The following is a 112,644-nucleotide window of genomic DNA, read 5'->3' as shown; positions in this document are numbered from 1 at the left end:
TGTGTGTGTGTGTGTGTGTGTGTGTGTGTGTGAACAAGACACACAGAGGAATTGAGAGAGGGGGAAATGGAGAGTGTGACTGGCAGCTCCTTCCTGTGGATGAGGCTGAATCATTCAGCAACATCACTTATTGGAGGTGAGGTTCAGTCACCCTTACTGGTTCTCAAGTGTTACATTTTTTGTCTTCAGCAACAGGGCTAGTTTTTAAATTGAGTCTTGGGTTTCTCATTTTTTTGGTTTCACCAAGCTGAATCCCGTCACATAACAAGCCTCGCCATCACGCTTGATATACTTGATGTTGTATTTGCTGAAAGTGTATAACCCCACAGTATTGTCGTTATGAGGGTCACATTTCTGTCAAAGCAAACAAAAAAAACCCATTTCATTTTAATCTGCCTGCTCTCATTTTGCGTTGTCATCTTTTTTAAAGGATATAGGTTTATTCATTTGAGTAAGTCAGGTGAGCTCTTTACTACTCTTCCAAAACTTACTAATAAACATATTTTATATTTTTTATTTAATCGTTACAAAAGCTGTTGTTGTAATCAGACCCTGATGTAGCCTTTCTGGGAGTGATGTGCTGGCCCACGTTTGTCCGTTAAGCACCAAGGAGTAACCATCATTAATTTTCCATTGTGATTCACAGTCTGACAAATTGCATCCAGCTCGGGACTGACGGCTAATCACAGTTAGTTTAGGTTGTAAACAGCAGCGGTAATTGAAACAGTTTTGCTGTAAGGCAGTGTGAGCAGTAGGAATAATTATTGTGATTTAAGCTATAAAATATTCCCCCTCAAATGGGCCAGAGGTTTCAGAGGAGCATGACAGTTTGTCGTCCTGGGCATGACAACCTGTTTTTCCAGGATAAGCTCTCAGGCCATTAAGGTTTTAAGAGTTTAGCCTCGCTCGCTCAAAAGATCCTGCGTGGTTTACCTGCTGCAGTCAACAGCGAACATAGATGATAATTAGCTTAGTGAAGCAGAGCGAAGGTACTGTGCTAGTTCAGAAGAGAAAAATAATTCAAAAGGGAGAATATGGATCATCCACACTAACAGCATGTGGGGATTTTATTATCAAGGGCAGCTTGAACTAACCACGTCTCATTATTGTGAAACCCTTAGTTTACATCCTGTTTCATCATCGGTTTTTACTTCATGGTTTTTCTAACCGGTAACATGTTCCAAAGGATTGTCATCATCATTATCCTTGACGGTGTTGTTGTTGTAAAGGCGGTGGTGGCAAAGACCATAGGGACTTGGCTTGGGAACTGGAAGGTCACCGGTTCAATTCTCCGAAAGACCAAGTGCTAAGGGAGGGAGGTGTCCCTGAGCAAGGCACTACACTGCTCCCCAGGCGTCGACATAATGGCAGTGCACTGCTCCTGACACTAGGAAGGGTCAAATACAGAATGTATAGTTCCCCTGTGTGGGACAATTAAAGGTATATTAATGATATATTTAATTTACCTTTTAATCAAAAATGTTATAAACATTATATTTATAATTTCAAGGTTTCAAGGTTTTATTTGTCATATGCACAGCAGATACAGCGTTTATGTTGGCAATGAAAATCTTATGTCGCGTGCTCCTCCAACAACTCCACATAAATGGTGCAAATAACATAAATAAAATAGTGCAAAAAGAGAGAAGAATATTTACAATATCAACAATAAAGATTTGAGGATGTGAAATATATACATATGTGGAATACATTGAAAGTATTTAAATACTTTACACTGTTGAATGAGGAGGTATGGACAGATGCATATATTACGTATAACAGATGTATATGGCAGATATGTATAATATATATGTATGTGTGTACTATAAACAGATGTGAGTAGACATTCACACAGCTCCGGAGTTCAGTAGTCTTATAGCCTGTGGTATAAAACTGTCTCTGAGTCTGGTGGTCTTAGCAGTAGTTCACTTTCTGCGTTGTAATATCTTGTAAACTTCACCAACATGGCATCAACAATCACTTGCATTATTCATTTCAAATGTTTAATTCTTTAAGTTTCTGTTGGATAAAAAGATTTACATTTTTTATCATTCCAAATAACTTTGTGTCTTTGCACTGCATTGATATGTGTCTACAATCTAACATTTTGCTGCAACGTGGTACTGCTTATGATGTACATTGACTGGCAAGGTATCTATGTGGAATATCTTCGTCAAGAGTCTTTCATTTCCATCTGGCATTAAAGTGCAATTAAGCAATGCAGTACATCGGAAAAGCCCCACTGGCATTGCATTAATAAACCATAGTTACACAATATGAGAAATGTCTGCTCTAGTTAACTGTGATTCATTTTAAATAGATAAATGCAAAAGAAAATGTATGTTAACATTTGACTTAAATGCAGGAATATATTTCATGCTTTCCTGAAAATATTTTGTCAAGATGCTGTGAAGAGAATTAATGTGTTTTGGCAGATGTTTCAAAGAGTTAAGGAGGTTGGTTTAAGCTAGTGTTTTGTGATCTAAAGTGCTAAAGGACAACATTTTCTGAAGAAAACATTGATCTAATTATTCATATGTCCAGTCGACTCCCCAACAGTCTAAATTGTTAAGACCAGAGACACATTATTACATTAGCTTTGGTGTAATTTAGTAAATTTAGGAGGTTAGCTGGTCCCTTTTGGTTTTTCACTGCAATGCAGAAGTTTGGAGAATTTAGGAGACTAAAACACCCTCTGATTGATCCTCAGCATCTCTCCTAACGTCTCCTGAACCCAAACAACACTCTTTCTCAAACTGCGGGCTGAAATCCAAACATGTTGATAGTGTTTGTGATGATGTGGTCCCTGCATGAATACACATTGGAGTGCAAGACTTCCGTATTTGATCCTTGAAGTAAAAACATTCAAACAGAACCCTGTTCATCTCTATCATAACCCCTACGTTCACTTGGAAAAAAGACCAGCAGGGTCTCTTGTTAGGGTGTGTTTACTTATTGACGCCTTACAACGTTTTTTCAGATTGAATATCCCAACATTTCAGTGAGATATGAGGACTATAGGTGTTTGCTTATGTAATGTAACAGATAACCTTTCTCTCAACTCAGTTATATGTATTGATACTGATGTAAGTCTGTGGCGTCATTAGATTTTTCTTAATACAAAGTGTGGATGTGAAAAAAACATGACTAAATGCATAAAGACATTTTACTATATGCATGCTACACTAGGGAGAGCATAACAAATAGGATTGGGATTTTGCAAAACATTTACATTCTCACAAGAAACAAGGTTTCTCCAAGGAATACATTTTCCTGTGTTTTGCCAGAAGTGACATCTTTTAGACTGAATCTTTTGGAATATAAGCCTCACCTCCACAGATATAAATAGACAAAATATATTTAACCATCCCATGTTGTTGGTATGCCATCTTTACACAGTCACTTTCTGTGACTGCTTGCAAAGTAAAGTGCAAGTCATTGAAGCCAACCGAATATTCCACTGTGACATTTAACATAAATTAGAGACTGTGCAAATCTTTGAAAGTGAATCCTCAAATGATATAAATGCACCTTCTGAACTTTACATCCTCACACGATCCTCAAAGTCAAATGTTTCTTTTTAAAGTTTTATTTTTTTCCATTTATTTTTTATGTGAGAGACGAATCCTGGAGATGAGGGTGTTACTGCATATTCCACAAAGATGACAAAAAAACATTTCTTTGCTGATAAATTGGAAAATAATTGGTCAACAGGGTCAGAACTGCTGGGGTTTTACACACAAATAGCTTGACAGTCCTCTGGAAACATGATACTTGATTTGTTTGAGGTGTGAATTTACTCAAGCAAAGCTTTAACACCTCATCATTGCCGGACAAGTTTTATGGTGAGTGTAAAAAATTCCATAAACATCACTCTTAACCCCTCCTATTTCCAATCACAACCATTTCTTTGATATTCTGTTGATCCCCCCACCAGTAACAATGTTAAACTTACTCTGGTTCACCAGGTGCTAATATGATGAAAATGTTAATCCACTATAGTGCTGAAGGCAGCATGAATTGATGCCAGCTGTCGACAGACAGCTGTATGATCTAAAAAGACTCCCTTAATGTGCTCTCTCTTCTCAACATAAATGTAAGGATGTTTCCCTTCAAGCTGATAGTCATGTGCTAGATTTAATGCCACATCAGCCCACAGCTATCCCTTTATGCATCGGTGGAAGGATTTAGCCACTATAGGGCTATATAAAGGCCATCTGCCTATCTCATTAGCTCCAGCTTTCCTGTGTTTTCACCTCCAGAGGATGAAGGTCTCGATATTTTCATTCTATTGTGTTAAGCCCTTATTCTTGTACTGTGACATTTCTTATGCATACAAATTATATATCTGCAAAAGTGTCACATAGGCTCAGCATTTAGTGTCACCTATGCAGGTCAGAAAACGAATCCCCAACTCAAAACATTGTGGTTTAGCATAACCCAGCATTGCACTGTCTTGCATACTGCTAATTGCAACCGGATGCAGTTCGACATCCTGGTGTTTTTGGCATACCGCATTTACCTACTGTGCATAGAAAAACACTTGTTTTGCCCAGCCTACTTCATGGTACACACAGGTGGTCTTTTTTGGCATTGAAGTCCAACAGATGTACACTATTTTCTGGGAATTTTGTGTAGAATGTAAAGTAGAGATACTGTATATCCATTGTTTTTAGTCAGTGAGAAAATAGGGAATTAGTTTGATCAATAAAGGTGCAATTGTTGCTCATCATACTTGGGGATATAGCCAGTAACAGGAGAGCTCTTAGCATGTAGGCTGGCATCAGTGACTCTTTTCAGAACAGATGGTGATACATTGTCAAATGGGCTAGAAGATGGGTTCACGTTTGAACTCTACATATGGGTTCTTATGTACATATGGTCGCTATTTTGAACATATGGGGTTCATATTGTTGATGAGCTAAATCGCTATCATTGATAGAGTGATGTTCAAAAGTCTAAACTATGTACACGCTGTTAGGGAATTAGTTTATTTTGTTTGTGTAAAATCAGCTTTCAGAAATAAGCATGACAAACATCTTGACCTAATGGTTGCACAAAGCCAGAAGGTTTTTCAAAAATTGCAATGCACCTCAATTTTGTTTTCTCTATTTGGCTTGTCTGATTTTCTGTTTAAAACTACACTATGGTGTCTTAATGGAGAATGCTTGACAATTGGAACAGAGCATGTTTTTAAGGCTAAGAAGCAATCTCGTTAAATCTGTTTGCCAGGTCTTCCTGCTGTACGGAGGTTGTTGTAGGCTTACCGTTTGCCAAATCTGAAAATTTCAAATTAGATTTACTTCGAATGAGAGAAAATACTCTGTTTATTTACTGTAAGTGCTCAGTTGAATCTACACTAAAGACAACAAGTTAATTATTCAAGACGTTGGTGTCGTGTTTGATTTGAAATAAAGGTAAACATTAAAGGTGATCAAAGAGAGAGGGAGGGAATAAAGGGATAATATTTCTAAAACAAGCATGGAAAGACGATGGCTGGAAAGAAGAGAGGAGGGTGGGGGATGGAGGTAGAGAAGACCTCAGGAGTCTTGGCTTGCCGTCTCTTGGCAGCTCCATGTACAAACAGAAGCAAGGGTATCCGTTTCCAGAAAACACATAAAGTGGAATAGTGAAATACACGAGAGAAAAACACAACAGAGAGGCAGATGGAGAATGAAACTGAAATGGGAATAAAGAGGAATATTAGAGGGTGAACACACCATGTAGGATTTGGCATTTGTTGTTTTCTGTCTTTTTCTTACAATAATCATGTTTGTATTGATGGCCCATAACTCTAATAGCCTGCACTACAGTATGTGATACATGTGGCACAAATGAACTAGTCCACAATATTCTCCAGACACAATTAATTAGCTAATTTGCCCCGTTCTTAGATCACATTAGACTCGAGCTGAACCATGTCAAATGCTAACATAAATCAGCTTCTGCTCTGCTATCTTTGGCTGAACACAAGTGTGCTGCAGTGATTGGAGGGGACCATTTGGGTCAGACTGAAACAGCTGAGCTTCCAAGCTGCAGTTGCTTTCATTGCCAGCTGGGGGCGAGCAGCAGCCATGCACAACATCAGCATCCCCCCCCCCCCCCCCTCTCTCTCTCTCTACACCCTCTCTCCCATGTTAGAGAGAAGGAGAAATGTGATTTCGCTAGAAGGCCAGACAATTAGTGGCTGTTGGAGGAACGCATGACACACATCTCAGCTGAGGGAGGAGAGCAAGACTGACAGAGGGAAGCAGACTCAGGCACGAGGGGAGAGGGGAGGAGGTTGGGGGTGTTCGCAGCAGAGAAATAGAGACGGAGAGAGATGGGTTTTATTTGAATGCTTAATCACCACCAAGGCAGTGGGAGTAGCCCAAATGATGTGAGATGTCATGTGACACTCTACCTGCAATCGTTTCACGTCGCCATGTCCTTCTTCATTCTACACCCCCCCCCCCCCCCCCTTCTGTCAACATGACACCAAAGCCTCAATTAGCAAATTGTCACACAAGGACAAATTAAGCAAATCACCTCCTGCTATTTTGTCGCGAGCTTATAAGTGTTTTTTTTTTTACTTCCAAATGATTGTTTTTTTTGCATATAGCCTTGAAATTCAATCACGTGCTTCTCACAACGCTGATGGTGTTTTAACACACCAGAATACATAGATGACTAATTTGCAACGTGGATGGGCAATCATGTATGACGACATTTCCAGTGAGAGACGTAATTAGATGATGTTTGAGTGTAACTCGGCTGTGTGTGTGTGTGTGTGTGAGTGTGTGTGTAGGCTACTGATGGGAATGGTCCTCTTAGGAGAGTGCAGGGTGGCTTGGATCATAAAATGTGTGTGTGTGTGTGTGTGTGTGTGTGTGTGTGTGTGTGTGTGTGTGTGTGTGTGTGTGTGACTGTGACTGTTTGACAGAAAGAGATGAAAGTGCGCTCCTAGTATCCTGCAGGCACGCACACACGCCGTACAGTTGCGCGTGTGCACATGGCATGCACGAGCCCTGACGAAAAATGATAGCAAAAATGCTTGTAGCTTAACATTGTAACATCATGTGTGTCTGACTGTGGTGGTTTAAGGTTTATTGACCTATTACATCACTCTCATGTTTCCATCGGAATGTGCAGTTTTTGCAGTGGTATGATCATACAATTATCTAGCCACGCACGCACACGCGCGCGCACATACGCACGCACCACACACACACACACACACACACACAATCTCATCCTCACTCCCTCTTTCCTCCTTTTCTTCCCTCTCACTTAAGCTTCTCTCACAAGCCTGTGTGCGTGTGTTTGGGGGTATCTTGCATTTTCTGTGTGTGTGTGTGTGCGTGTGTGTGTGTGTTTGTGTGTGTCTGTGGGCTCGATTGGCTCAGTGAGCACAGAGAAGGAGAGAGAGGGAGGGAGAGTGAGAGTGAGAGCGGGAGAGAGAGTTTTGTACGAGGGAGGGACAGACATCCTCCAGCCGGGGAGCAGAGCCTCAGTCTGAGCAGCCGACAGTCGCGCTGTCTGTCTCCCCATCAGCGCAACCACCACCCGTCTGCACAATTTTTGGACTAGACACCTCGTGCTGTGACACTGCCGTTCGAGCATGGGTGTGTGACTGTGTGTGTGTGTGTGTGTGTGTTTGAGTCGTGGGGGAAATAAAAACCCAGCAGCCTGCGGCATTAAAGGGCAGCGTCTTCGGTCCCCCATTACGCGAACAGTGGAGCACAGCAGAGGATCGAGCGGTGGGCACAGAAGGTGGCATGGAGGAGAGGTGTGTGTGTGTTTGTGCACGGAGGCAGGGCTGTGGGATGTGGTGTCTTACGGACGCGGAGAGATGCTGTGAGCTGTGGTATTAGCAGGCAGCTGCGCACCGAGCCGCTCTCCTCCCGCCCTCCCCTCCTCAGCTGCTATCCTCTCACCGACCATTCGCTGAAATCGGGGAATCGGCTCCACACGGCTTGCTGTGCTCACTACCACTGGCGTCCTGCACGAGGATTTGACACAACCAGGTATGTTTAGTGGCGGAGCCCATTTGGTCGCTGGATGCGTGTTTGCATGGCGGGGGAATCTTGACCGACTTCATCCTACATCTTCTTGTTGCTTCCCTCCCCTCTCTCTGTGGCCCTGTCAGCGGATTAATGAAACGTTATTTGAGAATGATGCGGTTAGACGGCATCATCTGTTGATGTATCTGGAGTGAGAAATATAACAAAAAAAAAATGTGAGGTGTTGTGCTTTAGTCGGTTGGATGTTTATTATCAAAAACAGATCTGATTCCAACAGTGTCAACGTCCCATTCATCTCATTCTAACCTTTCCTCATGTTGTTATGCGTAACGCAAAACATGAACGCATGTGAGCAATGCTGTTGTTTCACACTGAGCAAAAGCGATGAGACTGGTTCTCCTCATGCCGGCCAAAGAAAAGGTAATATTTTGATTTACGAGGTGAGACAATCTGTTGTGATGTTGGCTGGTTTCTTAGGGCTGCAGGCAGATATTTCACTGTTGGGAAATACACAGGTTAGGAGAAGGGAGGCAGAATGTAGCTGAGGATGGGCGTGAGGGCAATATGATCTGAGGATGCACACACCCTCACATACTCATCCCCCACTGGTGTGCTTCGCTCTTCTCTCTGGGCAGCAAATGCATGCTTAAAAGCAATCATGCACGGAGGCATGCATGGCGCACATGTGTGTGCACGCACTGCTGCACACACAGACTCATGGGCATGCACAAAACCACATGTACACCAATCCACACTCCACCGTAATCCATAATCATGTGTTCTGGAGACATGACGTAACACATCTCTCATCTCTATGCATTCAGTTGGTTTGCAACAAAATATCCCTCAGCTTCACACAGAATGATGAGAGAATGTACAGCCCATCAACGCATGTAGTGTAATTGCTTGCAGCATTATAACCTCAAATTGGCATACTTGAGTTTTAATCAGTAGAGGAGAGCAGATTGTACTATTGTGAGATATAGGTTAGCATGCCTCCAACTGACACTCATTTTTCATCAAAGTAGAGTGGTAGTGACTGTGGGACTTTTAGAGTGCTCTGCTAATCAGATGCATTAGGAAAAAGCGGGGAAATGGGTCCCTGGACATTATGCAGGGATTTGGGTAGCAGTGCCTCAGAGCATAGGGAGTGGGTGTGGCTGAGGTGCTCCCCCTTTCTCTGGAGGTTTCTTTGGTCTGACTCACATACCTCAGGACCACAGGAATTCCCACTTTTTTTCATTTGTCAGAGTTGCAAGTAACTCTTTTTCGGATGCCTTTACAGTAGCTGTCCAAGCATATTTTACGACATGTATTTGGAGTTTCAGCGTTGCCCAGAGGCACATTACCTTTGAATTAGTTAGTGTGGAATAAGACGTTAATATGGATAGAAAAAAACAACCTATTTGCACATCAATTTAACATGGCTTTTTGAATATATACCATGCTTGAAAACGTCATACTGTATGATGTAATACCCGCTAATAGCTACATATTGTAAGGACTGTATGTTCCATAGAGTGCTCTATATCATGGTGGGCAGAGGGTGTGTCTTTGAGCACATGCTACTTATATAAATGAAGTATTTATATCTCATTCTATTAAAAACCAATATAGCTGCTGCCCACTTATCTCTACTTAGGTATTACAGAATGAGCTCTATCTCACTAGATTTGCGTACTACGCTACAAAGCGTGTATGGACAATAGTGGAGATACTGTAGACTTAGATAACCCAACATGTGATCTCATTCACGCATGTGCTTGTCATGATGGCTTAATAAATGGTTCCATTTCATCTGGTGCCAATTTGCTTGTTAGTCTTCGCTCCGCATGTGTTGCAGTTTCTGTAATCAATTTGATAACACATTGAAGTAAGATAATGTGATCCAGTTATCTGCCATTAAGCTATAATGAGACGATACAGGCGATACCTTGTAGGTATGATCAAGCAATTTGCGAACAAACTCCAGCTCTGGAAGAGGGTGGATACTCTATCTGTCTAACATGCAGATGTCAGAGTGCTGCCTCTGTTAAGAGGTAGTCAACTCCCTATTTGTTAATCAACACTCATTAAACCCTACAACTCTTTTGTTGTGATTTGTTCTGACTTTGTATAAATCTAGTCACTGTTGCATTAAACAGCAACATATTCCAGATGCTGTCAGCCATGATTGGGGCTGTAGCTCAATTATAAACACTGCATCAGAATAATTGGCCAAATGAATCATTATAAGGTTTATTTTATGTGGAGCGTTGTTTATTCCATAATGGTTGAGCCATTCAACAATATGCAACCTAATCAATATGTTTTGATTACACAAAATCTAAAATGGGTAATATATTTGACATATTACCTAATATAGTCTGAAAGGTTAGTAAATATTATGCAAAACTGACTATTTGTATGTGTTATTATGAACTGAACCATGAATTGAAAAATAAGTATTGATGACAAAATGCACATTGAACTTTACAAAACTCACATTGTCTGCATTAGAGACCATTTTGCTCATATCTGTCAGCAAAACACAGATTCCCAATTAACCAACAACGGACATTTGACTGAGAAAATGATAAAGGTATTTTGAGATCTTCAAGGAGCGATTCATTTTCAAATGTAATTAAAGCAGTTATAATAGACTTGAAAACTTCACCATGTCCGTGTTAAACAAGTCAAGTGTTTATCCTGATCAGATAATATCAGCAGAGTACCGAGTATGCCCAATTTGTAATACCTTTCTTTGCATTTGTTAGTATTAATAATGAATATGCCCTTATTTTGTATTTCCTCTTTGAAAAGCACACCAAAGCAATTAGCTTGGCTCAAAGCCACCTTTTCCCCATGAGCTGCTTAAGCTGTGACATGGTGTATTCAAGATTCGGTTCATACCTTTTCTTTGTTGAAACGTTTTTTCAACCTTTCCAACCACTTTTGAACCTTGCATTTAAAACTCTTTTGCACAGTGTAACAGTTTATTTGGTTATATTAAAGTACTTCTGGTAGCCATGCTCTGGTCAGCAGACAGCACTCTAACACTGACAGCCACAGAGGGAGACGTCTTGAGCTGTGCATTACCAGCACATTTCTGCAACTTAAAGATACTCTGCCTGTGCTCAGTAACCCAGAGACAACCTCCTCTGTTATCCGTGTATCACCTCTATGTCTGCAGAGGGCAACAGAAGTGTGTTTGATCGTACAGAAAGGAAACCCAACATTGCCGACCCGAAAACCCAGAGAGAGGTGCTTCATCTCAACTGACCGGCTAGCCCTTCTTCAGAGCAAGTGACCTCGGCCTCTTCCTTACGAAGGCAACACTCAAACATTTCAGTTTTTCAGTATAAGACTGAAAGAAGACACAGATTTCGATGCCAACGCTGAACTTCATGCATTATTAACACACTGGCTAAGAAAGGTGTGCAGTTATTATCATCATTGACCACAATCCTCCATTTCTGTTGCAACTAACTTATTTAGTGTGTATAATATTCTATAGGTATCTCCCAAACCTCCTTTATTATATAGTGAAATATCCCTTTCGATTTCAAGTCCTTTTATTTGATTTTAATCCACTACATCCTCACTCATATTTTCTGTCTTATATTTCCTTCATGCCTACATTAAATTATGTTCATTAGATTGTGTTATTCAAGTGCGGAAATAATACATATTTTCATTTGTTATATACACCAAATTGCAATTTATTTTAATGCCATAAGGAATCATTGAATGGGAAAAGAACTAACTAATTTCAGATTGACTGATTATAAGAAAATCGTTTTTTACCCAATTCTGAATAAATGGTGCCTCTCATGACTGTATAATGTACATTTCCCAGTCTTAGTTGATCATGAAACTGCTGTCGCCACTCTCCACATTGTTATCAATCAGCAAAGTCGTGGGAACCCACACATTCATTTTCAATTACTCTGGCTGATTAGGATTTACTAAGGTTACAGATGGGTAGAGCTAACCGAGGAGTTAAGTGATGTTACAAAAACATCTATTTGCTAATAATAGTAATACATTTTCTAATCATAACAGTTCCAATTAAACTAACCACAGAGTTTGGTAGATGTCAATCAATTTTAGTCTGTTCACGCCCCCACAGTACAGAGAAGAGGTCTGATCCGGTAGAAACACCTGTGTTGGTGTGTAGCCGCTTTACATATTTAGCAAAATGATTAATTCCTTGAGGATTCTTATCATTTGGCATCCATTGATTAAACAATGGATGCCAAATCTTATTCTCTTATCCTGGTTGAGGAAGTGAATAAGCCATCACTCTCCTACCCTAACAACATGTGCCCTTGAACAAGGCAGTTAACCCTCCCATGCTCACTGATTAACACAAGTTGACTCTGCCTGTGCTGCGACGCCCCTCAGTCTTGTGCATGCAGGTTAGAGATTCATATGCGAGCGAAAAATGTCAGTGGACATTTGTGAGGCAATGTCAGAACACATTCAAACACTATCTAATGAGATTTATTTGAGAGGAGGGGCAGTTTTTGGCTCTTGACCCAATGGTTGCAAAAAGGCTGCTCTTGGCTTTACACCAGTCTACAAGATAGCTGAGTCACAAACTTCCTCATAGTATAAAAATAACTGTAGTATTAAACCTCATTATACATTTTAATGCATCTTTTCTCTTAATTTCCATACTGAACAAATGTTGTAGGAATCAGTCATTTACAGTACAATGACAGCTTAAGTCAAAGTTCCTTACTAGATGCACGGGGTTTACCCACCTATTAAGATTGGTACTATTGCACAAGACCTTCAGCATTACAAACAATGAAAGTGTTTCCTTGCACAAACATCCCTGCACCATGCCCGCCCCAAACCTTAAACTGTAAAGTTAACAAATGGTCAAGCCCCTAAATTCATTCAATCAACCATGAATCTGGCAGAAACACATCAATGCTGGCAGCTATAGCCTTAAGCTCAATTTGCTAATGCCTGGTTCTTCTTCAGAGCCCAGCATTAAAGTGAACTGTGTTGCCGTGTTTCACAGATCATTTGAAGTGAGCATGTCTCTGTGGTCATGAGACTGTAGACACATCAAGCTCTATATCCCAGAACTAATGTGGAGCAGCTGTCAGATTCTCTGCACAACAACCGTTCATTTCTACACTGTCGGCCTGTTTTGCTATAAAAAACATACACCTCCAAGTTGTTAAAATCTATACAGTGTTATTCCAGTCTCTAGTGCCTTTCCATGAGACAAACAAGACCATTTCACTTTCTGAAAAAACTATATAGTCTGAGGCAAATATGCATTATGACAACTGAAGGTGCTGAAGCTTTCAAATTGAACTAAGTGGGATATTTAATGTATGACAATATAGGTCATTAACCTCATCATCTCAATTAGGGAAAACCCTCTCATCTCTACAATCAATACATGGGAAATAGGTAATAGACATATTTTGACTTGTGATTTTAGAATATGGTTGTGTTGAAAATGATGAACAAGAGGAGATGCTTATTTTAAAAAGGTGTATTTATGGTTACCGCATTTCTCATTAATCAAGATACAGTATGTGTTAGTGGGGAACACACTCGGACAAGAGTATTGTAACACTGAAGCAATTAAAAGTATTGGTTCTCCTGCTGTAGAAGCTGAATATATCAGTGTAGCCAGTGTCTATTGACCTTGACTGACAAATACAGTACACACATCGATACATGAATGCCAAGCAGTCATATACACATGCAATTGATTTCCCCCAGCACCTCTACCCCGCCCACTTACAAGTACATACACACAACGCTTTAATTCTCTCTCTTTGTCTACATCAGGGTTACTGCAAGGCTCTGTGGGATTTGCTTTAAAGCGATGTGCTACACAATAAAGTAATTAAATCATTACTGAGATTTGTTTAAAATTTCAAATGAATGATCCATTTTGTATGTAAATCATTGGTTTCTTTTCACAATACATCAGAAGATTGTTGGATTAAACTGATTGTCTAATGTCCACTGTCTATATATGTACCACAGCAACAGCTTGTGTTACTAAGTTACACATAGAGGTGCTCCCTGCTCGTGACATTTTGGAATCTGCAAATCAAATGTAGAGTTAATATTTGTTTTTTCTGTCTTACAGAGAAAGATGTACCATCTCGGGAAGAAGGCCACTGGATTTAAAAGTATTGAGCTTCTACACGGACTGTGGTTTTAGTGATTGTGAGCTGGGATCATATTGTCAAACACAAGTTGATCGTGCTTGGCTCATCACCGCTGTATTCTCAGCCACATTCTCCTTTCACTTGAAGATAAAAATAGTCCTCAGTATTGCCATCCATGGTTTCTGCCCTAATATATACTATATCATCTTACATTAAAAAGATTTGCAAAGGAATGTTTACAAAGAAATTGGCAAACCCAATAAAGAAGAAAGAGAGAAGTGAAAATAAACAGCCCAAATTGACCACTGATTTGCAAGCGCACAATCTAACTCTCTCTACCACACTGAAGACTACTGTTAAAAAGATTTCCAAATGCTCTTCGGCACGTAACATATCGCTTGAAGAAGACGACGGAAAAAACGATTGCTCATCACTGTCACCCACTTTCAGTTATCGTGTAGCCATAGCAAATGGACTCCCGAAAAACTCTCTCTTTTTGAATAATAATGAAAGTATCTTTTCTGAAGTTCTTTCAATTGATAGTAGTTACTCTGAGTCCTTGAGTGAGACAAAACTTGTAAGGAGACTGGATGAGCAAAAATCACACACTATGCCAGTAAGACGAAACAGGAAGAGCCTCATCAGTTTGGCTCCCTCTGATGGCAGCTCTGAGGGCGAGCGAGTGGAACGCTCAAGTCTGCACACACTTAGACTGGGTGCTCTACGCAAGTTAAGAAAATGGAAAAAAAGTCAGGAATGCGTCTCCTCAGACTCCGAGGTGAGCAATTGGAGGAAAACCTTGGGCATCCGGAGCAAGTCCTTGGACCGTGCTGGACGGCAGCAAAAGAGCTCAACCCTGGAGCCTGGCTCTTCCTCCACAGGTTGCATTAGTCAGACCCAGGATGTCATGGAAATGATCTTCAAGGAGCTTCAGGGGATCAGCCAGATAGAGACAGAACTGTCCGAGCTACGCGGCCATGTAAATGCCCTAAAAAGCTCCATTGATGAGATATCCAGCAGTGTGGAAGTAGTTCAAAGTGAGATCGAGCAGCTTCGCACAGGATTTGTCCAATCTAGAAGGGAAACACGTGATATTCATGACTACATAAAACAAATTAGCCACCAGGCCAATAACTCAACCTTGCGGTTCATTAATGTTCCTGAAGAAAGGGCAGAGAAAACGGAGACTGTAATATACAAAATACTGAAAGACAAAATGGGTTTCATTGATGCCCTTAAAACAATTAAAATTGAGCTTGCTCATAGGTTAGGGCAACAGAGAGAATGTTCTAATGCAAAACCCCGACCAATTATTGTTATATTTGCAACAACCCAAGAAAGGGATGTAGTCTTAAAAAAGTGCTATAAACTCAAAGGGACAGGTATTACAGTCACTACAGATAGCTTAACTCAAGATGGAAAGGAGAGAAAAGACAAAGCAATGTCTTCCTCACAAACCTATGAAAGCATGGATATAAAAGTCTCAGGGAAGGACAAAGTAGTCGAGAGCGATGACTGGGACTCAATGGACAGTGATAAAGAATTAGACGAATTAAGCAGAAATAAATATGCAATGGTGGTTTCAAAGCCTGTTCACAAGAGCAAATCAGAGAAGAGGCGTTCCCATGACCATAGCCGGTCAGGAGAGGAAGCCGGCTACTCAGGCACTGTGCACTATGCTGATGACTCCTACTATGATGCAGACAAGCATGCAAAGGCTTACTACGCTGATTTGACCCCAGGTTGGCTTTCCCAGAGTGACTACTCCACCCCTAAGCTCAGCCGCTCTGAGTCCGACTGCTCAAAACTTTGCCAGTCGTACTCCGAGGACTTTTCAGAAAGTCAGTACTTTACACGGGCAAATGGTGGCTCGCTGCTGTCCTCTTCTGATCAGGAACTGTGGCAGAGAAAACAAGAAGACATGTCCTCCTCCTGGTATGCTAGCGAGACTCACCCGCTCGGCCATGAAAATCAAACATATGAACATAATGAGATTGAGACCACAGAAACAATTGACAGTGGGGTGAGCAATGGACTTGTCTGCATGTCAGGAGATAGAAGCCACTACAGTGGCTCCCAGCTCTCTCTTCAAGGTGACCTCTCACCCTGGAAAGACTGGCATCATCTTGAGCAGGGTGCTGACTCTGGTTTGGAAGCTTCTATAGAGGTTAGCAGTCCCTTTGACCCGTCAACCATCCCTGGTTTTCCAGAAAACATCACTAAATGTCAGGAGGTTGATTTACAATTTGAAGGAGAAGAGGAATTCATGATGCTTGACAGAGACTCTCTACCACCTATAACCACACACATTATTCCTCCCATAACAGAACGGGAGCCTGTAATCAAGACATCTGCCCGGCAGTCTAAGGAAGGCAATAAGATGATTACAAAAGAAAACACAAAAGTATCCTCTAAAGATACCCCCAAAGCTGCTGCTAAGACTACACATAAACAGACTAAATTGGCTCCTAAAGAAGAAACTACCAAAATATTGCCAAAAGAAATCCCAAAGGTTTCTGCTACTAAAGTATCATCTAAAGGGACAACTAAAGCACCTCCTAAAGATTTACCAAAAGAGGTACAGAAACCAGCAGCTAAAGAACCCTCTCAAGCCCTTCCTAAAGAACGTACAAAAGTTACACCTAAAGATGCAACAAAGCCCGCTGTTAAAGAAGTTTCTAAAGTGACGTCAAAGATAAGTTCTTTTGAGCCTACCAAAGTCACTCCTAAAACTACCCCGAAAGTTAGCCCAATAGTGACTCCAAAAGAAAGTCCAAGAGAGTCACCTAAAGAGAGCCCTAAAATAACCCCAATTATGAGCCCTATTTCAACCCCTAAAGAGTCCCCTAAAGAATCCCCTAAGGAGTCTCCGAAAGTGTTTGCTAAAGATCTACCACAAGTTGCTCCTAAAGAAGGTCTGAAAGTTGTTGCTAAAGAGGTCTCCAAAGAAGCTGCACAACTACCCCCAAAAGAGTTCCCAAAAGAGATAACTATAATAGCATCTAAGGAGACTGGTAAAGTACCCACTAAAGAGGTTTCTAAGATTCCACCTAAAGAAGCTTCTAAGATTTCACCTAAAGAAGTCCCGAAGGTAGCACCTCAAGAGAGTCCTAAGGTGCTACCCAAGGAGATCCCAAAAGCAGTCCCATCAGAAGTCCCTAAAGTTGCACCCAAAGTAGCATCTAAAGATGCCCCTAAAGAAACCCCCAAAGTAGTTCCTAAGGATAAATTCCCTGAACTGGATGTCAATCATAGCTTTCACCAGACTCAGAATAAATCTTCAACTATGTACCGCAGTCAGAGCGAGATTCGAACAGAGACAGTTGAGGAAGTCCCCAAGTCTTGGAGTAGTAGGCTCAGCATAGATCTCAGTGAGAAGTCCTTTGGTTTTGGCTTTGGCTCTACACTACAGAGAGCTAAGTCGGCTCTGGAGGTTGTTTGGAAGTCTGGCCCACCTACTCCTGCTCCTCCTGAGGAGCCCACCAACTCATCATTTATGGGCCGTTTTCGCACCCTGTCTACTTCTGGTGTTAGTAGCCCTTCTACTGCAACCGACTCAGATGCCCACAAAGAGCCTGTCAACAAGGCAGATAATAAGAAAGCAGGTTCAGTGCCAGAAGGCCTGGAACAACCAGTGGACAATGAGACCCACTATGTCGAAGTGATGGAGCAGGTACTAGCCAACTTGGAAAACAGAACGAATGCTGATGAGACAGACGAGACAGATGAAGCTGTGCAGGAGTGTGAGACTTCACAGGACTATGATGTGTCTGATGACATTGATGTCTCTCAAGATGATGATCCCTTTCAGGACTTTGAGGCTTCTCAAGATATTGAAGCCACAGAGAAATATGAGACAAGTAAAGAGGCATGTGTTCTGGAGTATGATTGCAGTTTGGATGAAGAGTTCTGTGAAGACTATGAAACCCAACTCACAGAGAACACAGCTGAATATGACGCAATGGTGGAATATGTAGACGTAGAAGATGACAATGATGTGACAGAGGAGATGGAAGAGGGCGATGAGGAGTTAGAAGAGGTAGAGGAGATAATAGAGGAGGTAGCTGAGTTGTCTGAAAAAGTCGAACAAAAAGAGGAGGATGAAAATAAAAATATTTCAGAGGAGAAGTCTACAGAGAAGTCCACAGAGGCCCCACCCAAGAAACGTATCCGACCAACATTCAAGGAAGCCGCTCTGAGGGCTTACCGGAAACAGATGGCTGAACTTGAGCAGCAGATCCTGGCAGGAGGTAAGACTCTTTGTTATTTGCTTTGGTTTGTCAAAATGTGACTTTTGAAAAAATGTTTTACTTCTGTTTTATAAGGTTTTACATTAGCAATACAGGTACAAATGTAACAGTAAGTTGTCATCAAAACCAGACAGCTAGGACTTAAATAACTATATCAGTGGTTTTGTATAACAGCACTTTAACTACAGGTTGTGAATATTTACCAGCACAAAACTAGCCAACATTTCAGGTGCGCTGCTTGACAAAAATCTGTTTTGGTAGGTGTATTCCTGTTCGCTCTGAGAGTTTTGAGGAACCATTGAGAAGATACAGCAATACACTCATAAATCTCATGTGTTGGAGCATCCTTTAAGAGTTTCTCTAAAAGACATAATGCCTGAATTTGACTCAAGACTGCCTATGAAATGGAAAATGACATTAGGAAAATGTAGGTTTTTAAGTTAACAAGCTGAACATATACAAAACATTGATGTCTTTGTTAAACATTAACATTCAGAGGTTACAGTGTTTTAGTTTCTGAATCATAGCGAATAGCTTTCATTCATGTGGTGGATACGAGCTGTACACTTCATATCGTTGGATTTATGGGAACCTCGAACTTGATCAACTTGAAGGATTTCTCTTTGAATTGGTAATTTACTTTGAGTTGAAAAACTGATTTGGAGGACTTACTCTGAAGGTGGATGACAGTGTTACTGATGGCATTGACTTTGTTTTGGTATTCCCATGGCACAGTACTAGATTTTCTCATAGCAGACTGTGGCTGAAACGATAATACTCGCAAACATGTTTTCTGAAGGTTTATCATTTATCATCAAAATTGAAAAGACCTCTAAAAGCTACAATAGGGCTGGCCTCCAAAACTACCATCAGTTCTTCAATATGAATAAAATGTTACTACAGTCACTGTGTGGCAAGACTGTAGTAATATGGTCAAGCATGCTTCTACATGAAGTCTTGACATATTGACTCTCGCTTAAACAAAATTAGACATATTATGCCTTACATGGAGCATAATATATATTGCCAATGCTTTCATTTGTATTCCTGCAGAAGAAACCTTGAATTAAGTAAGGGATAATGTGCAGCAAGGCGGTCATTATGGGGAAAAGAAAACCCGACAGGCTGATCAGGGAGCCTTAAAAACAGCGGTCTCTACTACTGGATTAGCAACGTGTCACATGTTCTGAATTGTCCAATCAGAATCGAGTATTCAACTAAGCCATGTAATAAAATGCGTTATATCACATGGCTTGAGAATTATGTCTCAAGACACAATTCAAAACCAACACAGGCATATAAATGGTTAGATTGATTCATTCATGGAAAAGTAGTCCTTCAACTGGAGTGAAAAAAGAGACCAGGGAATTTCCACTCTTACTTAAAATGAAAAAGCTCCTGACCTACATATGTAGCTGCTACTGTGGTACTCATGGTGAGGTAAGTACTGTAGTTCAGGGAATGCCGGCACCTGAAGACTGTGTGACAGAGTGTGTGCACAAACACAATGGCCACATTCAGCATTCAACAAACATCCTGCAGTGAAAAATATTGAAAACAAAACAATTTTAAAATTAAATTAAATTAGAGGAGCTTCCTTCTTTGTCATGTACGTGCATGTGACCAAGCCTACCAACCTTTTAACACCAACAAACTGCAGCTATTAGTATGCAAGACTGGAAGGACATATTGTCTTTACAATTGTAACCAAAGACTTAGACACAAACACAATGAATACTGTTCAAATAGGTCTATTCATTCACTTTTAAAATGTGTGTTACTCATCCTTGTCAATACGATCTGAATAGTATCCTTTATATATAAAGTTGTCAAGGTTTGTGCTAGTCTATCAGGCAAGAAGAGTTGGATTGACTAATTTCTCTGTATTGACTCATACATGGGCAATGTACATGTGGCGTGCTGTAGATTCTGGGCATATGAGTATGAATGAAATGATGTGACTATCTGTCCTCAATCTCGATGGTTTTCTGCTCCTTTCTTAATTTTTCCTCACCTTTTTCAGTGGCCTTGTCTAAAACATTGTACATGGTATAGTGATTCCTGGTACTAGGAAAAGTGACGTCAATATGCTATTGTTTTCAACCAACTGTGTGAAGAAATTTGAGACATAGTGAGACATGTCAACCCAGTGATAATCCATTTGAGTTTATACTATACTTATTTTGCTCCTAGACATTAATCGGTATTTTTCTCAGGTTGTTTAATAGGGCGGTGGTGGCGAAGTCCGTAGGGGCTTGGCCTGGGAACTGGAAGGTCACCAGTTCAAGTCCCCGAAAGACTAAGTGCCACCGTGGTGTCCCTGAGCAAGACACTGGTTACCTACACTGCTCCCCGGCGCCGTACATAATGGCAGCCCACTTCTCCTAACACTAGGATGGGTCAAATGCAGAGACCGCATTTCGTTGTCCTAGTACTTGTACTCTGTGCAATGACAATACAAGTTGAATCTTCATCTTGAATCTCCATCTTCAAGTAGCAGCTGACATAGCTAGAAAAATAATGCTTACAATCAGACCTTGTACTCTAAATAGAATAACATAATTGTGACACACCATGTATTTCAGTTATTAAATCATTAACCTGCTGTTTCCGCTGTCATCCAAAAACACTCCCACAATGCATTTGTTTGCCGCATTGCAATACAATACAACTTGACTTCAAACTCTGACTGTCCAGCATTAAGCAATTCCTGAAAGTTGCATTACCACTAACTACGTGACATTTAACACAATCTCTTTCCCTTGCTCTGGGTTGATAGAAATCAATGTAATGTGCATTTATGTGCCAGTTGTTTAAAACCCATTATACTACTAATGGATAAATAGCTACTGATGGAAGCACAGACATGCATACACTCCCCCCTCATTAGACTCATGCTTTCATCTTGTGTATCTGAATTGTGCTCATCATGCCCATTCTCTAAAGCATGCTGGCTGGTCTGAGAGGGAGCTGTGAAGGGAGTCTCAGCAGTACTGCCACTCCTGCTAGGCCTGTCTTCAACCGGCTACAGCAGCGAATGTATTCAGATGCTAATTCACACTCCCAAGGGCAATCTGTAACCAGGTCAGCCTTGCTTGGAATATTTATAGAGGTCTGCTGCTAGTGAAGTTTGCTGCTTGCTCTTAGGGGAGCAAAGGAGGTAGACCCTCTTTATGCTTAGTGCACCATTTCTCATGAAAGTGTGTGTATGAAAAATGCAGATACAGGGAATGAAGAGTCTCTGTTGTTGTTGATACCATCCGATTCAAAGCACTGGCCAATTCAATAACGCTGTTTTGATTTAACTGTAGTAAACAGGGAAAGCTTCCATGCCACAGTTTACTCTTACTACCTTTTACCACTAACCAAGCACTAGAATATATCTTGTCTCTTAGTTTTGCCTTTAAATGTTTCATTTAGATCAGATTTTCCAAAACAAAATGCACATATGTTTAAATAGAAGGGCCAATTACCCGGTTTTATTCATCATTCATGCCCATAGGTTGGATATTTTGTGCTGACACTGAACTATTAACCCTCCGACATCAGTGTGAGAGCTTCAAACACATTTAGTCATAGCTGAAGACATTGGAGCTGATGGGAACAGCGAGTGCACATATACAGTAGATGATGCGTTTTTCTTCTGTAGGAGGATGTGGTGCGGTCATGTGGTATTGGTTGAGTCATCAGATGGACAAGCAGTGAACAAATTGGTAGCAGAGGCACCCATGATGTTCACATCTCACTCTGAGCCACCACATTTAATTTCATCAAAGCCTGGAGGGGTGAAGCCTCTCGCTGCACACGTCTCCCCGCTGCCCCCGTTTTATCACATATCTGTCATCCCATAACCAGACCACTGTGAGATTATCAATAATTCAGCCTTTAGTTTATGAATCAAAATGTACTATATACACTGACATCCATTATGTAGTCAGCTAATAAAAATATGCGTTGAAATCTATTAAAATCCAACATAACGTCATAAATAAATAAATACACGCAGGTATCAGAAAATATACGTTTCATCAAATTACCAGTCGCTCTCGGGAACTCACCGAACAGCACATAATAATCAATATTCTAGTCAACGGAAATTCTTATCGATCATCTAGTGAGTGTCAACACTGAGTTCATATTGAATTATTAATAGAAATACCAAAACTTGAAATGTAATCCTTTTGAACATCTCCAAGATGAACGCTAAACAGAAACTCTGCTGTTAAAAGACAGTTGTTAACTGTCATAATTATTACACATGCTCTTTTGGGTCTGACTTTCACAAATAAATATATAATTCATTAATTATTATATTTTAGAGAACCTGAATCTGCCTACTTGTGGGATGAACTTTCACCAGCCCATTAGTACTTTTTGTCAGGAGGGAAGTCAGGAAAAGATTATCCTGAAATAAACCAGTGTTTACTTTTGCTGTATGAAACAATTCCCGATCATTAGCAGAAGTGTTGAAGGACAATGCAGCAGCAGCAGCATGAAGGTCAGCCTAAATCTATGTCCATTGATATTTTGCATGATGGAAACACTTCATCACGTGTGTCTATAAAAAGGTGCTAGTATTATGCTTCACTTCAGATATTTAGTCACTGGACTTGTTTTTCCTGTTGAGACTAGAAACTGGGAGTTGACACCAGAAGGATTTTTTGCTCCAGTGAGCATTTTTCCCCATTTTTATCAGGATGCTTTCACTTCAGGTCTGCTGCCTACAGCATGTTATGTGCTGGGGTCTTGCTGCACTCTGATCCCATGTGCCAGAACACAACTGGAGGTCATGTCAGCCATGCCCTCATAGTCTCTCCTCTTTCTTGCTTCTCCCTGTATGCACTTTTACACAATCCTCTCCTCTCTGCAGTGAGGTCTGTGGATTTAACGTTTAGCAGGATGTGCTAAAAAAGGAAAAAGTAATGCTTGAGATGTTATTACCCTAGTTAAACTGCACGGTTTCAACCCCATACTGACATGACAATATGCAAAGCTGCCCAGCAAAATTTAAATAATCATACATGGCATTTTTATAGCGCTTTTCACAGTGCTCAAACACACTTTATAAGCAAATCAAGAAAATAATTATCCTATCAAATATATAATTATGTGGCAACAATAATAAAGGCAACATAGCCAAAATATTTATGGAATAAAGTTGTATTTATTGGAAACAAATGCTCATTTTAAAGAACTTTTACCTAAACCTATCCCTGTTTACATATGTACTTAAAAGTTAAAATGGCAATAGAAATATGGCCATATATACTGTATGGTCTTTGTTAAATGAATTCATTCTCACTGCCACAACATTGTGCTGTAGCTTTTGGCAGCATAGCAAACAGTTATGTGCCGCACTTTAGGGATGTGTTCATGCCGTGTACTCTTGCAGTCTTGCTCGCTTTTAAACTTAGATCTTGAATTTCCAAGGGAGGCTAGAGGTTTAGATTTTCTATCAAGAGGTCCTGCTCTTCTTTATTACCTTGATTACCTCTGTTTTTCACAAGCTCCCTTGGAAATATTCTCATGCCCTCACACACTCACACGTTTGGACTGTGATCATAGCATACTTATTGTGTTGAATATCTCTAAAAATAAGGGTATCCTCCACATCAGTCATCACTGATTAAGGGTTTCTACAGTTAATATTGATTTTCATACTGGCAAAGCGGACTAGTTCTGCCGCTGTGTGTTTTCTATTTCTACCAAGACACACACCACTATGTGTGCATTAGTGTGTCTCTGTGTTAATGTATGCCTGAAATCATCCATATAAAAACACATGTTTCTGTGTGTGTTGGAGCAGGGGTCAGTCCTGGTTATACTGCCATGTGCAGGCTTTTCTGCTCTGGCAAGCTTGGATCTATATACAGAGTGACTATGTGTGTCGGTACTGAAATACAGGATTTACTGTTACTGCTGGAAACTCAACATGTGCCCGCAGCACACAGAGAGGCTGTTTCCTGCCAATCAATTACATTTTTGTTCCACAGATTTAAGGCACCTTGTGAAATGAGGTTTATATCAGCAGCCTATAGCCTATCTTTGTGGTATGGCTTTATCTAGTGCAGCTGCAGACTCGCTGCTGAAGGAGATGGCTCTATCTTGTATAGCAGTACTGAAAGTAGCTTAGCTGATCACTGTCCATGGTACCCACTTTCAGCTTAGCTCTCCTTTGAGTGCTGTGTCTCTGCGAGTGTGCAGCCTTTTTATATATCGCCTATCCAGTGTCTCTACAAATATAAACTTTTCCAGAAATAGATATACCTGAATAGTTAAATTGTAAAAAGGTATCTCGTTGACTGGAATGCATATCAAGTTGGAGAAATCCTGCAAAATTCATTTTTTAGTGCTTGTAAACATACATTTTGAGTGAAATAAGACAACCTAGTAATTGTTTGTAGTCTGCCTCAGTCAGAAGACATGGCATTTACAAGCCATTCAGATTTGGCTGCCTTTCTTTTTGGCACATATCAGCCTAAAAGAATATACATCTTTCAGAGTATCTCCAACAATGGCTTGAGAAATACATTTGCAATTTCCCTCGCAAGCTAATAACAGCAGACAGGGACAGGCACTAAGAAGGAGCATTTCAAACAGAGGGTAAATACAGGTATATTTAGATATACTAAGGAAAATAAGGTGTTTTCAGAACAATAAACCATGTAAACATGTTCTATTATAAGGCCAATATACAAGTGTGAACCTGATTGAGCATAGTATGTCCCGTTTAAAGAACTGGCGCCTCCAAAAGGACCGTCATTATAAAAAGACATGTACTTGTGGTAAACACAATTGGTCCTAAAGCACACCGTGTAACAGCATCCCACAAATGCTATGTACTGTGTTCTCAATCAATGTGCGGTTCCAGAATAATTGCTGTTTTAATGTTTATCAATTAATATTTTAATGATGTGATTTTTTTTTGCCGGGGCACAACTTTCAACCAAGCAGACCAAACACATTTGAATAGATACCAGTGAAAGAATCTCATTTGCATTGCCTCACACTGATGGTGCGGTAACTGCATGCCGACAAGAACCCGTGTATCATGTCGTCTTAATCAGAGCAGTAATTTGATTGTTCTCTTGCGAACAGCTGTTTTCTGTTTGCAACATGTTAGGTCATGATTATGCTGCCATTTATCACCCATGGATCAATAGCACAGTAATTACACCTCTGCAGTCTTGCTTATTCAAAGAGCTTGCCCTCTTGCTGTTTGCATTTAAAACGGCAATATGAAACCAACCGCTTATGCTTACCTAATGTCCCATGTCTCTATAGATATGATGGTTAACTCGGGTAATGTTATCTATCAAAGGCATCATTTTTAAATTTGTGCTGCATGGATTTAATCTACATACACGATATATTATCACTTTTCATCTGAGAGCCTCCTGTTTTTTTTTTTTCTTCCACTGTTTCTACTTTATAGGGTATTCAGAGTTCAAAGCCATTCTCCCTGAGGCAAATGTTGACTGTGTCTCCATTTCTGCATAAGTTGTTTAGCACCACAGAATTGTGTCATCAGGTAGTGGTAGCAGATAAGTGGCCTAACTAAGTGTGTATATTTTCCAGCTGCTCCTACCTAACACTCCACATTTCTGTCATTTTCTCCTTGCAGACAACGGAGCTTTGGATACACAGGTTTAAAGTCATTGTTAATCATCAACCACACGAACCCTTGTGATTTCTAGCATGTGCATGTCTTTGTGTACCTGATTTTAAATCTGTCTTTGGTGGTTTGTGGATTAAGGTTGTATTTTGGAGTGGATTTGAATACCTGACTGTGTCCGTTAGAGTGTGTGAGCTGTTTTCTGTAGAAATGATATCTGGAAGTATGAAAGAAAATGCATCCTGTGCCTTTGAGTCATCCTGTTGTTGTTGTTTTGCGCTGGTTATCCGTTTTGCTCCCTTTTTTCCGACAGTGATTTGTGTTGCAAACTGAACTTTTTGGTCAGTGAAGAGCGAGTGTTACACAATAGGCAAACCCTGCCTGAAGCACAGAGAGCGGCGAAACTCTCAGTCTTCAGTCCACAAATTACATTGATGTGGAATAATTTGGTCTTTTGCCTCTAGTGCTTCCCTCCCTTCTCCCTGTGCTGTACACCTCCTCCCCTATCATTTTCTTTTATCCTGAAAGGACCTCCAAATGTACTGTATTTCCCAAAGCACATTAAGTCACAATGCTTTTTCTTTTGTTTTAATTGTGCTCCTGTTGGCTTTGTGTTGAGCTCTTTGCACTTACCTTGTAGTACTTGTTTTACATTGTGTGTTTCTTCTTTCTACAGCCTCGCAGTCTTTTGGACCCCAAACTGCTCGGCTTGCAGTCTGGAGGGTGAGTTGTGGCTCACTTCCCGATCTAATCTGTTTATAAGTACATCTTTGCTGCTGTGCTGTTTTGTTCCCCCATGCTGAGGCACATGAAGCACAAATGTTGCAGACATGCTGATTCTCTGGCATGCAGTCCCTGTTAGGATGTGACACTCCCCATTTTGTGACCAACCGCAGCGAGAAGTTGAATATAAAAGATGTTTGATGCTTTCACAACATCTGTAAAGAAATGTAACCTCTCGGCTTCACACACCTAATTAATGACTCGGAAAAGCTTTCAAACGATCACTTTAAAAAACCTCTGTGAAAGACAGATGTTGTCATGAAAAAAAAAGCAGCTAATAATCATATTTAACCGCCATCGCCCCAGCTAATGCTAGGACTGTGCAGCCATTTGCAGCCTGCTGTAAAGAGGCAGCGGGAAGCACGGGCCGTCGGGAGAGGCAAGGGCCGGTACAGCTCGTCACGTTGTGTATCTTTAGGGTCACACCACTGATGTCGCTGAGAGCGCTGACAGGAAAGCTTGAGGAGTTTTATCTTTGTGGAGGCATTGGGGCCTGGATGTCATGTTGAGGTCATTAGAGAGACTTTGAGTGACAGTTGAGGTGATGCCACTGAGAGCCTCATGGGAAAGCAAAGTAGTGCACAAGAGAGTTGGACGATGGAGAGTAAGAAAAAACCTAGAGATTAGAAAGTGACTGAGGAGACGTCATCTTCAAGTGTCTACTTTTGAGGAATGGAGAAAATAATTTACACTTTTAGCCATACAATCAATAACGTGAAAGAGGCAGATTTTACAGATACAGCAGATGATTAGGGATTACCAGTGGTGGAATTTAACTATGCACATTTACTTAAAATCTGAGTTAATTGAATATTTTCACATTATGCTACTTCATGCTTTTACTCCACTACATTTTGTGGGTCAATGCGGTACTATTTACCGTTCTGTGTTTATTTACCAGCTTTAGATACAAGCTAGTCTCCTGGTTTAAATAATTCATACAAAACATAAATCAACTAATACACATTTGCTCCAACTTTACCTGCTGAGACATAGAGTGATCAACACCTACGGCATCAATAATTATAATATAAGTATTTGAGTATGTATTAATCTGAAATTGGCCATACAATATTGTGGGTGCTTTTAACAGTACTTAAAGACGGTTTTGATGCAACATCTTTAGTACTTTTACTAAGTAAAATACTACAATTTGTACAGTTTTAATTTGACTGGTAACAGAGTATTTCTACAATTGAATACTACTACGTTGTACTTAAAATATCTGAGTACTTTCTCCACCTCTGGGGTTTACATGGAGCTCCACTGGTGGTGGTCGGCACCATGCGAAGTGCAGAAGACGGGGTGGGACAGGTTAGGTAGGAGGCATGATCCATGGCATTGCCGGCTGTGTAAATCAAGGCCCCCCTCTCTCCGTTGTAATGTCTCCCCCAGCATGGCATTATTATGATATTAATACACTTTAAATCTGTCTGCTTCTCCAGGGCTGGCAGTATTCTTTATGGTATTGACAGCATGCCAGATTTACGCCGCAAGAGGACAGTGCCTCTTGTCCGAGACCTGGTGAGTCATCCGCTTCAACAAGGTTATGTGTGATTTATGTCAAATCTATCTGAGCGACCCCACATTGTGCCACGCTGGTGAAATCCTGCTCTGTGTGAGTATGGACCCCTGCAGAAGCCAATAATAACTTTACTAGGAACACATTATGATAGTGACTTTGTTTTCTTATCGCCATATAATATCCTTGGACCCGCCTAGTAGTTATATGACCCTTGTTTATTCTGAGCTGTATTCTCTAACACAATAATGGTAATTATTCTGGATATGTATTTTCTTTTACTTCTTTGTTACACACGCATACAATTGGGGGGGATACAAATGCTTTCCTCACATATATAGGTAGACCTGCTATGGTTCTGGAACCTAAAAAGCTTTGAAAAAAACTCATAACAGTTCTTGTGGTAAAAACACGCCAGTAAAAGGTTGATTGGTGATAAAAGCAACCACTGAAAGCTCTTCTGTTGAATGCAGAGCACTGCTTTGTAGCAGTTTTTAATGTAACCTTAGCCGTAACTCTATGGCTTGATTAATTATCCTAGCGAGTTGTTTTTACTGCAACATAATGTGTTGTAACATTTCCCACAGAGACGCATGTTGCGGAGCAGTCCACTCTAGCACTGCGCCACATGGTTAGCCTTTCTGAGGGACAACATGCTGTCGTGCCAATACTATTCATGTTTGTTTCTTACTGTTTGTCCATTATGTGCTGCACAGTGTCCGTCTGTCTTGTGTATGTTCGTTTTTTCATCTTCATGAATTTTAATCAAAAGATTGGAAACAATAATCAGAGCTCTTAAATTAAGTTTATTTAAAAACAACTTGTTTAATATTCTTACAATATATATCTTTCTTGTGAAATATGATGATGCAGCTTGATGTCATACACGTAGATGCTGATGAATGTTTATTACAGTGAACAACATGAGTTGATGCTGTATTTGTCCATATCTCTCATGAAATTAATAACCAACAATGTCTTGGTAAGTATGGGTTGTCATTTTTAAATCTAATTATTTTTTGGATTTTGCGTGTATATTTGCCATTCCTACACAGACCCATAACAGCTATGGGTGATATTTTTCAGTGGGTTGTCAGATTTCAGCCTCGCCGATGCTTGGGCATTTTTCTTCATATTTTTCTTTTTTTTTATGGTTGCTCGGCAGGTGTCTAAAAAAGATTGCATTTAACTTGAAATGATGACAACTCAACCCAAAAATATATCCGAGAGACTTCATTGACTTCTGATTTAACTGTGTGAGGCTTTTAAATCATGTAAAAGTGACACTGAGCAAGCCTTTTACACGTGGGATGAAGTCAGTATTCAGCAAACTAATTGGTCCCCTTTCATGCCTCTCCTTTGTCAATGACCCCCATTTGCTGTGTGATTGCTTCCGGGCAGCAGCAGCGTTTAATTGGAACGGACAGCAGGGTCCCCCCGCACCTTGGCGGGATGCAAAAACATAAACAAACAAAAAAAAAGAGTGTTGAAAATGGATTCACAATGCATTTGATGCTATATTGTAGTCGAATGGATATCATCTGGACACAGGGTTATATTGTAATGCCCGTAGCAACCTCAGCAGTGCTGGTGCATGTTGATAAACTTACATCAACACTCACGGTTCATGTAGAGGTCACGTTCCCTCCTACATACTCCATGGCTTCCATGGATCTTTACCATAGCTGGGCTGTACACACAAGAGGGTCGTGGTAAAGACTGATCCAATATTGTCAGCTGTCCATGTCTGCATTCCTCTGTTAAATATCGTAACTTTCTCCAGTATGGGATACATGTTTAACAATCTCTGGTGACTCAAACTCAGTGGATATAAAAAAAAAAACAGCTAATTTACATATGTGTATCTGTGTGTGTGTCTGTTACTTGTTTGTGTGGGCGTGTTCTGTTTCATGTTTGAGTAAATTTGTGAGTGAGTGTGTGTGTGTGTGTGTGTGTGTGTGAGAGAGTCTGTGTTGTGCAGTACAGCTGGCTTCACCCATACGTGAGTGCGTGCGTCTTGTGTTTCTCAGTATGTGTCAAACTAATGTGCAGAGCAGACAGCAGAAAATATGATCAAAGCTTCATCCAACAGAGAACTGAATATAAATGCCAAGCATGACTGCAGTTTAGTAACTTCCAGTGCATGAGTGGATAAAACAAATCATGCAACGGCTGTATAATCTCTCTTGATGAATAGTTGAATCTTTCTAGAGGGCTGCGGCCTAACCAGCAGTCCTGCATGGCAGTAGAGACACTTGTGTGCTCAGTTTGGATAATAAATACAGTTCTTCTGCTGTTTGTGCTTTCACCATTCATCCACCCACTTCTTGTCTAATTCAATTTCTTCCTTTCTTTCATTGTCTGTTCACGGCCTCTTTGGAAATCACAGGCTTTGGTAAGCTCACTCTGTTTTCACTTGTTCACAAGCTAAAGAAACAAGAGCTAAAGACTAATGTTTTGTCTGTAGAATTATTTTTTCTTTTGATCTATTCATGTACTTTTGTTAGGTCATTCCTCTCTTCAAATGATTTTATGTTTGTACCTCAATTCTTTGCACGGCTTTCCTTTTTTATTTTAAAAAAAATACTACTATCCATTCACCAGCTCTTCAACTTTCTAGATGCATGTTTTACGTCCTGCTGTCTGTAAATCCATTCAGACACTGTACAACACTGTAGATATGTCAAACCTGTTGCTGGATGTATCCTTCTTGATGGTCTCTCTTCTCCCCTTCTTCTCTCAGACCCTCACTGCTCGAAAGGCAGGCATCTCGTTCGCTCTGGTGAACCGGTCCACCCTGAATGATGTGGACCTGGTGAGTACTAACATGCTGCATGAAAAGTAATTGTCTGTTCGTTGTGGAGGCTTATGGGTAATGGGATATATTGCAGGGACGTGGGATGCTGTACCCATGTTCTCATTATATTTTAGGGGGTGGTGTTTTGAGAGGAGAGTGCAGCAACAAACCTTCATGGCTGGGCTGTTTGCTGAGGCCGTTGTACTTTAGGGCCTGGGTTCGCAGTGCCAGAAATACAGCACATGATTCCAAAATGAGATGGATTGCATTAGTTACTGGCTTTTTCTCTTTGGATGTTCACACAGCATGCCATCATCTGTCTACCCGACTCGGTCTATAAAACATGCTGCAGTTTATTAAAAGGGGCTTTGTGGCCAGCTGCTAACTCCTTCCGCACTGCTCCTTCCGTCTGATTATTTGGAGGAGTTCAGAGATTCAGGAAGATAGCCCCATCATTCCCTTTCTTAAATGCCCTAATAACCACTGAGCATGGAGGAAGAGAAAGCTATGGAAGAAGGAATATTGTTCCTGTCGGTGGAGTGAGACACGTCTAAAGCTCTCTCCACATTAATTGATTGCAATTCTTCCCTCCCTCAGGGAAGTGGCATTATAGACTGCAAACAGCAGGAGAAAGCAGTTTCACAGCAAGACAAACAAGCAGACAATTTCATATCTAATGGTGTGCAACAAGGGGCTGCATAAACCTAGGAGATTATCGGCTTACTGTGTGCATCAAACACAAATATTTCATCTTTTCCAACATGAGACATCAATTTGTGCACACTGATTTGTGTACATGTCCGTATCACTTGACTCGGCCCTCGTGGTCCACATGCTCCGTTGCCCTACAGTGACAGGGTCTTGATTGCTTACTAATAGCTATGGGTCTTATGAAAGGGGCTTTAGGGATGAACGACTCATGCCCGAGATGGGATTGGAGAGGGAGAAATGACATGATGGATGCACACTGTTAATTGGTGTAGGAAGGGAAATGATTATTGGGCAAAAATGGAGATTGCATCACAGTGGTAAGTAAGGACTTCAGGGTGAGATGTGCAATAATCTAAATCGGAGCAAGCAAAGAAAGAGAATAATAATAATCGGTGGCCGAGGGGAGCCCAGTTCCGAGCAAAGCTGCCGATTGTGTGGTCTTGCTAAGTAGGACGAGCAGATGTCAGAGTTTTATCTGCTGCTTTAAGTCCAGGAGAGTGCTTTCCTGTGAAGACTGCGAGTGTAGTCAGTAGCCATATGCTGTTCAAGAGTGTGTAGGAGTTGGAGGGATGAGAGCAGAAAGGAATGGTGAGAAATGGAGGGACATAAGACGAGAATAAGAGAAGATCAGAGCTCCTCATCATGACCCTCTGGCCCTGATTTGTCACTGATCAGCCAGCCATGTTGAACAATCCGCCCCCCAGTCCCGGGAGAGATGTTTAACCTATTTAGAGTGCTTCTGTCTTCCATCCTCTTTTTCTTCTCATCTCTGCCCTACCTCTTCTATTTTTCTCCTCTGTCAGCGTAATACATTTTAATATGATTACAATATTTTACTCTGTCATTGCTGACGTATCTATAACTCTCCCTTTCTGCTCATGCGTCATGTATCCCATGTTTCTGCTTTTTAGAGCAGAAAGAAACATTATGTGTGGGCTAACGGACCGTGTGTCCGCTCAATGTTCTGGGCTGCATGTGATCCAAGCACCAGAGCCTTTTAACAGTCACCGTCAACATGAACTGGGGTTGCGCTTACCTGCTGAGACAAAGGCATTGACTCAGTTGTACAAAGGACGAAGGGTGCCGCGATCTGACATGGGTCAAAGAGTATCAGGAAAAACGATGTGATGCGTTGCTTGAAGACGGTTCATATGTCATCAGGCAGCAACATTATACGACATTGATTTCAAAATGCCTTCCTCTGATGTCCCCCGCCATCTTTTTGAATGGTTGTTTGAATCTTACCAGACTGAGAAATATTCGATTGAATTTAAAATGATGGCCATAAATGATCTTTTCTTCAGTATAGATTTATCTGCAGCGTATTATAGAGATACATCAGTTATTTGTATGTTCTGGAAAAACATAAGAAATGTCCCTGCTAGTTTTGACATGATGCCTTTTAAATGTCTTGTTTTGTATTTCCAAAATCAAAAGACATTGAGTTTATATACAGTCATATTTGTGATTTACTTTTTAATTTAACTTGAATCAGAGAAAAAGCATCTCCATTATTTGAGGCGAAAGGCAACATTTTTCTTGAAATGTTTGCATGAAAAATGACTCACAATTAATCCATTATGAAAGTAGTTGGCAATTATTTTTCTGTCAATTGCCGGATCAGTTGACAAATGGTTGCAGCTCTACTGGAAAAGTGATGCATAATCCTTCTATTTAAAACCAATAATTCATATTCATGATGAAAACATCTTTAAAATGAACCTTATTACTTAACTGGTTTTTTTTTTGTATGACAATTCTGTCTTATATCATATAATGAAACATAGAGTATCCAGAAATAGCTTTATTTTAGGCTAAAGGCAGCAGTGTCTATGATTTTAGTTTGAAAAACTAACGATGAATCGATAATCAATATAGTTGGTGATGATTTTTCTGTTGATTGTCTTATCAGTTCTGTTGAAGGTTCTTTCAGAAATCCAAATTTAACCCCACTGTCTTGTGGCGTATGAAAACCACCATGGATTCCTTGTTAGGACTGAAAAGATAGTCAAAGCAAAAGATTGGAGGTGTTGACGGATGGAGCAGGACATGGAGGACGGCTTGGTCAATGAAGTTGTTGACAAGGACAATAGGTGGTGAAATTGGAAAGGAGGGGTGAAAGGAGGAGGAGAGATTAGATTCCTCTCTGTCATGTTGCTCTCAGGCAGAGGCTGTGGCTGTCAATCAATTATTGCAGTGTCTTGCACAAAATCACCAGGGTTACCTCCCGGTGTAACACATGAGTCTCACACATGCAGCACTCTTCCCACATCTGCTGCACAGTGTGACGTCCAGCGTCAAAGACTGAAAGTGAGAAGACGGAGAGAGGTTGGGAAATTTAAAGGGACAGAAACCGATGAATAGTGAACTACTACCTTCTAAATGCCAAGGTGGAGCAGTTTTACGTAATACTTGCTTAGTACCATTTGAACTTTTAGTTGGTAGGTCAAAAATAGGCTAAATGATAGATATTTGTTATTTACCTGCCAAGTCATCTCTTTGAGAAAAACACATGATAGAGAAGTCTCTGAGATTTCCCACGCCCACCAGAAATTCTGGCTAACTCATCTCCTTTAGGCTGTGTCCTTATTTAACGGTTCAGTAGTACATTTGGCAAAGAGCAGGCTTCCGGTGAGTCCCTGATCTAGCTTGTGTGCAAGTTGTGGATGAATCTCAGACATCTGTTTCATCTCATCGTCCTTAGATTAAAAGGAAAATCTTGCTGTCTCTGCCTCTGTGTTTCATTACGGCTTCCCAGGGTTCAGTGGCCTCTCTGTTCCATCAACAGCATCTCAAAATGTTAGATGGCCTTCTTGTCCTGTCATCTGGTGCCATTTAATCATGTGCAAGTGTACGTGCGTGGGCATTTGTGTCTGTAAGTGTGCTCCAGTGAGCAGTGAAGCAGTCTTTGTGGTGGAGTGCAGGGCTACTCTTCAGGTGTTAAAGCACATTGTCAACACACATGGGGCCGACAGCAAAGGGAGGGGGGTGAGGAGTGGAGCGTAGAAGAAGTGGAGAGCAAGTACCTCTTGAAGATTTATTCAATCGCAATACATCTCCTTCTCTTCCTCTGTCACTTTCTCCCTCGCTTGCACGCTCCCTCTCAATCTGGATAATGCTCACTTTTAAAAACCTTATTTACAGCATCCATTGATTCTGCCTTCGAGAATTGGCAAGTCCCGGGCCGTTTTCCAGTCCTTGTGGATGGCAGGGCTGCTGCACTAAAGCATTCAATTTGAAGGGGCTTCTGTTACACAGCAATCAGTCTAGACAGGACTCTAGAAGACTTTCTTATTTTGTCTGTAGGAGCTTTAGTCAGTAAACCACTCAATGTGAACAAAGCCAGTGGCCTAAGGATGCTGTTAATCTAAGCTTAATGAGATGTAACACTGATTCACTCTCATATGGCTGACCTCTCCATTTGATGATAAGGTAATCAGAAAAGGATCAACAAAGCCTCATACATGTTTTTTCTTGGAGTAGTGCAATCCGTTAGATCCCTTTCTCTAAGAGAGACATTGAACAAAGTCGTGACGAATAATACCTGCAGGCTGATTCATAAAAGATGAGATATAAGATTACTATGGCGCAGAACTTTATTGTGAATTTCATCTTAGTCACACGCAAATCAATTTGAAATTAACTTTATTTGACAACATTGGTCTATTGTGTTCCCTCAGCAGGTGCTGAATATTCCTCTCTTGTTCCACTCATCTCACCATGTATTGAACATTTCTGAAAAGCAATCTTGGTACAAAGTTGCTTTTTTATTAACTTTTAAAGTTGTTAACACTGTTATTTTCCCTAGCTCATAGTGCCATGAGTCAGCCGTAGATTTTCTGTTTCTCACTTCATTGTATTTGTCTCCATACCTTTATTATTTCCTACCATTTCTCAATGCCCTTTCTTTCTTCTCAGAAACAACATGTCTTCAAGAAAACTCTCAGGCCTTGATATACCCAATTTCATCCACCACACCCCATAACTTTGAGGTGTGGACGGCGACTGCACCGACCTACTGCCATGAGTGCGAGGGGCTGCTGTGGGGCATCGCCCGCCAGGGCATGCGCTGCTCAGAGTGTGGCGTCAAATGCCACGAGAAGTGCCAGGACCTGCTTAATGCAGATTGTTTACAAAGTAAGGAAGTGCATTCATCCCATAATGCTTTGATGTATAGCTCACAAAGGCTTGAAACACAAAGGCATGTATTCACAATCATGCCTTTGTGAGGACAGTGCTCTGTGTCTTTGGAGAGAGAGAGAGAGAGAAAGTGTGAATTATTTGAATCTGTTCAACATAAACACATGGTCTTTCTGTGTCCACAAAGCTCTTCATCTCCCACATTTCTATAAATACCAACACTACATTGAAAGGCCTGCAGGACATGTCAGTGCTGTTACGGGGATTTGTGTTATACATTCTAAATATCTCCTTGCACTTATTGCTACACGGTGCATTTACACCTCTCACCGCACTCATCACTGCCTCCAATCAGCTTTTTCAATCAGGCTCACCCCTTGTTGTTACAGTGTAGTCAAACAGGAACAATGTGACTTGCCAGCTTCAGGATGATCCTCACGGCAATCCTCACACACTATAAGTGGATTAGCTACACCCAGGCTGTTATGAAAGTCAGTGTTTTATAACAGTTTTATTCCAGCAGAACAATGTTTTGCAGTTCGAGCTGTGATTCAGCTTTATCACATTTCAATCTGCTTTCATGAACACAGTCTGGAATCATAATACCGTTATCAGATACAGAGAATTAACCGCCACGTCTTTTGTCTAACAGACACACATTCACATAATTAAGTACACTCATATACACCAGCACTGACGCCTTTATTTCCCTTCCTCCACACACACTCAGAGTCATGGTGGCAAAAATGGATTGGTTCCTGGATGAGATAACACAGTATTGTACACTCTTGCAGTATTTAAGAGACGGAGAGTTATGTAACATGAGTTATTTAAAAAATAAGTCCAACGTCCCAAACGTGGTGAATACATATGATAGATACTTTAGCACTTTGATGGATCACCAGTTTTCTTACCTAATTCCTGGATATTAAATATGCAGACTACTAAGATCTGTGACATCTTGTTTCAGGGGCGGTGGAGAAGAGCTCCAAGCACGGGGCGGAGGACAAGACCCAGAATATCATCATGGCTATGAAGGAGCGCATGAAGATCCGCGAGAAAAACACTCCCGAAGTGTTTGAGGTGATCCAGGAGATGTTCCACGTCACCAAAGAAGAATTCAGCAGTCATCTGAAGACCGCCAAACAGGCTGTTCTGGATGGGACCTCCAAGTGGTCTGCTAAAATCAGCATTACAGGTTAGCCTGGTTCCTGTAGTTATATCGTAAGTCAAAACATTCATTCAAATTTGGATTCATAATCTCACTATGACATCATCTTTTAATGGTGATTAAGGAGTTTTTATTAGCTCTCATTTGCACATTAACCATCAATCATCTGAACAGTGATACATGCTTTATAAATGCGATACTGAAGCAGGTGACCCTTGACCCTTAACCCATGAACTATAACCTCCTTGTTCAGTCCTCTGGTGCCAAGTCAACAAAACTGCCATTATCAGTCATGCTCATCTCAAATGACAAATATTGTTATTCTAAGTATCAATTTGTGATTAACCTCGAGATCTTGGTCATTAACCCCTGACGCTGAACCAATCATCAGTGCATATTAAATGAGATATAGAAATAGGAATTGATTAGGGATTTTTGGGAGATGTGATTGGTTGGTAATGGGGTTAGGGTTAGGGTTTTTTTATCATCTTTGAAGACAGGACATGTATTCTTTAACTCATTCACTATGTATTTGACTAGACAATGACATCTTTTTAGTAACATATTCATTTCAAATAGTAGGTCAGACTGGAAATGCCGCTCCACTGAAACAAGACACGAATTGAGCAGTGGAAAGGCTTAAAAGTTTTAATTGCCAAATGTTAAACAGAGGCACAGCAAACAGAATTAGAGAAAGAAGCAATGTTTTATAGCAGTGGCGGAGTGCTTGCTGCAGCTGACAGAGATCTTCATGTCTTTTTTGAGGTCAATAGCATACCGATTTGTACGGTGTGCAGCCACACTCAGAGCTCTCTCAGAGATGCCAATCAAAGTGTCTTCAAAGTGAGTTAGTTTGACAGTACAGCACTTTACAGCATGCTCTGAAGGGAAATTATTTTTAGGGCAGTATTAGTACCTTGGGCACTTGTTTGGTGGATTCAAACCAGATTAACAGATCAACAGTTTAAAAAAAAAAAGGGTGCTTTGGGGGGTTTCCCTTTCCTTTAGTGTGATACGGAGGTCTTTGTGCATGTAAATGGACTGCAAAGGCTATAATCCCAAGGCTTAGGGGTGGGACATCTCTAAGCGGATGACCAATCACCTGCCAGCTAACCAATCAGAGCAGACTGGGCTCTGGTTTCAGACAGAGGGTGAAAAGAGGTGCAGCAGCACAGGCAGTATGAGAAAAATAAAGAGCTTTTTGAACATTGAAGCATGGAGATCATGTCACAGTAGAGGCACAAAATACAAATATGAACCTTAAAAAGAGCAAAGTAGGGCCCCTTCTAATGTAAAATTCATAGTGTGTTCTTCCGTAACTTACATAACCTATGTTTGTTAACTGTTAACTGTTTTAACAGCATCTGAATCCCATGTCCTCATTTAATTTTAAATAACAACAGTGTTTTTCACAACCTGATTACATAACCTCTATTGTTTATCCTCGTTTCATAAAGACAAATCACCCTTGTGTATTTCAAGGCTTTCTTTCATGTTACTACTTCATTTACATACACATTACACATCGCTGGGTATTATTCTATCTCAAGTCAACTGAGAGAAAGAAGGTCAGGAAGTTAGCTTTGTCACCTCGACCCCTCGACTTCAATCCAGCTCTGTGGTAGCTATGCCAGGCCCAGCTCATTTATTGCTCACCTCGCATTTCTCACAATGCCAATACACCGGAGAGAAATATAATCGGAGAGGGAGGGAGACAAATAGAAAGGAGGATGGGAAAGTGTGGGAATAGCAAAGAAGGAGAAGGAGAAGGAGGAGAAGGAGAAGGAGAAGGAGAAGGAGAGAGAGAGAGAGAGAGAGACATTGAAATGACGCATGGTTGCTTCAGTCGATTTCCCAGGGGCTTATTGAACGTCCCATTTTAAGATGTAGTTATTGAGTTGGTGTTTATTCGTCGTTCATTAGATAAATACCGACTGGCATTTACTCTGCAGCACTCTCTCAGCGACCATGAGATATTCTCATACTGGCTAATGTGCACACTACAAGGTCTGCCAGTGAATATAAACCTTGACTTGCTGGTACTATCATCATACTATACAGTCATTTGCTAAAGAAACATGATCTACTAATCAGCATTGTACCCACAAACGCACTGATTGCCGTATTATTACAGAAAGACAAAGTAAGAATGAGTTAATTACATCGCTGTAGAAGATTTTCCCTTGTTTATATTGCCTGAAAACAATTCTATTACTTTCTTTTAAAGCCAAACACACCCCTGTTACTCTGCTCTTCTCCAATCAATATGACTTTGTAGTAAAAGGCAGTCTTGTACACTTAGTTTTAATCCTTTGAAGATTTTTACTACGTTTATAACCTTAACAGCAGGGTGCGATTTGACAAGAAAACAGAGGGGGGGATGTTTTTTTTTAATTTATTCATAGACAAGAACATTGGACTTTTAACTTGCATAACTAGGGAGAAAAAAACGCAAAAAGTAGACAGGCCCTTTTTTCGGGTCCGTGGATTAGTCCCCATCACAACATGGCAAAACTTTTAATAACCCATACATGGATTTCTATTCAACGTCACAAAAACATGCGTACGCACTAACAGGCAGAAAGCACCATAGAACAGCATCAATGCTCTCCATGAAAAGACCCTCCAATTAACTTAAATCAAACACTCAAAATAATTCACTAAATAGCACAACGTGCTGTCAACACTCAGGGACAGGTCTGGAAAACTAGACAAAGTAAACAGTCGGCTCTGGTGACAAATTTGTGGTGGCTTTTTCGTTTTTCCTATCGGGGCATTGTCTGCAGCATTTCGGCCCTCTTCTATCCACAATTCTGCAAATGGGTCCTGTAAAGTAAGATGATATGCTGCTCTGAACGCGTTTCATGTTTGGTTCAGCGCTGTTTTTCCTGCGAAGTTCCCGCACAAAAATGTTACAATGTTTTTGTGTTCGATGACGTTCAGAAATATGCACCGTCTGCCAGAAGGCTGCTGAAGCCTACTCTGATGTAAAGACACTGAAGATCGTTAAATTTCAAGAGTTTAAGTAGGCTAGCAGTTAAGTTGCATTCATCGCTATCAAGGGGGGGAAATCCTTGTCCCCACCGGAGATAAAAATAATTTAGCAGAGGTAGGGATAGGAAAACCAGAGGGGGGGAAATCCTCACCATCCCCCCCCACAAATCGCACCCTGCTTAACAGGATCAGTAATAGAATATGTTTCCAGCTGAGCTTACAATGTGCACAGACTTTCACTCTTTTTCCTGTGGTGCAAGAAAATGGAAAGTGAGCAGATAGTTTTTCCAGCATCGCATTCACTGTGATTTGCATTTTTGTTTAAATGAGTTGTTCTTTGTTTGAAAGTGTTTGTTGATTGTTGTGTGTGTCGCCTCCAAGGCTGCAGTTTAAAAATAAGCTATTTGCTCAAATTTGGCTTATATAATTTCTACTCTTTTCGATATTCATGTATGTTTTGCATGGCCCTGATTCCATAAACACATAATTATAGTAATAGTAAAGGATTCAACAGGATTCAATACAGATATAGAATAAACAAAACCCTGACCATGCTCCTAGTTTACTCAGTTCAAGGCATTGGGGGATGCAAAATGAAGCCACACTTAAAGGCGTGGCAAAAAGCCATTTTTCATACAGAAGGGTGGGGGAAGGATAATTGCTTCTAGGAAATGTGATGGAGCTAGTTGTGTTCTTGCAGACCCTCTGTTCGGACATGAGCTGTGATGCTGTGGGACATCTGACTGATTCCTTTAAGCAAAACGACCCCTCTATGTATATCGCAGTCTCTGACCACTCTTTTACTAAGGGAGGCATTTGATGTTCAGTTCTCCTGGAGTAAGGAGGCCATGGCTCTTCAGCCTCTATATCCTCCCCTCCAACTTCTGTCAGCATTGAGCTGAGGGATATATATGTACCCTGAATTATTTAGTCTGTCACTTATGCATATTTAATGCTCCAGTGTCCTTTTTCCCTTTTATGGCGCGGTGAAATACTACTGTCTCTCCTTTCTGCACCTCCTTCTGTCAGAGTGTGTGTGTGTGTGTGTGTGTATGTGTGTTCAGATTCTAAGTCTCAGCACAGTAGACACATATTGTAGCTTTATGACTGGGATTGAGAGGCTGCTGTAAAACTTCACCCACCAGGTCAATGCTTCCTATTTATGACTTCCAAAATAATATGTCCCTTGGAATAGAGTGAATTAAATTAGATTTCAGTACTGTTGTAATTAAGTTCAAGGAAAGATACCTTCAGTATAATAAATCTAGGGACATATCAAAGCTTAAAGATGGTGACATATCTGTTGCTTGTGGTACTTACTATCCTTTATTGTTCTTCCAACCCTGTGTTTTTTCAGTAATGAGTGCGCAGGGCTTACAGGCCAAGGATAAAACAGGCTCCAGCGACCCTTACGTCACCGTCCAGGTGGGCAAGACCAAGCGCAGGACGAAGACCATCTTTGGAAACCTCAACCCAGTCTGGGATGAGAAGTTCTACTTGTGAGTGCTTTCTATTAATTTGACCTCTGCCCGACAAAATAATCCACACTCAGATTAAAAATCAGCAGTTCAGGGTCATCTCTAGGCATTAGTAAATACGTAAGAGACAATTACTCTACTATCACTGATTTTATGACATGTTACGCACCAGATGCACTGCAGAGTTTTGGGACAATTCAATCCCTGCTAAAGGCAGCTTAACAATGACATCTAACAATTTAGAAAACACAAGGATTAACCTTTTTGTTTTAACATCAAAATAAACACTTTGTACGCAAATGCTTTAGTAGTATCTGGCTTGTTGTTTGTTTAGTATGACCTCTCCATTGTTATTACCAAACATCTGTCCCTTTATTTTAAGCTTTTCTCCTTGGTTACATCACCTCTGCCTCGCCTTTTGTTGGAATATTTTATTTTTCTTCACACGGACTAAATGAAACTGTGTTTATTTTAGTCGGTTAACCTGTAAATTGAGCAGGATGTGGATTGTGGATTAAACATTTACTTGACCCATTAAGTAGTTTTGAAAATGCAGGAAATGGGAGCTTTTGTGAAACCTGTTCAACTCTTGTAAGGCTGACCCCGATACACAACTCTGAAAATAAGATCAAGGTTGAAAATAAAACATGTAATTTCCTCTTGAGAGTTTCAAGGTTCAACTCAGTCCTGGGTGCAAATAGTATTTGAAAGTAGTTATCTGTAGGTGTTTAGTTTCACTTTGAGCATCAGATTTTCATCAGGTTTCCAACAGTCCGGAGGGTTGGAGCAAAGGTATATTAAAATGACTTAAAATGTTTCTCATGGTGTCATTTATAGGCAGGATACTCTCCAGAATAACCCTGAAAGGCACATCATTTCAAAATTGTTTTTTCCAGGCCTTGAAATGTTTTCGAAAAACATGAAATCCTTAAAGGTTTTGAAGGAGTCACGCACAACAAAGGACTCACAGACGAAAGAAGCCTAAAAGAAACCAGTATATAATTATAAACCAAGAAATCTTATTACATTTTATCAAACATGAATAGATTGCACACAATTTGAGCTGGACCACTTAAGCGAGAATTGCAAAAGCACACACGAGTCATGAATGTGCCACTCTCTTCTCACACATCAAGTAGATTTTGACATAATAGCAGACCTCCTGCTGTGAGCTCGGGTTGCACTGCTCACACTCTGCAGTGCATACTTGTTTATTGATCAGACTGCTGCTGTTTGCAAAACAACAAGCATTTCTCACAGGGCGACGATTCACCGGATCACCTACTGTCACCAAACAGACATCAGTTTCCCATCCTGCATCCAAACCAAAGCACTTAAAGCAGATTATACTGGTTTTTACAGCAGTTATATTTATTCAGTTGTTCCCCGATTGCAGCTTCTGCATCACACGGTTATGGCTTAGACAAAATATATTAATTTGTGTAAAATAAAACCTTAAAATACATTTATTCAAGTTATTATATGTGCTTTACATGAGTACAGAAAAATTAAAGAATGATTGGATGTGAAAATTGGCCGAAATCAATATGAACTCAGGGTTTAATATTTATTATAACACAAACATAATGTAGACGTATAATTAGACTCAGGTGTAAACCACTTACCCAACCCACAATGGGTGTCAAACCCAGCCAAAACCTTTCATTATTTATTTATTTTGTATTGTACTTTTACCTGGGACCCCCTTTCCTGATCTGATCCACAGCATTATGTTTTAACCAAAGAGATAGCAGCTAAGACATCTTTGTTTAATTCATGCAGACAGTCAGATTTCTAGCATCATACCTCTGGAGTTTCCCGTCTGTATGTTTCTATTTGTTGTTGTTTTCTTTCAAATGTGACGCTGGTGTTGAATTTATTTTTAGAGTTCTGTTTTTGGCTTCTGAGATGTTTTGCATATCTAGTGTGTGTGTGTGTGTGTGTGTGTGTGTGTGTGTGTGTGTGTGTGTGTGTGTGGGTGTGTGTGTGTGTGTGTATTTGTGTCTGGATGTCCTATGCCAGTTTCAAACGGGGCTCCACACCTGTAATGAGACTCCGTTGGGGGCTGTAATAAAACTCTTTCCCATTACTACAGGGATGTAGATTAATAGAGCGATGCATTACTGTATGCTTGGCAGAGAGTCCCAGACTAGTGGAGCAGCATCAGCCAGCGCTTCCCACGGAAAGGGATTAGTTAAAAAAAAACACTGCAGATACTGTTTCTCTGGCTGTCGCACCCAAGATGTCATTAGAACAAAATGTAATCTGTCGGTTTTAATTCCAGAGCCGTACAGTCTGACCCTTATCTGCGGCTAAGTGCTTTGGCCACCTCCGTTCTATTTAGCAAAGACATTATTGTGAAAAGTCTGTCAGATGCACCGCTGCAAAGAGGACCAAAGAGAGGGACCTTCACAAATAAACAAACCTTTCCATCAATGCTATACTGTTCTGAACCATGCTGCTCTTTGATTATATTAGCATGCATTGGGAGATGTATAGGGATGCAGAGTAAAGGTCATGCAATGTCTTGGAGTAATTCCTCCTTGCAACCATAGCTCCTTTCTCCACACTCATACACACTAATGTGCACACACAAATACACACTCATTTAAATTCAGGCAAGCATTGTTCTCAATATGGTACTTGGAAAAGAGTCAGGAAGGTTTCCTGAACTTGCACTGATGCTTGAATTGTGCATTTGGATGTCATTCTGCTCCACTAAATAACCCGACCTGATGCTGGTACTGAATGTGCGGTAAGTGTTGTTCATGTTGTTGTGAAAAACCTGACATAATCATCTTCCAAATTGCAGTGAATGTCACAACGCCACTGACCGCATCAAGGTGCGAGTGTGGGACGAAGACGATGACATCAAATCTCGGGTAAAGCAGCATTTCAAGCGCGAGTCGGACGACTTCTTGGGCCAGACCATCATCGAGGTCCGCACTCTCAGCGGAGAGATGGATGTTTGGTACAATCTAGGTATGTAATCTGATCTCAGAGTCAGTACACAAGGGATATTGATTCACCCAAACTAATGATGGCAGTTGTAATGGCACATATCCAGATAACATATTCACTTTGTGTGATATTATGAGATGTATATCGATTTTTTTAATACAGTACAACATAGATATGAAACCTGAGTCCCAGGATTGACACCATAATGACAAAACTTTCTCAGTTTAACAAAAATAACCAAACCTCAAATGTCTAATGTTGTCTGAACGCAAGGAGCCACACAAGAGTTTTGCCTGAATGAAAAACAGACACAAGGCCTTTGCACACTGGGCATGTTTTGCACATTCATATATTTTTTGGAACTATTGATTTTGTCCTGAATACTACATGAATATTATATGACGGGAAAAAGCAGCATTATTTAAAAAGTTCCCAAAAAGAGCTTTTATGAGCTTTTGAACCTCAAATAAAGGCATCAACCAATCAGATTGTTTGATACTGGCTCAGTTGTGCCTTAGTATTAGATCATACAGAGGTGCAATAATCTGAACCAACAGCTGAGTTATTACTACTTTCTACATTAACAAAGAAAACTCATACAAGATAAAACTCCTTCATTCTCACCTTTCACAATGAAAGAGCTAGACGTAATATTCCCAGGAGAGTAATTCATATTTTGGTGTAGTTTATTTATCACAACCCAGTGTATGAAGTCCTCTGGAGCCACAGAACCCATGATTGAAAATGGAAAGGAAATTGCATTACAAATTTCTCACAAGACAGTGATGTCAATTTTTTGAAAATGGTCACATTCGAGATCCTAGAACAAGAGTGTTTGCTTTATTGCCAAATTGTTTTATGTCGGTTAAAAACTACTAATCGACCAATTGCCGCAGCCCAGGTTGACTGTTTCTAATTTTAGTCTTTGGACACACCCTTGGATACCAAAATAATGTGTTCACAGCCCAAGTTGTCATTTGTATGATTATGAAGCATTTCATAACGTTTACATACCATTAGCATTATAGTATATATCCATAAAACGGTTTTTATTTCTCTAAACATTCCCTCTGCACTACACAGAACATGAATATACATTAAGTGTGGTTCCTGATGCAGAGTCTTTCCTTGTTTCCTCTCATACATCACCGGTTTCTCCATTGCGTGAGCTTGAATGGCAGCATTATAGGAGCCTCCACTTGTGTTGAAGCACTATGAAGGAGGATGATGTCTTTGTTTGCCTCTCCAGCTAAAGGGAAGCAATTTGTGGTAATTTCGACCCCTGAACTCTCCTGCTGCTCTGTGCCTTTTTAAATGTCCACAATGAATGTTTAAACATGCCTCTGTGTGGTGTGTGTGCTGCTCTCCTCTCTAAGCCTCTTCAGCTCCACTTCAGTCTGGGCTTTTGTGTTTACAGTTTGCTAGTCGCTGTCGCTTTGTCACGTTATTATTTTTCAGTTGTCTGTCTATTGACCGAATGGCTAGGGTGAAATTTCCCTCAGTTGTGATGAATCATATATTGGAGCGCAGAGGGGGGCAGCTTTAACTCTGGAGCAGACCATAGCAAAAACAAGTGTGCATGTTCTGTATAATAAAGAAAATAAACCCCCCTTAACTTTAAACCAATCATAGCACATAGCAAATGTAAGTTGTTCTGTATGGCCGTGTACGGATATGATGCCATTCATGTTTTAAAGGAGACAATGTCATACAACTCATGTTTTGTCATTTATCAGTGAATGTTTTTCTATCAGTGTTTTTTATGTCACTTTGTTATTCTGTGGTCAAGGACAGATTTTAATTGAGAGTGATAATAATGCTGTGTATTACTTTCACTGACTAGGGCCAATTATGTGCTGGAGCTTGTTCAAATAAGCTGAATGGAATAAAAGTTATATCTTTTTGTTAATACCTTGTTTGATCATCAGCTGTTATGTGGAAACATTTAAAGGCAGATCTATGACACACAATTTAGAAACCACTGGTGCTACTCCGTGTTTAATAATAAAGATTGTGGAGGATAAAAAGTCTTTTCACTATAAGAGTTGTTTTTTTTTGGGATATGGGGAGGCAAATGTAAGCTAACCTCCCTAACATGTGGCTTTTAATTGGCAGTTCCTTATCAGTTAAATCATGACTAACCCCGTTTGGTTGTGTGTTACAGATAAAAGGACTGACAAGTCTGCGGTATCTGGCGCCATCAGACTCAAGATCAGCGTGGAGATGAAAGGAGAGGAGAACGTGGTTCCTCCTCACGGCCAGTACACCTGTTTACATGAGGTAACTTTCACTATATGAACCAAAATGAGCTTTCTCTCCGATACTCGATCATTATCTTTGGGGAGACATGTATTAAAAAGGTTGTTGTGATTACATCATAAAGCAAACTAACAGGATTTTGCAACAATCAATAGTTAGAGCTTTGTAAAAGACAATTTAAAAGTTGTGATAAGGGTCATTTAGTGCAGCGCTCCATCACCCTAACATGTTCTGTGTTATCTCCCAGAACCTGTTCCACTACCTGACGGAGGTGAAGAGCGGCGGCGTGGTGAAGATACCACAGGTGAAAGGGGACGAGGCGTGGAAGGTCTACTTTGACGACGTGTCTCAGGAGATAGTGGATGAGTTCGCCATGAGATACGGAGTGGAGTCCATCTATCAGGCTATGACGTGAGTACCACCCTGATCTATGGCCTTTTACCTCACCAATATTTCATTGTCTCATTGGGAAGAGTGGAGGGAAGAAGGAATGAGAGAAGGAGGAAAGAAGGAGAAGAGCAGTAGTAAAGATGTCTCCTCAGCAGAATCAGAGCTTTGGAGGACTATCGAGCTCCTGAGTTTGATTGATTAATTGCTGGTCTCATGGAAAAACTCCCAACCTGCCTCGGTCACATTGATCATGGACTCACATAAAGAGTCTCGTTTCCCTCTCTCCATCTCTCTGATCCTCAGTGACCCTGTCCATCCATTATGTTTCAATGTCTCTCTTCATTTCTTCACACAAACACCTCCACACACATACACTTCCACACACACACATGCATGCACAGACACACCACCTGAAACATTAAAAGCATTGAATATTGATCAAGGTCATGCAGGTTACCAGTGCAGAAGTCTGCATAATGCATCTCATTTTACATGACTTCCAGTAGACTAGTTGCTACTGCAGTTTTGATATAAGTACCATTGACCCAATTTGTATTCAGTGTCTATTCTGTCACACACTCTCCATCCGAAAGGAGTGTGCAGTTAATTTATTTTTGATTGATGATTCATACTGGTAGAACTGGTAGAATGGGAGGAGGAAACCCTCTTTATTTGTCACACATCCATGCTCACACACTGAAACTTATCTCTACTTTGGCCAGTTATTGTACAGCACCCGGGGAGTAATGGGGAATGGGAGGGGTCGGGGGGGGGGGGGGGAATCCGGTGCCTTGCTCACGGGCAACACTGCAGTGCCAAGGAGGAGAACTGGTACCTCTCCAAGTAGCAGTCCACACTCTATATTTTAGGTCTGTTCGGGGGCTTGAACCATCGAACCTTGCTGACTGACCCACTGCCGGATGTTGCAATGTGTTGTACTAACCCACCTGCTTCAAAGAAATACGTTTCACCTCAAGGCTTCTACCAAGTTCAGACAATAAGATCTACACTCCTATTAGAAAAAAAGCAATATGCTTAATTCTTCCAAACTAAATGTTATTTTTACTTGCTAAAGAATTAAGCCATTTTGGTAAAAGCCCAGCCCATTTATAATTCCCAATACAAACATTATGTGAACAGATTGTAGCACCAGATTAAAACCCCTTATCTTGTGTTCCTTGTTTGCTTATGACTTATCTTGCATTTACCCAATTCAGTTAGTACTTAATAGTAAATGACTACTTGCAGGATCCCATAATTGGGATCTCATGCAGATCTGCTGTTTAAAATAATTCTAATTGCACCACCAATCTGCACCTTTTCTTTTGGAATACACTTCTTGGAAGGTCCCAGTAGCTGAATGTGTAATTAACCGCTGCCTTCATAAATCAGACTCTAATTACACACAGATTGTGTTGGCAAATTGAATGAAAGGCGCAGCTCACATTTGTCTTTCATGTCCAGAAACCTATCCTCGTGTATTCCTCAGGTGAAGCAACACTGATAAATTGTGGTCTTTATATCATTGCCCTACACCAGTCTTTCTCAAAGAGTGGTCCGCGGTAGGGCCTACACTGTTAGCAGCATATACTAGTCCTGGAATTTGCCTTGGTTTGTCTCAAATTAAGAACAGTGGGATCAAATGTGTTCAGCAGGTTGTTGGATAACTAGTTAGATTCTGATTCTTTCCAACCGACCTGTGGCGTGTTTGATCCCCTCTTCTCTCCCGCTTTTCTGATCACAGTGAACATGACTCAACCTCATACATCTCACAGTAGCTCCATGCTTTATCTTCCCACTGACTCTGTAGGGCAAACATGTGATTTTGTTGAGCCACGTGAGGCAAATACCCTATTAATAGCCATTATGTCCATATAAGTAAGGAGTGGAACTGCTGCTATAACGACATGTATATGCAGGTTTATATATAAGTCTTAGAACAATGGATTATTGTGGTGCTGCTAACTGTTGCTAGGTGACAGACAGTTGTGTCAGTGTGACATGGTATTGCAGCATATGAGTGATTGCAGGCTTCTTTAAGTGCAGACAAGTGAAGCAGTAGTGAGGCTTTATGACCAGCTCCTCAGCTCCAGGTGATGCTTCAGGCTTGATTCTTGTTAAAGCTATGCGTTTCTCATATCAGCGCGTATTATGCTTCATCAGGAATTTATGAACGGCTCTACCTTTCCTTTTCCTTCATCACAGAACCTTGGCTCCCAGTCATTCCTGACTTGATGGCTGCATAAATCACAGCAGCTGTGAAAACTCCACTGTCCCTCCTGTGCCCGACACAGCATCCCCCAACACACACCCTCCCTCACTTTCGTTTTTGTTCAGTGCACTCTATCAGCACTCCCTTCCACTAACCCTCCTGTTTCTCATCATCTTTTTCTCATTTCTCCTAACCATCTGAAAGCGTAAAATGATATGTGAGTGTGTGCGCAGTACGTCTCAGCCTCTTGTGGAAACCGAGGCAGGGTAACACGAGGAGAAGGAACGCCTTCCTCTTGAGCTCAGGAGATACACCTCTAAAAGCACCATGGGAATTCAGCGGATGCCATCATCACTCTCCATGCATCACTCTCTTAGCTCCCCTAACCCCAAGTGCTCCTGGGTAATTTGGAGGCTGAAAGCAAAGTAATTAAATAGGCCTCCCGATGAAAACATGTTTTTGTTTATTTGTGTGTGTGTGTGTGTGTGTGTGTGTGTGTGTGTGTGTGTGTGTGTGTGTGTGTGTGTGTGTGTGTGTGTGTGTGTGTGTGTGTGTATGTGTGTGTGTGTGTGTGTGTGTGTGTGTGTGTGTGTGTGTGTGTGTGTGTGTGTGTGTGTGTGTGTGTAGGCTGCACTTTTGGAGGGGAGTAAATCTGTAATCATTACTCCACATACCGCTGCGCCTGGCCCTTCTCTAACACTTTGGCTTTATGAAGCAATAGCTCACTTATATAACTCACTGCAGGATGTTTCTAGTTTCAAATATCTGTGCTCCAGGCCCAACATCCAGCTTTACGATACTTATGGTCACCTCTAACTCGCGAACTATATATATATTTATGGAAAGATAAGACAAGATGCACATTTATTAACCCCCAGGTGGGAAATGTAAGTGTAATAGAAACACCAAAAATGTGAAAAAACACAGGGGAGGTACCGGGCAGATTTCACAGCCAAACGAAGACACTAAAAGTACAAATAACGACACAATAGAATACTGAGTATAATATATACATATGTACATAACATATACAGTATTTCCTCTAATATGTAATATACATTAAATATATGCAATCACCAATCAAAAATCCCTTGAAGAGGCAAGCACAACTTAACAGAATAAATAAATCCTCACTGTTAGTAAAATATAAGAAAAGTGAATGAACATATAAGGGAATTAAAATAGCAGTCAGGAATAAGCATTAGTACATTCTTAAGAAATCCAGTGTGTTTTATTATATAGCAACTCTATGTGAAATCCGATCAAATTGAATGTAATTTCAGTACGCTTGATGCAAAACTCAGCAGATTACAGTGGTTGCTATAGATTTAAGCAGGAGCATTAAACATGGTTTATTTATAAAGCCCAGCTGGCTTAAAGCTCTCAGGGATCTTTACTGTAAAAAGCATCCAGATGTTTAGTTGCTATAGGTCACACCGGAGGCTGATAAAGAAGCCCTCGCATTTATTTTTGTCATTATAAAAGTAAACGTACTGATTCTTGAACATGTCATTTTATGTGGGGTTTGAAGATGGCATCCATTCTTTATGTAGGTACCAGTGAATTATAATGTGGGAGGCTTTTCACATGGCTTGTGAAGCAGCAGTACGAAGTGTTAAAAGTAACATATGTTCTTCAGTGATGCAGAGATGCCTGTTTAAACCAGGCCTCTCAGGCTCCACTGCTTAATTACTGCTGGGTAGCGCTGTTACAGATGTGTGTCTTCGAGTGTAAGGAAAGATCATCGCAAATCGGGAGCGGCAAATTGTGCCTGTCTCATTGTGTGTGGTTTAAAGTTTGGGGAGTTAAAAGGGGCGCTGGAGAAACAAGATGCTTCTAAACTGAAGACATAAAGTCTGCAACATTTAAAGGCCTATGATTTAGCTTTTTCCTCTGGGAATGCTGACGTGTGTAATCTTTTAGCTCACTGCATCTTATCGAGGTTTAGTTTGTGTGGATTCACCTTAATGGAAAACAGTTGCTGTGCTTGGATGTGTCTAGATTGTATTTGTTACAGAATGAAACACACAACAAAGTTAAATGGTTCTCGGCAGAACTTACATTCATCTCCTGTGTTCCCCTGGATGTGAATATATCTCAGCCCCCACAGGGACCCTTGATTTACTACCAAACCTACATGCTCCACATTTTACTTGCAGCCTTATGTCCTTAATAGTATGGCTATACAGTTGATTTATAGCTTCATTTGCTCTAGATAGTCTTTGCAGGCCCCTCTATACTACATGAACAGGGCAGTGAACTACTTATGTTATACAACTTGTCCACCAGAGGAACATTAAAAGTGTGTTCACATTGGGAATTGGTAGGGCATCTATTCCACTGTAGAATGTCTTCTCACTTTCTTTTGTTACTGGGAAGCAAATAATATCATTTTGGGTATGGGTAATTTTTTTGCTATGTATTTCAAGGGACATTTTTTCATAGCTTTGAACTATGTTTTCTTTTAGTTCTGTGAGTTTTGAGGATTAGTGAAAAGTGTGTCTTTATTTCTTTGCTCTCTCTCGGGCAGCGTGACATTGTTGGGTCTCAAACTCCTCCACCCTATTTGGTTCAAACATGGCTACTTCACTGCTTCTTGTGCTATGTAAATGAATAGCTGTTTTTTTTCCTCTACAGGCACTTCTCCTGTCTGTCCGCCAAATACATGTGTCCCGGTGTGCCAGCAGTGATGAGCAACCTGCTCGCTAATATCAATGCCTACTTCGCCCACACCACCACCACCACCACAACCACTGCCTCCGCATCGGACCGATTTGCTGCCTCTAACTTTGGGGTAAGTGCACCTATTATTGTCTTTTAGTCTGACATCCACTGACATGACCGCAGTGATGTATAGTGAAATGGTGCTAAATGAAAATATGAGCTCTGTGGTCTCCAGATGGTCTTAAGTAACCTCTGCTGCTGTGTTATAGCCTCATATTGAACACTTGAAGTCAATTCTTTTTGTCATCCTTCTCATTTAGAGTTATTTGTCTACAGCAAGTTGTGCACAAATGTGCCAGTGCTTCAGATTGGACTTTTAATAAGCTAATGTTGTTAGGCATTAAATAATATTTCCAGGCAGGAAGCCGAGTCTGGCAATATATATAGCTAAACCCCTACATTTTGTTCCAGGAAGTAAAAATGAATCACTGCAAGCACAGCAAAGCTACCGACCACGCAGTGTTGTCAATTTGTAGACTGAGTGCTTTAGGTGTGGTGACTGAATCGTGATATTTTTCATCCTGACAGAGGGAGAAATTTGTCAAATTATTGGACCAGCTGCACAACTCACTGAGGATCGACCTCTCTAAATATCGGGTACGTAAGAACTCCTTGTTTGTTTGCTGGAATTGTGTTTGTTTCTGTGAATTGTTGTCAATTAAAACGAGAGATCATTTTTTTAAGTTGGATGTTTACAATTGTCTTAAGGACTACACTGACAGTAGGCCCTTTGTACAATAGATGACCATTTCGTCCCTATCTTTCACACGGCAGAGGCAGTTCACCTTAGCTGTACAAATCCAGGCAGCCATTTAGTATGGGTGTTTATAAATAAAGTCCTTTAAAAGTGACTGAACTTTTGACAGAAGTGCTGAAGTTTCTGCTACCTGATTGATTTGATAGGCTTCAAGGTTAATTCAACTCTGTTTACAGCACACTGTGTGCTTACTATATCTGGCTTGGAGCAGCAATCCATTTACCAATTGTTCTAAAAGCCAAATGTGTTTTCGTCCCCCTCCAAACGTGATTATTGACTGGATCTTCTTTCTTTCTTGTGCTCAGTTCACTGTGCATTTTAATGCATGCTTGCCCTATTTAAATTGTACAATTTAGTCACACAGGATGCATTTAAATGCCTTTAGGTTTTCTACTAAATATCCGGTTTAAGAAGTAAATGTCATAAGAGATGTGATGCTGTCATACCAATAATGACATTTGATAATGTCACATGACTCACATATGGGTTCATATTATTGTCTCCATAGGCTTAATGTCTTTGAAGACTTTGTGGTTTTAAGCTGCGATGATGAAGAGAGATTAGCGAATACTGTGATTTGACAAAACTGAAATTACAGAAAAACCCAGACATACCTCGTTTTATACATTATTGTTCAAGAAAAAACTAAAAAATGACTGAATTGATTATTGAATGAATGGATTGATCTATGACTATAAAGTGATTTTGCGATTTTTCAGCAGACTGTTGCCAGTGGTGTAGCAAGTCACATAAATATTGATAATCAGCCTTTAGGGTCGAGGGATCCATCTGCAGCTCAGGAAATACTGATCCTCAAGGTGTAATAAATAGCCCCTGTTGTTTGTATCCAGCTCTCTGTATGCTATGTTCGTTTATGAATTAGGGGTATTGGCCACCTTGTAAACATATGTAAACTAGGATATGTAGTCCTTTGTATTTGTAGTCAACACCACCTATGGATTGATTTGTTTTTGGCTATTACCATTATGAAAAAAACAAAATCCTGTTGTTCTACATTAATATGAAAATGGTCTCTTATGCTTTGCTTTATATGGAGGTGCTATACTGTATATTGTGATGGCTTTGCTGCAGTCATAGGCTCCATCATTAACGGCTAGCTACAAGACCATGCATACTGCAGCAAAAACAAGGTGGTGCACCGAGAGGAGTGGGGAGAGGGAAGTACAAACTCTATAAGCTACTGCTGCAATGAAGCAAAGAATAGCCAGAAGCTGTTTATCATTTTTAGACATAATTATTAGGGTCATTTATCCACATGAAAAAGGCACATTACATAATAAAGTTATATAAACAAGTGAATGCAGTTCTATAAAATAGCCCTGCAACAAACCCTATCTTTGTGAAGGTATCAGTCCAGCAGTTTGTATAAGTATATATGTATATATATATATACAGTATATAATTGTTTGTCTGTTTTACCTATGGTACAGTCATTTTCTTTGAAGTCTTAGCACTTTGTCAACCATTCTGGGAAAACATTTCTTCTATATAAACTTTAGTTTTATCCCCCACTGAGTTGGGTGATTGTAGCTGAATGATGAGCAGCAGGCGAGGTCTGCTAGCAGGCTCCACTGCGCTGCTGTATATGGAGAATTTTCTGGTTGACCTGGTACAGCCGCCTTTGATGTAAACTGTTGACTGTCACCATTTGAAGCATCAGCAGGCTACATGGTGTCTGTGTCTGCGAAGCTCTGCCATTTTGCACGGGCATGCATTACTTTTTTTTGTCGTCGGCTCCCTGATAGACAAACTGTACCTGCTTGATTCAAAAATGTACTTCACTGAAAGACAATATACCTAAAAAGCAATATGTAATTGTCAACAGACAACTGTCCAACTTCAAACGTAAATTTCCCAAGTAATATAATTGTTGGTGTAGTTGTTGCAAAGACATTCAGATCGCTTGTCGTTTTGCTAAGAGTGTGCAACAACTTTGGCGAATTTTCACACTATCAAGATAAAAGAATACATATCATATTATAAATAATTCCCATGCATGCTGCTAAAGTAATTGCAAACCACTTCTGTGGACAGCAGGGGCTCTCTTCATTTCTTGGGCTATGCACAGTGATTCCCTCCTTCCAATCTCTGCTGTTTTATCATTATAAAGCGCAATGTGCCAGCCAGATTTACTTCATAATGAGAAGGAAAAGCTAAAACTGCACCTATTTTCATTTCAATTAAAAAATGTAAATGAATAAAAATACACAGAAGAGTCAAATCAAATCACATTGTTCCCCTACCTCACCCAAGAAAATGACAAGAAGTGCCAATCAAACATGTTAATTAAATAACCTCCCCTGAAAATTGGGGAGGAAAGTGGAATTTATCTCCCAGGCCACTGAAGGATTCTCTGTATTCTTCTCAGGCAGATTGAAATCCTGACATACAGTACATAATCTCCCAGAGCAATCCCAGGAGAGCTAAGCCTATTAGTCACCACAGCCAGCCACAGACATTTTCCCAAATGTGAAGACATCCAAGATTCACCTTTAGCAGCCACACACACACACACACACACACACACACACACCTCCACACCTCTCTCCCCAGCTGGTGACTTACCATTGTGAACTGTAACTGAAATATGACCCTCTCACCATTTCATTTGACACAAAAGGCAACATGTCCTTGAGTGGGTGATTGCTTTAGTTCCCCTATTCTTTGCCCCGGCTTGCTGTGTGAAGCCACATGTGATTACAGAGACACACCCTGATGACAGCAGAGTCTTATGTCTATCTACAAAGTCGAAGAAAGAAAACGTGTGAAGAAAACAGCATACAGATGTGATGCATGAAAGAGAAACGAAAAGAGAGGACTTCAGGGAGGCAGAGATGGAGTCACAAATAGCGAGGAAGCGATACATTTGGACAAAATTGAGTTAGATGAAATCAACAGGGACAGTGAGTTGGAGGAGATGCGATTTGGACAAATAGGAAGAGAGTTGGATGCAAAGAGAAATTTATTTGGAAAGAGAGAAGAGGAAAAACACAGATAGCGACAGGAGGCCTGGTGGGTAGGAAACAGAGAATGTGGGAGAGGGTTAACTGAGGAGAGATGGCCTCCTTTATTTTCAGATGGCCTGGCTGTCTGGCGATGACATGTTCACTGAGAGCAGTCACAGAATATCACATTGGCTTCACCTGCCAGTACCGCTGCCCTGCTGCTCAGCCTTGTCAAGCCTGCCACAGACCAGTGGTTTCACTCACACACACACACACACACACACACACACACACACACACACACACACACACACACACACACACACACACACATGGCAGCCACACACATTTCCTTTTTTATAACCTTTACTTAGTTCATACTCTCTCCTGCCGCTATCCGACAGTAATAACATTCAGATATGGCTACTCACCGTATGGATTTCCCTATAATGTCATTCAGAGGGAGATTGAGTTTGCTTTTGTAAAATAGGGCGCTTGAATCAGCAGAGAGGGAACCGCGGTGCAGCTGCCACTTTACATTTTGCCACATATGCATTTCTTCGCTTTAAACTTTATTCTAACAGCGCTGATACACATTGACACCTTGTGTAGCCGGTCTTGTCCCAGCTGGGATTTGCACGTTTTTCCGGGTCGGACATAAACCCTCAGTATTCAGAGCACGCTGCGAGGGATTTGGGCTGATGGCTTAGTTTGGACAGTTTGATATAAAGTGATGTTGGTTCACTTAGCACCCCTGGGATGTGTGCACTATTGTCTTAGAAATGAAACTCTGTGCAGTATTACGGTGTGCCTTTAGAGAAAATGTTACTTAATGCAAAAACCTGCTTTGTTGCTTTATACAGTGCAGTAGTTCCTGCTGCCGCTGCAATAAAAGAACATTAAATATGTGTTCCATGCCGTAGCTCTAGCTCTAAGGCAGTATCGTGTCATATTAAGTTACATTGAGCTGTTAATGAGGCTGATAAAGAACCGACATTATACTTCTGGGATCACCTCAACTAGGTTGCTGTATAGCGACATGCACTCATACATATCAAATCTGCTATAAAGGCATACAACCAGCCTCTGTCATCCTCAAATGCCAGACAAATATCATTGTCTTTTTTGTTTGAGAAAATACTTGCTGAGAACAAAGCTGCATCTCCACAGTTGTTGGGTAATCTTCTTTTTTCTGTGCAGAGAAAAACCTGCATAATCAAACTTACCCTTTGAAATGTAAGACAGACAATGTATGAAGCCAGGTGAAAGAGACAGGCCTGTATCACCTTTCACAGAGAGTAGACGATAGGAAACCTCTGTGCCAACTCTGATGGAGGAAGACACAAATTATTGAAAGCGCAAAAAAAGTCACAAATGTGAATTCTGCTCCTACAATTACAAAACATAAATGTGGGTATTCATTGTTTAATGCACGTTCTTATATAAATACATGCATTACAACATGAGGTTTCATTGTATTCAAACCTCAAGAACTAATTCACTTTGACTGGAGTGTATAGATATGCCAGTAATGTCAGAATATCTAATATGCACACCCATTAAGTGATATAGTGATACATTACAAATCATTTTCCTCCAATAATTGTGGTGTTCCTTTGGGAGTTTTTCATGCGATGCCAGGGTTTAAGTACAGAGGGTGGTAGGCTTTACACAACACCCTGAGATAAATGTGTAATTAGTCATTTTGGGCTATTTAAACCACATTGTATTAATTGAGTGATATAACCTGCATTTTTATTCAAAATTCAAACAAATTAGCATATGTCTTTGCCCATTGTGGGTAGAGTGCAGGGTGACCAGTGCACTCCTCCTGTGGCAGTTTGAGGTCCTGTGAGCATGACTGCGTTTGATCTCTCCTTCCACATGATTTCCTGCATCAGCTCCACTTGTTGCATGGTGTTTGACCGACTTTTTAGTAAAATGCAAAAGTGTTGATCAGACATAATTATGGAGTTGTATGGTGTGAATGCTTTTGGGTTTTGTTTTCAGTGAACGACCACACCATAGTTTTCAAAGTAAGCGAGAACCAAGACAAAGAACTAAAAGCTCATCAGCGTTACTCACTCCTCGTCCCGTCTCATAATGGACTTTTTGTCATCTTTCGAAGGCAGTGCTGATGTTGTCTCTACTTTCAGCTCAGAGATGGATGCCTTTTTTTTTCAGTATGCTTGACGGGCTATAAATCTGTTTGGCTTTTTCTTTGTTTTTCTGCTGATGAAGTTCCTAATTTCTGGTGTTTGTTTTCATCTTTTAGAAGAAAACAACGTTGCTAACTCATCTGTCGCTGCGTTAAGAAACAGTGTTTGCAGATGTATAAGCTTTGTGTATTGTAGAGCAAGGCACTGGTTTTACTGTTTTAGTCAGGAAAAGTGTGAAGCTGTATAATTTCAGTTTTTGTCCAAAGTAAGTAATGCTTTTCAGAATCAAACATGCTGTTTTAAGCTATTTACACATCCATAACCCGGTGTCCTGAGGCTGTGATTGTGATTCTTATTCAATTCCTTTCAGTCACTCCTCCCTTTACACAGATTTAGTCAAACATGAATACATTTTTATTCTGCCATCTGCAATCAAACCAGGGTGTCAAATATCAAATTAGATTAAAAGCTGAGATCAAAACATTATGTATCGAGTCTTTTTTTTCTTTGTGAAAAACCCACCTACCTCCTTTGCAGCATACATACAGTAAGCATCAATGAACACTTAACTTTACTTCAATTCAATCATCATAATTACACAGCTACATAACCTTTTGATATTGAAAGGCACTAATTAACAGATTTAAATTCTACGCTGTGAATCATTTCTTTTCTTTTTAAATATATAGCTTTTAAAATAGGATTGTATTTTATGTGCAAATCAAATTGTGCAATTTCAGCTCTTTCAAGGGTGATTTTCCTCCGCTAGATAAAGTTGTTAATGCTTCTATTGGCAGAGCAAGGATGAGTTTGACATTACTTGAGCAATAAAAGAGCTTCAGTGGGTTACATGTCAGAGTGTATCTCTTGAGCAAAAACAAAAATTGCCTACTTCATTTCTTTCAAAGTGACAGTTCCTACACAGGAAACAAACAGATAAAACACATGTTGTGGGAACGGTTCCAGTAGAGTGATTTCAGGCAACATTCAGGGTTGCAGCGGGAAGCTACAGAATCAATGTTTCAAAGGGACTGATGGTTTCACTTTTGTCTGAAGGCTGCAAGTATGTGCGGTTATTGTGAGAGAAAGTGCAGTGTCAGCAAAGAGAGAAAGGAGGTGAGTGATGGTACTCCCTTTCTGTAAATAAGACTGGTGGTGGTGGAGCAGCTGCAAAAAATCATTTTCTCTGCTTGTAAATTTAATATTTTTTTTAGGAGTCTGCTTTTGAGTGGATGAGATAGGACACTGAGCTTCTTAAATCACATTTTAAAATGTTTCAGTGAGATACAAATGATGAAATAACCAAACAACTTCATTACTAATATATAAGGCAATGATGCAAACTGCATTAAATGTGCAGCAAGAAAACAAAACAGCAAGTCTGCATCCAAATATAGTACTGTTCCACATTCGCCTGTGCAGAATGTGTGTCAATCTTGTTATCCTTGAGGCTATTCATCTTTGGGGAGTACTCTTTCACCTCTAAACTAGACTGCTCCTATTAGTCATGACTTTAGAGAGATATACTGTAAGTAGATAGCTGACAGTCCATTCAAAAATGTAGGTCCCTAGTAAAGGCACTGGCCATTTTCTGTAGTGGCCAAACTGTGGTATTTCAAGTTCTGGGTCTGTTGCGTGATGATGTTGGGCGCAAATATATATACTGTATATATATGTATACTGTATATATATGTATACTGTATATATATGTATGTTTTTAGACATACAATTTAAATGGAAATGTGATTTTGCTCCCAGGGTCCATAGATGCAGAAGATACCCAGAAGATTTGATTAGATATATTCTCCACAGTCTGTCCATTTTGGCTTCATGCACCACTGCACACTTTCATAGCAATAAACCTGGTCCTGTTTCCATGCTATCCAGCTCTCTTCCGTGTCCATTAACAGCCCATCCACATTTTTTTCCCCTCCATTGGCTCTATTTAAGACCACTGTCCAGGTTGTGTTGAGCAATTATTCTTAAAAACTCTCCTTCTTTGTAAAGTGGTCATCTTGAATCATTTATCAACTCAGTCAGAACCTCTATGCTGCTCACGTGCAAAAGATGTCAGGCGAGTTTTGTTTCTGCTGATCGGCCATGATGTCGGACCGACCTTTTTTCTGTGCTGTCAAGCCTTGAGGCTGCTGAATTCGGCTATATTTTCCTAAATCTCTTTTGTGCATTTATTGACAAGGTAGAGGAGTAGTAGGCAATGAGTAAAAATTGTACTCGGGCAATGAGAAAGAAGGAGTAGTAGGATAATGTATGTGGCAGCGATGCCTGTCCAGAACCGTCAGAGTTTTATACGCTTCCCGTCACGCTGCTCTGCACTGCCTGATGACTTCATGGCCCCGAAATAGAGGTTTTTCTTCAGTAGAGACCTCCCTTGTCCACTAAACGATTAGACCGATAGTCATTTCGGTATGATTACTGGGCGTTGCTCTCTAATCAATTTCGATGTTTTGGGCTAAGCGCTGTGATGCGATGGGTGAAAGGGTTCGTGACGTTAAAAGGCTGCTTTCAACGAGATGTCTCCTCATGTTAATTTCCTTTTTTCTTTTTCTCACTACAGGATAATTTCCCTGCAGGAAACCCAGAGCGTCTCCAAGATCTGAAGTCCACTGTTGATCTGCTGACCAGCATCACCTTCTTCAGGATGAAGGTAGCTGTGTGTAGGAAGGCGTGTCTAGGCACTCAATATAAGAGAAATTGAACGAAACATAAACAATGTAATAAATAATGATGGAGCACAACACTAAAAAAAAAAGATCTCTGAAGATGTAATGTTTTATCGCAGAAGTGCCTTGCCCCCTGAATAAGCGAACAGCACTTTGAACCCTGGTCATGGCTGTGAAATCAAACAGAATTCAGTCATAAACATAAACCCTGATTGATTTTAGGCACCTTTCATTTCGATTCTAACTCATAATTCATGGAAACCTGTCCCTGTGTGTGTGACCATTCAAACCCAAATGATTTTTTGCTGCACGATTTCTTGACTACAGGCTGATGCGGTGGGGTCATGTTTGTGTAACGGGTGTTGACCTGCATACTACTGTAAGCCTCTGTGTTTAGAACGCTCCCAGCTCTCTCCTGTTTCCTCCCCTTGTCCCTCTCCCCCAACACTACATCTTGACTTTTGCCGCTATATGAAGAGCTTGGCTCTATTCAGAGCTCTTTTGCTTGGAGTGGGGGTGTAGTGTTAGTTCACCGAGGCATAGCTAAGATGGCAGCTATGAGCAAAGGAATGAAATCTGTCACTTTAGGTTACCAATGCTTTCACTCTCTGCCATTCCAATGCTGAACTTCATCGTGTATACGCACAGCAGCTCACACACCGGAGCTACATTGTTACTATACTGCGCACACACACCTAAATGTCTGGCCACGTCAATTATGATATACATAATGGATGTAAGAAGGTTGCCCTTTTTCCACAAGCAAGCGATAATGTTAAACGTACGTGCAATATGATGTAATTACTTTATCACTTCACTGACGGATGGCACATCATAACAATTCATTCAAGACAGTAAATGTCATTTATATGGATTGACTACATCATCTCTAGTTATTGGATGATTTTAATATAAACGGCTATGATACTGAAAATCCTTCAATTGACATGTGTGTATTTGCTTCTTGCGTGTGCAGGTACAAGAGCTCCAGAGTCCGCCGAGAGCCAGCATGGTGGTGAAGGACTGCGTGAAGGCGTGTCTGGACTCCACGTACAAATACATTTTTGATAACTGTCATGAACTCTACAACCAACTCCTTGACCAGGTAAGCAGCTTTCCGATCATTTTGCCAAATCTTCAACTTAGACCTGTCACATAATGACATTGTTGGCTTATTGAACAACATATGGATGTGACTTTTCATGATTTTTGCTGACCTCAATATTGCCCATGGTGTTGACGTGATTGCTTGGAGTGCTCAGTTTTCCGCAATGTAGAAGTTGTTTTTAATATGAGATTGGTTTTTTCCGCTGTTCAGCTTTAGTGTTCTTTTGTTTATTGTTGTTATGGTTGATGTCGTTGTTGCTTCCCTGGGCTTGAAAGTCATAACCCAACCCACTACTGCCCCATCCAAAGCAAAAACAATCTACAAGCTGTTTCAAAATGTTTTTGTTCCTAACAAGAGGATTTTTTATTTTATGGATGGTTCACAGGCTAATGGTGAGCAGAATAATAAAATATATTTCTTTATGTTTATTGTTATTGTAAAGTTTGTTTGGTTTTACTTTCTAAATGTCTCAGTATGATAACAAGAACAACACGCTTTATTGTCGGTTTGCTGCTGAGCAAGACAACAATACAACAGAATTACCATGGCTAAAAGAAAGAGAAAACAACACATTGGTTATCTGTGCGAAACAACAGCAGCATTCATCTAGCAGAAACATAAAATGCAAATAGCAGTGTAATAATAGAGTATAATCAAGCTAACTTTAATGAAGGCAGCTGACAGCATACCTGCTCTGCTGATTTATGTAATCACATTTCATCTACAAACTAGCATCTCAGCATCTGGTAATTAGTCAAGCTGATGGGCAACGCTAACTAGATAACTGGCTCCTAATGGGGTCTTTATGAAAGAGCTACCTGCACCTATGCAAAATAAGAAGAGTTTAAGCTTGGTGATGTAGGCTTCCTAAATAAAATAGGAGAATACCTGAACAACCCAAAGGGTGCCTTTAATTACTGGTTACCTTTAAAAGTCATTAATATTGAATAGAGTTATTACTTCAGGGCAACTCCTAATTAATGGTGCAGAAACTCCACGTAAAACACTATTCATTTCATTTTGTACTGACAGAAAATCTTTCTATGGCTGGAATCAATTCAGACGTATTGCGTATTGCTGTAAAAGCAGACAATTAAAATGTGCTTTTTGTTAACTTGGCATTCAAATTTCAACCACCTGAGAAAGAGAGATCTGGCCTTGAAGAGACATATGACAGTACATCTGCATCAGGCATTTTACAGTTATTTTGGCTCCAGATGGATAATGTATGAGCAAAAATATAAGTTTGAACATGGACAGTATAAATAAACTAGCATGAGAGTATGCTGCCATACTGCGTCCTCGTGTAATAATGTATCACTTGCATACCATGAGCAGCCTGAGGCATGTGTTCATATAAAGAACTCACAGACTCACTTAATTACATTTTCATGAAACATGGCATTACTCATTCTTAAGTAAGGGCATGCTTCTCTGATCACAGGGAGATTTCTATGGAATTGAGTTTACTTGATTTGGCCTTTTCGGGTTAAATAATCAGGCAGTTCCGCCTGATTATTTCACGGTTTACTTCCCAAGGAGAATGGTCTCCCCACCTCAGAATATAATGTCTTTAAGATAATGGGTGCAGCCCGCTCAAAGTTGAATAATAAGCTTCCTTTGTTCAAACAGCCTGAAGGTTTGTAAGCAATTACCAAACCTGGAGAGATAGACCGTTTCACTAATTACATCGTCTTCCACCACAGTTCCATAACTGGCAGCCTCTCCAGCAATGTGTCCTACACGGCAGAAGAAAAAGACATCAGCTTCCCCCTAAAGCAAATCTCTCTGTGGATTCAAATTATTATGTTCACATACACTAGGTAGCCTTTGACTCAGCAGTTAGAAAACAATTCACACTCCAATTCTCCGGTTGCTAACGATGACTGAGTGTGGCGACACAGTCACTGACACGATGGTCAGGCAGGCAGGGAAATATCCCAGCCACTACGAGGCATATTGCATGACATAACACAAAGCTCTCTGCCTCGGTCTGTGCGTAAAATGAATGAGGGAAAGAGGGTAAAGGGGAATGTAGCTTAACGGTTTCCTACATTTTGGCGGAAAAAAGAGCTAGACTAAGGGGAAATAAAAGGAGAGCAAAGGAGCGATGGAAAATGCTCTGTGACGGAATGTGGAACTGCAAGGATAGTTCACAGCCCAGAAATGCTAAGTAGCATGCACTTGCGTCTATGAAAAATGCACATGTATATGCACACATGAATGTATTATTCAAATATCCATGCTTAAGTAGGCAGATGAATAGAAGCAATCTGGTTATGAAGAGGGAGGCTGCTGTTTGTTGACAGGTATGCAAAAGCAGGGATCCACTGTGCCTGTTTGTAAGAAAAGACGCAGAAGAGCTAGAAGACTCCTCCACTTGTTACTGAGCAGGCAATTCAAATTGATTTGATAAGTTTCCCTCTTATCGCCATGATCACATATTTGCGAACAATACCCAATTGGTTGATAACTGCATTTGAAGAGCATGCTGTTTGTCTTCAGAATATGTGCCTTTGTGTATATCCTTTCATGCAATTCTTAAACAAACAACCTTTTTTCTCTGGGCCTTTAAACGCAGCTTCAGTTCTACGCACAGCTCTTTCTCTTGGGATTTTTCCATGCTCCAAGAACATCCTTCAATCAGAGATTTGTGTCACATTGTGAGAATTGATGAGGCAGTTGTATGGTAATGCTGATTTCTCCCACACAGGGACTGAAAAAGCTAAACAATAACCATAAACCACAATCTACCCTCTAGAGGACTGATGCATTTCTATGAATATTTCTGCTAGTCCTCCCTCCACCACTATTCACTTGGAGTAGTGAGTTCAGGACAGTGTTCACCTCCTAGTACAACTGAGAGTGAAGCCCATGGGTATGTTAGGGCTGTAAAAAGACAGCAAGCCACTTAATCACCTTTAACAATGTGTGTGTACCTACTTGAGGTGAATACAGATGAGCTAAGGGAGTCCACACTACATTTTAGCTCGCTGCATAGCGCTTTCAATTTAGTAGGGATGACACAACCTTCAGTGTCCTTCATATCCATACAGCAATGCACGCGCACACGCACAAGGATACACCCATCGACAGATTTTTGCATAGCCGAGCGACCTCCTGTAGAGATACTTGTTTTATTATCACATGCCTCCAATTAAGCAGGAACGTACCTTGTTGAATATATTAGTTCCCCTTGATGTACTGGTCCTTTATCGGCAGTTTTACCTCTTCCAAGTAACCATCACTTTTGTCATTTCATTACCAATGAGTTCAGGGCTGAAAGTGATTTAAGCATTGATCTAAACTCATAAATCGCTCATTCGCTTTTTACAAAACACTTGTTAACCTCTCAATATTTTGAATCGGTGATGGATGGAACAAGCAGGTCTAGGTCTGGTGATGCTTGCCTTAATTTATGATCACACAAACCACTTTACCGGTTTTGCTAATGCATACTGTAGATGTTTACTCTATCAAGATAAACATGCATTCTATGTGAATCCCCAACACAGCCTTTGATTATATTACATGTAGAGCTCCCTTTTGCCTCCACTTTGGAAACTGCTTAATTTTTCATGTGTTGATACATAGCAAGGATGGGAATATGCAAATGACAAATTCATGAGCTTTGATCAATATGATGTCTGGGATGGAACCGCCCATGTTATTAATCGGTTTTCCCGACGATGGCACACACGAGGATAGATTTCACTTTTGCAGTCCCAAACCCGAATGATTAAAGCAGTGAACCCTGGGCTGACACAATCTACTGTCACAGAATCAGCTGTAAGCCGTATTTGTCTTCCTTGTTGCAGTGAGATTAAATTGTGTCGCTCTTCCAGCTGCAATATGTGCCTCGCATCACAGGATTTAAAAAACGTCAATCAACGTTATCACATACAAGTTGATTATTCTATGAACTGACTAAGTTTTAAGGATTGACTCAATGGCAAATTAACTCATGTTGCATTTCAAGCTCTCACTACAGCGTCTGCTCAGTGCAAAGTCAATATGCTTAAGGTTGTTAAATAATTCAACCTAAATTATTCAATAACTGATTGGAACATGTTTCATTTTTAACACATTTTCCTTTTCACCAGCATTCATCAAGTAAACATTTTGCTTTAGAGTTACATACACCAAATGAGAAAATGTGTATTGCGTCCTCTTGGGAGGGTTCGTCATAGGGGGAATATAGATCACATTATAATCTATGACTGTCAACTGTAGGCACACAGCCTCTCAAGAGGATGCAATTCACATTTTTCTCCTTTTTAGATCATTGTCAGTTTGCATAAGCGCATGTTTTCGTGTGTGTGTGTGTGTGTGTGTGTGTGTGTGTGTGTGTGTGTGTGTGTGTGTGTGTGTGTGTGTGTGTGTGTGTGTGTGTGTGTGTGTGTGTGTGTGTGTGTGTGTGTGTGTGTGTGTGTGTGTGTGTGTGTGTGTGTGTGTGTGTGTGTGTGGGGTGAGAAACACTTCTGTCAGTAAGGCTGACCAGTGAGTGCACTAAGCTCTGTGTTTTCGGTGTGCATGGCCTAGCCTGCGTTCTGCAGAACATGTTAGTGTCAGAGCGAGAGACTTTGACAGTTACTAGCTGACTGCAGATCAGTATGGTTACACTCAGTGTGGGGTGAGCAGAAGGCAGGGTCAGTGAAAAATTTCATATTTAACACCCGTCACCCCAGGACAGCCACAGAGATTTCTGCAACACACTTTGATGCGCACCCACACAAACACACTACTGATGGGTGATTACACTTTCAAAGCTTAAAACATTTCAGTGTTGGCAAATCCTGTTGTTTGGGAGCTACATAAACTCAACAGCTCAGTCATTAATGTGCCCTTTTCCAACATGCTATTGGCAAACACAATAAAACGATATGCTGCACATGGCAGTAGTTTTTTTCCACACGCCAGCAGGGCACAGTGTCAGTTTACCTGAGGAGATAAAGGTGTGCAGCCTGCAGCTCTCCAGGTTGGCAGGTTGGCTGGTTACTCTATAAAACAAAACAAAATAAAACTCCAGATGGTAAAGCTGGATAACATGCACTTTGTATTTTCTATAAGTGTGGCGGTAATTTGAATATAATGCGGTAATGGAGGCCTCCGATACTTACACATGAATGATAATGTATTTTGATCATCACTGAAAAATGATTGACTAAAATAAGGATAAAAAAAAGGTTTCTGAATTCATGACATAACATCTGGAATCTGGTTTTATGATTGAGGCTCAGTTTTATTGTTTTACTGTCCTTACACGATCGTTATCTACTATAATGCTAACTTATTCAGTTCAGTTAAAATGTGAGTTTATTATCACTAATATAAGCTCTATTTGCAACTCCAACATGAAACAAGGGAACAGCCATTTACCATACACTGAAGACAATATTTGACTCTCGCCATCTTTGTTTCCTTCTTTGCAGAGCCGGAAGCAGGACATCCCCCGAGAGGAGCAGGGTCCGTCTATAAAGAACCTGGACTTCTGGCCAAAACTCATCACTCTAATGGTGTCTGTGATCGATGAGGACCGGACAGCTTACACCCCAGTCATTAACCAGTATGTACTCCTTTATAATGCTTTTTATCAAGCAACGCGCACTTCATTAGTTGCTACGCCAGCTTTTGGTGGTAAGCAGTTTGGTTTTCTCATTACACATGCATTGCTGATCATCGTGTTTACATTATATTATTTAGATATAGCTATTGATCCTATTGAATTCAGAGGTATAAATGACTAAAAAGAAGAAGAAAAAGCAGAGTTTTGTTGCTTTTGCTAAAGCTTCATTGTGTAGGGTTCAACCCAATGATTGATGTGTTGTAAAGGTAGTATCAGTGTGAAAAGGAAATGTTTGAAGTAATAATACTCCAAGATAAATAAATATGTGCCTTTAATAAGGCTCTACTGATTTAATATGTACTGATTTGTTAAATTTTTACTGTATTTCTGTATTTATTTGGCTTAATTAAAGGCAAATCAGGCTTCATTATTCATCACGTGTGGTTGTTTTAGAGAATGTGAAGGAAAGCTCAAAAAAAACTTCTCCTGTAAATAAATAAAAATGCTTTCCTGCTTTTGGAGACATGAATGAGCACAGTGTTGCGCAATAGGGCTTTGAGGCAGCCAGAGAAGCCAACTGTAAGAAATGCTTTGTTTTATGGTGAGCCATAATATGGATGGATAAAATGGGATTGCAGTGTTGCAGAGTTATATAACAGATGAAAGATTTGTTTTTTTAGAATGGGAAATAGAGGTCTGGTTGTGGTGGTGGTGTTGAGGGGGGACGTTTGTGTTTGTTTCCTTCCTGGCGGAGCGCACATTAGAAGAAATAAGATGAAGCATATTATTCTCTCTTTGTCTCGCTCACACATACATCCCCCCATTTTCGAGTCCCCCTGTTTCGTTTCTCCTTCCCTCGCTGATTTACGATGCTTATTAACACTCTGTTTATGCCCTGAGCCTTCTCTCTTACACTGTCTAATGATAGATTTGCAATATTCATGCCCATTTCCTCCACATTCCCCTGGTCAAGTTACAGAGAGACAGCATCTCCTATGCCTTTTCACTATAAACCCAGGAGTGGACTTGTGTCCTTAATAATGGGAGCTGCTGCCAGAGGGAAAACTGTTAATATGTGACTCTGTTTCCCTGCCCATGAGGATATTTACTTTGGAATGCAGCCTAGATATCTTCTAGACAAAGACTGATCTACAGACTTTGTTTTCTGATTAGAAATATAAAATTGGTATGCTGCAGTTGTTCTTTAAAATGTAAAGGATAAGAAGCTTTAGAGATTACTCCCGTGAATACTCATCAGGCGGATGTAAACAATAATTTATTTCACAACATAGAAAAGATTGTAAATCATCCATTCTACAGGCATGCCGAGAAGCTGCAGATGTTACATTTTTGTCATTATGATTTTTGTCTCCCCCTCCCACAGCGCACTGTGTGTGTGTGCGTGATTACAGCGGAAATCACAGAAGTTGAAAAAAGATTTAGAGAGTGATTGAGATGAAAGGGGGAGCAATGGTTACTGGAGATTATTTTTCTCTGTCAAATTGCCAATGGGAGCACACATCTTCGTTTCCGCCGTAAATGGATGTGCCAGAGATTTGGGAGGAAAGAGGAAGGTGTGTGTGTTCGTTGGCATTCGTCATTTTCCAGTCCGAGATGATCGCTGTTTCAGTTTAAAAAATGGTCGATCAAAGGTGTGTTTTTTGTTGTTCCAAACAGGGCGTTTTCTGGCAAAGTAAAACCAGATAATCACCTCTCTCAGGCCATGCCCTGTCATCCTTGAATGTCCTCCCATCACTATCTGAGGATACGGATAATTGAACCATCGACACCTCACATTCAAGCTTTGACTGAAAAATCCATAGGCATTCAAAATAGCAGATTACTTTGCAAATGGGTGGCCGCCCTTTCCCTCACTGTCCCTTTTTCTGATGCTTTCTCACTTCCTCCTACACTTTTTCATCTTTAAACCCTGTGCATACATCTCGATCTCCCCAAAATTCAACCAGGTTTCCAAATAATGGCGGATTAATAGATTATGAGATCCGCCAACCATGTCTCGATGCACATCTGTTAAAGTCGTTTGTTAGAGATTCAGGCTGGGCCAACCCATCAGGCCACCCAGTGGAGCGTGTCATTATAGGGAAATGAGTCTGATTGGAATCTGTTTCTATTCCACCAGGTTTCCACAGGAGCTGAATGCAGGCAAGACCAGCGCCGAGATCATGTGGAGCCTCTTTGCCCTGGATATGAAGTATGCAATGGAAGGTAAGTAATGCTGCTGATCACACAATTATCTCTTGCTCGAGGGAATGTGTGTGTGTGTGTGTGTGTGTGTGTGTGTGTGTGTGTGTGTGTGTGTGTTTAAGCGAGTAAATGAGAGCTAAGGACAAAAATGTTGCTGAAGAATGATAGCGTACACTTTGCATCTCGTTGAATGTGGAGCTGCTTGTTAGGTGTTTTCTAATTAGCAGTTAATCCCAATGTAGTCCTACTCAGGAATACGTTTTACTGTGCTGTATGCCTTTTACCCGAGTGCTGTTGTTTATCAGCTGCCTGTGGTCAGTTCTAATGAGTATCTGCATTACACACCGCGGGTTTCACTTTATTGATCATTAAAGAGAAACTGTGTCTTTTTTAAATCAAGATAAACAATTGATTCATGGTATAATCGAAACAAGTTGCCTTGTCTGTGTAAAGGTGAGCTCCTGTGTGTGGTCCGGTTGTTTTCACGATATAAGATAAGAGGAAAATCACCAAAGAACGTGTTCTTGTTGGAAACTTGGAGTGTTTGTTTGAGCGTAGACCCAACAGTATTCTGTATGTTACCTCCTAACTTTTGTACCCCCATAAAGAAAAACAAATAAACAAAGTAAATGGAAAGTAGAAACCAAACCGCCATGGTGGTAAATCAGATACTGTTTGTGCAATTCCCACTGTGTCATAAATCATCCATTTCTTCCATTTCCTCACAAATACATTTTCTCTCACTCCAAGCTGAAGGGTCTTTACACCAATTCCTTGTTATTTCCTTCTTGCATGTGATCAATGTGTGTGGCTCGAATCTGCAATCCCACATATCAGTCACCGTGATTGCTTGGGCTTTGTGTTGGTAGGGAACTGTAAGCAGGGCGATATATTGCAATATTTTCACATCAAATCTTTGGAAAACTGTGTTTTTGAGAATAGCACAAAACACAAAATGTGTATGAAGATGTTCTTAAACTCCTGATGATTGTTGTGAAACTGTTTTATTACTCTTTATTTTACGTGTAATGAAGTAGGAGCTTATATGTGTCCATCCAAACTCCTTCCATTGATCCATTCTTCTGTTTTTATTTCCATGTTGAGCTCCCTCAAGCCAATTTCTTAGATTTTGGTATTTTACTGACTGAGATTGCATTGTAACACCGTAGGTCTTGCATCTTTACATCAGTCAGTCCATTTAAGGGTTTCTGAGGTGTGTATTTTACTTGTACATTTTTTAATTTTCTTAGAGAGTGACCAAAAAACCTAAACTCGTTTTACTGCTCTTAGTAATTGTACATGTTGCTGTGATCTCCCATTTCCTGAAGTTGTGTTCGCCAGCTTCTGATTTTAATCTATCAAAGAGAACCAGCTCGACAGTCTCACTTGCCTTTCTAATTAGTATTGTTTAATTAAATGAAACCAAATATTCAGTATGTTGGAACTGATCAACTTTTTATTATTCAAGGGACATTTACAATTTACACAGTTAGCAATTACAGGGTTTTTTCAGTAGTATATTCATTTATTGGACCTATACCCATTATAGCCTATATTGGGCAGCTAAGTAGTTAAACAAGTTACTGTAAGTCAAACAGTTTGAAAGTTTTTCCTTCCAGCACAGCAGCCTCCGCAAAAGTAAGTACTGAGCTTATTATATTACAGTCTTACATAATGCAATTAGTAAATAAGAAGAATGGCCCTTAGGATAAAGGCATACAAAAATGAATGTTTCACCATATGAAAGGAGTGATTTACAGTCTGTAAACTAGCACGGGCCAAATAATCAATCAACTTCTTCCAATATTGCTAATTACTCAAGAGTGTAAATCCGTCATTCCATAGCAGCCCAGTTTGAACAGCAAATGTGCTGCAAAATGTATTTCACATTTGGGATTCTTGTAGTCTTCAATAGTTTATTATACATTTTGTCAACACGATACGTCTTGATTCCAAAGACAGCTGAAATTCACAGTGATCAAGCAATAAATCTCAGATCTGCTCGGCTGACAGGGAGGCAGATGTGAACAAACTTGGGTTTTGACTTCAATTACCATCTCCTCTTTCTCCTGCTCATCTTGAGCTTTATTACCCAGAAATCATGCAGGATGACACTAGTATGCAGTGCACACTAACGCTCATGTTTACCAGATTATTCTCACTGTGATGATCGATTCCAAGTCGGACTTTTTGTGGTGCTTTTATCTGCCGCCCCCAGCAGAATAGTTAGGTTGATGCAGGGGCTTTTTCTGATATGTTTTGCCTGTTTCTTGCTAAACCTGTGAACCACCTGGATGTTAAAATAAGCATGACAGAGGGCCTGATATCAGCTGCTTTCATGATGACAGAAGAGGTGAAGCGGTGAGAAAAGCAGGGAGCCGATTGAGGTCAAGGATTGGGAATGCTCTTTAGAGTGTGTAAGAGAAAAAAGGCAGAGGAGAAACCGAAAGAGCTTATTGGTGATTTATCCTCATCTACACAGCAAATACCGATCGCTCTCTCTGCTAAGCCATCTGAGGTTACTATGGTAACCATGTGCCAATGCAAACTGCGGTGCCTTGATATACCCACACATGCATATGGAGCAGGTATAGATTATGTACACATATATGTGAGGCGGGTTGAAATGGGATCCGCCCTTGGATACATTATGTGCAGGGACTATATATGCATATGAATGTGGCCATGAATCAGATTTCAATAAAACCTGCAGCTTGAAAGAAGTGTGTGCACAGATGGATTTGTATTTCTGTAGGGACTTAATGAGCAGCTATAAAGCCGCAAGAAGATGTCTGGATTATGGGAACTGAGATTTACTGTACATTATATCTCTAATCGTAACCTTTTTCACGATTCCACATGTATCATTTTAACATCCCCTATATCCTTTTAGAAATAACTCTGGTAGCATGGCATAGATTTACTGAAAAAATCTGGCTGTCACGACTAGCAGTAGCCTCTTCCTCATGTCGGTGGTGATGTTCATTATTAATCCAGCAGTGTTGTTTGAGTAATGATACTACTCCAAAGTTGTAGAAATAAAACATGAGTTCTTTATATATTGTCACAAACAGACAGCCAGACATAAAATAGGTTTGTTGTATGCTGAAAGCTTTAGCTGCATCACTTTAACTAACAGTGTGACCCAAAAACATTTAACATTGGACAGATTTTCTGCATGTTAAGAGCATATATGGAAGTTATTTTCACCCTTTTCCATAGGGAATTAACACGTTTTTAGCCTTGCTATCCAATACCCAAAAATCTAAACAAGTGTAGAGAACAGACGACACATTGCACATTTCAGCATCTGATTATATTACGTAAAATAGTACAGAATAGTGTAAAAGATATACATTTCATTCACTTCTTTCACTCATTTCTTTAGATGGTCAACAACATATCTCAAAGTGAACACTACTTGTGCACATGTTTATTATGGGAGTTATTAAACCACTGACTGGTTGAGTGAACCTGGACGAAAACATCACTGCGGCTTGATTAATTGAACATGATTACAAGGCTTCTGCTGTTTCATGATAGTGCCATAACTATTTTTGATCTCTCCCCTTTTTATTTTTATAAGGGATGATAAAAGGATAAGTGGATCGATAAAGAGATAGAACTGGCACACAGATCAATGTTGACTCTGTGTGTGTTAGCATGAGTCAGGGTGGCTTGGCACGTGACCACCTAAGGTGTTACTGACTGCTGAAACTGCAGGATTGGACAGTGTGTGTGTGTGTGTGTGTGTGTGTGTGTGTGTGTGTGTGTGTGTGTGTGTGTGTGTGTGTGTGTGTGTGTGTGTGTGTGTGTGTGTGTGTGTGTGTGTGTGTGTTGCCTGAGGGTGTCCATGTAACAAAAGGAGACAAGAATCATGGATGCATTCAGTCACATACACCCTATTTCTCGCTCCTTGAGTCTGAACCCCCATCCATTGCTTGGTCTCCTGCCTCGTCCTGTCAGTTCATCACTGCCCGCCCACAGCGACACGTGCCAGGAGGAGGACATGACTGTCATGTTCCTCAAAGGAGCGCTTTATATGACTTATTGCTCATTTCTTGTTGGTCCTACTGCCCGTCAAGACAGGCTAATTAAATGAAGGACAGTATGAGAACTCATAAACTGCATAATAGTGTGATGCAAACATTAACACAATAAACCACATAATGTGTTTTACTGTATGGATTATAAAACCACATAAAGCAGATGGTGCCAATGGCAGATTGCAAAGCAGAGCCCACTTTTATTTGCTGATACTGTGGAGGTCTATTACTCTCCTTTCACACACAGTATATGAGTATAGTTGTTGTTGCAGCATATATTAGTGATTCAAATCTTTAAAACGTTTGAATGTATGATACATTGACATTAATATCAGGATTCCTGTCCTCTAAACTTCACATAAATTGCTGCTGTGTAACCAGTGTAGCTACATATCAGTAAAGCGGATGAAAAAGTGACTTGTGTTCATGTCGCATTATGTATTGTTGTTAGGAAATACACCTTGTAGCAACATTTCTGCTGCTAAAATGTTGGCCTCCTTACCTTAGTAAAATGGTAATGTGTATAGAAGTGTATAGTACAGCCAGTGAATGTTTATTTCACTATAAATCAGTAAGACTTTAGGCCTCACAAACTTTCACAATTATCTATGCTGCTGAACAAGGTGGCTACAGTCTCTTTCCAGAGGTAGATATTAGTGCAGCTAATTAATTCTCTATCAGGAATTGATAACATTGACACTCAGAGTAAAACGAGCTGTGTAAGAAAAGGGGGCTCGCTGAGTTTTAATGGAATGGTAAATGTTCCTTACATTAGCTTGGTCATGTGTGTGTGAGAACTCTAGAAATAAAGATTAGTGATTCAGGAGAAAACTTTATTGGATAAAAAATTAGTCACCACAAAGGATTTAATTACTCTTATAACTCCCTGCCTTCTACAATGATCAGTCACTAAAAAAAATCCTTCAGCTGCTCATTAACAGCTCGAAATTAGTTGGTGGAACACCGGCAATTGATCGCTGAGTCCTCCTGGTCTCCTGGTTGTGTGTGTGTGTTGGGAGGAAAAGTAAAAAAACAGCAGAGATTTGCACAAAGGGACGTGTGTGCAAGCTCACTTCTGCATCTTTTGTAGTGTGAATGCACATATTCCTTTATTTGTGCATGTATCATATAGTTATACACTGTTAAAGAGAATAATGAGGTAATAGGAGAAGGTATACAGAGACAGTCCTGGTTGCTGCCTTTCTTTTTTATTCAGACACATGGAAGTAACTTGGAGTGACCTGCTTACATAACAAGGCATACACATAACGGGTTAGTCGGCTGACAGACACCCTGAAGGAGGCGGGCCAGAACGTCCTGCTTTGTTGGTCTGTGTTTCTCCGTTTGTGCGTGCAAGTATTAAAGATTGAATGAGAATAAAAGAGGAGTTTGTATTAGTGTGTGTGAGTTGCATGCACCAAGTGCATGTGCATTACTTAATGAAGTCTTTGATGCATCCTCTGCTTCCTGCTCAGAGGCCTTCGGTGCTAGAGCTGGTGCAGAAGTGGATGCTGCTAATTTTAGCATCGCTGTGTGAATGTGTGAGAGAGATAGAGGGAGAGAGAGAAGGAGAGTGACTGAGAGAGGTAGGGGGAAGACAAGAAGAGAAGATAAAAACTGAAACCAGAAAAAAGGAGAATGAGACTGTTAGAGTAAAGCTACTGTAAGATCTCTCCCTCTCGCTCATTATTTTAACTTCAAGATAAACACTCCAACTGATACTCTGTAGTTTTAATAGAGTTTGACACATATTAATCATGGCCTTCATTTTCTGTGACACAGAAAAGGTCACATACTTTGTAAAGTTCAGACTCAATAAATTGACATCGTCAAATAGTGTGGAGGCAGCTCACCACACCTCCAAATAAGATGGACTAATAACATCACTGGCTGATTAAAAAGGGAGGAAACGTCAGCTAAATCAAAAGTGTGCCTTAATAAAGGGTTAATATCATTATCTTAACTGTGTTTTGGCAACAATTTCTAATTAAGAGGAGACAAACTAGTGCTCCTTCTGGACGTCAGAGTACTTCTGTGATGAACTCTTACAGTATATGCTGTATTTCCACTGTGTAGCTGTTTAATGGCCGTGGTCATTGGAGCTTGTCATCAAAGATCCAGTGCTCCAGCAGCCCATTAACTTATATTCAGTCTGTTGGAACAGCTTCTCTCCATAGAAAATGTTAATTGAATTTCAATGAATATACCTCTGCAAGGGGAGTTTCATTCCCAAAGAAAGGAGTTGTTTACGGGGCCTGGCATCACTAAAGGTTGTGTATTGTCCTGCAGTGTGATTTAAATAAGCTGTTGTGTCCTCCAACCGTTAGTTTCTAATTACTTTTTCCTCCCGGTGTTACCCCCGGGCCGCTTGGGGAGTGGTCATTGATGTCTTGATATACACACAGGGCACCCTTTAGTATTTAGACTCACTGGACTTTCAGTAACTCCAATAATATCCCATCTGCGTCAGAGGCTCAGAGCAACAGGGAGGGGTATTATGGTGAATGGGTCAAACAAACACAGGAATAACACAGAGGGTATGTGTGTGTGTCGCATGTGAAACTAAATTATTTTTACTGTTGACGTTATGTAACTTAAGATATACCATGTGAAGCTAAATCACTGACTCACGTGTTACAATCTGAATCTTTTACATAATATTACAATGCAAAAAAGCCTGCCCCTAGCTGATAGTGAATCCTGGGTCAGCCTATTTGCAGTTTTCAGCATAGCTATTCACTTTGAATTCAAATCTCTTTGTGTCTCAGCACGCAATATGGCTTTTCACATTGATAGGGTTGAAAATGGTGGAACTGTATTTTCATTTTAAAATAACGCTTTTTTTGGTATTCTTTAGCAGAGGGGAACCTCACGTTAGTATAAGCTGTCCTAATGCATTATGTGTTTGAGCAAGTGTCTCTCTGGGCTCTGGTGTTATAGCAGAGCTGTGTCAGTAGGGCCCTCTGATACATCGTATGAGGCCCTTTGACAGAACTGGGTCAGAATCCGAGATGAAGGAATTATGTCAGAGGGAGAACTATGCTGGCCTCGGCCACCATTGTGATCCTCCAGCCTTTTGTCTTGAACCTGTCCAACCACCCGCTAGATATATCCGCTTAATGGTAATTTGAGTATTGAAATGCTGTGGTGAAGCGCTGCAGTTCATCATACTATCCCCGACATTTAAATCAATGAGGCAGAAAGTGAGTGAGTCTCCTGTGAGTTTGTCTGTCCCTGTGGGCCGAGTCAGACAAGATGACATCCTCACCAGGGACCTTGAGCCTACTCCTCCCCCAGGACCGCCCTCACTGTTTACCACCAGCAGAGCACAATGGTGTACACACACACAACAACTGCATAATGTAACACACACAGACGTGCACACACAGATATCTGGACCCTCAACATTCTGATTGCGATGCTGGATCATACACAGGCAATGAGGCTGCGCTCAAGCCCACTTGATACTTTTGTTTATCTATGTGTAAAGTGCAGTTGATGTGGATATAAGCCGGATGATTGTGGTGATTAATCATTATCTCTCAGGCAGTCACATTATCTATTAAACAGATGTACCAATCACAATGGCCTCTAATGAAAATGCCTCACTAAATGAGAGCAAGAGACTGGCTGCTCCAGGCGAAAGTGGAGAGGGGCAAGGTGCAAATGTACGGCGCCACAAGCCATTTCCATGATTGCATAAACACAAAATGAACCATTATACTGAAGTTTGCATTTTTTAATTAGTCATAATTCTGCTGTATCACTTCAAATTGCAGTTACCAAGGCAATGATCAAACCTGTTGGGAACAAGGCGATGAGGCACGATACCGTGGCAGCCGTTAAAAAATATAGAGGATATGTTTTGGTGAGGGACTTCGGGATAATAGGATTTGCTTATGGAAATAGCTTATTACAATCTGAGCCTTGTCAGCATTCCTGATATAGTTGTGTAGACCTAATCCTTGGAAATGTTTTCTTGAGAGTTTTTCTCTTAAAACCATTGCATCATACAGTGTGCATGGTCCAACAACTGCCCTTGAAATGGATGTATAGGTATATTTAAAGGTCAGTAAAATCTGACTTTTAACAAGGTTTCCTCCGGTCTCTGTGATGCTGCGAGACACATTCAACAAACATGCACACAGAATGTTAAATGCTAAAACGGTAAAGAAATCAATCCATGTAACGGACCCAGGAGGCTGGATTAGCATAGAAATCATACATAAATATGCAATGACTTGCCTTTCAAAATAACAGATTGCACATTAAAAAAATGACACCTCGTCTTTGCAAAGATTCCTGTCATGGCAGCAACATTTGATTGGAGGATGAATTAAAAACATTGAAGTTTGACACTGTAATTACCTTTTTTTCAGGAGGCTTTTGCTGTTTATAAAACCCAATAAATTCCTGTTTTTAGCTAAAGGAATAGACTCATTCTAAGTCACTCATCTTCTGTATGTTTTATGACAGTATGTTTAAACACTGCTCCCTATGGCCTCATTTCCTTCAGATTCGCTCCTCTATTCAAATATATACACATAGGGCTCGGTGAATGGAAAATAATATCCTTTTGCTTTCAGAGTGTGCATATAAGCACGTGCTGTCCCTCTTCCATTTTCTAGAGAGAGGATATTACCTCCATTTAAAGTGAAAGGTTTTGAAAGACGACAGTTTTTCAAGACCTTAACGCTCTTCTTAACGCTGGCAGATATGTCTGTCTTCGCAGCATACATATTTAAGCTTCAAACAAAAAGTTATTGCAGAAAATGTGGCATTTTATTCAGTAAATACAGTTCAGTTAAAGTACTTTGCTTTGTGTTAATACAATTGGCTCTGGCTGCCAGGTTATTTCCTTTCTGTGGACTAATAAAGGTATTCTGATTCTGATCCCTATAGCGGAATTAAAACAATTATGCACAGACCTCTTGCTTATTTAGACACAGTTTGTATAAATATGTTGAGTTTCAGCTGAATTCCTGTATGTTTTTGTGACCTAGACCTTTGTTTTATTAACTAGATCAGGCCAAATTCCCACTTGTTGACAATAAATACAAGTCTATTCATGATCTCCTCAAATATGCACATTTTTGCTTTGCAAGAGCTTTCCTCTAAAGCCGCTGTCAGGGCAAATATTGTAATTTCATCCCCACTACTAGTTTTAATCCCAGAATTGCAAATGTGTCAGTTCAGTGTGTTGTTGCCACAGTAACTAAAAGCTGTAAAACGTGTGCAATGGATCTAAGGAGGTTTAAGGCAGCTCCGACTGTTTTTATTTTTTAAACCATCATGTTTTGTCAGGTCCAATATCTGTAGATACACTGTAGACTCCGTTGAATTTCCCTACAGGTATTAATAAAGGTTTGTCTTATCTTAGATGGACACAATGTGTAGTTCTTTTACTAATGTGCGGATCTCATGGTTATGTCTGCATAAATACGGGGTGTGTGATTAACCTCTCATCAAAAAAATCTTGTTAACGGCGTTTCGCTTCGTACATTGTAGATTTAGAGGTATATACTTTATGCAGTACATGTGTTTGAGTGGAATTAAGGACAAACACACACACACACACGCATACACTGGCGCTCATATACAGCAAGCTAGCAGATCCTGTCTGGCAGCACCCAACAAAACACCTGCTGACCTTTACTGTTCTGTCTCTCAACTGACCTCCATCTGCTTCCTTTAGGTGACTGTGTGACAGTGAAGGTGTGTGTGTGCGTATGTGTGCGTGTGTGTGTGTGTGTGTGTGAAGCTTGGAAAGGTTGACAAACTGTGATTATGTGCGTGTCCATCCTGTGTGTGTGTGTATAAGCTGCCTTGTAATGCCAGCTCAGTCATTAAAGCGGCACTGCCACAGTGGATCTCGCTGCGGCACAATAACTGCAGGTCCTCCCTAGTAAAACAATCTCGCCCTGGTATTCACATTGTTTCAGCCAGCTGCTCCTTCAGCGACACAGACTGAACAGGTGAATCCAGGTGAAACCTTAAATCCCACGGCAATTTCAGCCATCAACACTGCTTCGGCCATGAAGGTTAGGTGTTGATGAGAGCAGTGATCCCTGCCATTTCCCAGTGTTGGGCGCAAAACGAAAATAGCACCGAGCTGCAGGTACCATCGTGGCTTTTTATTTCAGCTATATACAGAACATTGCAAAACTTTAAACAGTCCCCTCATATGGCTCCTGAGACGTGTGTTAAATCTATATAGGCTTAAATCTATACATCTATATAAGTTGAACAAACTCCACCTCAGCTATACCACTATGAAGCTTATTATCACGTTATGGTATATTTGAAGCGTCACTCTTAGGGAAAGAAAAGTCTGCTAATCAAGGTTGTTTTTTCTGGCATTGTTACCTGTGTATATGTTAAGCCCGGGTGGCTATGGCAACCATCCACCTTTTTTCTATACATGTTTTCCTCTTCACACTTACTGTTGCTGCTTTACTGCAAACTAAGACAGGTCTACAGTATGTATCAGAGACTTTCTCCTGAGATACAAACACAGTCAAACTAGCCTTAAAAATACACAATTACATACACAACATTGTTTTTACTAAAATGTGTGCTAGCCTCGTAAGTAAATAACCTGAGCTTAAAGCAGTAATAAAAGTAACAGACTGACTTGAGTTGTTCTCTCTTTCTCTACTCAATTCCCAAGGACCAAAATATTGCCATTTAAATTTGAATACATTTATCCACAGGTAAATATGTTGATTATACATATGTAAATATTTCCTCTGAGATTAGAGAGGAGTGTTGGATGGCAAGCTATGCACTATTCATCAGAGTAAGCAGTGAGGTTCTTATCAGGATTAAGGCACGACAGCTAGGACGCAACGCATGGATTTAAAAATGTCTTTGATGTTGCATGAATGTAGGAATCTTCTATTTGCAAAACTGTGTGTGTTTTTATTTCTACTTTTTAGAAGCACCTGCTGTAAAATCATAAAGAAATCTATCGCAATCCTTTACACCCTTTTTTTCTTTAGCTTTGGTTTCCGATATAGATATAAATGTTGGCTCATTTCAGTGGAGATGTATTTAACATCACATCTGGCAAATGCAATATGTCTCAAATACCCATTTATGATCAGATGTAGCTCCTTACATTGTATCTGTGCAAACACGTAACAGCTGCAAAACCAAAATAGATTCCTGCACGGTGCCATACAGAAAGGGATAGTATGGCTATTTGCCTACTGAATATAAAGTACACAAAAAGAGAGACAAAAGGTTGGACAAAAAAGTGAAACCAAAACCATGAAGACTCACCGAGAGGTGTGGAGAGAGAAAGAGATACACAGGAAGGGGTGGAGGGAGAGGAAGAATTGCCTTGGGTAAGGGACGAGTTTAGGGAGGTTTGTCATGCAATAATTATACAGCATTTACTTTGTTCAGTTCAATCGAGGAGGCCTTTGTGTTCACACAAAACTAATTGTTGATAAATGGGGACCGACAATGCCAAATGTGACACAAGAGATCTGACTGTTTTTCAAACTGCCTTTACGTTGAGTGTTTGGTAAGGGTTATGCAATAAAAGCTCTTTGGTTGAGGGCAGGAGAAGACCACGGTCATAGATCAGTGAACTCTATGTTAATTGGCAGGTCGGAGACAGGCTTTTCGCCCAGAAAACAGTCTTTGTTCCTTCATCCACAAGAGGTTACCTGCCAGGGAAAAGGTTGTTTTGAGTATTTTAACAAACCACACATTTTTGATGTTAGCAGCATGGCTTGACAAATTGCAATGTTGGTCCCTGCACCACTCTGTTTGGACAGAAAGATCTCCACAACTATTGGATGGATTATGATGGATTTTCACACTGAATGTTTTTGTGTATTTTCCGATTCATTTGCAATGTGTGTTAAGGGCTAATTAGCAAATGTTAGCATATGTACATGCTAGTCTAAGAAGACATTATATTTATCACATTTATCTCTTTTGTATGTATTTTGTGGTTTGTGATTATTTCCGTGATTTAATTGGTTCGATGATCCTCTTTGGTGTCACAATATTTCCATGTCCTTCGCTTTAAAGCCCTTGTCAAAGTTAAAAAGTTGACCCACCATTTGTTTTTCCTCTGATGAGACTGTCTCCTGTTGTCTTTTTTCACCCCTTCATTGGTTTCCTTCGTTTCCCTCCTCCCTCCTTTCCTCACTCCTTCTCTTGCACCATCACCATCCATCCCTCCTCCAGTAGATCCCATGGAAAGGTGTAATTGTTCTGAAATGTCTACAGTGAGCCGGACTAAATGACTCAGCAGCCTTGTCTGCTGACATTAAGTCTTATTCCTTTTAGCTTGAGTTTGTTTGCAGTCATTCAATATATTTTCTTTCTTTCTTTTGAAGGCAGCCAGACACATTCTCAGTCTGGGTTTAATTTTATGTTCTTTGATAGCTCAAGGCTGTACATAATTGAGCCTTTTAGAAAAGTCGGGATAGAAGCAATCCCTATCTACCCAGGTTGTTTTATGCTTGTTAGCATATTTTCAAGAATCTATTAATTTGTGCAAGAGTGTGCTTGTGAATTTCGGAAAGAGGAAGCAGTTTTTTGTCCTCAGCACATGCAGCACATTTATTTCTTAAAGACTGGAAATGTGATGTCGCTGTGCTACCACAATTTAACTTGCTCTTTGCTCAGACCAGAGGTGTTCCTGTGTGTGAGTCGTATTGTGAAACTTGGTGTCTCTGTGACTTCAGAGGTTATACTCAATATGCTAACGTGTGCTTCTCGTGTTTTAATCTGCTTTACAGAGCATGACAAGCACCGCCTATGCAAAAGTACTGAATACATGAATCTTCACTTCAAAGTCAAATGGTTCCATAATGAGTATGTTCGTGACCTGCCGGCCTTCAAGGGTGTTCCACCTGAGTATTCACTGTAAGTGTCCTTTCATTTTCACACACATGTACATGCAGAGATAAATTAAAATGCATACACATTTACATTACTGTACGTACCAAAGTATGGAGCTCTTAAGGTAAGAGTGCAGCAATTGTGTGAAGAGAAATACATATAAGTGACAACACTTAACTCTTCAGTGTCAACTTGTGACACTAATATTGCTCATACTTACTGAAAAAAAGGAGAATGAATCCTTCTATAATTTAAATAATGTCAAAAGGGGGATCCCAAAGACCTCAATAGGAAACTGTTCTGTAGCCTGAAAACATTTCCCTTCTGAAATGTAGCTTTTTAAGTACTTCACAATAACATTTTACAATATTTAGTTTTTTTAATACAAATATTCCTGTTTTTGGCAGAGCCTAGAATGTGCAGATGTTCTTTTTCATTATGTTTCCTAATCCAAAACTCCAGAACCTCGTCTAAGTCTGAAATTGTGTGAGCAATGTTTTTTCTTTAATCTGAAATCTTATTCTTGTGTCACGGAACAATACAGCTTTATTTGCAAAGCACTTTAAAACCTCAAGACCAAACTGCTGTACACAGCTCAGCTTACGAACCATAAAATAAGTAAAACTACAAATAAAAGAGTTAAAATAAACAAGATAAAAGCAACAATCTACAGGAACCGTAGACAGAAATATTATGTAATGGTGAACAACGTGAGTGCAATGCATGTAAGACAGTGAATCTTGGTAGTTGAAGCTTGTCCTAAACAGTTTTGGATGAGGGGACAAATGTATAGCCTAAAAGCATTTTTGCGTTCTTCTTTTTTCCCTTTGCGCTGTGTTACAGTGTGCATGCATAATCGTGTGCAACAAAGCTGCAAATAGCTGCACTGTAAACACGTGTAGTGCAGGCAGTGAACGCAATGCCCTCTCCCATCCTGCCAGGCTATCAGAGTAATAATTCACCCTCCCCCTCTCAAACTCTGTCACTCAAACACCATCTCTAGCATGATTGATTCTTCCACAGACATACACAACACACACACACACACACACACACACACACACACACACACACACACACACACACACACACACACACACACACACACACACACACACGAAAACACATACCCACACACAGTCTTTTTCTGCCTGTCTCACTTCCCTTTCTCAGATGCCACACCCACCTTATTTATCGGCTCTGTCCGTCCTGTAGCAGATGTCCTTAGCCAGAGTATAAAGCTGTTTTGGGGGGGACAAGCTGCAGGCACTTTATTAAACAAGGAAAAGGCAAAGTGAAACAGACAGAACAGCATTATTATTCCACAAACAAATTTACTTCCTTACCCTACTCATCCGGCCCGGCCTGTCGTGTCCTCTGCTGTCCTCTGTCTGAGCCTCGCAGTCTAATCTGTCCACAAACTGAAACCTGATATCAATTCATGGGTTGTAGCCTTAGCCAAAACCACACGGAAATCTGCAAGGTCTTTTCAGGATATCTGAACTTGTAGTCGTTTTTTATTAATCTCCCTTTTAGTTACCCTGTAATTGTTAATAACAAAAACAGTTCTGCATTTTTCTCATAAAATAAACCCTGATTAATCTGGTGCTACAAAAAGATGAGATGAATTAAATGTTTGAAAAAACTATGATTCAACCCTTCAATTACAGAAATTGTTTCTTTTCCAGATGGTTTGAGCCATTTGTCATCCAGTGGCTTGACGAAAATGAGGACGTTGCAATGGATTTCCTAAATGGCGCTCTGGAAAGGGACAAGAAAGATGGAGTAAGTATAGCATTGAATTATTTTTTAATACGTAGCTTTATATTTAACCAACCAAGCCACTTAAGACTGCTTTGTTTTTCACAAGGACAGATGCTAAGACTGAATTTACCTCTCGAAGGGTTTTGGGGATTAAGGAAATGTCGCACAAGACAAGAATATGAATGACGGTTAAATTACCAATTGATAAAAACAGGAAGAAAAACCCTTTTTTTCAGAGCAGTGAAAGGCACCAAAGGATGTTAGGAAATCATAAAAGGAAATATGCATAAGCTTTATAAAAGTTTTGCCCAAAAGTGATTGAAATATTTACATGCATCTTCCAGCTACATATATGCACATATAAGAATTTGATAGCACTATACATTTGTATATGACATATGTGATTTATATTACCCAGAAAGTCCAAAAAGATTGAGTATGATCTTTTTGTCAATCATGATGGATAGATGCATAAATTCATATGGTTGATGAGAGAACTGTATATATGTTTAGAAGGTTAAATGTGAAATGCACTTCAGCTGTTAATCACCATTCACACATAAAGGGTTAACATAACACCTGCTAGGGTAATTGTCAGTAAGTGGCATTCCCGAGCGAGCGATGGATTTATAAAGTGCTTGTTACATTCATCAAATGTTCTCTTCACTTCCACTAAATGTGTCATTCAAAGGTGTACAAATCCGCTTGTCTCTTTTCCTTCAGTTCCAGCAAACCTCAGAGCATGCCCTCTTCTCATGTTCGGTGGTGGACGTGTTCACGCAGCTAAACCAGAGCTTTGAGATCATCAAGAAGCTGGAGTGTCCGAACCCGCAGGCTCTGGCTCATTTCATGTGCCGATTTGCGAAGGTCAGACTCTTTGGAAAGCCCCTCCTTCTTCCCCCTGTGAACCCTAAACACTCCTGTGGGGAGTAATAACTCACAGTTAAATAGTTTGCTATTGATCTAAGGAGACTCAGTGGTATATTTATTCGATTTGATCTTATCTTGTTATTACGTTGTGACTACCTAAATCTTTGCAATGTGTTCCAGAAATTCAATAATAGAACGGCAAACAAACTGTAATCGCACAATTGTTTCTCTCCCTCCCTACAGACTATCAACAAAGTTCTTCTGCAATATGCTGCAATCATATCCAAGGACTTTCCTTTGTATTTAAACAAGGAGAACGTGGTAAGTGACCTGCCACAGTCTGCAAGAGTTATTAGCAATGGTTGCATTGAGTGTATTTTGTTGCAGTTCAAATATAGCGAGTCAAACAATAGTGTTTCCATGTTGTCTCTAACCGTGGTTTGCATGGAGAGGGCTTTAGTTTGTAGCCCACTCCCGTCTTTGTAATGGACTTAATAAAGTGTCTCTATTAACCGAGATGCAATTATTCATGTCACAGCCGTTAGCTGATTGAGAAAAGTCGCTGGTATTTTTCTGGGCTCTCTGTCCATTGTTAATGTGATGGATGAGTAAATGCAGAGCATTCTGAGTGGCCTAATTATCCTCACTGGTCTTTGAAGTTCAACTCAGAGATAGCACGCGGGTTACTGGCGGAGGAGGCAGATGTTTCCTCACAGTGTTGACAGGCTCATTACAATTGTCTCAGAGAAAACATGAAATGTCCCTCCTCGAGACGGGGCTGAGCAGACAGATGATGGGAAAAAAAGGTAATGAGAGGCAGATGGAGGAGAGAAGTGTTGGGATTATGTCAAATTAAACCTTGTCCATCATTTGTTAGACTGGCACGTATATAGAACATGACCCAAATCCCAAATTTAACAAGAATGTACTGTGTGTCTGTCATTGCCAAACAACTGAAACATAGAGCGCTATTGCTATTAAAGATGAAAGTCTAGACCAGATATTCCTAACTTTCGTATGTACTAGATAAACCCCTCTTTTCGGTTTTAGTCTACGTAGTCCCGAGTGATGTCACAGCAGCCCTTGGCAATTAACTAATAAATTATAATATGTATCTTCTCTCAAGATAAGCCTATGAAGCTAAGGGATCTCCTTTGTTTTTATTTACATTTGACCACTCTCATACATACAGTATATGCTCATAAATCTAGTAGAGAGTAAACCATCATGTGCTGCAGCAGAAACACTTTTGGCTGCTTTTTGGGTTTCAAAAAACATCAATTATTGTTCTCCTGCGGGGCGCAGAATAATCACTTTAGTACCATCATTACCATGATCATAATTCTGGGTTTGTCAGTTGTTTTTTTGCGTAGATAATGTACATAATCTGTGAGTAACTGAAAGCTCTGAAGAATGACTCCGTAGAAAGCAGTGTGATTAATGTCTGTCAGCTCTTTAACTTGTTGTGCGGCTGAGAATCAATAAAGCCTGACAAACTCAGTGTAGACATTTCTCCCCCTGTTGTATTATGTATTGTGTTTCCCTGCTGGCCGGCTGTCGATGTTTTTTCGGAAACCTAATATCTTTCTCAAAATTATGTGTCAGAAAATCAAAACTGATGGATTTGACTTTTTGTAACCTCCTGACAGAGTGTTGCAATTATAGGGTCTCAAGCTGACAAGTGGTACATTACAATAGCTGGGGAACAAAAGGGGGGGATCTAATGTACTGGGTTTTTCTAGGATGTTTTTCTGACACATGTTGTTCGCTGTCCTTTAAGAGGCAATCATGTTTTATTCATTCTTACACTTTTTCAGCCCTGCATCATCCTCAACAACATCCAGCAACTTCGAGTCCAACTGGAGAAGATGTTTGAGTCCATGGGAGGCAAACAGGTCTGTGCCTACATCAGTGTGTATGTCAGCAGTGTCTTTGTCACATTTCGAGGGAATTCACTTTCATTTCAATTTAGACTTTCCATTCTAACTTTAAAAAACATAACTATTTCAAGGCAAAATACTGTATTAATTACAATGCAATGATCTACATTCTTCCACTGGAAGGTTAAAATACAAGGTTAGCTCAAGTGTCCTCAGGGCTTCAAAGGATTCAGTGTCTTTCTAAAGGATACTTCAGCAAGGTTACCGGTTTTTATGAGGGCTTAAGTCTACATCCTGGGATCAGCTGTCTGCTCTGGAATAAATGCTGTGTCATGATCATGTAAATGATCATTTCTGATGACATTTATAGGAAGTGAAAGTGAATTGACCCCTCCAGTGATGTGCTGTAATCCTTCCCTCAAATCTGTACTAAACCATCTGATAGACTAATCTGACATGTAGTTCAGTTTGCCAGTGTCACCTTTTCCGGTTCCTAAATAACTCCCTCTGTACCCTGTCAATGTTTCCTTACCTCTAACCCCCCCTCTTGTGTATAACATGTGTTGCCCATTGACTTAAACCCTATGAATCTGTGTGTGTTTGGTTTGTATCACCCGTGACTATGTTCCTGTCAGTCAAACCTGAGAAGGTGACGCATGTGTCTCTCCAGTTTCTAATGCCTGTCTTGCCTTGCGTTTTGTCTCCCGTCGTTGTGTCTTCTGTTTCCCCCCCGTTTCCTTTCTGTGCTCTCTCTCTCTGTCTCCAGGAGGAGGGGGTTGTGTCGTTCTGTAAGGTGTGTGCAATAGGACTCTTCAACACCCCTTCCTACCATTTAGCGAATGATACGAAACAGCACGCCCCCTTCCCCCTTCCCTGCCACCCCCCACACTCTTACGCTTTTCACTCCACTCCCCCAACCCCTGTAGCAGCATGTGCCACAGAGCATACGGAAACTGAATTACCCATCACCCCTCTGGACAGGCTGCTCAAGCTCACCATCCCCGGCGCTCTGGGGATAGTGGCTCAACCCACCCGATGCCATCTTTATTTTTAGCTTGCTTTTTTTTTTTCCCGTCTTCCGCTACTCTATCCATGGCTAATTTAGAGGAGCGATTTTTAACATGACGTCAGTGACTCGCCGAGCTGCTGGTTGTGGTTTTGATCATCTCTATCCCCAAGCTGCAGCTATAAAATGCTTCAGACAGGATTTTTCCGACCGTGTTTATTGAGCTTCTCTTACTAATCTCTCCAGCTGTGTCCTCGGCTGAAGTGGTGCCACCTCCACACAGTTAGCAATTTTAAACCTGGATCACTCCCAGCCCATTATTGTCTGAGAGTAATGGCACCAAAAGTCTTATCATCCCTTCAAATAGTTAAATTATGTTCATTGTAAATGGGCAATCATGTATTTCTTTATGCTCATTTAAAATCATTTCTCTTGAATACTAATCATACAGCTGAGGTGTATTTCAGGTAAAGGTTTTATATTAGTTTCTTCCTCTGCAAAGTAGCTTATTCATTACAGAATAGTTCCCTATCAGCAATTAACTCCCAGAGAGCCAATGTAATTACCAAAAGCTGTTATCATCGCAATACCAATAACACAGATTAGCAATAATCTCTTACAGTGCCCACATTTATGGACTGATTCCCCTAGATTGGTTTCAAGTTTGATTTCTGGTGTCAGCCTGTTTGCTAATGTGTTTTTCTCCCTCAAAGAGATGATGGTTTATTAAACCTTTGTTTTTTTGGCACTGTTCAGGAACAACTATGTCTGGGAATAACAACCTGCCAGTGACTAGATATTGTATTGTTTGAACAGGCAAAGGGAAGCAAAGCTGGGCTGCTGTTGATAGGCTGTCAGCCAACGCAGAGTTTGTGCACTCTGGAGGACTCTGGATGTCAGTCAGCGTTGAGTGAAAGTAGCTATAGTGGAGTCAGGTGCTCTATAGACTCTAAAATTGACGTTGCCTTTGCAGGAAATAAAATTAAATACTTTCTATAAGTGCAAATTGTCAGATACCTTAGACAATGGGCCTTTTCAATCAATATACCTTAATGTAAATAGCAATAATGACATTATTCTCAACATTATATCCCATTGTAAAGCTTATCCAAGACCCTGAATATGACATTTTAGAAGATTTGAATTTTTTCATACTGCAAAATGCCTTACTTGGCAAGTCAGAATAACTTTAAATGAAGGCATTTCAGAGAGGATTGCAGACTTCAGGTGGACATTTGATTGGAGCACCAGGAATCACCCTGTCAGTACAGAATGTTTCCTCTCAGTAGCTGACAGGTGCCCTGATTTATCCAAGAGCAGACTGGATTTCCTGTAGCAGCATGCCCATTAAGACAGTGACAATCACACAGTGTTCATGGGGGAAAATATCATAGTTTCAGAGACTGCCAGGCCACAGATTATAGTGCAGTCTAAAACTTTCCGCAGACCAAGAGGAACTGATAAAAGAGCTAGGCCCACAGTATGTTTGGCTATCACCTGAAAAGATGTTATTCGTAACTCAAAGCGTAAAATCACAGTCACAACCTACATGGTCAATTTTCTCTGTGACAGGAAAATCTTGCATGCTGAGATTTTCTTCACTGAGGTGACATCGGTGCAAATGCGAACACAGATATAAATCTGTTTGTGCTTTAGAGAGCGCATGTCTGCAGAATAACAATATCTATAAAAGTTTTAGTTTACACATCAGTTTCCCAGCTGAGCCTTCCGCCACTATAACGTGCGAGGTGAGCGGATCCATGGCTAAGCTGATCGGTTCCTATACGGCGATCTGTCATGCATGTGGTGCAGTGCCTCGCACATCCATCCCAGGCACTGAGCCTCAGCGCAATGTTTGGACATTTGGTCATGGTGAACGTAATTCATAAGCCATGATAGGAACAGGAACAGAAGCACTCATTCATGCAGTTACTTACTCGCACACAACTGCACTCAACACACAGCACAAATGGTGGATCTCCACTCATGCATTCTCTCAGAAAATGCCCAAAACCACAGCAGTACTGAAACATTTGCACATCCATCACATCCACATGCATAGATAGTGCTGCAGAAACCCAACATATGCCATGCATGGACACATACATGCTGTTAATACATTTTAGTGTATTTGTGTAAGTTGGTATTGACAATTGTTCATTGCAAGGTCATGTCCGATCATTATGTATATCATACTGTGATAAATGCATGGTTAATAATGTTAAGCCACATTTTATTGGATGAGATGCTTGTAGCACAATCTAAAGATATTAATATTAAACACTAACATTCCTAAACAATAAACCAATTAGAAGGTTGCACGCACCAGAATTTATTGAGAACAATTTCTTTCCTGAACATAAAAGGTCAGTCAGAGGATTTCTGTATCAGAACATCTGCAGATACAAGGATTTATGTTTATTTAGCAGCTTAATATGACTAAGATGTTACAGTGTCCAGGGTGCCTACCAGCATACTTTCTCTACTGTAACTTGTGTAGTAGTGCACAAAAATATTCCCTTTTGAGAGACCACTAGCTGGCTGCCTTTTTGCTGACATCATGTCTTATGACTCTGCAAGCAGCCATCATTGCAGCGCTCGGAGGTGAGCCGTCCATTTGTATTCAGGGCATCGCTCGGCACAGATGGCAGGCAGAATGAGAGGGAGGCCACCAGCGAGGCAGGTTACCTCTCCTCTGTGGCTGTCGGCTCTCCCCTTAACACCCGGCACCCCCACCGCATTTGAGGCAGAGATTCAGAGCTCTAGTCAGCGTGAGCTAGTGTATGAAGTGTAATGATGTAGTAACTGTCCTTCTTTCTTGACAGCTGGATGCAGAGGCCAGTGATTTGCTGAAGGAACTGCAGAATAAACTCAACACGGTGCTGGATGAGCTCAGCGGAGTGTTTGGCTCCAGGTGAGCATTAATGCGATTCAACATCTGTGTGTGGGTGTGTGTTCGACTACACGACTGCTTAGATATAGGCAATGAATATAATTGCCTTGAACTCTTGCTGTGCACCAAAATTGAGAAGCATTTCATCTTGTACAAAGGACATCCTGTGCTTCTGACACCTTTTCAATAATTTGTTAGGACCAACAAGAATGAGTTATCACCTCCTTAAAGGTGCTCTATAATAATAAAAAATGAATGGATATCTGAAACAGATGTTACAAAGTGCTTTTCAAGACAATAAAAGCTGATACATTAAGCATAAGTTAAAACAATAACTCTTAAAACAGAACATCTCAAACACACACACACAGACGTAGAAACACATTGTATGTATTGTGTACACATTTACAGTATATGCTGTATACTCATTCACACATTCTGCACCACACATAATCATAAATGCATGTAAACGCAATAACATACAAAGACACATGACATTTGGACCTCTTTAACATCCTTAAAAAGTAGTACAGTTCAGAAGTCCAAACTCTGGAAAGAACTTCTACTGCTGCCATGTTTAATATTAAACCAGTAGAAAAAGATTTCAGGGATGGTTTTTTTTCCCACCCCACAGTTTCAAAGGTGTCATTGAGGACTGTGTGAAGCAGATGAACCAGGAGCTAGTTCAGATGAAAGGGCCGGCCAAAGGGAGCAACGCTGCCATGGATGCAGAGACCGTCCTCCGGCCTCTTATGGACCTCCTGGATAAAAAGTGAGTATATACTATATTGTATAAGGTCAGAGATCTACCTCTTACATTTGGCTGTTTTGTACATTTCTCTTTAAGTCTGTGCAACCCTCTTTTGCAAAACAATTGAAAGTCATTTATTCAGTTAATAGGACCTTGAAGTGATGTTGAATTATTCTTCACCTGGTGAAATGTAAGATGTGTGAAAACAAGGATAAAGGACATGAAGAAGGGTGCATGGTGTTGCACAAACCTTTGAAAATAACGTGGCCAGTGGGTTAACAACAGCTGTCTTAGCTGAAGTACATTCTATATATTTTATAATAATAGTTTTATCAATGTTACCACTTTACTATTGTAAACCCCTGTTATTGTCTTTGCACTCACAACTTTCCTGCTGCTTGTTATATCAACTATGGTAAAAGACAGGCATATCCTACATCCCGACCCCTTACTCAAACTGGATGGTCTTAAAGTTTAATTGGAATACATTCTATGCAAAAAATAATGAAGTATACAAACCGAGAATGTCTTTCTACATTATTAATTGGCATGGGACGAACAATGACTAATGCATCCTGATCCGCGTAATTGTCGGACAAGTGTTAAGGCTACGCTTGGCTCCCTCTCAGATTGCCTTTGTTTCAAATATTTCGGATGTTAGCATAGGTAGCTGTAGGTTGTAAGCAAGTGTAGGCAATTCCTGAATCATTGATATGCCCTTAATTCAGTATCAAGAACATTTTGATATGCTGATGGATAGATTGTGAATAAAACTCCTAATAAAATGAATAAAACAGCATATAATTATTACCATTGACGTCTGTTTTCAGAAATAAAAGCAGAGACTTGCATTATCTGTGAATGTCTATTAGTTCAACCTTTGAACTGTATTTATTCTGTGTCGTTCTTGAAAGAGCCGAAGTGATAATATGGTTTAGCTGAGCTCTAGGAATCTCTCTCCACCATTTGTCATAGCAACATTGAGGCCAATAGGGTATTACAGGGAATCCTCTTAATGATATGGAAATGCCAAATCCTTCCTCCTGTCTCTTAGACACTTCTTGCACAATGGGGTGGGATTAAAGCACATAGCAGCTGCATTTATTCCATGAATCAAAGGTGTTTTCTTTTTATTTAATCGCATTATTTAAACGTGCGTCATCACTTGTTGGAGCCTTCACTCATGCCGGCTCAGTTTGAGACACATGCTCGGAGTGTTGACCTAACCAATGGCCTTCTTTTTCTGCTCCGCAGTTTGATGTTGTTTGCCAAGATCTGTGAAAAGACTGTGCTGAAACGAGTCCTCAAAGAGCTTTGGAAAATCGTGCTGAACACCATCGAGAGAACAATAGTTCTGCCTCCTCTGAATGACCAGAGCGTGAGTTGGATCAATTATCTGTCTCCTTGGCTTCTCTGTTATATGTCCATCCCTCAGCTTGCACTCCACCTCCCTCCTCTCATCCACCTGTGTCTTTTTCGATTTCCTCCATCTGTTCAGCTCCCCCTCACAAATTACTGTACAGGAGATGAAACAACATGGCATCTCTAAATCTTCACACACGTGGAGAGAATTGTTAATCCTTCTCTTAGAGCCCTGTTGACATTTTTTCATTTTGGAAAACCGCATTCACTGTTTTTGTTGTTGTCATTGATGTAAATATCAAAGTGCAGTTTAACCCAATCATGTCCGGCAGTTTTCAAACATTATCATCTCTTGGAGTTTCCAAAATCAAATTAAAACACATAACAGTAATAACTGCATGTTGAGAAATGTAACCTTTCATCTTCACTTGCTTTATATTTTATAGTCCTAATTAATTCAGTCATTTCAAAATTAATCTATTGAGTGTTTTCAGTTTTTTCTTCCTTGTGTAATGATATAAATATCTGTCTGCCCAACAGCAAGGAGCTCAGATGATCTTCAACGCTGCCAAGGACTTAGGACAGCTGTCCAAACTGAAGGTAATTGTTGGAGAAACCCAAGGCGGATTTTTCTAATCATAGCTAAGCTAAACCCACTCGTTGTCATCTCAGTAAACCATGAAATCTCTAATTTAGCTGAACATGATGAACTATATTGTAAACTCCATATGAGATGAATTATTAGATAATACAGCTTCACATCGACTCAATGCCTTTGTGATGGCACAAATGTAAGTTAATATCAGCATCGATCACATCCTGATAACTTCCAGTCATCATCCTGACACCATCAATTAAAATTACTCAATTGGAATAAAATGATCAGCTAGCAGCTCTATTTATTCATGCATATGGATTTACTTCTTTTACACATTTGAATAGATGGATTATGTCATTTGGAGGCATTATTATGTAAGCTACTGTAGGCTTTTCCATTATAAAGTGTAACTCAGTGCAACACTAGCCAGCCCGGTATCTAATTGTGCATGTGACCGGAGGATGTGTAATCCCTGGAGCGCTGTGTATTGAGGCATTGACTCGGATCAGCGGCTACACTGTGGTTTCACTAATAGCGCTATGACAATACCTCTGAGAGGAATTTTAGTTCAGATTCAAATGGGGGATGCAAAGTGAATATTTGTCTATGTACTTTTATGTGTGTGTGTGTGTGTGTGTGTGTGTGTGTGTACCTGTTGTTGTGTTTGTTCTGATGTTGGTGTTGTGTGTAAAATGTCCTATGAGGGAACTTCTGGCTACAGTTCGTCATCACACAGATGGTTGTTTCAGTCTCTTTCCCAAAGCTTATTATTTCTGATTATGACTTTATAATCTTCACCTTACTTAACTTTTTTAGATTCGATGTATTCCAGTATACATTTGTGTTTTGTTTCTTGCAGTGTTTGTTTCAAATGTGTAGTTACATCCCCATTTACTCAACTGTATTATACTATATTGTATTATTAATGCATGTGTGTGTAACCTCATGTACCACAGGGGTTACACCGACATAGAAACATGAATACGTAATTTCCTTTCATTTCATTTACTATTCAAGTGCTCTGACCTCTGAGTCATGTAATGGTGGGGATTTGCAGCAGAGTTAATCGGGCTGATATGTCGTTTGTCTGAAGCAAACAACAATGTTTTGCAGGGCTATTTTCACAATCATGTCCGTTGGGCTTCACGAATCCCATGTTCATTTCTGGGCTGCACTTATCTGCCTTAGCATATGCTACGTACGTGCATGCATGTATACATCTGCATCATGGCGTTTTCATTAGGGATAACTATTTTCTTCCTGCCTGCGGCCTTCAGTTATTTTGGGACTCACCACTACATTGTTTTCACAGGATGGGGAGATTACTGGAACTGAGTCAATACAAAATCAAGTGTGCCCAGTTTAATTCTGGCACCAAAACCGACAACTACATTATTAATGCATTAGTTTTGTTGCGGAATATTGTAGAAAAAAGCAAAAGAAAACAACTTGATATGAATACAGAAGACTGGAGCCTGTAACTTAAAGAATCCGTGGTGTAATTTCACAGTGCTGCACATTGTACACACTTCTAGTAGAATAGTTAATGCTGGTTCATTCTTAGCAACTAGCACTAAGACACGCTAGGGACCAGATGCGTGAAAGTGAGTAAGTTAGGAATAAAGTAGCAGTGTTTGCATCTGTGATTTAGTTTCTTCAAAGACCCTTTTCATAAAGCAGTAATGCTATTCTCTCTCTGCCCATAAGGAAAACACCTGGGAAATAAGGCAGAGACAGAAGTTATTTGCTGTAATAAATTCACAAATTAGGGAAACTACAATTACAAAAAAGAAAGACATTTTTCTTGATTTAACTAGATTTGTTAAACCTCTGTGAGTCTTGCTGTATCACAGGGGTTTTTAAATGACTGCAATTGGTGCTGATTTATGAAAGGTAACTAACTGCTCCTCCTGAAGTGCCATGGTTCACCTAAGGTCGTACACATTAAACTGGAGAAACATCTTAAAATTTAAAGCGTTTGAACGTGACTCTTGTTCGTCCCTGCAGGAGCATGTAACCCGAGAGGAAGCCAGAAGTCTGACTCCACGACAGTGTGCAGCCATGGACCTCGTACTTCCCACCATCAAGGTGAGTTTTATGACTTTTATTACACTGTTGGCTGTACAGGGAATAGACACCTGGGTGGCTAAGCTTGACCTTTAAAAAAGATAGACGAGGCACATAAAGCATAGCAGAACAGAGAAATGCAAATGGCCTTTAATGAGAATTGTGTAAATCAAAGACACGGAAAATTGCGAGGCCGTTGCTCATGTCATGAGCTGGGGACAGACTGGGCAGAGATGTAATGACCCTCCCTTCTTCTTTCCTTTCTTCCTCTGTCTGATGTTTTACATATACTGGTTAAGGCATAAAGAAAATATAGGCATTTGGTAAATGCTGGACTGTTAGACTAGTAATGTACAGATTGAAACATGCAAAAGTTTCATTTAATAAACAGGAAGTGGGATGATGTGCGTGAATGTTTAATTGATGTCTTCTCACAAATTGCAAAAAAGTGTCTTTTTTGCAATTTGCTCTTCCTCAACGTTGCTCTTCCTCTGTGCTTCTGACTGCGTGAACTCAACGTAGCTGCAAACAGATGATGCGTCCAAATAAAAGTGCTTGCTTAAAAATATAGTGACACACTGCTTAGTCTGGATCAATTTGAGAGAAGTAATTAATATCCAGAAATATGGAAAGAAGCCCGAAGCTTCTCAGCAAAATAAGGTTTGAAATGCAGCGCTGTTAATTTACTGCCATACGACTGTTTGTTGTAAAGAGGTTGTGAGTCCATTTCCAGACCAAGCCTCAGTTCTGCAGGGATAAGAAAAGAGTTATGGTGAAGGGGCCACTTGGGGAACACAGCATCATAAAGTGCAGAGAAATCTAATTGATTCTGCCGTCTCCAAGGAAACTACCTGCAGGTTTTGATCAATCATGTCACTGCATTTTGTCTTAATCAGTTCTCCATTGAGATAAGTCAATTAGCGCAGATCAGTAATGCCTTAGGAGAGTTAGCGATTAAAGATAGATGATCTCGATGTTTATGTAGGGTTACCTGCATCACATTTTACATACTGCAGGACAACGGATTGGAACTTTGGATCTACAAAAGAACAAACTTAAGAAAACCTACTTTGCCGGGGCTGCGCTCAACCACAGAACCCATTATGATGACTATTAATACACACACATAGACACCACGGACTGTGACACACACCTCCACCCCTCAAAGGACGCAAGCACAAATTAATATAAACATAGATTTGACCATTTATTTATTATTATTATGTAAATGGTGTAGCTTGGTTCAATCTGTAAAGATGAACATTTAATGTGATATACCTAATGCCTCCTCTTGATGCTACTATTGTTGTTATCACTGCTGGTATTTATTTGTTCCTACTCCTTTTACTTGAGAGAGGCAAGCTACATTTTGTTGTACCTAATAATTACAATAAATATATTCTTATTCTGAGATAATAAACTAAGAGATGTGTTTGAAAGGAACTTAATGTACTGTACATATTGACTAGCACAGATACAGTCACGATGATTAACTACTAGCATTAGGTCTGATGTTACCCAAAGCCCAAAGGCTTCCAAGCCAAAGTACTGTGTTTGAGCCCCAGTACTGCATTCATATATTTCTACAGAATATTTGAAGTGCATTTAGTGATTATCTAACTGGCAATATTTTTTCTGGACTGAACTTTGAACCTGCGGAAACTAATGGGTGGGATAATGGGTTGATGCACTGCCCCAAAGACCTGTTGGCAGATGGCATGCACTCTATTGAACTGATTCCCAATAATGCACCATTTGTTGCCTTCTATTAACTCGGACCTGTGAGTGAAGAAATGCAGCTTTTGTTTTCTCACCAAATCCAGCTTTGTTGTTCTAGATAGATTACGTTGTGGTCGTGGACGCAACATTCTCTTCTATTTTCTTCAAAAACAAATGTGTTAAATAACCCTAACAACCAGTTTTTAAAATGCCTGTTTTCTTATGTAGAGTAGTATTTATTTGGGATTTGTATTTTATTTTGAATACCTTTTAGCATAGATTTTTCATAAACGTTACTTCTGCTAGAACTAATTTAATTAAAGGTTAATAAATATGCATTTTCCTATGTTGTAGTCAGTTTAATGTATCCTTCTTTGAAAATTGACGATAAAAGCTGCTTAGATTAAATGGAAATGAATTGTTTTATAGTTATATGGAGGGTTAGGACACAGTGCAGATATTATGACCTTTGTTGAAAGGACATTTCAGTAAATCTTAATCTTTGAATTATACTTGTGTACTCCAACTACCCACAATGCCTATGTACAACTGCAGCATGTACCCTTATTATAAAACGTTTCTACAAAAGCTGCAGCTGCATCATTACTGACTGTAAGCCTGGCCTTGTTTCAGTTTGTCAAAGAAAGTATACACTTTTGATGAAATATGTTTGCTCGCTGTGGGCTATATTTATGAATATGTTGCGCAATATACTGTATAATTGATTGTGTGTTTGTGTGTCTTTCTCTGGGTAAACTCCTCCCAAGTCTCACCCCCTGCACGCCAGCTGATGCATCATCCACAAATGGCAAATGCCAGACAAATTGTGTGACTCATGAGTTATTAGTGAGGAGAAAAACAGTGCCTCATACTGTGCTGAGTCAGTTCAAAGTACAGACCCCAGTCAAAAAACAATTACCAACCAGCCCCCGTCGGGAGCGTCATTCTGTGTGGGAGGAAAATGATGTGGCTCAAATGTCACCTGGCAGCTAAATGCAATCTCTGTCTACTGTATTTTAAATTGTGTCCAGTTCCTTAGAGGTTATGAGACATATGTCCTTTTTGGACTTTGATCACGACAACAGACCCTACACCAACTCTGCAAACTTGCCTGATAAATAAACCTTTGTTCCTCTGATGATCATGTGTTACAGAGGAGAGCTAGCGAAGGACAAAACAATAAAGGAAACACAGGGTTGAGACAGTCACTGCGAGAACTCATCTTCACTTTTCAGCAACACCTCCTTTTTTAATAAGATCTGTCCTTGGTCACCCTCCAATCCTCCACATGAGTGGTGACAGTGTTGGAAGAGACAGCAAAGCCCCGTCTGTCCTCGCTTATCAGCACAAATGTGCATTAACCAACCAAGCATGGGTTTCAGATTTAAATGCATGGTAATTAGCTCCAAAAAGAGGCAATTACTGTTTTCTCTTGTCTGGCCTGTTAAAGTGTTTTCACCTCTTTGTGAAATGCACACTGTCCACATAATAATGGGCTTTTCCCTCAGCCGAATGTGTCCTGTCTTGTGTGAACTAAAAAAGAGTTTGCATCACGTTCAATGCTGTTTCAAAGTTTCTGTTCACCTCAAGAAAAAGTTTAAATCTGTTCTGTCCTGTGTGTTTTTTACAGCAATACTTCCATGCTGGAGGAAACGGGCTGAAGAAAACCTTCCTGGAAAAGAGCCCTGATATGAAGTCCCTCAAATATGCTCTCAGCCTTTACACTCAACCTACAGATGCCTTGATCAAGAAATATATATGCACCCAAACCTCTCAAGGTAATGAGCGAGCCAAGGTTGGATTCAATTACGTCAGGGAGTGGCTCTACCTCAGAATTCTAATTATGAAAACAACTTTAAGGTTGGGGCTGTGTTGTGTGCTATAGAGGCACAACATTTCAGCAAGATCTAGTGATGCTGAACCATGCTTATAGCAAACATTGTGGAAACGTTTGTGTCACAGCACTTTTGTCAGACACTAAGAGTAAACATATTCCAACTGATTAACTCTATTAGTGATCACCATGTATGTGGTTGCTGTTGTTGCAGCCATTCACTTCTGTAACAGTATCTTTCAGGTGATATAGGAGAAAAGCTTTACTACCACCAAATCAGCAGCTGCTTCTATCGGTCGTTAGAAGTGATTAAAGTAATGACTCCAGTCCTGGCTTCTTTTAAGCTTTGTATATTTCTGTTTTCCCATCAGTCTTTGCTTCCTCTCCACAACAGCCTTTGTGCTCTGAGGATCTCTCGGTGTCTTTGGTTGCGACGGAAATCGCAGTAATTGCATTTAGTCCCTCTAATGTTTAAATCCTTTATTTCATTTACCAGAAATAAATAAATATAAATAAGCAAAGTTCCCAGTGGCCACTTCACCCCATAGCCTGATCGGGCTGGAAGATTTCCATGCTCTATTTCTCTCGTCCTTTTTAGAAACACGTAAAAACCCAGTCATGACAAATGTATAGCGTACATCTGAAGTATAAATGTATAAATTCCCATTTGCGCTCATTCTGTCTATCATCACAGACCCGCTTTATCTGTTGCTATCACATCCATCCATCTCTATATGGAACATTTTTCCTCCGTCTCTAACAAGGTGTCCAGAGAGATTCGAGAGGGAATTCTGCCCATTGGGGCGTTGAAGCTTTAAGCTCCCGGCTGCCTCAGTGAGCTCAGTCTTGCAGAACGCTGCATAGGAAGGCAGCAGGAAACAAGATGGCAATGGGAGGAACCTAGTCAGGCAGGAAGCAGGACCTAGAGGAATCCATTCTCTCAGTGTCTTGCAGCCTATAAGTGGAGCTAGTGAGGTGGTAGATGTGCATTAGGACAGTAAACAGTGTGGGGATGTGATGAAGCACAGTGGTCACCGTTTCATTAATCACCAACCCCTGTGCTCTGACACATTTAAACCATACACTCGTCTATTCCCGTCTTCCTGTTTGTTAGCGTGTGCACTGAAGCCTCATAGCTATTCGAAGCTACATCACTGGACAGTTATAATAACACATCTTTAGGTAACACTTTCTATAAAAAAACACATCATAGAATGCACTTATAGTTCATAAAGAGGGCATTTATAATGCTTCATAACATGCATTATCATTTTCAATGCACTATAGTTAGTCATAAAACATTAAAGCTGTGACTCATGTTGCTCTAGAGAACACTTTGAAGTCTGATCACACCTGCCGTGACTTTAAACCTGACCAGGGGGTAAAATGGCCGCTTCTTTTGTTCCTACCTCCCTTATTCATGCGCCCCTTGATTGCATCAATCCCATTTTTAACTTGACCTTTACTTTGATGTGAACTGCACACCTGTGTGCTTTCGTAAGTGCATTTTGCACCATTGTTGCCTTATGTGGTCAGACAGACAGACAGACAGACAGACAGACGAAACACCTGAATAATTAGCGAAAAAACTTCCTCATTGGAAGGTTCTCAAGGTGCAGCAGGTGTCATTACACACACACACACACACACACACACACACACACACACACACACACACACACACACACACACACACACACACACACACACACACACACACACACACACACACACACACACACACACACACCAGCCTCACTGTTGTAGCTGATAATAAGAATCGTATAGATCCTTTTGACTAGCTACAAACTAGAGATTTACTGATGGGGCTTAAAATTCATAATGCCACATTTAACTGACCTATTTCCACCTCAACAAGCTGAAGTAAGGACTCAGTTTGCTAATGAATACATATTGAGGCATCTTTAATAATGCATGCTTATCATGACTTTTTATTGTTGGTGGTAATTAAAGTGTAATGCTTTTTATGCATTTACATAAATCACGGCAGCCTCCTTATGGCTCGAAATGCATAATAATTAGTGTAGTCATAAAGCATTAGGAACGCAAGATAATTCACTATGAATGCGTTTACAATGCCCTATAGATGGTCTTGAAGTGTACAGGAAATTCATTAGTGTTTGATATCTTTCTGCTTATGAAGGAATCTTCTTTTGGTATCTCAGTTTCTGTGCATTCAGGCTAACATCTAGGTTATTTGCATCTAGACAGTAAAGGGCATATATTTAAATCAATTTAACCGCAACTCTGAAACAATTAATGTCTACAACTCACCTCTCTTATCAGTTAGTACTCTGTCCTTTTGTTAGCTTTTTCCTCACTTTATCTGCTGACCCTCTTCACTGCCATCACAGATTTATCTGCTTTTATTCCCCATTATCTACCTTATGTGCCATTCTTCTTATTCTCAATCAGCTCTCTTTCCCTTTTAACTCCCCATTCCAGTTTGCTGTGTCTGTTTATCAATTGATAATGGCATAACTGCTGTGTCCTGGAAAACATACAACGTCTATTTATTTGAAACTATTTCAACCATTGCAGCTGAAGTAAATGTGCATTGGCATTGCTCGGTTAATTTCCCAAAAGTCCAGGGCTTAATTGTGCAGCAGCAATGTTTTTCTTCCGTCCAGCCTTTCAGGGCCTCATTACAATAAATCAGGAGATTTGTTTCTTCATTACCCTCTATAAATGTCCCTGCATGTTCGGCACATACTGATAAGATATTGGATCATGCTCTTTAATCAACCACATCAGCACACCTTCCAGTGTTCAATATCTGTCTGTCCTGGATGAAACACAAAGGCAGGAAACCCTCAGAAATCAAATCTAATCGTTTACTGGCAGATACATGTCCCTGTGTGATTGAACCTTTGATACTGATGTAATTGTGCGAGGTGTGGTGCGCAAAAGGGAATTTCCCCCTTTACACTTCCCACCCTTCCTCCTCTTCTCCCTTACCGTACTTTGTTTTGGTTTTATTTACTCAAATCCAATGTTTTTATTGTGTTTAGTCGACTTTGACGGTTTGATGATTTCACTGAGCTGAGCATTATTTTTTGAGTGTTTCCCTTCACACCATCTGCCTCCTCCGTGGCCTTCAAACCAATCGGATTATTTCATGTTTTGTTTTTTTTAGCCTTGTTGTTTTACTTGTTCCGCCTCAAGCAAAAGTAAACACTGGCTCGTTTTGCTACTGGACTTTAATAGGGGTGAAACCAAGTCTACTCCCCTTCCTTTTCCCTGGGTTTTGTATTTCAGCTTTGACACACAGGGAGGTGTTTATACACCGCTGTGTGGATCAATTCCTGGATACCTCATCCACGAAAAAAGCTGCACCTACAGTTTTGGATTGTTTGCTTTTATCCTCTCTCCATCCCTCTCACTCTGTCTTTTATTTTGGTTACCTGATCCCTCTATTTCTATCCCTGGCTCCCTCTCTGCCACTCCTCCATTCTCTCAGATTTGTTATTATGCCTCTTTTAAATTCTCCTGTTGTTGTTCTGGTGTGTGTCCAGGTCAGTCAACCAACGGATCCGTGGGGGAGGTGTCGATGCAAGTGACCCTCATCTCTCACCCTGGCACTGGAGAGCACAAAGTCAGCGTGAAGGGTGAGCATCACCTTTACTCAGACCTGCTTTTTGACATTCCTGTTTAAATGTATTAACACCTGCACATGTTTAAAGACTCACCATGGAAAACTCATGGTGGTAATCTCATTTATAAAATGGGACTGCTGCGCCACGATAAGCAGCATTGTTATAAAGTCAGCTTTGACAGCAGAAAATAAGAACACTAAGACACAGCTGGTGTCGTGCTAACTATAAAGCTCTATTTTTGTATTCTTTTAGTCACTGAGGAAACAAGCCCCTTATAATTTATAGCTAGGGAAAAGAGTTTTTATCTGCAACGCTAGTACCACCAACAGTTTAAAATGTTGAGCTTTTCATCAAATGTCTCGACAACTTATGGATGTATTGCGACAGAATTATGCAAAGACATTAACGGTAGCAAGAAAATTAGGTTGTCAAGGTGTTCATTTATCCAGTCAAATAACTCCACATGTACATGATGGATTAGCACAACGTTTTCGCAGTTATGAATCCCAATGACACCTAGCGACATCAGAAGATCAATGCTGTTACAACCAAAAACCTGCACGACATTCCCATCCTCCTGATCTATGTTTCCTACAACGATCGGACTCATCAACTGCAATGATTCCTGTTCCACCTCCTGAAGTAGCACCATATGCACTGCAGCTGGCAATCAGCTATAATCAGCAGACAGCAGTTACATGACAACATGATTGCCAGCGACGTTACTATGGCAATCATAAATGGATGTTTCTATTTTGACAGGATAAAAACATGCACTTTAGCTTTTCTGTATTATTTTCCCTTGACAACCATAACAGACCAAAATAGAACTGTATTAGTGTCTCAGCCTTTCATGGTAGATGTTTCCACCATGCATATAAACTGTTGCAGTTTGACTCAAAGACACTTACATCTTACCATAAGATGTTTGCCAAAAAGATTCTAGAAAGGGGAAATGTTTCTGCTATGAAATTGTCTTGTACTTGCTCTGAAAGCATCTTAGCGGAATATGACATTTTTTGTACAAAAACACAAACATGTTGGTGAAAAGGATAAGGACACTTCCAAAAATGGGGCCATGAATACAATTAAGTAAGGGTTAATGTGCAGCGAGGCGGTCATTATGGGGAAAAGAACACCCGACAGGCTGATCAGGCAGCCCGACGCAAAGCGGAGGGATCTTGATCAGCCTGCATATTATCCCGCTCATTACACGGCCAGATACTAAACAAACTAACGACGCGACTCCCAATATTAAATGAAATTATTTTATTGAAGAAAAAAAAACTCAGCAGAGCACCAAAGGCTGGAACTACAACAACTTTATGGCAGCACTGATCGAGGTTTTTCTGTAACTGTTCAAGTCTGTTCACAGTTTGTGATCCACTAACTAGTCCTTAAACCCTGCAGAGCCCATAGAGTGTTCCTGTTAGTGTTTACTTCCTGTCTGTCTTCTTCTGGTGATTTATCTGACGTCCAGAGCTTTAACATCTTTTCCTTTCTCTTTCTTGATCCTCCTTAACAACGGTCAATAAGTCCTTGACAGCGGTCTGTAATACTGGATTAACAACGTGTCACATGTTCTGAACGACTGATCAGAATCGAGTATTCAACTAAGTCATGTAATAATCAGCAGTAATGTTTGACTGGGATTTGCTTTATCCTAAACTTTATCTGTTGCTGATAACTATTTTCTGCGTTTCTCAGTGGTCTCAGTGAACAACCTCATCTGGCAGACCAACGCCATGTTCCGGCCGTTTGTGGAGGTCAACGCCGTGGGACCGCACCTGGCTGACAGAAGCGCAAATTCAGCACCAAGACCAAGAATAACAATTGGTCACCAAAGTACAACGAAACATTCCAATAGTAAGTAATCGGGCTAAGCATTTGTTACAGAGGGGGAGGAAAAAGGAACCAAAGCTAATTGTATTTTAAAAAGCACCTATTATTATTACCTGGGGTGGGAGGGTTACTTTCCAAATGTGTTTTGTTACAATCACTTGTTACATGTAATAAATATTATCAGTAACGTAATGTAAGTATCAGCATATAATAGGAATGTAGAGTAACTTGATTACTCTCCGTTACATTTGGATTACTTCAATATCAATGCAATCAAAACCATGTTTTATTTAAGTGTATTATGTAACATAACAGAACAATGTAACCTTAGAAAAGAAGAAACCAAGATATTTCGTATGAAAAATGTGTCCTTTTAAATTATGGAATAGGCCTACAGAATAGTATGTGTAAAGAAATACTGTTTTAGTACAATAAAATAAAAGCTAACACAGTATTGATGTTTAAATCAGTTGTCCACCCACTGCTTTTAAAATAAAACAACAAATGAATGTATCCAAAATGAAAACCAAAAAGAAAATTGTGGCAGTACCTCCACATATACAAATGTACCTGTAATCTCATACATCTAAAATGACCCTTTTTGGTTGTATCCTAATTACAAATAATCTGTGACTCCCTAAACCTGATTATTAGTTTGTAGCATTTGCCTGCCTATATACAACCTAAAAGTCTTCATTTCTGAGACATCCTGCACCATAACCATGTCGCAGTAGCCTCAGAGAAGTGTTCAGTATGCTTTCAGCACACGAAAGTCTCGCCTCCAGCAACCTACATACCATAATACCTGTAATACCTAGCTCCAAAAGTTCATCCAGTAGTTGTAGGTTGTGAGTGGAGTGAAACTGCTTTACCCAATCTTTTGATGCATTGAAACTCTTGAAGGAAGAGACTGTTTGAGCAATCTTTAGACTTGTCCCTTCTTTACCACTGTCATTCAGAGCCCATCCAACTAAAGTCACACAGCTTAAATGATTTTAGTGCGAGAAGTAGCAACACCTTCCGGATCAGTGCGGGCTCAGTGCTGTCTGCATTTGGATTCACTTCTTGCCATGTAATTCAAATGTTGAAAAGTCGTACAAATAGTTTGGGATATCAGAAATACCCTTATGATGGTTTACAACAAAGAATCATTTGAATTCATTTAACTTGCAAAGCATGATTGAAATGGCTCATCACAGCCACACATTATAAGGAGGTTTTTATAGCTGGGTAGTTGTCACCCAGCCAGAGACTTTTACTGACATCAAGCTGCCAAGAAATCCAAATGTCAGTAAACAAAAGCAATCGGTCGTGTGCATGTACAATTATTCAGAGTGAAACTTTGGCCTTTTCATTTAATTTGATCGATCTTTAAAACATTACATAAAAGTCATGTTAATTTCATCAACTTATTTGACAGTTTGATGTGGTAACTTTCTATTATCCACGCAGGTTAAATCATTTTATATCCTGTAATATAGTACTGCATTAAAGTAAAAAAATGTACAGATTTTTATTCTGAACATAATATTTCTCACCTCTCTGATCTCTCCGTGTCCTTCCTCCACAGTGTTCTCAGTAACGAACATGGTCCGGAGGTCTACGAGCTTCACGTCTCAGTAAAGGACTATTGCTTTGCTCGCGAGGACCGCATCATCGGCATGACGGTGATTCAGCTCAAAGAGCTGGCGGACAATGGCAGCTGCTCCGCAAATTACCCCCTGGTGAAGAGCATCTCCATGGACGAAACTGGCCTCACCATCATGAGGATACTCTCTCAAAGGACCAACGACGAGGTGGCCAAAGAGTTTGTGCGTCTCAAGACGGACACACGCTCGGCGGAGGAAGTGTCATAATGTGCAGCAAAAACGCAGTATTAAAAGAGTTGTGTTGTCTTAAGTGGAAGATGAATAGAGAAAGGGGAGTAGCAACAGATGTTCTTTCTGAAAAGAAGCTGGAGAAGGTCCAAAGAGAAGCGCAGGAGGCCCAAATGTGGCGAGGCAGCAAGACAGTGACAGAGAGAGAGAGTTGTGTTTGTTTGTTTTTGTGCATGTGCGTAAAACATCTGTTGGAATGTTCATTTTAAAAACTACAGTATGTACAAGTGTTTACTTACCGTATGCTTACTATTAAGTACTATATTCTACGAGTTATGTTAACGAGACATGAAATACCTTTTGTACAACATTTAGTCTTTTTGAACAGAAATTTGTTCCAATAAAGTGCCAAACCAGTGAAAAAAAGAACAAAACCAACGTATATGAATTATGGTGAACTTAGTATGTTTGAAATTTGCTCGATTATTTTGTCCGGTGTAAGTCATTTTCTGACAGTGTGGCGTTTTGATTGTTGCAGAGTCTTTTCATTTTGCACCCTCGTTTTTTGGCTTCACGTTCTTCCACACAGCACTGTTGTGCATGTCCTCTTCTCGGTCATGTCTCTCCCATGATTCCACAGTGACCACCGAGCAGGGTCCTGTCCCCTTGCCTTCAAACTGTTTGTATTTTAAGTCGACCTGAAAATAGACCATGTTTTTTTAAATGGCGATGACTGCTATGTAAACCTTCATAGGTGTTTGTAATTTTATAACCATGACAACAATGACGACAGCCTCCAGTGCTAACAGTCTTAGCAGAAAGGATGGAAATGTTTTCCTTTTTCTTTTTGGGCTTTTTGTTCCTTGTTTATGGCCATCAGCTTCCAGCCTTTCTGAATGACCACTGTGAACATGAGCTTTGGAAGGCAAGCTTACATTACATTACTGACAGTTTGATATTATTGTTTCATATTTTTCCGATAACTTTGTTCCTGATAAACTGCCAAAGTTATATATAATATTTGTACAAAAGCAATCCATTACATGTATGAAGATAAATATGTACATGTGATCTATTACTTTTTCAATGCTTAATATATGATTATTGATAGGGTGGTAATAAGATTTTATTTTTTTTATTTCCTGGGAAGCTGTTAACCAATATGAAAGTTGCACATGTTACTTTTAATTAGTTATATCAGCTTCTGTCATTGGAATTATTTTTCTTCATAAAGGAAAGAGTAACATTTGGTAAATATGCAACATTCCTATGTATTGCACTGATGGCGAATTGTATGTCATGTAAATATATTTAGTGAGATATTGTACAAAAGTCTACTTTTCTTCAATGTGCATAAAGTATGTGCAAATGTGTTTAAACATCTGGGTCATTTTTAGCAATCGTTGTAGCAAGCCTCTCTTCGACACATACATGTAGCATGTGTGTTCATCATGGGGTTTTTATGACGGAAGCTTCAGCGTCAGGTAGAGTTATTGGAGCTGGAGAAAATAATGGGAGCAGTTTGATAAAGCTTGGTTGCGACACTATGACGTTCGGTCGGAAATTGCTTCAGTTTACAGGATGACAAATATGGTCTGGCCGTCTTGGAGCAAGTCAAAAACCAACGGATGCTAGTATTTAATCTGTGTTTACTCAGAAAAGGATTTACACTGTTTTGCAGATCTGTTTGCTCCTAGGTCATAAAACATCTGTGACACTTTGGCTTCAAAAGAGCCGTTCTGAAGCTAAAAGTGGGTGATAGTGCCAACAGCGCCTAACTCTCCATGAAAGAGGTGGAGCAGATGTTCGCTAGCAGCTTGCAACCTGTGAGAACACCCACCTGTCACTCAAAGTGATCACTCCTTATACAGTATTTTACCAATTTACTGATGGTCACATCACTATCAGAAATATATTTTTTTGCATGCTTATTTTCCTCATCAATACCTTAATCTTATGAGACCCACAATGCAACTGGCCCACCTTCATTTCAGTTCAGAGAGGTTGATCTCTGTGCTAATGGTTGCTTATTGATCCTCAGGTGGCTAGCCTCAAGAAGAGATGAAGAGCCGACTACCAAGGAGAATAATATCACACCCCCGGATTGATCCAACCAAAACTGCCTCATATGACATCACTCAAGACAATATCCACCTGCACATAATGTAGCTCCCATTACAGTTTGTTTTTTTACAAAACTCCCAAGGCTTTACATACTGCTGAAGATTCTCTTAACCTTATGAACATTTCTCAAAACATAAAGAATATTTAGCTAAATGTTATATTCTAAATGTGTCTTTCAATAATCATTCAATAGGAAGAGTAAGTTGTATCCTTCAAATTAAGCAATCATATTTCTTCCATGGTTTTGAGTGGCAGGCCGAGACACCATGTTCTGACTGATTCCAGACTGCACACACTCTTCCAACTCTTGTTTGCAAATTACATCTGCGACTTAGTCACAGATATCTGAGTCATCTTTTACCTGTTGATGCTCGCTCTATGAAAACGCCTACAGAAACGTTCACTGGAAGCTGTAATCCTTTCCACTTGACATGAAGGCTACTTTATAAGTAACTATTTTTCTTGTTTGATTTTATGGTGCTTCAGATGAGTGTTTTCTGATCAGTTATGCTCTACTTACTGTCATTCAACACCCACAGGAAGAAATGTGGGTTTGTGGCAGAAAATAATCCACAAAAACATGTCACCTGCCAAAACTTCACTGCCAGTTATGTCTTTGAGATCAGTTCATTTCTTGCTCAATTGGAAAATGTAGCCTGAAGCTCAAAATAGTAAAACTTATGTAACGAGTGGAAACGATATTGTACAATTACTCATGGGTAGTCATTTAGGGGAACTCTGTAAAGGGAAAAAGGAGGCTTATTTTAAAATTCAGACTAATACACACATTTCAAAGACACACTGATAAAACTACATTTTAAAAACAGGTTCCTTAGAAGGAAATTGCAGTTCACTGTAAACTGATTTATCTTGGCCCGGCTGGTCACTTGGTCAAAAACCCACTCGGCGTATCTAATCACCTGTAGCTGCACATAAGAGGGCCGGACAAATAAGTCAATCTGTCACTGTCACCCTTTTGTCTTTTCTTTACTGCTATAGTCCAGTGGGGAAAGATACGGGGAAAAGAGAACATTAGAGATACCAAGAGATTAATAGAAAACACAGGGAGTACAAGCCCAATGGAGATATGGAAAACTGTTTAGAAAAAAAGATACAGGATGGGATATGTGGGACTTATTTTAAGTCCTGAGTTATAGTGCACCGATATATCAATGCAGTTATTTCACACTGACATCATGGTCATAGTTTTGTTTATTAATAATGGATGTATCAACTTCTATAGAGAGTCTTGTAACCAATTATTTGAATGAAAATGTTGATGTTCACATCCTTCATTGACCGGGTAATAGGGCCGATTTGATTTCATCTGTGTTCTCCTGTAATGTTGAGTCAACATGTCTGTTGTGAAAAAGGGGTTTATTTTCCAGCCGAACGACAGACTATAGATTCACAAACACAGAGAGAAAATAAAAAAAAACATGAAGGACAAAGCCTCTTTGCAGTTCAAATACCTTGAAGTGGCATTGAAACTTATTGTGAATAAGGCTTTGCTTTACGAGTTACAGAAGATCAATACTACTTCAAAATATGACACCAAAAACAATGTATGTTTTTAAATTTAAAATAGGGTAAATGCTACATATAATGCTCTATCTTCAGGATAAGAACTGCATCTTAATGGCTTTAAAGGACAGATGGTTCAAATGCATTACAGGAGAATCAATATAAACACAGATGAAAAAGGTTGTCATCATCATCATCATCATCATCATCATCAATGCAGCAGCTGCAGCAATACATATATAGATGTTTGACGCCTTTACACTGTAGCAAAACAGTGTGACATTACTGAGTCACAGCAACATTAAGTGCGCTTGAATGAGTCCAAAATTAGATTGAATTACATTACAGGAAATTGCATCATTGTTTTGGCTTGATAAAATCCCAGACTGCTCCAATCCCTCACCCTATCTGGCTTTGTGTTTGCGGTCTTCTCATATCGTGTTCTTTTCTTCTCCTAAGCCAAGCATGCCAGTCACAGCAGCTTGTTTCTTCCCCATGTGATAGGAGCATGTGGAAAAAACAAGTTCAAATGAGAAAACAAGCAGAAAAGAGAAGAATCAAAAGCAGGGGGAGGGGGAGCGAAAAACTGTCACTCATGTTCTCCCAGAAGGCAGACAAGACAGGGCAAAACGCTAACCTGACTCATCCTGCCGTAGAGCTGCCAAGATTCAAAATTACATTGACTTTGTCTTGGTCAACCTTGATCTCTCACTTGCATATTGTCAACTGCTTCAGGAATTTTTACTCATCATCTGCAACGCATTTCAAAGGACAAACTGATGCTACTCAAATATGATCTCTGAGGATGAGCTGGTTGATATGATTTATGGAGAAATGAAGTCCATGTCGTTAACCCCACGGCCCTATCTCTGTGTGTGTGTGTGTGTGTGTGTGTGTGTGTGTGTGTGTGTGTGTGTGTGTGTGTGTGTGTGTGTGTGTGTGTGTGTGTGTGTGTGTGTGTGTGTGTGTGCACAAACAGCTGGCCTCCTGCCAAACTAGGCAGCTGATTTCTCTTAGTGGTGATACTTAAATAAAACAAAGTCCTGAACAATTCCCGGGGCAGTTAATTGAGCATGTGACAGGAAGATAAAACAGCAACAAAGCTCAGCAATAGGCGGATACATAATCGAGAATTTATGAGCCAAAGGAACATGTCCATCTGTGTGATAATGTAATGCAGACAGCTGTTATGTACGCGTAACAGCCTGACATACATGAAGCATCCATCCTGGACTTCTCTGTGTCCTTCAAAGCAGAAAGCTGTTTTTTCTTCAGAGCAACATTGATGGGGCTCACCTTAAGGCAGTGATAAGTCATTCACACCAAGATCAAGACTGGTGTATGTCTTTAAATTTGACTTCTTGAGGTATAAACTTCATCAACAATGTATTTTAAATCACCACCTCATGTAGTATGATATCACATGTTGCAATGTGCCTGAGATTACAACCTGTTGTAGTTCTGAAGATTATAAAAAAGGTAAGATAAAACATCTAGATCACTGTTTTGCAACCCTGTCTAGTAAATGCTGTGCCACGATGACACACATTAAAGCGACAGATCATTTACTAAGATGGGAAAATGCCTGTCGTGAAAAAGAGCAAGAAGTTCAAATCACACCATTTTTACTACACAGTGCCAAAAAATGGACCCTCTGCAATTTTTCTTCCAATGTCACTAAATTGTGCACTTAAAAATGTCCCAGTATAGGCCTTTTTTCCCCAGCAGACATTTAAACTTGTCATAGGAAAAGCGCTCGATGGCTCTGAGCTATTCAAATGACAGCGAGCCAGCATGCACAACACCATGAAATCAAAATCAGCCCTTTCAGCCTTCATTCATTTTATTATTAACATATGTGTCAAAATGTGTTCCGTGAAAAAGGTCTCATACAAAGAGGTGTCCATGGGATGTTTCATATACCATTTGTATTAATTGGTGCTGTTAAGCTAGGCTAGTAAGCAAGCACGGAGGATTTTAGGGCAATGACACTGGCACAATTAAATACAAATCATCCCTTGTTGATGAAATGTGTAACACCTGTGTTTGAAAAGTGATAACGCCCTCATTAAGGAAAGCCTGTTCTGTAATATTCCAGGAGTTCCCAGGATTTATTACCGTATCATCTGTTACTCTATCATAACATTTCTCTCTTCAGACGTATTAACCTGAAGAAGTAGCTGGAGATAATTAACAACTTCCTTTAAGAGTATCTTACCCTGAATCTACTCACTCACCGATACTGGACACAGTTTCTCCGAGACAGTCGTCAAGGTCCCCGCCCCTCTCCATCTCCCGACAGCTTTCCCCCCTCACTCTCCATCACTGAACTCCTGCTCTGCTCCTTCTCTCCTCTCACCGCTTTAATAAATCATCAGGACATCTTTGTGTCTGGAGAGGTGTGTGTGTACATTTATGTGTCCCATATACAGTATGCACTAAGAAGATAACATTGTGTGACCTGCATGTGGATGCACAGAGC

The 112,644-nt window shown here is 40.2% G+C and overlaps 1 protein-coding gene across 1 annotated transcript; it reads left to right on the top strand.

The window, feature by feature from the left end:
- Nucleotides 1–14,306: 14,306 nt before the first annotated feature.
- Nucleotides 14,307–107,893, top strand: LOC134863818 (protein unc-13 homolog C-like). The gene is given in 34 exon segments (XM_063882541.1): nt 14,307–18,384; nt 26,009–26,031; nt 26,676–26,722; nt 28,228–28,306; nt 31,048–31,119; nt 35,731–35,752; nt 35,755–35,949; nt 36,923–37,150; nt 41,475–41,616; nt 44,408–44,577; nt 46,721–46,836; nt 47,063–47,226; nt 52,055–52,211; nt 52,670–52,738; nt 60,599–60,688; nt 61,681–61,809; nt 67,245–67,378; nt 69,519–69,604; nt 82,392–82,518; nt 84,183–84,279; nt 84,982–85,125; nt 85,372–85,449; nt 86,946–87,023; nt 87,775–87,801; nt 90,840–90,928; nt 91,542–91,679; nt 92,913–93,036; nt 93,561–93,620; nt 95,626–95,706; nt 99,035–99,182; nt 102,775–102,867; nt 104,563–104,649; nt 104,652–104,721; nt 106,268–107,893. Coding segments are annotated over 34 exon segments (7,725 nt in total). The 5' UTR covers nt 14,307–14,309; the 3' UTR covers nt 106,554–107,893.
- Nucleotides 107,894–112,644: the final 4,751 nt, after the last annotated feature.

The sequence above is a fragment of the Eleginops maclovinus genome, chromosome 4 (assembly GCF_036324505.1).
Source record: "Eleginops maclovinus isolate JMC-PN-2008 ecotype Puerto Natales chromosome 4, JC_Emac_rtc_rv5, whole genome shotgun sequence".
Classification (NCBI taxonomy): domain Eukaryota; kingdom Metazoa; phylum Chordata; class Actinopteri; order Perciformes; family Eleginopidae; genus Eleginops; species Eleginops maclovinus.
This window is presented reverse-complemented; position numbering and strand designations above follow the sequence as displayed.